This window comes from Macrotis lagotis, chromosome 2 (genome assembly GCF_037893015.1).
Source record: "Macrotis lagotis isolate mMagLag1 chromosome 2, bilby.v1.9.chrom.fasta, whole genome shotgun sequence".
Classification (NCBI taxonomy): Eukaryota; Metazoa; Chordata; class Mammalia; order Peramelemorphia; family Peramelidae; genus Macrotis; species Macrotis lagotis.
In genome coordinates this window covers 159194967-159334576 of record NC_133659.1, presented here as the reverse complement: position 1 = coordinate 159334576, position 139610 = coordinate 159194967, and the positions used below count along the sequence as shown (strand labels likewise).

At 35.9% G+C, this 139610-nt stretch overlaps 1 protein-coding gene, 1 long non-coding RNA gene and 1 other non-coding gene across 6 annotated transcripts; 1 reads left to right on the top strand and 2 right to left on the bottom strand.

The window, feature by feature from the left end:
• Positions 1-34311: 34311 nt before the first annotated feature.
• LOC141513383 (interferon-inducible protein AIM2-like) lies at positions 34312-102698 on the top strand. Of its 4 annotated transcripts, none has more exons than XM_074223133.1 (9): positions 34312-34675; positions 35066-35203; positions 38291-38428; positions 74648-74904; positions 87255-87373; positions 87950-88015; positions 93287-93682; positions 97506-97694; positions 102309-102698. In XM_074223133.1, the coding sequence occupies exons 3-9, from the start codon at positions 38418-38420 to the stop codon at positions 102330-102332; spliced, it is 1062 nt and encodes a 353-aa protein (XP_074079234.1). In that variant the 5' UTR covers positions 34312-34675; positions 35066-35203; positions 38291-38417; the 3' UTR covers positions 102333-102698. The 4 variants fall into 4 exon arrangements, with proteins under 4 accessions (XP_074079234.1, XP_074079231.1, XP_074079232.1 ...); XM_074223130.1 differs by having other exon boundaries at positions 34317-34675; positions 87255-87487; XM_074223131.1 differs by lacking the exons at positions 34312-34675; positions 35066-35203 and adding an exon at positions 37521-37866 and having other exon boundaries at positions 87255-87487.
• A 10336-nt stretch (positions 102699-113034) lies between these two features.
• TRNAR-UCU (transfer RNA arginine (anticodon UCU)) lies at positions 113035-113108 on the bottom strand. Its single transcript has one exon. It is a non-coding gene; the product is annotated as a tRNA-Arg (tRNA).
• A 7832-nt stretch (positions 113109-120940) lies between these two features.
• Positions 120941-127296, bottom strand: LOC141511238 (uncharacterized). The gene is made up of 4 exons (XR_012475295.1): positions 127035-127296; positions 124101-124194; positions 123605-123979; positions 120941-121103 (listed from the first exon to the last, which is right to left on the bottom strand). It is a non-coding gene; the product is annotated as an uncharacterized LOC141511238 (long non-coding RNA).
• Between the last annotated feature and the right edge of the window lie 12314 nt (positions 127297-139610).

The following is a 139610-nucleotide window of genomic DNA, read 5'->3' as shown; positions in this document are numbered from 1 at the left end:
ATGTAATCTAAAGGGAGTGGGGAGGGGAGGAGAGAGAAAATAAAAAGATATTCAAAGTACAATGAAAATCACATATGGCACAGGTATGTAATTTGTTCAGACACAAAAAAATCTAGACATGTTAGACTCACACTGATAGGAAGACTTAAAATATAGTTCAGTAATAAAATATGTTTATACTCCCTGTATACTGACAGAATCTTAGAGAAGTTGCAATAATACAAGGAAATTGGGACAAGCATTGAAACATGAAGTTTGTAGGACTGTTAAACAGACACTGTTGTATTTTACCTCAGCTCTGAACTATCCAAACAATGAACTCAAGATAAATGCTTTCAGTAATCAAGGCCAGAGCTCATCCTGTTTTTAGTGATCACATTCTGTGATGCCAGATAAACCTACAGACAATTTTGTCCACCCCTTCAATTCACAAAGCTACATACAAAGCTGGAGACACATCTTGAGACCACTGTTTAGTTCCCTGGTTTACTTCAAGTCAGCTAAAATCTCATTTTCTGTGAGAAACTTTTTTCTAATCTTACCTCTATTGCTTATCTCCATTTTATCCTCTATAAAATATATTGCTTGTACATAGATGATTTCTTGTTCTCTCCCATTAGACTGTGAGATCCTTGATAGCAGGTACCTAAGAAAGACTCATTAACTGACTGACTTATCAGGCAGAGCAACACAAAGCAGAGAGGCAGTCCAAAACACAACATCACCTAGCTAAGCTCCCACTTTAGATAGTGGCCAATATCCTCTATGATGCAGGGGTGAAGGAGAAAGAGTACCAATTTCAGGAGAAAGGAGGAAAGCCCTAACATGATCTGAGTCATAAGAAAAAAAGAATCCCTAAGGACTATAAAATTTGGAGGGGTGAGGGGAGGGAGGGGAGACAGACTGACAGAGAGACAGACACAGACAGATACAGAAAGATAGGGTCAGAGACATAGAAAGAAAGAGTATTTTTTCTTATTAAAAATAATTATCTAGAAATGATCCCTCTTCAAAGCACAGGGGAGATCTAATAATTCTCAAGTTCTATATGACAGATGATGGACTCAAGTATACAGGGGAGAGTAAGCAGGAATCATACTAAAGCTTCAAAATTGTTTATATTTATATAAGGAATTTTATACCAATTACTGGTGTTTTGTGCTATCATATTTCATATTATATTTGACATTTCATGTTTCATTGATTTAAAATATAGATAATATGGAACTGAGAAATATCAAAACTGTAATTAGATAGAAATTGGGTTTAATAATTAAAAATACTATGCCACATATCAATGTGTTCATTATTAGTATTATTGATTTGAGGAGTGGATGATAACTCATGAACAATGGTATTACACCTTTGCAACCAAGTCATTAATAGTAATTATTGCATTTTGTGCTGTTACTGGTTTTTTTTAATATAATTAACATAGTATGCAAAAACTGGCAGATACATAGACATAGATAGATGATAGAGATAGAGATAGAGACAGATAGAGAGATAGAGAGAGAGAGAGGGAGAGATAGAGACAGAGACAGAGACAGAGATAAAAATAGAGATGTATGAGGTATTTTATCAATGAAGGTAATTTGAATAGGTATTCAACCAAACAACTGCTATAGAATTCTAACAATATCAGTGATAACTGAAATGTGATTTATATGGATATGTTGGGATCCTCTTTGATAAACTGTGTGCCTTGTGACAGGTTGATTAATTGAAGCAATATTGCATATTTGGATTAACCTATTTTAATTGATACAGACCTTTAAAAAGTTAGAGATTTTCCTATTAAGTTTCGGGAAAATGTGATATTTTTGGTTAATAAGAACAGACTGTAAACTAAAAGAAGAATAAGAAATGGCATTGGATATGTATTAGGAGTATGGAAGTGGGTGGATCCCCCTTATACTTTTAATAGTGAAGCAATGACACTGCATCTTATGATGCTATTGTTTTATTCTTGGCTGATATAAATTTGTTTCATTGAATATTAATGTAGGGAATAAATAATTAATGGTAAACAAAGAAATAATATAATAGTATAATTTTCTTGCAGATAGTTTAGAATGTCTCACAGTAATTAAAAATAGCAGATGTTATTGTGAAGGGGGAAACTAATGGAATTTATTAGAAATTTGAAGGGATTTGTAGTTAGGGACATAGATATTTCTTTTAATTCAACTATGACTGAACATCTTGATTTGCCTATTCTATATGTTTAACATAGGGGGTCCATCCAACACACTGGATACCTTTTTCAAGATTTCTTGACATTATATGAAAACCAATGGATCATTCAGACTGTTCCTAGGTTATGTCTTGGTCTTTTATATTATAAGCCTATTTTTTCCCTTTAGTCATACTTCCCCCCACTCCATTTGCTTGTAATGTTATTTCTCCTTGTTTCTATATATTGATAAAAAAGATAAAATTCTTCCTAGAAATTAGTACTGATATAATGGGCATTTGATGAAATAGCAACCTCCCAAGACCAAAGAATTTTCAATAAGCTTTTTCTTCATTGAACATATATGATGTACTGAAACCATAATAATGACTCTGTGTCATGTATATGACTTGTGCATCCATCATAGATAAATATTTAAGAACAATGGAAGTATTAGGCTAGTACCTTCACAAAGATAATACCCAGATTTTTCTGAAGACCTTCATTATTGTCTTCCCTGAAAGGGCAGCAGCCCCTAATTAGTTAACCACAAGATTGTCTTTTTAATATCACAGATAGAATGAAGATCTAGTGCAAGAATTGACTTCTTGGTTCAAACTTTAACTTTAATAATTAATCATAATTAAAGGAAATTAGAATCAGAAGTAAATCCCATAACTGAACTATAATAGGTAGCACAATTGGAGCATTTACTATTTTCTAGGTATTATGCTAAGGATTTTATTATAATTATCTCATTTGATTCTTCCAAAAATTCTGGGAAATACGTGCTATTTTTATCTCCATTTTACATTTGAAAAAACTGAAGTAAACAAAGGTTAAGTAACTTGTCCAAGATTATACAGATAATACGTATCTAAGGTCAAATTTGAACTCAAGAATTCATGACTCCAGGTCCAGCATTCTTCTACTTCATCACCCAGCTGCCCTTAAAGAAGACAATCAGAGTTATGGGGTGGAGCCAAGATGGTAGCATGAGAACAGGCTTTTCCAGGAGCTCTCTCCAAAATACTTCACAAACCTTAAAATTATAACTCTAACTAAATTTTTGAGATACAGAACCCACAGAAAGATCCAGTGAGGCAATTTTCCAGCCCAAGATAACCTGGAAGATTGTGGGAAATCTCTGTTCCATGGGGTTGGGGGTGGGGGGCAGCAAAACAGCCAGGATTGCTACACTGAAGCAAAGGAGCTCTAGCCTTCTAGAAATAGTCAGCCAGGAGCCTGGGTCCCTGGGAGCACCAGTTCATGGCAGAAGAAGCAGTTTCCTGACCTGCCAACCTAGGGAAAACCAAGCACAACTTGAAAGATCAGCAGGGTAAACTCTGTCAGAGTGAGCATGAAGCCTAGGCCTACTTGGCCCTCAATGCAGCTATGACCCTCCATGTAGCCCAGACCCCAGGAAAGGGGAGCAGGCCTGTGGAGCTTCCCAGCAGAGATCCATCTGACAGCTGCTCTCAGAGCACTCAGTCCACGGAAGGTAAGGGGGTGGGGGAGATTATCAAGGTCTCTCCTCTGTCCCTGGTATAGAATTCTTATACTTTGTCCATATTCAAGCCATGCTCACACTCTGGGGCTCCCCACTGCCATAGAACAGAGACCCTCCTTACAACTCCAGGGCAGAGCGGTGTGCTTGTGGTCATCCACAGACTAAAGCACAGGTTAGGAGATCAGTCAGAGTCTCTCATAACACCTTGAGGAACTGAGGTCCTTTCAGGGGTGACCTAATAATAATCAAAAGCTCAGGAAGCATCCTAAACACTAAACCCAGGACACAGGCTAGAGAAATGAGTAAACAGAAAAAAAATAACCTGACCATAGACAATTACTTTAGTTCCATGGAGGATCAAAACACACACTCAGAAGATGACCAAGTCTAAGGTTCTGTTTCCAAAGTATCCAATAAAAATAGGAGTTGGGCTCAAACTATGGAAGAGCTCAAAAAAAGATTTTGAAAATTAAGTAAGGGATGTAGAGGAAAAATTGGAAAGAGAAATGCAGGAAAAACATGAAAACCAAGTCAGCAGCTTGGTCAAAGAAATTTCCAAAAATGCTGAAGAAAACATGTTATAAACCAGTTTAGGTCATATTGAAAAAGCCATCAAAAATTTAATGAGGCAAAGAATAACTTAAAAAAGCAGAATTGATCACATGGAAAAGGAGATAAGAAAGCTCTCTGAAGAAAGCAACTCCTTCAAATGTAGAATGGAGCTAAAGGAAACTGATGGCTTTTCCAGGAATCAAGAAACCATAAAACAATATCAAAAGAATGAAAAACTAGAAAAAAACATTAAATATCTCATTGAAAAAACAACTGATCTGGAAAACAGATCCAAGAGAGACAAATTAAAAATTATTGGGCTACCTTAAAGTCATAATCAGGAAAAGAGACTTGACTTCAATTTTAAAGAATTTCTACAGGAAAATTGCCCTGATATCCTAGAAGCAGAGGGCAAAATCAAAATCGAGAGAATCCACCAATCTCCTCCAGAAAGAGATCCAAAAAATTAACTTCCAAGAATATTATGGCCAAGTTCCAGAACTCCCAAATCAAACAGAAAACATCCCAAGCAGTCAGAAGAAAACAATTCAAATATTTTGGCACTGCAGTAAGGATTACACGGGGCTTAGCAGCATCTACATTAAGGACTTGTAGGGTTTGGAATATAATATTCCAAAAGTTAAAAGAGCTTGGAATGCAACCAATAATCAACTACCCAGCAAAACTGAACATCCTCTTCCAGGGGAAAACATAGACTTTCAATGAACCAGGGGAATTTCAAATGTTCCTGTTGAAATGGCCAGAGCTGAACAGAAAGTTTGATCTTCAAGTTCAAGACTCAGGTGAAGCATAGAGAGGTTGACAACAGAGTAAATTATTTGGTATTTAATGATAATGAACTTCATGTATCCCTACATGGAAAGAAGATATTGATAATATTCATATGAACCTTCTCATTTAATAGAGCAATTAGAAGGAGCATACATAGACAAGGCACAGGAAGGAACTGAATTTGAAGGATATATATATATATATATATATATATATATATATATATATATATATATATATTAAAAATGGAATCAATGAGTGAAAAATTAAATGTACTGGGAGAAAGGGAAAAGAGAAGAAGAATAGACTAAGATATTTCATATAAAAGAGTCAAGAAATAGCTTTTGCAGTTGTATGGAAGGGGGGAAAAGGTAAGGGAAGGAGCCTGCATTCTCATAAGAAATGATTCAGAGAGGATACAACATATATACTTAATAGGGTATAGAAATCTAGAAGTAAAAGGACAGAAAGGGGATAAGAGGAAGAGTACAAGGGTAAGGGAGGGAGGAATGTACGTGATAGAGGAGAGGGTAGATTATGGGAGAGGATAGTCAGATATATCACATTTTCTTTTTTACTTTTTGCAAGGTAGTGGGATTGGGTGGTATGTCCAGGACCATGCAGTTGGGTGGTTGCTGGTCTCTGGGGTGCAATGTGGGCTTGGGCCTGGTCCCAGGGATGGTGCTCTGTCCACTGAACCACTCAGCTGCCCCACAGCACACTTTTGAAGAGGGACAGAGTGAAAGGAGAGAGAAAATATATTAAATAGTGATGGGGAGGAATGGATGGAGGGAATTGCAATCAGTAACAGTAACTGTGGAAAAATATGGAAGTAATTTCCCTGATGGACTTATGATAAAGAATGCCATTCACCCCAGAGATAGAGTTGATGGTATCTGAACACAGACTGAAGCACATTTTTTTCTCTTTCTTTCACTTTATTTCTCATGAGGTATTTTTTATTTTCATGGAGGGAAAGGGGATTATATTTACTCTTACAACAAGGTTATTTTAGTAATGTGTAAATAAATAAAAATGTAAATTAAAAATAGAAGCAGTCATGTCAACAATTGGCTAAAAATAAAAAAATAGAGAAATGTTGTAGACTAGAAAGGGGAGATTCAGAAACAAGAAAATTCAGTAATAAAAGTTTGATAAGGTGAAAACCAAAAAAAAAAAAAAGGAAGAAGACAAACAGTGTAACCATGGCCTCTCATTTGAACAGCTGGTTTCTTTATGGCTTTGACCTATTAGCCTACTACACAATGAAAGACAAGCGATGAGAAGCATGTCAAGGAAAGAATGGAGAAAATCTAAATAATTTATCGATTTTCCTTAAGCATTTTCCAAAATCACAGGAGGACATATATTCTTTTGAAAATTGTGTCTATTCTAAAGATTTATGGGTACTAGGAAAATGTCCCATTTTAGAAGAATATGACCCTAAAACTAAAGAGATTCTTGGTTAGAAAGAAATATAGAGCTACCATCCTAAGAGATCATCCCCTTCAGACAGTGGATATTCCAGACCTAAAAACCCAAAGGTCATTCATATTGAAGGGGATCATTGGCCCCAGCTAGGAGGCGAGATTAAGATTATATGAAATATCTCCATTTGAGTGTTAAAGAGTTGGATTGTCACAAATGAGATCCTGAAATAGGGATGGGCATTGGGGGAAAAGTGGAAATATCTGAGATATTTTTAATAATCTAAATGATAAATTTTCCATTTAGATAAGTATTGAAAATTTTTGCTTTGAAAAACTCACCAGGTTATACCAGTGGATTTTTGGAGTCAGAAGTTAAAGATCACTCTTGTGGGATTCTGATTAGAAAACCCAGGTTACATTGAGGAACACAAACTGGTGACAGAAGGTTTGGGTTGTCTGGAAGTTCATTCCTTCATGGCTACCACATGCTAACCAAATTTTTCATAGTCAACAGAATAAGCTTTGCAAAGGGCAAGAGTCTTCCAAAATAACTTAAAAACAACTAGGGAGTAGGAATGGGGCACTGACTCTATTTTAAGTGTCTATCCCCAAGCAGAGTGCTGTTTGTGCAAGTATGGAAACATCAAAGTTTGTGTAGTTCTTCTAAACTGAGCCAAGTAGTCAGAAAAACATCTATCGCAAGAGTACTGGGCTTTCCAGTAGCAGAGCACTCAGGTATATCTCTAGGAATTTTTCTCTATGAAGTCAAAACAACCTAACAGAACATAGACTCTTCATTTCCTCTAGGATTTAGATATATTTTGGTGTATTATTGCTGCTTCTGTTCACTTATTTTAGTTTTATATGACTTTTTAATGACCCCATTTGAGGTTTTCTTGGCAAAGATAATGGAGGGGTTTACTATTTTCTTCTCCAGCTCATTTTACAGAGGAGGAAAGTGAGGCAAATTGGGTTAAGTGACTTGGCCAGTCTGAGGTCAATAAGTGCCCAAGATCAGATTTGAACTCAGGAAAATGAGTTTTCCTGACTCCTGGCCCATCACTCTATCTACTGAGTCACTTGACTGCCTCTATTTTAATACTGACCACAATTTGATATACATATGGAGTGTAAAAACAAATATTTAATCTTCCTCTAGATACCTTAAGAGGTAGCAAAGATATCTCATATTGGAATATGAAAATAGAAATCACAGTTATATATTAATCATCTATTCTCTGTATGTCTTATATGTGCCTGTTTCTATTCAAAATTATCTCCAACATTCAAATGTAAACTTCTAAAGACCAAAGATTATTTTTGCCTCTTTGGGTTCCGAGTTAATTTATAGTCCCTGGAATATAGTAACTTTATTAATAACTATTTGTTAATTGATTTACTCACCCAGTAGCATAATGAGTTGTGATCCAATAAATATGATGAGTTGTCCCTCCTCCATAATATTTGAAAGTATATCCTAACAAGTGACCTTCATCAAGTCAGTAGGAAGGTAAAGAGAGATTTTCCACTTTTCCGATATCTGTCTGTTAGGGTCTCCTGACTGAAGGGATAGGTATCCATTTTATCTTTGCCTTTGGACTATGCTCCTTACTCCACCTCTACATCCTCTTGAAAGAATCTCAGTTGAGCTCACAACTCAGATTACATAAATGACTAGGTGTCTTGGTATCAAAATCCTTCCTGGGATATACCCAAAACAGTGATCTTAATCAGGTCCCAAATAAATTTTTCTATACCTTTGTTTCAGATCTTGTTTCAGATCTTAGGTATTCCTATATTAATGTATTTTATATTTGTTCATAGAAGGTGCTACATTTTTATGAATCAATGCATAATAACTGAAAGGAGATTCATTGTTGTGTCTATGTATATCAGCAGTAAAGGAGTGACACAGTACAGTCTAGATAGACTGCATCACTGCCCTTATGAGAGGATAGGTAGAGAGGTACATGAAAATTGCTAGAATCCTACAAGAGCTATGAGTACAGTACCTCTCTCCTACATACATTCCAACTTAAAAGGAATTCTACCATCTCCTTTTTGTATTCTTATCTAGTTTACCCTATATTGATATATTCAGGAGGTACCTAGTATCTGTTGAGGGCATGTGAAAGAAGTTCCAGTTCACTTCGTACTCTACTCTTCTTAGCCACTGCCAACACCAAGATCTAGTCTATACCTGAATAAAATGCTATTACCTACAAACAACATCATAGTTTCCTTTGACAGCATGAAATTTACAACTGATATGTGTCCTATAATTGTCTTTATGATCAGTGTTCTTCAAGAGGTTGGAAATTCAAAAAGATTTGGTTCTAATCCAAGCAAATACACATTCAGTATAAAATTACAGTGTTTTATTTGTAAAAGAAACATCCATATGGCAAAAATGATTTGATTTTGTTGGATAAAAGCAAATTAATTCTCAAAAATGACAAGTGCTTTTAAAAAGCTATTCATCAGTAACTTTAGAATAACCCATTTGGGACATGAAAGTTTATGACCAGTAGGGAAACCAGCCTATATCTAATATTTATGTCTGACACCAATTCACTTACTGGTAACTTCTGTGAAAATTGGTGCAAAATTTCCTAAAATTCTTCACTGTTTTTGATAACTGCTTTTTTTGTTTAGAAATTGTGTAGTTTTGAAAATAACTTGTCATTGTTGAATTAAAAAAAAGGTCTGGTAGAAGTAACTTTTGATCATGTGTGTAGTATTGCCTTAGATAGCATAATAAAAAGATGGATAGTAGTACTGATTGTTTTATGTATTGTTTGCATCTTTGTTGTTGTGTATATGAATGGTTCATATATTAATGTACCTCTCAGCTAGGATTAATGAGTATATGATCATGATTCTAATATAGAGATATCGAGATTTAGATATAAAATTTAAGTTGAAATAACTGAAATTGTTTAATCAGAGAACAGCCTCTGATGACCTTTAGATTTCATTTTTTGGTGTTAAAATGCAGAGAGCCACAGACCATTGAGTTGAAAGGGTTCTCTAGGAAACCCTGTACTTTATTTGAACAAGTATATCTTCAGCATCCCTTCTGTCAAGTGACCCTTTGTGTATATGTTTGTGTGTGTGTGTGTGTGTGTGTGTGTGTGTGCTCTCTGTTTGAAAATGCTCAGACTCATGAAATCTTAGAACTGAAAGGGATCTCAGAGGTCCTCTTGAACAGGCTAATGTCCGGTGAAGAATATTCTTTGCAGCAGTTCAGTGCCTGCATATTTCACTTTGAGTACAATATCATTGCTTATCCCTAAAATGCTTTTCTCTTCCTTTCCACCAAAGTAATTTCCATGCAGGTCCCTGCATGAACCTGAAAAGCAATCTCCATTAAGCCACAGAATAAAAGAATCTTAAAATTGGAACATACTTCAGTAATCATCTAGTTCAAGTTTCAATTGGAAAAAAATTTCCTCTAATAATAATAGCTAACATTTATATAATGCTTACTATGTGCTAAATGTTTTATAATTATTATTTCATTTAATTCTCAGAAAACTGTGGGAATTTAATTCTATGATAATTCCCATTTTGCAAGTAAAGAAACAGAGGCTAAGTGATTTATCCATAGTCATACATCTGTATTTGACTTCAGGTCTTTCACAATCCAGGCCCATAATGATACCCCCTGTACCAATTAACAGTTCCAACATTCCCTCTAGGAAAATCAGCCTCTACTAAAAGACTTCCAGTTTCAGGGAAATCCATCTTATAAAGACCTATTCTAAGGCTAGACAGTTCTAGGTATTGAGCTCTTCCCTATACTGAAATAAGCTCTTGCTATCTGTGATTTCTTCCCAATGGTTCTCATTCTCCCCCATGAGCTGTATAAACTAGACCTATATCATAACCCTTAAAATATCTGAAAATAGGCATCTTGCTCTTTATCACATGCACGTCTTCGCTTCTCCTGGTTAGCATCTCCAGGTCCTTCAACTGTTAATTTTCTGTCACAGTTGCAAGTCCCCTCATTCCCCTGTACTTGTAAAATTAAATTTTAGAAGTCAAATATATGACAATATTGTTCTCTAGTGTAGAGGCTGCTCAAGTGAGTTTGGGGTCAAGAGGTCAGTTATGGCCTGAAAACCTAAGTTCTGGTGACTCTTGAGTTGAAAGCTTCCATGGAACTATGATTTGATAAAAACAGCTGTGTCGTTCATGGTCTCACTATTCAAAAAGCTCTGTTTCCGAACTTCCTGCCCTGGTTCACATCCTGTTGGGTTAATTCCTGCCCATAACAAAGTTACATCATTGTTTTTATCCTGTATGATAATTTTGTGGTTTTCTTCTATAAGAACTATTTGATGATTTCAATAAACCAGCTCTGTCAGATGTCCTGCTGACGTTCCCTACCTGAGTGAATGCGTGTTTCTGTTCTCTTCTGAGCTGAATGGATCCCCTGCTGGTCAGGGGATCCAAATATTTGGTGTCCTTATGCGGGACTTGAAGGAGGCTGAAATAGTCCTTCAGGAGAAGAAAACCCCCTGGCAAAGCTGTGAAGAATCCTAGGATCAGAGGTAGGGGAAGGCTTTGGGTAGAGTCATTCTGCATCAGGGGCTTTTTTCTTTTTTCCAAGGGGGCAAAGCAGGTGTAATGGGGATAGAAATCTCCAAGGAACTAAAAAGGCCAGGACAGGACTTAAATATCTTAAAGAAACTGACTAAAGAGAAGAGCTTAGAAATTATCAAAAAGCAAATAAGATAAGTCTTTTCAGACCATTTATGATGTTCTCCATGGTTCCCAAGGAAAGGAGAATTGAGCTTAGAAGGTATTTTGAACTGAACAGATAACTGAATGATAAAATGTCATTGAATTTTTCTCTTCCCTGCTTCTTCACTTTAATTATGCCAGAATGCCCCCCTTCTCCCACTCCACAGCTTCTCCATTTTTGCAATCTGGCTCTTACTTTTGACCTTGTAGTTACTAACCAGAGAGACAGAGAGAGAAAATTACTTCATGAACATTTGAAAATGCAAGTGTTAAAAATGAAAATTTATTTGGAGTTAAAAGAATCAGGAAAGACAGTGCCTATTACCAAATAAGTTATATAAAGAAATCATTAAAAGACATCCTATTTTTAAAAGTTTTGGGGAAGTAGATTCCATAAAAACAAGAGTCAAGTTAATTCTAAAGTATATAATTTGGGTACTAAGTTATGCTGAAAATAAATAAATAAAAGAAAAAGGGGAAACTAAATAGTTAAACTTTTCCCAGAATGATATCATCATATTATAGCTTCAGGATTTTATCAATATAGATTCTGATGTCAGTTATTTCAGAAAATTAGGGGTCAAATGAGGATTTAAGAATAGAACATTCCATCCCCCCTTCAGAAAAGATTTGCCCCCTTAAAAAACAAGTTATTTGGTTTATCTAAATTAAGAAGGAAGACATGGGATATTCCAATTAGGCTGAGAAATTTAAATGGCTATTTGCTTTCTCAAAAGTTATGCTAGTTAAAATCCAGAAGTGTTAAATATCAATACCCTTTTGTGGAAAAAATGTATTGTGATATATTAAATGTTCTATGTATTTTCTCTACTATGAGAACTAGGTGTTTGGGGACCTCTCTTATTCTGTTTATGTGTTTTTTCTGTGTTTGTTTTAAAATCCAGGCAGAGGAAAGCTCTTAGCTCTCTCTGCATGGTCAGGCTTGCTGTCATAGCTTTGTGTTCTGATTGGCCAATCCTCTTTCCTTTCTCTGAAAATTTTAAACAATGTAACGAGCCTTATTCTAAACCTGTAGGTCCAAGCATATTGCAATAATAGAAAAGAAATTACATACTCCTTTTACATCTATACAAAAGAAATTATATGCTATATTATTGGTATTAATAGAATGGTTACAACTCCTTAATATTTTTACAGATAGTATGATTATCATGTCATCAGATGCATACTAACAGCCTTTATTAATCATAGCACTTATGTAGTATTATATCAAATCTTTAAAGAATTACTAGAAGCTATTAAAAATGGATATAATTCCATTTTTATTGAACATATAAAATCCCATCCTGGATTACCTGGACCTATATATATATATATGAAAGTAATCATAGGACCAATCAATTACCCCTTCCACTCTTTATAAGCTTAGTAGAAGAGTAAGCTAAACTATTTTACAAAAACTTTCATCAGAATGTCTCTTTACTAAGGAAAGAATTTAAAATCATCAGAGAGCAAGCTAAGAATACAGTAAAATCCTGTCCACAAAGGGTATTTACCTACCCCTCCAAATTATTTTAAGAATCCTAGAGTACAGACTCCTAGTGAGTTATGGCAGATGGATGTGACTCATTATACACCTTTTAGAAAAATGAAATCTATTCATGTTACTGTAGATACATTTAGTTCATATACAATGGCAACAGCACAAAATTCAAAGGCTACTCTAGGTGTGATTGATCATTTATTCTATTGTTCTGCAGGGATACTAAAATTTATAAAAACAGATAATGGTCCCAGATATACTTCTATGGCATTTAAACAATTCTGTCTATATTACAATATAAAACATATTACAGGCATTCCTTATAATTCCATGGATCAAGTGTATAGTTCATTAAAAATGTTCCCACATAAATAGAAAAGAGGGAATGTGAGGAAGCAGATACCAGACTATGCCTAAATAAAGCTTTGTATTCATTAATTATTTGACTTTGGATGATAAGAATAAAACCTTGGCCGAAAAAGACTTTGCTTACAAAATTACTGTAGATAACATAATAAACATCCCTAAGAGTAGTCAAAGAGTAATGAGGAAGGATACAAAAGATGGACATTGGAAAAGATTTGATCAATTACTAACCTGGGGTCGAAGGTATAATTTTATTTTGTCCACAGATGGAGAAACTGTCTGGATGTCAGAAAGAACATGCAGAACAGATGAATCAAGTAATACAGAAAATGAACAACTTACATTTAAGAAATTGAAAAGGAAAGCATGAGATGAGAGAAAAGGAGAGACCATGCAAAAGGAAAGTACAACAAAGACAATTTGTGATGCTTATATTAATCATGAACAATTTGGGGACTGCAAAAGGAACTGAAAGTTGGACTTATGTGCAAAAATCCTTGGAGAGAAAAGTATGAAGTTGTTTTGATAGGGGAAGCTAAAAATTTATTTGGGATATAACAAAGTTACTATTGGAAATATCAAAGAAGAAATGCTGAGAAGTTAGGTACAACTTTTCTGAATTAAATAGTATCACACCCCATATAAAGGAACTTATGATCATTACTGAGAAAAAGAGGGAAATAATATTAACATTAAAATTGTATTATTTGATCATGTGTATGTAAAGAAGTGATGAATAAGGAAAAGATAGAAGTAAATTTACTCACTAATTATTGGAAAATGTTACTAGAACATTTAAGATTAAGAAGACTTTATGAAAATCTTTATCATTTGATTAATACATTGCAAACTTCTGTAATAATCAATTTATGTTAGGGAAGAATATATAGATTTGAGCACAGAAAGGGTGCATGATTAATTGTATTTTTCACCTGTAATTGGTAATGGTTACATATTATCTCTGTTTTCAGCTCTGTTGCAGTTATGATGTTGATCATTTGTTGCTTGCCTCTCATTTTAAAAACTATCTTTACTATAAGTAAGAGTAAGGTTTTCACATTCAAGATACTAAAAACCAAAGTATGGTACAAATCTAGCACTTATAATGTTTTGGTGAATTAATTCTATGACAGGAGAACCTCCCATCCGGAAGGTTTAAGAAATGTATTAGTTGTTTTGTAGTTGGAATTATTATGCTTATATCTCTTATAGCCTTGTCTGTATCACTTGCCCTGTTTATATCTTATGTATATCCAACCCTCTTCGGGCATTGAGTCCAGACTATTAAACAATTATGTCTTATTGATTCTCTTTATGCTTCTCTTTTGTTGTTTACCAAGTTTTTTCGAAGTATTTTTTCTATAACCAAAGCCACTATATATATATATATACTATCAATCAATAGAATTCAGGATCGCATTACCCAGGTTGAGCATCAGGTTGGGCAATTGTGAGTTTCTTGTGTAAACAGAAAAGAGGGAAGTGTAGAGGTCATTCAAGGGAGTTTGGGGTCAAGAGGCCATTTGTTTTTTATTTTTATTTTTTGCAAGGCAGTGGGGTTAAGTGGCTTGCCCAAGGCCACACAGCTAGGTAATTATTAAGTGTCTGAGATCAGATTTGAACTCAGGTACTCCTGACTCCAGGGTCGATGCTCTATTCAATGCACCACCTAGCTGCCCCTAAAGAGGCCATTTATGACCAGAAAAATCTAAGCTCTGGTGACCCTTGAGCTGAAAGTTTCCACAGAACTCTGATTTTATAACACAACTGCTTCATTCATGGCCTCACTATTCGATAAACTATGTTTCCGAATTTCTAGACCTGGGTAACATCCTGCTGGGTTAATTTTGCCCATAACAAAGTTATATTATTGTTTTTATCCTATATGCTAATTTTGTGGTTTTCTTCTATAAGAATTGTTTGATGTTTTCAATAAAACCAGCTCTGTCAGATGTCCTGCTGACATTCCCCACCCAAGTGTATGCATGTTTCTGTTCTCTCCTGAGCTGAATGGATCCCTACTGGTCAGGGGATTGCAACACTCTGGCTAGTCTCATCCTTTAATTCCTTTCTACATCTATTCCATGCACCCAGAAACCTTTTCAGACATGCCTTCCATCAGTCAGTCAATAAATCATTCATCAAGCACATACTATGAGCCAGACAGCAAACTAAGTGCTGAATATATAAATACAAATTGAAAAAAAGTGTATCTCTGTCCTCAAAAGAACTAAAAATCTAATGAGAGAAGACAACACCTGAAAAGAAGCAAAGAAAGGTAGGAGGAGATTTTGAAGTTCATGACTCAATCCTCCAATCCAGCTTCTTAGATTGAAGTTCAGCATAAGAGTTTATGGTCTTCCCTTTGCCTGAGTGAGTAGAGAAGAAATAAAGCAAGCTTCCATCTTGGAGAGCCATAATCAACAATACTAATTTTAATGATGATAACAGGCCCTGCCCCTACAGGATTCTGTAAAACAAAAATAAATTTAACAACTACAACAGAGAGAAATAACTGTTTTGGCAACCATTCCGGTGAAAAACCTTAGGAAAGGAATTTAAATATAAACTCATCAGATTCAATAGTGTCACAAGACCTCCAAGAAAGTTAATAACATTTTCCATGTACAAGACTTTTGGGGTAGGCCCTAGAGGAATCCCAAGATAAAAGGAACTAAACTTATGCCTTACTAAGAAAGTTAAAAACACATACAACAAACAACTATAATACAAAGTAGCAGATATGTATATATCATTAGCTATCTATATATTTACCTGCTAAATATAATTCATAATACATTTATGTATTATATATAAAGTTTGTATATATACATACACACATATATCCATATCTATATATTTATATATGTATGTACATATAATCAAAAAAAGAAGATGCAATAAGACTTCAAAGGAATGAGAGAATTTCTATCTCATAAGGAGATGAAAGGAAGACTTTATGAAGGAAATTGCATAATGTCATTCAAGTTGAATCTTAAAGGTAAGGATGAGAAGGTAAAGGTACTTCTAGGTATATGCAACTTTGTCCCTGTGCTTTACTTACTACAGGAAATTTCTCTGTGCCTTTATCCTACTTTCACTGCATTTCTATTTTCTGAAACACTTCTCTTTCCCAGGTTCTGCTCAAAAGCTTCTTCTTCTCTGCAGCCTTCCCCAATTCCTCCAGATGAAAGTAACTTCTGTCTCAAACTTGCCAAAGTCCTGTGACTGAAATCTCTCTGACAATATAATAGTCTAGCTCTATCAATATCAATGTCTGTCTATATTTTTAAAATGTCATACCCTATTGCACCCATTCTCTAAAGGGTCTGTTACTTTTGATCTTTGTAATCTCAACATCCAACAGTTTCTTTTATGCAGCTAGTAAAAATGTACTGAATTGAATGAGATTAAATTGAACAGAAGTGGGAAGGGTAAGATTTTTTAGGGATGATTAGATTGACTAGGACATAGATTAATACTACGTGAGGAAGACTAGTATGAAACAATTTTGGATAGATGATCAGGAACTAAATTGTGAATGCCAGATTAAGGAATTTGGAATTTATTTCATTGACAAGAATGAGTCCTCACTGAAGATTTTTGAGTAGAGTAATGATCAAGACAGATAGTAATGGGCAAAGACTGGAGTCAGGAAGAATTTTTAAGAAGTGATGATAATTGTGTAAATGAGAGAGAACAATGATCTATAGGGACAATAAACTTCAAGCAATCTTCAAGGAGAGCTTATATGACCACCTTTCAAGGCTGAAGTGGTGACAACTGGACTTAAAAGTCTCTGAGCTTCCTTCAAGACTAGGACCTAAGGAAAGCTGAGGCCTGAGCCAGTGTTGCAGACGGATCAGGAGCCTAGGGCTTCTGTCATCTGCTTCAACCTGAAGCAGTCCTGCAGCTGAAGGACCAGCATCAGAATGATTTGGCCAGCACCTGTCATTGCCACCCATAGTCCCAGGGACATGAATGCCAGGCCCCCATAGAGATTCAGTTGATCCCTACTCAGTCAAGAGAGCCCTCACAGCAATCTCTCTGCAAACTTTTCTCCACGACTGCCTCCAGAGAAGCAGAGAAAGTTGCTAATGAGCCTGCTAACGAGCATCAAAACATACTCAGTAATTGGAGTTGGTAGGGGAGTGGAGAGAGGGAAGCCTGGGAAAATCCCAGAAGGGGGTCTTTGCCTTCATAATGAAGCATGAACTCAACTCTGTTAATTACCAACAATGTCTCTGCAGGGACCATCTTGAGCAGGTAGCTGAGGGAGGGAACTTTGGGGAGGCCCTAATCTCCTCCAAAATGCCTCCCCCAATTAGTACTAATTGGCAAGGCAAAGCTGGAAGCAGTAGAACTTGATGGGAGATGATGAGGGAACAGGTCCTGGCTCCTAAGTAGAAATCTTCTGGTCTGGTTTCGCAGGGGTCCCTAGAGCAGTCTCAGCCTCCTCCCAGTATCCATGTAGACATTGTTGAATAAGGAGTCTGGGAGAAACACAACTGTGAAATTTTAATCCAGGGTTCATTAGTTGAGTGTGCTATGGTGTAAAAAGCTCTGGACTAGAGTCAGATAATCTTACACTACTTCCAGCTATGCCCCAACCATTTAGGCAAACCTTGTAAAGGCAGATTCATGATTACTGCATTTAATTTTTTTGCACTAAATTTTGTAAAACTCACCCAGAGAAAGCATCATAAAAGGACCCTGAGGAAAACCCAGTTGAAAATTATTCCCATTTTTTTTTAAATTCAGTTAGGTAAGAAAGCAGACAAAGATCCCCCAGGACATTGACCTCCAGGACTCACTTTAGTTCACTTCACTATAGGATGAAGAATGGAAACCAAAAGACTAGGATGTGGCAAGAAGTTAGGAAGAAGCATACTACCCCCAGCTTACTGTTTTAACAAATCATTTTTGTAAATTAAGTTTGAAGTACATTTGCCTCTATGTCTGCTAAAGGAATATAAGCAATGTTAGAGGCTCAAAATTCCAACACCCTGAACAAAGCTCAAGTTGCCCTGCCCTTGTTATGCTCTGAAGTAAGGATTTCCAGAGGCAAAGCATGGCACATAAGTGAGAGTTTTAAAGATAGTATATATATATAGCTAGATAGATAGATAGATATAGATATATATATTTTAAAGTGATCATCATCCTCCCAACTGAGAAAGAAGAAATTTTTTTCTAGTATCCCCAAGTACTATTATCCTCCCTCTCTATTTTCTTTTTTCTGTTTTATATACATATATATGTGTGTATTCACATGTCATATATACACATATATAGCTATATACATGTTATATTTTTATTGATAATTACCATTTAACATTTCTGAAGGAATCTGAAATTTGATAAGCAAGGAGATGCCAACATAAGGAAGGAGAGTTTAATAAAAGTAGAATGAAGTGAGAGCTGAAATTGATTTGAATTATACCTCTAATATTTAGTAGTTGGTTATTATTTTCCCATCTCTTCTGAACAGAATTATAATAGTGCAAAGGCAACTTGGTTGTGCAGTTGATAGAGCATAGGAAAACATGAGTTCAAATCCATCCTCAGATACTTAATAACTGTGACCCTTGGCAAATTACTGTGAAATAGGAATGGTAATGATACACATAAATTCAAGGCTTGTTGTGATGATCAAATGAAATATTTGCAAAAAATGCTAAACACTGTACCTAGGATATAATAAGCATTATGCTTACTCCTTTCCCTCATCTGTTTTCCTTGATCACTTTCTTTCTCTCAATATAGTTTTTATTTAAAAAAATTTCTTTTGTTATTCCTGACTTTCCTTATCAGTCTCAGTTCATATTAATCTGTAACACACTGGACACATTTCATATAGTGCCCTGACATGCTTTAGTAGATTACCTTCCCTTATTTTTTCTTCTGTACATATTTTTTTTTAATCTAAATAGGTTAATGAGATCTCTGTTTCACCACCAAAACTTTAAACAATTATTATTTCACCTCTTCATTGAAATGTATTTCCTTTTGTGTCTTCTGAATTTCACTTGTGTTGTTTTTCTACCCACCCCTTGCTGTCTTCCCCTATAAAATGCTTATCCATGGGATCTTACTTTTCCTTTCTTTGAACCTTTTGAAATCTGCTGGGCAAAATCTATGGTGCATAATCAGTCTATGTCCAGATTTTCTTTTCTTGCTTTCTACACATTTTAAAGGATGAAACATTCAGGTGGGCAACTTATTATATGCTCTGCTTTTGGCAGAGAGTTCCAACAGATCTGGATATCCAATCTGTGTCTCTGTGCCAAGATTGTTTCCTGAACTCATCAATTTCTTCTTTTTTTCCTAGGTGGTTTGTAGTATAATCCAATGACAAGAGCACTATGAAGGAAGAGGGGACAAGAAGAGTATAAGGATAGCAACCTGGATATGCCTGCAAGAATCAAAGGCAGAGGTGACAATAATAAAAGCTTCAAAGTAAAAGATCCTATGTGTTGCAGGACAAAGAGTGACTGTGATGTTGAACAAATAAGAGCTAAAACTGTGAGGGGCATCCTTAGATGTGTTTATTTCAAAGCAGTCTCATAAATGAGTGATAAGATTCCATTTCAGGAAGAAAAGCACTATCAGTCAAACAACTCCAGGAGAGATCTCAAGAGCAACAATCTTCAACCAGGAGTTGCGGTGGCGATTTGGAGGTGTCAATGAGTGAGGTGCTGTAGATTATTGGGAGAATCTACACAAAATTCTAGAATATACTATTAAAGGGATAATTAAGGAAAATCTTGAAAAGGAAGTGATCATCACAAATAGTATCAGAAACAGATCATGCCAAACTAATCTCATTTCCTTTTGGACAGGGTTACAGGGTGTAACAAAATTGGGACACTTCTTTAGATTTAGTTCACCTCAGTTTTATAAAATTTCTCACATTACTCTTGAGGAGAGAATGAAAATATGTGGACTAGACAATGGTATAGTCATGCTTCAACTGCCATCTTATCTTGGAAGTATTCACAGACTCTTAACCCTGGATGCTTGTTCACTCTCATTTTCTTCATCAGTCCTGTCCACTCCCCTATCTCCCATTGGTGACTCTTCTCAAGAGCTCTATTTTGGGGAGAGGCTCAGACTATTGAAGCTTGATTCTTCTCTTGGTTCTACTTCTTACTTTTCCAACTTCTACAGTATGTGCTCTTGTAACTACCCCCACACCAGTTTTTCAGTTTCCTTTTTGTAATGTTATTCTTAATTAGAATGTAAGCTACTTGAGAGCAGGGACCATCTTTCTTTTTTGCTGGTATTTAGTGTATCCCAAGAACTTAATACAATGGCCAACACATAGCAAGCTCTTAATGAATGCTACCTTGCTGATAGCAATTCAGATCTGGAACTGCTTGAATAGTCCAACTGAAAGAGTTGCTGTTGATGTTTCACTTGTACTAAATTGGCTGGTTCATTTTGTTGTAAATCTTGAATACTGTGATCACCAAGGAGTTACCTAATACCAGTGAAATCAGAGATGCAGCTTCTATTTTATAGGATGACTGAACTATAAGAAATGATGACAATGAATAACAGAGAAACCTGGGAAGACATAGTAACTAATGTGAACTGAAGTAACCTGGAAAATAATATGAATAATGACTTTAACATTCTGAACGCCAAAAACAGTACAAAAAATTGGAAATGAATGTTGAACAATTTAAATGACCCTGAAGAAGAGACACACAAGAATCCATTTCCCTTTCTTTTTTGCAGAGAAAAGGATTCTCTGTATCTAACAAAACATGCAGTATTAGACTTGATGAACATTTGTTAGTTTTGCTGCAGTTTTTTCCCTTTTTTTAAAAAACATTCTTTACATTGTCTTTCTCTTATTATAAAGAATAGTTCCTTGAGAGAGCAAATGGGAAGAGATATAATGGAAAATATGCATGATATAAAAATAAAAGATAGAAATACACTTTTTTAAATGACCAAGACATTTAATTGACTTATATAATGACTGCTTTAAAATGGTTTTGATGGAATCATGGAAGAACTTTTAAAATAAGAAATAGTCCTTTTTGAGCCTCATACAATTAAATATAATAAAATGGAAGTATATCCTAAGCGAATTAATAAATGTAAGAAAATGCCAATAGGTAATATTTCATATAATTAGATAATCACGACAAAACTCAATTGAACAAAAATTCTAAGAAAACAAGTGAAAGGAAACTAGCATCATAACTTTTAAAATAACAATCTCATCCACATTTTAAAAAAACTGAGGTAATTGAAAAAGAATAAATAGATCAATGGAATGAACCAGAAAACCCAGAAATAAAATCTAATGAATATGAGAAAATAATGTTTGACAAAATAACATTTTTTAAAACCCTGAGAATTTATCATTATCCCATTGAAAACTTCTGACAAAACTAGATATGGCCAACAGTGCATTTAGAACCATATTTCACACTGTATATCTTAACAAACTATACCTTGATAAGATATCTAAGTTTTAAATTCATTAATGAGCTAGAAGAAAATTGCATAATATATTCATATCAACTATGAAAAAGGAATATGTGAATTAAATAGATGAAATCATGAAAGATCATATTGATATGCAACGATGAAAGAATTTAAAATAAAAAGGAAGATATTTATTAGGAAAATATTTGAAATAAATTCATCAGGTGAAAGTCAATCAGAATATATAGGGGACTGACATATATTAAAAATATATAAAATCCCCAGTGGATCTGTAGTCAAAAGACATAAACAATTTATAAATGAAAAAAAAATCAGCTTTTAAAAAAATAGGAAGGGCAGCTTGGTGGCACAGTGGATAAAGCACCGGCCCTGGAGTCAGGAGTACCTGGATTCAAATTGGGTCTCAGACACTTAATAATTACCTAGCTGTGTGGCCTTGGGCAAGCCACTTAACCCCATTTGCCTTGCAAAAACCTAAAAAAAAAAAATAGGAAAATATCTTTAAACTTCCCAATAATCAGAGAAATTTAAGGCAAAATAACCTTAAGATACCACATATATACTGGAATAGCAATAACATCATCCAAAATAATAAACTATAATATTGATAGGTCTATGAGGAAAGAGGCACCCTAATATATTTTGGTGGATCTGCAGAGTGATGTAAATAGTTTGGAAAACAAAAATAAAATATGAAATCATTTATAAATGCATGCCTTTTTTACCCAGAGATTTCAATGTATAATTCTATCCCAAAAACATTGTAAAAAGAGTAAAAACTAATCAGTACAAAAATATTCATAGCTATTATATTTGCAAAAGTAAAAAAACTGTAACTAACAAGTTAGAGAATGACTGAATATATTATGGAATATACATAAACATATAATGGAATATTCTATTGTTATAAAAATAATAAATACTATAAAAAGAAATAAAGGAGGACTTATTTGAGTGATTTCAGTTATAAGAATTTCATAAACATTGAATAAAATATAGAATCAGAAGTGGATAGAAGAAAAAAGGGAGGGATGGTAGGAAAGAAAGAAGGAAGGAAGGAAGTATAAAAGGGAAAGAGGGAGGGAGAAAAGGAAGAATGGAGAAAAAGAGGAATAAGGGGGAATGAAACAGAGAAAAGGAGTAAAAGGAGAGATACAATTCAGGCAGGCTTGGAAAATGACACAGAACAAAAATATTTCATTTGTTTATTTGTGATTTGTTAACTGTTGTTGTGCTGCCTTGTTAAAAGCGAAGATGTTTTGTCTTTTGTTTGGTAAGTTGAGTGTTTCTTTTTAAATTAAACACGCGCACACACACACACACACACACACACACACACACACACACACACACATTTTTCAATCCATTAGTTTAAGGCTTATAAAATAAGAACCCCAACCCCATTGAAAAACTGTTTCCATTTATTGGTCTCAATCCTTTGTATCAAGGATCAAAAATTTAGGTTTTGTGATCATACCTCAAAAGAAGAATGGATCTTTAAAGGCAATTATTTTATAAATGGAGAACCTGAGATATAGAGAGATTAAGTGACATTCTCATGCACTTTACTATCTCTCAAAAGATGAAGAAAATGAAAAAAAAATTGAAGACTGAACATTCTGGAATAGTTATTTCACAAGTCATCCCAGACTCAGACTCTCAGGATAGCTTGGATTTGTCTGTCCTCTTTCTTCTGATAGCCATTCTACTTCAGTATGCCTTATATGGAGATGAGGGTGATTTACAGGGAGAAGAGGAAAGAAAGGAAAAGATGGAAAGAAAGATATATTTATTAACAGGCATGTACCAGGCACCATGCTAATAACTGTATAAATATTATCTCGTTTGATCCTCATAATAACCGCAGGCAGTAGGGGCTATTATTATCCCCTTTTTACAGTTTACATTTACACCAGAAAGATATTAAATGACTTACCTGAGATCACACAGTGCTACAGTGCTTGAGGCTGGATTTGAACTCAGGTCTAACACTGGAGGAAATGGAGGAAGAGGAGAAATTCACACAGTAACATTCAGTACTTGGGGACAAGTCAATCCATGAAATAAAGGAAAATGAATAGAAGGAAGGGCTGCAGATTTATTAATAATCATATTGAGTCAAGACTAAATGGTATCCAAGGGCCATTCTAGGTGGAACATTCTATATTCATTCTATGATTTTTTTTTTTGACTCTTGAAGTCCTTATGGATATTGGGGGAGGGACCTGAAAGTAAAGTTTTTCCCTGACTATTAGAGGAAAGTCCTGAGGGGATGTGGTCTTTGATTTCAGGGTGCTACCAGTATGATAGAGGATAAGACTCATAATAGATCATCAAAAGCTAGAAAATGTGATTTAGAGATGGAAGAACCTTAGAGCATTCATTGAATTATAAGTCAACTAGTCTAACCATCTCATTTTACAAAGGGGCAAACCAAGACTCTAGGGGGTTGACTGATTTGCCCAGTCATTTGCTAACTACTAGCAACATTAGAATAAGAATCCACGTCTTCTAACTCCTAGTCCTACTCCCCTTCTTCCATTTTCTACTGCACAGTACTGATTTAGATATACTATTAAGAAATTAAAGTTTCCAAGGAATGAAGATAATACTCCCTCCTCAAACTCTTATATTCATTTTATATCATGCTGGTTTATTTATATATTTGCACGTTATCTTCTCCTTCCTCCATTAATTTTGTTTTTGACTATGTAAAATTTGCTACTATGTCTCAGGTGCCATTTAGTGATGCTTGGTGAATATTCAAAACATGATGTGGTAACTGTAGAGAACCAGCATGGATTAATCAAGAACAGATCATGACAGAATAACCTCATTCCCTTTTTTGACTCATAGATGAGAGGATAGAGTTTTCCCTTGATTTTAGCAAAGTTTTTCATAAAAAAAATTTTATTCTCTTCTTACAATATGGATTAGACAATAAAATAATTAAATAAATTCAGAACTAATTGGATATCAGGACTCAAATGAACCTAACTGTACAAAAACAGCTTGATTGGAGGTATCCAGTAGAGTGCCCCTGGGGAACTGTGTTTAGCATGATGCTCAACATTTTAATCAATGACTCAGATAAAGGCAGAGATAATAGTTTATCAGATTTGCAATTGACACCAAGCTGGGAGCAATGGTTAATATAGCACTTGAAGGGGCCAGGATCCATAATAATAATGTTATTGCTATTATCATAATTATCATTATTATTGCAGCATTTATGTAGCAGGTACTATGCTAAACTGCTTTAAAATTATTACATCTCTACGAGATATGTGCTATTATAATTTACAGATAAGGAAACCAAAGCAAATAGACTGGGATGTGCCCAAAGTAACACAGTTAGTATATAAGACCAAATCTGAACTCAGATCTTCCTGACTCAAGGTTTTTTGCTCAACCCACTGTGCTAACTAGTTGCCTTTTGACAGTCTTTTAGAAATTCTTACCTAGGAATTAATTAACTTTTTTTAAACTTTATTTTAATTTGTTTTCCTTTGTCATCCTATACATTTTTTTTCTGTTTTTAAAATAATTATTTTGAGAAGGGATCTATATACTTCACCAGACAACACACATGCACACACACACACACACACACACACACACACACACACACACATACACACACATTAAGAACCCTAAGCTAGAGTATTGGCTAAATCTGAATAGATCCAGTTCAATAGAGATAAATATAAAGTTTTATATACCTGGGCACAAAAAATCAACTTTACAATATAATATGTAGAAGGCAGGGATATGATGTTCTAACATATATATAATATACTATATATTATATATATGTATATATATATATATATATATATATATATATATATATATAGGTTTTGATAAGTTAAATGCTCAATATGATGTGGTAGCCCAAAATGCTGGTTAAATTTTGGGTTGTATTGAGAGGTATAACTTCCTATGATAGGGAGATGAAATAATCTGAATTTGTCATACTGCATTTATGAATTGTGACAATCTTCAACAAAAAGGGGTTGTCAACAAGAATATTGATGTCTCTGAAGGTGATTATGGAATGGGTCAGAAGAGAACACCATAAACTAGTAACCAAATTCATTTTAAAACTTGGAGAAATGACTTTGGACATCAGTAGTGATGGTGGAAGGGTATGAGAAGGTGCAGATGGAATACACACATTTCAGAAGAAGAAAGTTATGATATGAGGGATGGTAAGAACAAAAAATGACTTGGAAGTGTGAAAAGGAAGATGTTCTCCTCACTTGATAACCCTGGTACTTAGGCAAATGGGGAAAGAGACTAGGAATGGAGAAATCTAAAAAGAAAGATCTTTTCCAGAGAGAAAACTAAACTTTCATTTAAAAGTTTACATTGTCAAGGAAATTGGCAAAATGTTAGTTGAAAAATTTTGAGGTCACAAAGGAGTTTGCTGACAGTAGAGTTGGAGTGAAAGGGGAAACAGTAGAAATGACTATAGAGGAGAAGGATAAGCAAGATCAATTCTGTTTTAAAGCAGCTTCCACCATCTTAGAGATTTCCTGCCAACACAAGATATGAAAACCACAGAGAAAATGTTTTTTCCTGAAAGAAATCTATTTCCACCCCTCTTAAAGATTTGCTGCCAAAACAAAAAGTTATATTAAGATTCAAGTGAATATAGCATTGACTCTAGGGTCATAAGGACCTGAGTTCAAATTTGACCTCAAATATTTGATAGGTATAAGGCCCTAGACAATTAACCCCAATTACCTTACCAAAAAAAAAGTGATCACAGAGCAATAAATTTTGAGGAACAAACTTGGATTTTTGATATAAATTTTGGGACTCCTATAAATCCAAGACTTCAAAATCCTCCCCGCCACACACACACACACATTCAACCTGCCTACATTTCCTTTCTTCTAAGAAATGTCATTAATTACCTGTATTTTGTGTCCCTAAAAATGTTACAAAAATCCAATCTGTACCCTAAGAAGCTGAAGCTGCTACCACTAACCTGTGTTCCTTATTTTAGTAGTTGTTGTTTAATGGTCTAAGTTGTGTCTGACAGTTTGTGACAACATTTGGAGTTTTCCTGGGAAAGATACTGGAAAGGTATGCCAATTTCTTCTCCAGCATATTTTATAGATAAGGAAACTGAGGCAAACAGGTTAAATGACTAGCCCAGGGTCACACATCTAGTAAGTGTCTGAGGTCAAATTTGAATTCAAGTCCTTTTGACTCTAGGACTGGCATTCTATCCTCTGTGCAACCTAACTGCTCTAATCTTCCTTAGCAAACTAATAAATTCCTTTTCCTTTTCCTTTGACCACTCACTTTATTTGATACTCCCCCCCCCATATAGACCTGATAGTGGTTGGCTGAGAAATTTTCCAACAGGGATTGACAATAGATCAGCTGCAATGGCATGGAACTGACTAATGTTTGGGGACATACTTCCTTGAGTTTTCTTATTTATATAGAATTTGTTCCTAGACTGAATTTACTAAACCACTTCTAGGCCAGTAGAACTAAGAAGGGCTGCAAGACGTAACTTACCCAGGTTTATAATCAAAATCTTACAGGGATGAAATAATAGGTATTTTAACTGTATGTGTTCCATCAAATATTAGGCTCCAGGAAAGAAGAAATGGCAAACTGCCATTGCTCATTTTTATAAACATAATATTTTGTGCACTTATAACTGTCAAATTGAATTGTGTTGAATTGAATTAAACTAACTATTCCAGATTAACTTTGTTGGAAGTTTGACTGTAAATAAATTCTTCTAGTCAAAATTCTATAACTTGGAGCCTACCCTACCATATCACAGATCTACCTTCTTTGTTGGTTCCCCAGCTCTCACTCTTCTGTATTTCATCTCCCTTATGGCAAGACCTCATTCCAACAGCACAGAGTTTATAATATTCCTACTACAGATTCCCTCAAATCCCTAATCAGTTTTTTCCCCTTATTAATCTGATTTGACCTAGTGAGAGGGCCCTCAGATTTGTGGATATGTGAAATCACATGATTTTTCACCAGACACATTTTAAAATATAGAGGAAGAGAGGAGGGCATTCCAGAAAAGCTAAGTATGAATGTATCTTTGTTGTATATTCTTACTATGAGGGCAAAATAAGCCTCCTCCTTAAATGTTCGGTGACTTGTGAGAGTCTCATTTCATACAACAGACCAGAACAAAGAGGATGCTAGTGTTACAGTCCCACTACATCAAGTGTTAAGGGGCTGGTTCTTCTATGTGAGGGATAGATAGTAAAGATATATAATAAATCCTCTAAAAGATACCTCTGATTGAAGGGAAAGGAAGGAGGTTAAGTGTTTGGGGAGGGGGATGAGCTGAAGATCTAACAATGTTATCGTTTACTGAATGTAGTGTCCATATAATATAAATCAGAAATAAACCACATGGTATTAAAAACAATCTGCATCAATGCCATTTTTAGACATTGGAAAAGTGAAGAAAAAATATAACCATTTGCTTTGGCTACATAAAAGTCATACTAATTACAGTCATTTACATGAACTGCTTCTCATTTATGCCTAATTACCATGTAGAACAATAGCAATTAGGCATATCATCAAATATATGCCAGATTAACTTTGTTGGGAGTTTCAGAGTTCCTAGTTTGCTGCCAATGCAATATTTTATTCTATCATTCATAGCCCACTGCAGAAAAATAATTTAAAATTTTTTTCTTATTAAAATTACAATGTAGGATGAAGGGAAAGTATAAGAGAATTACAAAAATCTTTGAGGTTGATTTCCCACAGAACACCAGTTATGTGCTGGTAAATGTTTAACAATCGGCTCTCAAAAAAAATGAACCAACACAGAACTGCTGCTCAGTCAGGTAATCTGGGAGCACTCAACCTCTCTCTCTTCCACTAATCAGCTCTTTTCAGTTCTGTATTTACACAGTCAGTATCAGGGAAGTCTAGTTCTGAAAAGATAGTTAGGACTCTTTTGCTTCAACTCTCTGGCTTTTTAAAACCTTGCTTTAAAGTCCTGGAGCATGAACTATAGTCATTGCTATCTCTATAAATGACATTTGCAATAGTATAGAGACTGAGGCTATGGCTTCTTTCTTAAAATTTAAGTTTGATTGGAATTTTGATTTTACATTCAAAATCTTCCTAGATTATGCTCACTTTATGAAAAGTTTTCTTCTAATATAAACATTTAAGTAAATTTAACAAGACAGTGACTTTATCTGAAAATGCCTGTAAATTTGCACATCAATATCACCTCTCAAGCTCTCATTTTTTAAAGTACTTTTCAACTAACAATTATTTTCCCATCTTCCCCACCCCCAATGGGGGATGGGAATAAAGTGAAGAAATAAATACCTTGTAACAAATATACATAGCCAGAAAATGGGGGGGGGGTAAAATCTTTGAAATAAGTTTTATGAATGAATCTCATTTCTTTAAATGTATACAAATATGTATGATATATATATATATATATATATATATATATATATATATATAGTTGAGAACAAGAGCTATTCCCCATGTGATAAATGGAAAAAAGACTGGTTTCAGGAGAAGAATTCCAAGTCAAATGAAAGAATACTCTAAATCACTGATAAAAGAATTTCAAATTATAATAATTCTGAGATATCACCTCACAGATTAGATTGACAAAGATGACCAAAAAAAAAAAGGAAAATATCATGGGTGGGGCTATAGGGAAACAGGTACATTAATGTGGATATGTGAACTAGTCCAAGCATTCTGAAAAGCAACTTGGAGCTATGTCCAAAAGTTATTAAACATTTGACACAGAATTCCTCTTAGCTCTATATTCCAAAGAGAGCAAAGAAAAACAAAAAAGCATTATGTGCATAAATATTTGTAATATCTCTTTTTATAATGGGAAAGGAATGGAAACTGTGATGTTATCTATTAATTAGGTAATGTCTGAGTAAGATACAGTATATGAAAGTAATAGAATACTATTATTCAAAAATAAAAGAAAGTATAGTTTCAAAGCAATCTGGGAAGACTATGCAAAGTAAAATGGACAAAACCATTTTTAAAATAATAAAAGGGGTGGCTAGGTGGCACAGTGGACAGAGCACTGGCCCTAGAGTCAGGAGTAGTACCTGAGTTCAAATCCGGACTCAGACACTCAATAATTACCTGGCTGTGTGGCCTTGGACAAGTCACTTAACCCCATTTGCCTTGCAAAAAAATAAATAAATAAAATATAAAATAATAAAAGCAATATTATAAGGGCAAATACATTTGAAAGACAAATTAGATCAAAAAAATGGTCAACCACAATTTCAGAAGTTATGTGGTGAATTATACTTACTATTCATTTCTAGAGAGTTAGACTGGATTCACCCTTATGCACTCAAGGGTGATAATGAAACTTTGAGTTGGGGGACAGAGAGGCATGATTAATATACAACTTTGTTTTTCTTGACTATATATATTTGTATTAGGTTCTGTTTTTTTCTTCTTTTTTCAGTGGTTGGGGAGGGGATTTGGGAGGGAGAGAATTTGGAACTGAAAATAAAAAAATGATTTAAAAATCTAGTAGATATTAAGTCAAACAAAATGAATTCCCCTTGTTAGGTATATGTTCATTTTTATATCTATATGAGTGTATCTATATATAAATTAAAGGTATATATATAAATATATGACTATATTGTATATATCAACATATGAATTTATTTATATATAAATAAAAAATAAAATAACATATAATAATAATAAAAATAATATATAATATATGAAATAAAAACATATATACATACATACACACACAAGTATTTATATATATAAAATTGCTTAGCAGGCGTGTGATATTCAACCCCATCCTAAATTGAAGGCTACTCCCCTCTTTAATGGACAATCCAGAGTAAATTTTGAGATCCCGCTTTTTTGTTTGTCAAATTGTATATTTTTTTAAAAAAACACCTTTTTTAAGCTTCATATTGGGAGGTCTGGTTCTCTAGTCGGGCCCCACCATAATTGCCTGCAAAATCAGCAAACTTAGAGAAATATTAATAAGCAGGTATATTAACCTAATTTGGCCTTGAGGCCAAACCCTAGAAGTTAATGTTGACCTTTATTAGTGTTAATCTCTGAAGGTTTACACATATTCAATTTAATTATTACTTTTAAGGACAAACTCACAAAGGTCATTAAACATGTATGTGTGTGACATGCATGACATATACTTGTATTAATATACTCATTCATACATATATTTACATATATGTGTGTGTCTCATCTTATACCTTGATTCTATTCTCTGTCAGGAGATGGATAATAAACTTCATCAATGGTCATCTGAATCATGGGTAGTCATTGTATTATTCAAATTCTTGCTATTTTCAAAGTTAGTCTTCATAGTGTTACAGTCACTGTACAAAGTATTTTAATGTTTTCATCCTTTTATAGAAGTTTATAAAAGTCTTAAATTGTTCCTTTTCATAATATTGGTATTATAATTATTCTGGTTCTTCTTACTTCACTGTGTATCAGTCTATACTACACTTTCCACATCTCTGTGAAATCATTTATTTACTCATTTCATTGGCATGGGGATCTTGCAGGAAAGGAAAGAAACCTCTACTAAAGCAGATTGGCAGAAGTTCTGTAGTTAGTTTGAGAGAATTAAGTGAGGCACTAAAAGGTCCTGCAGTCCATATGTGCATAGTAAGAACTTCATTTCTCCTTTTTCCTAACTCCAAGTCCATCTCTCTATTTACTACAGCATACTCTCACAGTTGTTACATGTATCTAGTTCAATTTGGGGGCAGCTAGATGGCAGAGTGGACAGAGCATTGAATTCAAATCAGTCCTCAGACACTTGTTATCTGTGTGCCCTACGGCAAATCAAACTGTTTGCCTGTTTCCTCCTTTGTAAAATGAGTTGGAGGGAGAAATGGCAAACCATTCCCATATCTTTGTCAAGAAATCCCTCAGTGGGATGAGGAATGAAACACAGCTGAAACAACTAAACAACAAAAGTTCTATTGCACTCCAGCTCATTCATAATCGTGTTCATAGGAAGTAGTGTCTCATCAGGTCTAGGTTACCATACCTATATAACTTAACCTGAGGCTTGTTTAACATGTCAATTACCTCATATAAAATGAGGGAAATGGACCAGATGATTTCTATGGTTCCTTCCAGCTCTAAAAAGTGCTAATGTTAATTGATAATAAGTGAAATAATTTAAAATCTATGGAATATACTCTTCCTATAGAGAATTTCTTTTTTTTAATTTTATTTTTGTAAGGCAATAGGATTAGGTGTTCTTGTCCAAGGTCACATAGCTGGGCAATTATTAAATGTCTGAGGTCACATTTAAGCTCAGGTCCTCCTGACTCCAGGGCTAGTAATCTGTCCACTGTGCCATCTAGCTTGCCCTCTCTAGAGAATTTCAAGTAGATAAGTCAGTTGCCTATGGCTTGAGAAAATAGAGAGAGAGAGGAAAAATGATTTCTGCCACTTGTTCAAGTGTGGGAATGAGATCCCTGAATTGTCCTGACTACCATGTGGGATTCTGGACTACCCCCCTTGCTTCTCATCCAACCCTTAGGAAAGAATCAAGTGCAGCTACTTTTTTTTTAGTTGACTTAGTTTTTAATGGGGAGGAAAAAAAAAGAGAAAATAACACTTTTCTTGTCTTTAAAGTGTGGAACAGTATAAAAAGGTATTTGTGGGAATAGGGCATTGAGAAATTTAATCAGCATTAGCACAGGCATAGCAAAGTAAGTGATCTCAGGCTTGCATGTAAACTTAGATTATGAATTTGATTTGTCACAAAACAAATATCAAAGACATAATGGAGACCTTCCTAAGACATTACAAGCATGAATGACAACATCTATTTTTGTTTTAATTTTGTGTTTTTTATTTCTTTAAATTAATAGGTATAATTTTCCTTCTGTCCTATGCTCTTCTCTCACTCATTACACTGAAATAATAAGACAATCAAAACACTTGCAACAAATATCCATAGTCAAAGTAAACAAATTCCTACCTTGCCCATGTCCAAAGAAGGAAAGAAAAAGGGAAAGAAGAAAGGAAGGAATTTTTTTCCTTGTTTTTCTGATCTGTGATAGCACGTTTTAAATCAAGAGCACATATCCAATTGAAGCTTACATTGGCCTAAGATGTGAGAAACATATAAGAAACTAACAAGTCAGGGGTGGCTAGGTGGCATAGTGGATAAAGCACCAACCTTAGAGTCAGGAGTACTTGGGTTCAAATCCGGTCTCAAACACTTAATAATTACCTAGCTGTGTGGCCTTGGGCAAGCCATTTAACCCCCCTGCCTTGCAAAAACCTAAAAAAATAAAATAAAGAAACCAACAAGTCTAATATCTTAAATATTGTTTTCAATTTTCCATGGACATTTTAATCAATGAGTCTTTTTCCCAGTAGCTGGGGTGGTCTCTGTATTTACTGAACAATAGGTTTACTAGGTTCCTTTGCTTCTGTACCATTGCACAGAATCTTTTCCACTGCTCAATTGTTTTGTAATAAGTATCACATCATTTGGAAAATTTTTATTGTATTCCTCAGTAAGTCAACAACTCCTAATCCTGGCCTTTTGACTGCTTCCTAAGAGAGGCTAGCTGTTCACTTGGACTGTGTAGAAGCTGAAAACTCCTTATTGCTTCTTCATCACTTGGAGAATAGCAGACCTAAGCTCAAGGACATACCCTATCACAGAAACAATCATTCCCCATTTCCCCCTTAAATAAATTCATCTTCTACAATCCTCTAGGTCATTTTTTTCCAGTCTCTTCATTTGTTCTAGTATATTCTCACTATGAAGCTTGAAATGTTCTCTTCTCCTTCCTCATCCACTCAACCTACCTGACTACAAAGGCATGTTGCCCCTAGTAAATTCCTATGTGATTGCTCAGAAAAAAGAAAAGAGCTACTACAAACTGAACTGGACTTGGAGCAAGGAAGATCTAAGTTCCAGTTTGACCTCACACACTTAACTATAGAATCTGGGCAAGTCATTTAGCTTCTCTCTGCCTGAGTTTTCTCATCTATAAAATGGAGACAATAATAGTAGCACATACTTCCAATATTTGTTGAAAGACAAATCACATAGAGCTAAATGAATGATGTTGCTATTCTTATTATTGTTATTTTATCCAATTTATAGTTTTCAAGTATATTATGTTAAAATGAAGATTTAATATGGTCCCTTTGTATATCTGTAATTTTTTTCGAATATTGAGTATTTGTTAAAGCTATTTGGATTTTTAAATTGAAGAAAGACACTTAAAGTTTTTTTATATATAAATATTACATATAAAACTGTCAGGCACATAAGAAAAAGAATAAAACACAGCACTGAGGAATTAGGAAAATTGACATAATTCTGATCCTGTCACTAATTTACTAAGTAACTTTGAGCAAAGTCGCATTAACTGATGCTTTTCTAGGGTCTTCTGCCATTCTGTGATTCCGTGGTCAGTCACTAGTCACATTAGCCCCTGATTCTCATTATACCTTTTACCTTTTTTAATTTTATTTTATTATTTTTATAGGTTTTTGCAAGGCAGGGGGGTTAATTGGCTTGCCCAAGGCCACACAGCTAGGTAATTATTAAGTGTCTGAGGCAGCATTTGAACTCAGGTACTCCTGACTCTGGGCCGGTGCTCTATCCACTGCACCACCCAGTCTCCCCTTGCCTTTCTTTTAAAGGAAAAGAAACCTCTATCACAAAAGTCTCTTCTGATCCAGAATCCTACATGGGAGTCAGGTCAATTCAGGAATCTCACTCCCACACTGAGCAAGTGTAGCAATCAGGTTTCCTCTCTCTCCACATTTTCTGAAGGGATAGGCAACTGACTTAGCTCTGAGCCTTGAACTTGGTGGCAGCTTCTTTATGACTTCAAACCTTAGCCAAGGCCTAGGGAGAGTTCAGACACTACAGTGGGGAGAATAAGACTATAGTCAAATCTCTTACAAGAAGGAAAGGGACAGAACGAATCTAAAAGAAACGAAAATGAAAGTGAAGGGCTGTATCTTTGAGCCTGCTCATTCCCTAAGTACCAAAGCCTCTAGGAACTCTGCCCAAAGGTTCTTATTGACTGGAACAAGAATGAAAAGCTGAAGGGAAGCAGTTTCAGGTATCGTTCTTTTTAAATTATATTCCATACTAACCTTGATCCCCATTCCCAGACCCTACCTCGCTCAGTCCTTTCCTCTTCTAATTTAGCTATTTCTCTCTTCTTGAGACTTTCCGCTGTGCTCTAGGTTTGTCCTGCCATTCCCTCCCCCCAAAATACTCACCCACGCGTGAGCGCGCGAATGTACACACACACACACACACACACACACACACACACACACACACACACAAAAACACTTTCCCCCACTTCCGTCCGGGACTCTTCTTCTCACTCAGGTCTCTTCCCATGTGTTGTCTTCCCAATCCATAGTTCCAGCCCCCGCCACCTCTTTGCTCACTACCCGCCTAGCGCCTCTCCTTCATAAATGAGTGTCCTTTTCCCGCCCAGTCACAGATAGCGTTTCCCGCCGGGAGTGGAGCCTCTCTTAGTTGCGTCATTCATCAAGCTATTGCGCTGATTACAAAAGAAGTGAGAAATAGAGGCATACCTTTTGATAATAACCTGAATCCGCAGGATGGCAGTAAGGTAAGTGTAACTTTCCCCAACATTGATACAGTCTCAGAGAAAGGATCTGTGGAAGTTTGAGACGGTTTGGGATGCAAAGAAAGAATTTTATTCAGAAAATTGACTTCTTAGAATGAACGGGAGCCTCTAGAGTTCAGACAAAAGTGACTAGTCACTAAATGTGGCAGAATATATATAGTTTTGTTATTCTTTGTTTTGATTTTAATTTCCTCCTACGCTTATTTCTCCTTAATGCCTCTCTCTCTCCCCCCCGGTTTTTCCTAGAAGTATTATCAGTATTAAAAAGTTTATATATTTCGACCAAGTGGGAATGTCAATTACAAAAGTAACAAACATCACATGATTCTGTGGATAGATGAAGAAAAAGCTTTGGATAAGTACATTAATTTCTATTTTAAAAAACTTAAAAATATAACTATAAATGAATTTTTCCTTAAATTCATTAAAAGTATTCACTTAAAGCCCTTAGAAAGTATTATTTATAATAGGGAAAAGTTAGAAGTTTTCCAGTCACTAATATTATCCAATTGAGGTAATCAAATTTGTAGATCTATTTGGAAAATCTCAAAGACATCACTAAAAAGTTAGTTGAATAATTGATCATTTTAACAAAGTAGCAGATATAAAATAAATCCACATAAATCATCAGCATTCCTATTATCATAAAATCTTGTAAGAAGAAATAGTGAGAGATATTCCATTTCAAATATTATTAGAGGGGCGACTAGGTGGTAAAGTGGATAGAGCACTGGTCTTGAAGTCAGGAGTACCTGAGTCAAGTCTGGCCTCAGACACTTGATATTACCTAGCTGTGTGGCCTTGGGCAAGCCACTTAACCCCATATGCCTTGCAAAAACCTAAAAAAATAAAATAAAGAAACTAACAAGTCTAATATCTTAAATATTGTTTTCAATTTTCCATGGACGTTTTAATCAATGAGTCTTTTTCCCAGTAGCTGGGGTGGTCTCTGTATTTACTGAACAATAGGTTTACTAGGTTCCTTTGCTTCTGTACCATTGCACAGAATCTTTTCCACTGCTCAATTGTTTTGTAATCGGTATCACATCATTTGGAAAACTTTTATTGTATTCCTCAGTAAATCAACAACCCCTAATCCTGGCCTTTTGACTGCTTCCTAGAGAGGCTAGCTGTTCACTTGGACTGTGTAGAAGCTGAAAACTCATTGCTTCCTCATCACTTGCAGAATGGCAGAACTAAGCTCAAGGACATACCCTATCACAGAAACAATCATTCCCCATTTTCCCCTTAAATAAATTCATCTTCTACAATCCTCTAGGTCACTTTTTTTCAGTCTCTTCAGTTGTTCTAGTGTATTCTCACTATGAAGCTTGAAATGTTCTCTTCTCCTTCCTCATCCACTCAACCTACCTGACTACAAAGGCATGTTGCCCCTAGTAAATTCCTATGTGATTGCTCAGAAAAAAGAAAAGAGCTGCTACAAACTGAACTGGACTTGGAGCAAGGAAGATCTAAGTTCCAGTTTGACCTCACACACTTAACTATAGAATCTGGGCAAGTCATTTAGCTTCTCTCTGCCTGAGTTTTCTCATCTATAAAATGGAGACAATAATAGTAGCACATACTTCCAATATTTGTTGAAAGACAAATCACATAGAGCTAAATGAATGATGTTGCTATTCTTATTATTGTTATTTTATCCAATTTATAGTTTTCAAGTATATTATGTTAAAATGAAGATTTAATATGGTGCCTTTGTATATCTGTAATTTTTTTCAAATATTGAGTATTTGTTAAAGCTATTTGGATTTTTAAATTGAAGAAAGACACTTAAAGTTTTTTTATATATAAATATTACATATAAAACTGTCAGGCACATAAGAAAAAGAATAAAACACAGCACTGAGGAATTAGGAAAATTGACATAATTCTGATTCTGTCACTAATTTACTAAGTAACTTTGAGCAAAGTCGCATTAACTGATGCTTTTCTAGGGTCTTCTGCCATTCTGTGATTCCGTGGTCAGTCCCTAGTCACGTTAGCCCCTGATTCTCATTATACCTTTTACCTTTTTTAATTTTATTTTATTATTTTTTTAGGTTTTTGCAAGGCAGGGGGGTTCATTGGCTTGCCCAAGGCCACACAGCTAGGTAATTATTAAGTATCTGAGGCAGCATTTGAACTCAGGTACTCCTGACTCTGGGCCGGTGCTCTATCCACTGCACCACCCAGTCTCCCCTTGCCTTTCTTTTAAAGGAAAAGAAACCTCTATCACAAAAGTCTCTTCTGATCCAGAATCCTACATGGGAGTCAGGTCAATTCAGGAATCTCACTCCCACACTGAGCAAGTGTAGCAATCAGGTTTCCTCTCTCTCCACATTTTCTGAAGGGATAGGCAACTGACTTAGCTCTGAGCCTTGAACTTGGTGGCAGCTTCTTTATGACTTCAAACCTTAGCCAAGGCCTAGGGAGAGTTCAGACACTACAGTGGGGAGAATAAGACTATAGTCAAATCTCTTACAAGAAGGAAAGGGACAGAACGAATCTAAAAGAAACGAAAATGAAAGTGAAGGGCTGTATCTTTGAGCCTGCTCACTCCCTAAGTACCAAAGCCTCTAGGAACTCTGCCCAAAGGTTCTTATTGACTGGAACAAGAATGAAAAGCTGAAGGGAAGCAGTTTCAGGTATCGTTCTTTTTAAATTATATTCCATACTAACCTTGATCCCCATTCCCAGACCCTACCTCGCTCAGTCCTTTCCTCTTCTAATTTAGCTATTTCTCTCTTCTTGAGACTTTCCGCTGTGCTCTAGGTTTGTCCTGCCATTCCCTCCCCCCAAAATACTCACCCACGTGTGAGCGCGCGAATGTACACACACACACACACACACACACACACACACACACACACACACGCACACGCACACACACACACATAAACACACAAACTTTCCCCCACTTCCGTCCGGGACTCTTCTTCTCACTCAGGTCTCTTCCCATGTGTTGTCTTCCCAATCCATAGTTCCAGACTTCCTCAGCCCCCGCCACCTCTTTGCTCACTACCCGCCTAGCGCCTCTCCTTCATAAATGAGTGTCCTTTTCCCGCCCAGTCACAGATAGCGTTTCCCGCCGGGAGTGGAGCCTCTCTTAGTTGCGTCATTCATCAAGCTATTGCGCTGATTACAAAAGAAGTGAGAAATAGAGGCATACCTTTTGATAATAACCTGAATCCGCAGGATGGCAGTAAGGTAAGTGTAACTTTCCCCAACATTGATACAGTCTCAGAGAAAGGATCTGTGGAAGTTTGAGACGGTTTGGGATGCAAAGAAAGAATTTTATTCAGAAAATTGACTTCTTAGAATGAACGGGAGCCTCTAGAGTTCAGACAAAAGTGACTAGTCACTAAATGTGGCAGAATATATATAGTTTTGTTATTCTTTGTTTTGATTTTAATTTCCTCCTACGCTTATTTCTCCTTAATGCCTCTCTCTCTCCCCCCTGGTTTTTCCTAGAAGTATTATCAGTATTAAAAAGATTATGTATTTCGACCAAGTGGGATTAATATCAGGAATTCTGGAATGGTTTAACATAAGGAAAACTAAAATTAATTAATATCATTATGTCAAATATAAAAGTAACAAACATCACATGATTCTGTCAATAGATGAAGAAAAAGCTTTGGATAAGTACATTAATTTCTATTTTAAAAAACTTGAAAATATAACTATAAGCGAATTTTTCCTTAAATTCATTAAAACTATTCACTTAAAGCCCTTAGCAAGTATTATTTATAATAGGGAAAAGTTAGAAGTTTTCCAGTAAGATCAAATATGAAACAAAAATGCCCATTGTCACTAATATTATCCAATATTGTATTGGAAATTCTAGCAATAACAATAAGAGAAGAAAAAGAAACAGAAGAATCAGAATAGGAATGAGGTAATCAAATTTGTAGATCCTAGGATTTGGAAAATCTCAAAGACATCACTAAAAAGTTAGTTGAATAATTGATCATTTTAACAAAGTAGCAAATATAAAACAAATCCACATAAATCAAAGGCATTCCTATTATCACAAAATTTTGTAAGAAGAAATAGTGAGAGATATTCCATTTAAAATATTATTAGAGGGGCGGCTAGGTTGCATAGTGGATAGAGCACCGGTCTTGAAGTCAGGAGTACCTGAGTCACATCTGGCCTCAGACACTTAATATTACCTAGCCGTGTGGCCTTGAGCCAGCCACTTAACCCCATTTGCCTTGCAAATATATATGTATGTATATATATATATATATATATATATATATATATATATATTAGACAGTATTAAAGTACCCATCAAAACAAACCCAACACTTAGATGAACAAAAGTATTTTTAAAAATTAGACAAATAAAATCAGATTTAAATAATGGGAAAATATTCATTGTCCATGGGTAGGCAGGGCTAATATAATAAAAATGACAATTTCACGTAAATTAATCTACACATTTAATGTCATCCCAATTAAATTACCAAATGTTATTTTGGTAAATTAAAAAAAATAAATTTATTGGAACAAAAAATTGTCAAGAATAAGAAAGGAATTAATGGAAAAACTATAAAGGAAAGAGGATCAACAGTACCAGATCTTAAACTATATTATGTCTGTAATTATCAAAACTTTCTGTCATAGGCTAAGAAATAGAGAGGTAGATCAGTGCAAAAGAGTAGACATGCAATTTACATCACCAAATGACTAGAGTAACTTTATGTTTAACAAGTGTAAAGACTTTAATTTTGGGAATGAGAATTCATTATGTGGTCCAAAAAAAATTGTTGGGAAAGTTGAAAAGCAGTCTGGTAGAAATTAAATATAGACCAATATCTTACACCATTTACCAAAATAAGGTCAAAATGGGTGCATGAGCCAGATATAAAAAGAGATATTATAAGAAAATTTGAAGAACATGGAACATAGTACCTATCAGACTTATGGATAGGCAATTTATAAATAAAGAAGAGATAGAGAGCAGTATAAGATGTAAAATGGCTAATTTCAATTACATTAAAGTAAAAGTTTTGAACAAAAAACAAAACTAGTCAAGATCATAGGAAAAGTAGAAAATGGAGGTGGGGGTAATTGTTGATTTATAGACAATATCTCAGATAAAAGTCTCATATATAAAATGTATAAAACTTTCAAATATATAAGAATATGAGTTATTTCCCAATTCACAAATGGTCAAAAGATATGAACAGGTAGTTCTCAGGTGAAGGATTCAAAACAATTTATAGTCATAAGAAAAAATGCTATATACATTTATTGATTAGTGAAATGCAAATTAAAACAGCTGTGAAATATTTATTCCTATCAGATTTACTAAAATGATTGAAAGGAAAAGTGACAAATATTAGAGGGGATGTGGAAAAACTAGCACACATTCATTGTTAGTGATTGTGAACTGATCCTACCACTTTGGAGAGTAATCTATAACTATATCCAAAGAATTATTAAACTTCCTATACCTTTGACCCAGCTAATCCTACACCTACTCCCACTTTTCATTTTATAATTATATAAATATTTTATTTGCTTTCCAATTACATACAATGGTAGTTTCTACTAATCATTTTTTGCAAGATTTTAAATTTTGCCATTTTTTTCTCCCTCCTTCCAGTCCCTCTCCCTCCCTCTGTTCCCTCCCCCTCCCCCCCCACAGAAGATATAATCTTTACATTTACTTCCATGATATGCATAGATCAAAATTGAATGTGTTGAGAGAAGAAGCAGAAAGGAAAGAGCAAAATATTTAAAATAGCAAAATTGTGCAATATATGACAACTTTTAAAAATTAAAGACAATAATCTTTGATCTTCATTTAAACTATACAATTCCAGGGGCAGCTAGGTGGCACAGTGGATAAAGCACCAGCCCTGGAGTCAGGAGTACCTGGTTCAAATCCGATCTCAGACACTTAATAATTACCTAGCTGTGTGGCCTTGGGCAAGACACTTAACACCATTTGCCTTGCAAATAAATAAATAGATAGATTAGATATCTAGATAGATAGATAGATAGATAGATAGATAGATAGATAGATAGATAGATAGATGAATTAATGAATGAATGAGTGAGTGAATAGATAGATAGATAGATAGATAGATAGATAGATAGATAGATAGATAGATAGATAGATTATACAGTTCCTTCTCTGGATACAGATAGTATTCTCCATCACAGATCCCTTAAAATTGTCCCTGATTATACACTGATGGAGCAAGTAAGTCCAACAAGGTTGATCATTAGCCCCACGTTGTTGTTAATGTGTATAATGTTCTTCTGGTTCTGCTCATCTCACTCAGCATCAATTCATGGAAGTCTTTCCAGGCTTTTCTGAAATCCCGTCCCTCATGATTTCTTTCAGAACAATAATGTTCCATCACATACATATACCACAATTTGTTCAGCCATTCCCCAATTGATGGATCACTATAAACAGAGCTGCTGTGAATATTTTTGTACATGTAGAATTTTTAGCCTTTTTCATGATCTTTTCAGGATTCAGACCCAATGGTGGTATTGCTGGATCAAAGAATATAATTAACCATAATTTCCTTAAACTAAAATGAAACAACAAAGTTAGTTTTAAAATGAAGTTTAATTTTCTAGCTTTTTACCAAAACCCCTGGGTGGATGGCATCCTTGTGAATACCAACATTGAACTACCTGGATAATCAATATTTATAGAATTTTAACAAAGAATCATAAAACTTTTGGCAGGCATTCAATTAGGTTACACATTTGTACAGTAAGATGTCATTGATTATTTTATGTTTATCTAACCCATCCATAAGCTCTATTCTTTTTTGTTTGTTTTGTATTTGCAAAGCAATGGGGTTAAGTGACTTGCCCAAGTTCACACAACTAGGTCATTATTAAGTATCTGAGTCCACATTTGATCTCATGTCCTCCCGACTCCAGGATTAGTACTCTATTCAATGTGCCACCTGGCTGCCCCAATAAGATCTGTTCTATGTCAGAACTGACAAAGATCCAGATTTGCCCCAGATTTATTGTCTCCTTTTCTACCAAAGTACTATAAAGGAAAAAAAAAATTCATCTCCTTTCTAGATAACCAGAGCAGTTTTAAGGTCTTCTTAGGATGGCCTTTCCTCTGATTGTTACACAATCTTGAAAGCCACCCTTGCAAATACAAATTAGAGAAGGACTATTTTACAGAAACAAAAACTGCCTTTGGCTTTTTATCTAAAGACACAGACCTTATGGAGAGGTAGAGGTTAACATTCCAAACTTACAGATCTCAATTAGAGACTGATAGAATAACTTTTGACTAGAAATATAGATCACTAATATTTAATTCTAAATCAAGTATATCAGATTAGACAGTATGTACATTTTTAATACCCTTTGGGCATAATTCCAAATACTACTCCCATTCCTACTACTATACTACTTCTTCTACTACTCCCACTTTATTACTGGATCTATTTCCAAAGACGATTAGAGAAAAAAAATCTATATATTCTAAAATATTTATAGCAGCTCTCTTTATAGTGGCAAAGAATGGGAAATTATAGGGATACCTATCAATTGGGGAATGACTGAACAAGTGCTTTATGATTGTGATGGAATATTACTGTGCTATAAGATATCATGAGCTTCATGAGCTTAGAAAAACATGGTTAGACTTGCATGAAATTTTGAAGAATATAATGAACAGTACCAAGAGAACATCTCATGCAGTAGTACTAATATTGTTTTAAGAACAACTTTGAGTAACTAAGTAATTTTGACTATTATAAATACCCAAATGAACATCAAAGAACATATGAAGGAAGACAACTGTGTGCATACAAACAAGGAACTGAAAATCGAAGTTTATATACAATGATTTTACACACACACACACACACATTTTGTGTCTAATAGCAGTCATCTCTTCGTCACGGGGTAGGGAAGGAAGAAAAAAAGTAATATTTTGAAAAGTAATAATTTCAATTATATATTTAAAAGTAAAATCAAGTGGTACATAATGAATTTGCACTTTCAGGTACACTCATTTTTTTGTTGTACTATTTTATGAAAATGCTTGTTATTCTATAAATTGAAAATAAAATAAATATATCAGCTTAGATTTTCCTGCTTGTCTTTACAATGCTATAGTTATTGTATAAATTATTCTCTTGGTTCACTGTCAATTCAAAAATGTCTTCCAGGTTTCTCAGACCTCATCCATTTCACAATTTCTTACAGGAAATGGCATTCTATTATACACATATAGAATAATTTATTCAGCCATTCCCTATTGGATGAGCATCCTCTTGATTTCTACTTCTTTGACACTAATATAAATATTTTTGTACAGATGGATCTTTTTTTTCTTTCTTTGACCTCTGAGATAGTAGCCTAACAAATGTATTGGTGGGTCAAAAGTTATGTATAGTTCAGTGACTTTTTGAATATAGTTCTTAATGGAATAATTTCTGGTGAAGGCCTCTCAGGGTTAAAGAAATATTTATGTCAATAAAAATCTTGCATTTTAAGGTACCCAAGGCATTCTGTTTGCAATAAGGATTGCTGACAGAGGCACTGACCATGAGAATCCTACTTTTAGTTAGAACAGTTATGAAGATCATTAGGACCTCTAAGTCACTTTACCATCTGGTGGGAAACATATTGTGAAAATATTATATTCCTTTCTTTGTGTCTGTTGCTAAGGTAGATTTCTGTGATTAGATTGTATCCCCAAAAACCAGTCAATGAGCTAAAGTGGAAGGGGGTGAGTGTCAGGGAACAACAGTTAGGAGCTATTTAAATCTGCTTTACCATACTTCAGGGTGGCTCTCTGGCTTCCACTGTGTGTGTTTCTGTGAATGTGCCCTCTCTTAAGAGAGTAAATAAAAACTTTCTTTTGCTTGGACCCAGTCTCTGAGAATTTCTTTTAAGGTAACTTTACCCTACACAGTTCCAAAATACAATACAGTTCCACAATACTATACAGTTCCACAATAGCTTGGGTTTGCACCCTGAAATTACTCTTTTCTGTATTCTTGGTGAACTAAACTCTGCTACCCCTTTCTTCCAGTTCATATCATCTGTCCTGCTCACCTGTCTCAAATTCTAGTTGAAGATGAAAGATAGTAACAATTTTCATATCTGCAGTTTAATAATATTTTTTTATTACAACGGCCCTCTAATACTGGTGGTACAAATTTTATAAAACCTATTTTACTGATAACAAAACTGAAGCCCAGACAAGGTCACCTGGGGTAGATATCAGAACCACATCCTCTTGATTCCACAAAACAATTAAAGGGTCATGGAGTGAAATTGAGCAATCATCTTTTGAGAGATGCTTAAAAGATTAAGAAAGATCCTTATTGGTTTGGCCTCTCTCAGATACTACAGCCCTACTTTGGGGTAAAGGATGAAGAAGATAACTTGTCAAAAACCCTTCTAATGATGTTTTATATATTATAGTTATCAGTTATCCTCCCAGGGCACACAGTAGATACTCAGTAAATATATGGTTGAATAAATGATGTAAATTTGTACTGATTTTAAAGACCTCAAGCAAAAAACATTTCATACCTTTTAACTACTTATTTCAGTGTCTAACCACCTTAACATAGTTATTCATTAAACAGTTTTCAAACACTGATTGTGTATACTAGTGTACCAGGTTCTATTACTATTCAAAGCAACCACCAGCCTCCCATAACTTATGTGCCATTTTTACTCTCTGTCTCTAGGCCTCTATCTCTTTGTCTGTCTCTCTGAATCTGTTTCTCTGTCTCTCTCTCTCCTCATCATTTCCAGTCTGTTCAAGTTCTGGCTATTCTATATGTCAGTAAACTTGCATTTATTTTATATTTTGATACCCATTGTACCTTCAGAAGATGTCTTGTATTTATATCCCTTACTTTCCTCTGATAGAAAGCTAGTCAGGTTCCTCATAACCTCATACTTGGACTATTCCAATAATAACTTGTCCAGTACTTTTTCTGCCTCAAGTCTTTCCCTACCGCAATCCATCCTCTACTCATCTATTGATCTTCTTTTTGCATAGGTCTGACCATGTCAGTACTTCCCCCGCCCCCATCAATAATCTCCAGTGGCTCCCTATCACCTCTAGGATGAAATAGAAAAGTTTGAAGTTAAAATCTTTTATAACCTGACCCTCTCTTACCTTTCCAGTTCCCTCAAACCTGTACTCTGTAGATCCATTAATAGACTTCCTTGATGCTCCTTGTACACAATACTCCATCTCCTGTCTCTGGGTATTTTTACTATCTCCCATTCTTGAAACCCCCTCTTTATTCTTCTTCACATATTGTTTTTCCAGGCTTTCTTTGGCTTCAAATTTAAATTGTCTCTTCTATAAGAAGACATTACTAATCTGCCATAATGTTAGTGCCCTTCCTCAGCTGATTATTTCAGATTTAATCCATCTGTAAACATCATAGCTGTTTGCATATTTCCTTCCCCATTAGACAATAAACTTGTAGATGACAGAAACTATTTTCCCCTTTATTCACTAAATACAGTGCCTCACATGCAGTAAGTACTTAATAAATGATTGTTTACTTGACTTGCTACCAAATGAAGGAGATGCAAGGTAAAATAACAGTATCACCTATTTCTTTAGTGCTTCACAATTCATAAAGTATCTTCTTTAGGCCTGACAAGAAGAGGCAGGATAGTATTATGGAAGTAGTACTGGTGAGTTTAAATCTTATTTCACTTTCTAATTATGAGATTATAGGATCAATTAAAATGGCCAGTTAAGTGGTGTGGTGGATGGAATGCTGGGTCTGAAATCAAGAAGACTCATCTTTGTGAGTTCAAATCAGTCCTCAGATGATTACTAGCTGTGTGATCTTGAGCAAGTTTCTTAACCTCTTTGGTTCAGTTTCTTCATATTCAAAATGATCTTGAGACAAAAATGACAAAACACTCTAGTATCTTCGCCAATAAAACCTCAAATTAGAGGCTCAGATCAGATTTGATTGAAACCACTAAAACACAAAGAGGATTCTACATACAAGATTAAAATAACCTTAGAGGTCAAATGATCCAAACACCTCATTTTACATATAAAAATTAAAGCCTAGAGGAGTCAATTGGTATTTCCATGGTCACACAGGGAACAAAGTGACAGAGTCAAGATTTTAACCTGATTCCAAATCTAGCAAGCTTTACATCAGTGGCTTCAATCTCAAATAGAAATGGGAGTCACTAAATAGTATACAATCATACCTCAACATTCATAAGTTTGACATTCATGGTTTTGGCTATTTGAGAGTTAACGCTCAATAATTAATGGGAAATTTGTAGCATACTGTGGAAATTCTCAGTCAAGGCTTGTATGTAAAGAAAAATTTTTTAAATTAGCAAGTCATAAATGCATAAATGTGGCATATTATTAATCACCTATATAATTTACTACCGTATGTATATCTATAAATATTTATTATAAATAATTAATTTTTTAAAAACTTTCAGGTCACTAAAGAACTTTGGGCTATGCCCGCTCTTTAGAGATGGCTCTCTTTTTCTTCTCTACCATCCAGACTCAGTCACATGATTTTCTCCCACAGTGATCTCTGTATCTTGTGCTTCTCACAGAAGTAAATCCATGAAACAGTTGCTGTAGCTACAGAAATAGCTGCAGAGTCTTCGTATATAGCATGTGAAATACTAATCTCTTCCATTCACAAAGATATAGCAACTTTTTTAATAAGGGTATAGTGTTTTGCTTCTTTTGTGTGTTAAATAAAATGATCAGATTATTAAAATTAGAGACACAAAGGTAGGGCCAAGAGTTATTCATGATTTTAACATTGGTAAGGATCCTTTTCCCCTAATTCTGGTTAATGTCAATGAGACAAATGTATGAAAGTCCCTAAAGGCTCCATATTGACTTAGTTTCAAATATGATGTAATCTGTTTGATTGAAGTTTTACTTATTTTGTTAAATATTTCCCAATTACATTTTAATCTGGTTAGGGTCACAATCAGGATTATTGGGGTCCCTCTTGACACCTCAGTTTTACATGATAACCCATCAAATGAAAATTGTGTTTATCTCACTGAGCCCCTGATAAGTAGAGGTCCTCCTTAATGAGCTCCTTAGTTACTCAAAAGAGATCAATGTAGTCATATGTAGCAGGGAAAATGCATAAAAAACATATAAAACCCCACATATAATGTGCATTTTCCATTCCCATTGCTTAGCCGGGTGGTTGACCTAATAAATGTTTATTAGTTGATTGCTTGGAGTTAGATAGATACCTCTGTCTGTGTGTATGTTTTCCTAAGTAAGGAACTATAGATAATTAAAAAATTAAGTGGGTTCAGAAAGAAATAAAGGGGATGAGCAAGACTAAAACCATTTAAAAAGTATATTAGGATCTCAGTAATATCAAGCTAATTGAGTTTTCAAAAGTCCATCTTTTTAAATCTAATATTCCTCTTGATACTATAAAGCTAAAAATCATACAACACCATGGTCTCTGAAGAATCAGAATTTGAGGTGACCTAAAATGAAACTAAGAAACAGAAAGGAAATAAGTGGAAAAAATGTTGTGTCTATGTCTGCATGCATATAAATATACACATATATGTATGATTAGATATTTGAAGAAATAAATGTTTATTTGTATACTTTTTTAAATATAATTAGTTCTAATATAATGTGTTAATGCAAATTTGTACCAATGTGATTGATATATTAAGGAGCTTTTTGAGCAGAACAGAAATTTCACTGTACCATTCCATAACTTACAAGCTGCTTGTGGAAATGTGTATCAGAAAATTACTTCCACAAACAATCATTGGATCTTATTCAAGGTAATAGCCATACTGATTGTTTCCCCTCTGGTACAGTAGGAGTTGTGAGAAGAGGAGGACTGGATCATACCATCCCCAAATCTAGCACAAGTTCATTCTACCATAACCTCAGACCAGAGACCAGGAAGTTAGACCTGACCAACTTGCTTGTACAGTTCTAGACACAGGTTAAGATGCAGCCTAAGGCTATAGATGATTAATATTTAATATAGTAGTTACCCATTTCTTAACATTTAACATGTATGAAATTATGTCACTACTTTCATTAGATTTGTAGCTTCTTAAAATTTTGTCACTAAAAAAATTCTGATTACTTCTACCCCAACCTCATTTTGCACCTAGGATGCATGACTTTGTATAGTACCTAAGATGCAAGACTTTGTATAGTACCCTTTGGGGGGGGGGAGACATATGTGTTCTATTATAACATTCTATAATGTCCTATTATAGCATATGTTTTATATATATATATATTAAAACATATATTATAACAGAATGATCTGTATCTTAAATAGCAAATCTTTGTCAGAGAAGTTTGTTGGGAAGATGTTTTTCTAAATTAATTGTTCTGAGTCTCCATTTATTTTTCTTGTTCAAAAGTTTTTCAGTTTCTTTCAATTAAAATTAGTTTAGTTTTTAGGATAATCTCTATCCTTTATTTAGGGAAGAATTTCCTCAGCCATAGTTGTGAAAGTTATCTCTTTCCTTTTTAATATGACTTTTTTTATATTGATGTGCTGTATGATATAAGAGGTTGGTATAAAATTAATTTCTCTTATTATATTAAAATTTTTCCAGTAGTTTTTGTCTTTATCCTAGTAGTTACTGTTCTTATCTTAACAAACAATATATAACTGTATTTGTTTGCTTCTATAAAACTGTTCAACTGATGGGTTTTTCCTATTGTTTATCCAGTATCACAACTTGTTTTAATTGCTGCTTTAAAGTTTGAGGAGTGGTACTAATAGGCCCTCTTCATTCCTACTTTGTATTCATGATCTTTTATTCCTCGAGTTTGGCAGAAATTAAGGATAGATCAACATTTCACACTGTAAAACAAGATAAATGGGTACATGAATTAGACATAAAGAATGATATAATAAATTAGAGGAGCATGGGGAATTTTACCCATCAGAGCTATAAATAAAGGAAAAACTTATGACCAAACAAGAGATGAGAGAGGATAAAAAGAAGTAAGAGTAGATAATTTTGATTTCATGAAATTTAAAAGGTTTTGCACAAATAAAACTAAAATTAGTAAGGAAGCTAAAAACTGAAAAGAAATGTAATAGTACAAAGTTTCTCTGATAGAGTGCTCATTTCTCAGAAATTTTTTTTCAAAAAGCTTGGATCTTTGACTTTTTCAAAAATTAGATCACTATAATCATTTCTCACTGTCTATTGCATACCTAAATTTTTCCACTGATCCACCTCTCTATATCTTAGTCAATACATGGTTGTTTTTGATGATTATCTCTTTTCAATATATTTTGAAATCTGGTATTATTAGACTGCCTTCCTTCATATTTTTTTACCCAAATGATTTTATTGACACCCTTGAGATTTTGTTCTTCCAAATGAGGTTTGTTATTTTTATAGTTCTGTGAAATAATTCTTTGATAGTTTTATTAGAATGGCACTGAATAAGCAAATTAACTTAGATAGAATTGTTATTTTTATATTGACTCAGCTTAAGCAGTAGTAATGAATATTTCTTTAGTTGTTTAAATCTGTCTTTATTTGTGTGGAAAAAAAAATGTTTTAAAATGGTGTTCAGATAGCCTTGGTTTATCTTGACAGGTAGACTCCCAAGTAGTTTATATTTTCTTCATTTCTTTAATTGAAATTTCCAATCTCGTCCTCTTGCAACTTTGTTAAAGCTGTTAATTGTTTCAAATTGGCTTTTAATTGATTCTTTAAGGTTCTCTAAGTATACCATTATATCCTCTGCAAAAAATGGATAGTTTTCATTTCCTCATTGCTTATTTTTATTTTTTCAATTTCTTTTTCTTATCTTATTGCTCTAGTTAGTATTTCTAGTACAATGTTGAATAAGAGTGGTGATAATGGACTGCTTCACCCCGGTCTTCCTGGGAAAGTTTTGAATTTATCTCTATTATAGATGATGCTTCCTTTTGATTTTAGATATATACTGCTTATTATATAAATAAAAGCTCCATTCATTCCTATTAATAGAAATGGATGTTGTAATTTGTCAAAGGCTTTTTTGCATCTATTGAGAAAAATCAAATGATTTTAATTGTTTTAGTTATTGATGTGGCCATTTATGCTGATAATTTTCCTAAAACTGAACCAGCCTTTTATTTCTAGTATAAATTCCACATGGTCATACTATATGATCTTTGTGATAAATTTCTGGGATCTCTTTGTTAGCATAGAAAGCATTCTTAGGACAATTGCAGTAGCAAACAAAACAGCATTTACCTTATTCTGTACATTCATGATTTATATTTCCTCAATTAGGTCTATATATTTTGAAGCTTCTCATTACATATAACCTGATGATTTTTTGGTAGAGAGATATTAAAATACTTTTGTTTGATTTTTAAGAATCAATTAAGAATCCATCAATCTAGGCAAGTTTGGGATGATAATTAACTATCAGTTTAGCCTATTGAGATATTTTGAGATCTGTATTTATAAAAGTATAACAATTTATCATGTCAGTACATGAAAGATATCAAATTCTTGATATAGAATCTAACCACTAGTTTATATTCTATTAAGTATTTGGTTGTTGTTAAGTGTTTGAGGCCTATAGGTTAGTTTCTTCTTATTTCTATCTAATTCTGCATTGATCACTAAGTTTAGACTTCTGAATTCTTCTGTAATTCTGGAGATAAACTACCCTCATAAATCACTCCTAAGAAATAGATTTTCAAACCCCTACACACTCCCCATTATGCTTTTAGATTGACATATTACTGAGTTCCTGTGAATTTTGCCTAGGAAGGGCATTTTTGTTACCAATGTTAGATCCTAGGTTTTTCTTTCTTCATTTTTCAAAATTTTTTAATTTTCTTTTTCCAAGGTTATATGTCAAAACAAGTTTCAACATTCATTTTCAAAACTTTGAATTTTCTCCCTTCTTTCCATTATACTCACCCTCATTGAGGAAGCAAGCTATTTGATATAGATTAAAAATGTGTAGTCATGAAAAACATTTCCATAATTAGGTGTGAGGTGTGGCTAGGTGGCACAGTGGATAGAGCACTGGCCCTGGAGTCAGGAGTGTCTAAGTTCAAATCCAGTCTCAGACACTTTAATATTTACCTACCTATGTGGCCTTGGGTGAGCCATTTAACCCCATTGCCTTGCAAATAATAATAGTAATAATAATAATAATAATAATAATAATAGCAATAAATTAATTAATAATAATTAGGTGGTGAAAGAAATCATAGAACTCCCCAAAAAAAGAAGCCTCAAGAAAAAAAATTTTATATATATATATATATATATATATATATATATATATATATATACACATACTTCAATCTGTATTGAGACACCATCAGTTATCTCTCTGGGGAAGGATGACATTTTTTATCAAAAGTCCTTTAGAATTATCTTGAGTAACAGCACTGCTGAGAAAAACTAAGTTATTCACAACTGGTCAATCTATACATTGCTGTTACTTTGCATACAGAACATTTTCCATTGTATCTGCTTATGTAAGACTTTACAGGTTTTACTGAGAGTATCCTGCTCATCAGTTCTTATAGCAGAATAGTATTTCATCCCAATCTCATAAAACAATTTGCCTTGCTATTCCACAACTAATATCTATCCCCTTCCTCTCTTACTTTCCAGTAGAGTAAGACAGATTTCTAAATCCAAGTGAGTATATTTTTATTCCCTCTTTTAGCCAATTCTGATGAGAGTAAAGTTCACTCACTCTCCCTTACCTCCCCCCACCTTACACTCCACTGTCAAAGCTTTTATATAAAATAGCTTACTTCAATCTCCATCCCCCTTTCCCTTTCTCCCAATACATTCCCCTCTCACTCTTTATTCCATATTTTTAATATATTATCCCTTCTTATTCAACTCCCACCTATCATTACATGTTCCTTCTAACTGCCCTAATAAATGAGAAAGTTCATTTTCAGTATCATCTTCCCATGTAGGAATATAAGCAGCTCAACATCATTTAGTCCCTTATGATTCGCCTTTCCTGTTTAACTTTTTATGCTTCTCTTGACTCTCATATTTTATTATCTGGTCTTTGCATCAGCGAAGTTTGAAGGTTCACTATTACATTGATTGTCCACCTTCTAACAGAGTTTACTCAGTTTTAGTGGGTAGTTGATTCTTGGTTGTAATACAAGCTCTTTTGCCTTTCCAGAATATCATATTCTAAGCCCTATGACCTCTTAATGTAGAAGCTTCTAGATCTTATGTTATTCTGACTTTGGCTCTATTTTAATTGAATTGTTTCTTTCTGGTTATTTGCAATATTTTCTCATTGATCTGGGAACTCTGACATTTGGCTATATGATTCCTTTCAGTTTTCATTTTGAATCTCTTTCAGGAGATGATCAGTAGATTCTTTCGATTTCTATTTTGTCCCCTGCTTCTAGAATGTAAGAGCAGTTTTCCTTGAAAATTTGTTGAAAGATGTCATCTAGCCTCTTTTTTTGATTATGGCTTTCAGATAGTTTAATAATTTTTAAATTATCTCTTCTCAATCTATTTTCTAGGTCAGTTATTTTTCCATTGATATTTTTCTCATTATCTTCTAGTTTTCCATTCTTTTAGATTTGTTTGTCTTGATTTCTCTTATCAGTTTCTTTTTGTTCAATTCTATATTTTAATGAATTTTTTTCTTCAGTAAGTTTTTGAACCTCCTTTTTCATTTGGCCAGTTCTGCTTTCCAAGACATCCTTCTCCTCATCAACCTTTTGTACTTCTTTTTTCCATTTGTCCAGTCTTGTTTTTCAGCTATAATTTTCTTCATTATTTTTTAAGCTGCCTCAGTTTTCATGATTTTCCCACATCACTCTCATTTCTTTTCCTCTACCTCCTTTGTTCAGTTTTCAAATCCTTTCCAGACTCTTCCATGATCTGAAACCAATTCATAATTTTTCTAGAGGGTTTGGATATAGGAGCTTTGACTTTGTTATCTTCCTCTGAGTGTATATTTTGATCTTCCTTGTCACTCTCTTCCAAAATAGTATGATCTAAGAAGATGTTTTCCCTTCTCTCCTGTCCTATGCTCTGGCTTATGAGTGACCACAAGGTCTCTTCTTGACCCTAGAATTTAAGAAGTGTCCCTGCTCCCCTAGGGCAGAAAACTCTGTTGTACTACTGCCCCTCTTCATGGGAGGAGCAAAGATGGTGACAGGAGAAGAGCCTCTCTTAAGTGCTTTCTCTATATAATATTTCAAAACTTATAAAATAATGACTCTGACTAAATTTTAGAGAGACAGAACCCACAAAGGGATCCAGTGAGGCAATTCTCCAGCCCAAGGTGACCTGGAAAACAGTGGAAAGGCTCTGCTCCATGGGGTTAGAGGGGTGGCCCGTCAGAGTGAAGGAATTTCAGTTTCCCAAGGCAGCTCCAGGGTGCCTAGGAGCTGCGGCTCATGGCAGCTGAGGCAGTTTCCTGACCTGCACCCTGGGGAGCACCAAGCACAACTTGGAAGATCAGTTGGGGGGGGGGGTGCCTCTGCCAGAGCAAGCAAGTGAAACCCAGCTCTCAGAGCACTCAGCAAACAGTGTGGACAGGGCAGCACAGATCCTGGAAATGGAAGCAGGTAAGGAGCCCCCAGGCAACTGAGCCTTGAGTGCTCAGCCTACCAAGGGTAGGGGAGTGGAGAGAGACTTACGAGATTTGTCCTCTGTACCTGGAACAGGACTCTGGGGCCCTGACCACATTCAGATCCTGATCACATTCTGGGAGCCCCATAGAACAGCAGGGTCCCCCCACCTCAGCCCCATGGCAGAGGAGTGCACTTGTGGTCATTCACAGACCAGGAGGGAAGACAGAGCTTCACACATGGAGATCCTTGTGGGTGGAAGGGGTGTCCCAATAATACTCAAAAGCTCAGGAAGCACCCCAATATCAGGTGCAGGTTGGGGAAATGAATAAAGAGAAAAAAGAGGAATACCATTGAGAAATACACTATCTATGATACCAAGAAGGAACAAAATACTCATTCTGAAGATGAGGAAGTACAAACTCTTGAATATAAAGACTGCAAGAACAATGGAAATTGGATTCAGGCCATGACAGAGCTCAAAAAAGATTTTGAAAATGAAGTGAGGGAGATAGAAGAAAAAATGGAAAAATAAATGAGAGAAATGCAGGAAAACCATGAAAAAGAAGTCAGTAGCTTAGTCAAGGAGATCCAAAAAAAAAAATGCTGAAGAAAATAACATGTTAAAAACCAGCTTAGGTCAAATGGATAAAACAGTTCAAAAAGTTATTGAGGAGAAGAATGCTTTAAAAAGCAGAACTGGCCAGATGGAAAAAGAAATAAGAAAGCTCTCTGAGGAAAACTACTGCCCCTCTTCCTCCTGGAATTGCAACCCAGGACAGTGATCCAGATGCAAGTATATTCAAAACAATAGAGTTCTGCCTCAGTGATAGCAAAGAGATCCCTTTAATCTCCTTCTGACCTCCTTACCATCTGTGGGCCTAGAGAATTCTAGAAACACTGCCACTGTTGCTAATTCAGTGGCAACTAAGGACTCCTTCTAAATGATTGAGTCTGTGCTGCTAAGGCCTGTAGTAGACTATGCTGTATTCTCATGCTGGTACAATAGACTTTGCCTGCAAACCTTCCAAGTTGTCTTTGGCAATGTTTGGGCTAAGAGGTCTGGAAACCCTAAGTACTGCCACTCATCCATGTGCCTCACTGTCTTTTCCTGAATGGTTGATGCCAGTTGGATCTGAGCAGAATGTGGAGCACAGAACTCCTCTCTCATTCCAACAACAGATCCTTCAAGTCAATATTACAAATTCTCTTGAACTGGAAAACTGTTTTATTGTCTTTTTATGGGTTCTGTTCCTCTAGAATTTGTTTAGAGTCATTATTTAAAGTTATTTGGAGTGGTTTGGAAGAGACCTCAGGCACATCTCTGACTTTACTCTGACATCTTGGTTCCCCCGTCTAACTTTTTCATAGATTCCTTTGTGACATTCAAAAAATCCTGTTTGTTTAGTTATTGTTCACTTTTATTATTACTCACTGAGTGATAAATGCTTATTTCAAAAGATTTCTGTTGTTTTTGACCTATTAATCATCTATTCATGTCTATCATTGATTTTTCTCCTTTTTTGTTGAAATATCACCCTTTCTATAGCTGTCTTACAGTAATGAGCCAGTATATTATTGATATTTGTATAGATTATTGTCATTATATTTTTTAACTTCATTATTATCCATTTTTACAATTTCAAAAGTATATGTAAAATTTGGTATTTCTTAAGGGGTTTTTTGTGCCATTGACCTCTTTGACAATCTGATGAAAATTATTCTAGGAATAATATTTTAAATGTATAAAATGCTTAAGATTATGAAGGAAATGTTTTATTGAAAATATTATCAAAATATTTTTAAAAGTACATGAACCCCAAACTATGACTCCATGGCATGGTGGATAGAGCACTTGCCCTGGAATCAGGAGGACTGGAGTTCAAATCCGGCATCAGACGCTTAATAATTACCTAGTTGTGTGAACTTGGGCAAGTCATTTAACCCCAGAGTCTTGCAAAATTAAAAAAAGAAACCATGACACAACACCCTATTAAAATTTTTATAGCAGATTGCCAATGAATCTCCTAAAATCTTCAGTTACATTTTTTGTACTTGATTTACCTTACCTAGAAGACTCCTATGTGTAGAGAGTGCAGCCATGCTGTACTGTAGGATAGCCCATGGGGTGTCTGGCTCCCTAGGGGTGCCTAAGTCCATGGCAGTCAGAGCAATTTCCAGACCTCTTGACCCCAGGGAGAGCTTGGAGGGTCAGCAGGAAAATTCTGCAGCACCAGAGTGAGCCTCAGGGCAGTCCCACCCTGGGAACCTGTGTAGTCATCCAGCAGCTGCTTCTAGAGCACTCAGCCCCTAGTTGGTAAGGAAGTGAGGAGAGACTGCAGAGGTCTCTCTGCTATCCCTGGACAGGACTCTGCTGTTTTGCCCATACTCAGATCCAGAGCCCATTCCGGGCCCCTCTGTTACCAGAGAGGAGCAAGAACCCTCCTCACAGCTCTAGGGCAGAGAGGAGTTCCTGTGGTCATCCAAAGACCAGAGCACAGATCAGAAGAGCAGGTAGAGTCCTCATAAAACTTTGGAGGAATTAAGATCCCTGAGGGGGTTGTACCAAAAACTCCCCAAAGCTTTGTAAGTACATTAAAATCAGGGCATAAGCTGAGGAAATGAGCAAACAACAGAAAAAGAAGAATCTGACCATATAAAATTGCTTTGTTCCCATGGGGGTATCAAAATATACACTCAAAAGATGACAAAGTCAAATTCTCTGGATCCAAAGTCTCCAAGAAAAATAAGAACGATCTCAGGCTATGGAAGAGTTCAAAAAAGACAGTGAAAAGCAAGTAAGGGAGATAGTGGAAAAATTGGGAAAAGAAATGAGAGTGATGCAAGAAAATCATGAAAACCAAGTTAGCAGCTTGGTGAAGGAGATACAAAAAAAAAAAACACATAAGAAAATAACATGTTAAAAAATAAGTTTAGGTTAAATGGAGAAAGCAGTCCAAAAAGTCAATAAGGAGAATAATGCCTTAAAAATAGAATTAGCCAAATGGAAAAAAAGATTAAAAAACTATCTGAAGAAAATAACTCCTTCAAATGTAGAATGGAGCTAAGGGAAGCTGATGACTTGGTGAGAAATCAAGAAACAATAAAACAAAACTAAAAGAATGAAAAACTAGAAGACAATATGAAATTTCATTGGAAAAAAATGACCTGGAAAACTGATCCAGAAGAGATAATTTAAAAAGTACTGGGCTACCTGAAAATCATGACCAGGAAAAGAACTTAGACTTCATTTTTCAAGAAATAATCCAGCAAAATTGTCCTGATTTCCTAGAAGCAGATGGCAAAATAAAAATTGAGGTCATTAACCAATCACCTCCTGAAAAATATCCTCTCCCCAAAAACTTCCAGAAATATTATAGCCAAATTCCAGAACTCCAAAGTCAAATAAAAAACACTATAAGCAGCCAGAAAGAAACAATTCAATTACCATGGTACCACAGTCAGGATTACACAGGATTTGACAGCATCTACATTAAGGGCTAATAGGGCTTGGAATACAATATTCTAGAAGGCTAAAGGGTTTGGATTACAACCAAGAATCAACTACCCAGCAAAACTGATCATCATCTTACAGGAGAAAAGATTGACATTCATTGAAAAAGAGGACTTTCAAATTTTCCTGTTGAAATGACCAGAGCTGAACAGAAAGTTTGATCTCTGAGTATAGGACTCAGGTGAAGCATAGAATGGATGGGAAAGGCTAATTATGAAGGGATTTAATGATGTTGAACTGTATATATTCCTAAATGGGAAGAAGATACTGATAAATCAAAGGAATCTTCTCATTTATAAAAGCAGTTAGAAGGAGCATATATAGACAATGTACAGGAGAGAGCTGAATATAATGGTATAATATAGTATAAAGATGGAGTCAATGGGTGAAAAATAAATGTACTGGGAAAAAGGGAAAAGAGGTAGAATGGGCTAAGATATTTTACATAAAAGAGGCAAGAAAAAGTTTTTGTAATGGAGTAGAAGGGGGGGGAAGGTGACGGGGAATGAATGAACCTTCATTCTCATCAGAACTGGTCGGAAAGGAAATAACATACACATTCAATACAGTATAGAAATCTATCTTACCCTAGAGGAAAAAGGAGAGGAAAGGGATAGGAGAAAGGAACAGAGGGAGAGGAGGACAGTGTAGCCCTGGTGATCGAAGAAATGGAAGATCATGAGTAAGGGTACTCAGATACAATACACTTCTTAGAAGGGGCAGGGTGAAAGGAGAGAGAGAATAGAATAAATGGGAGAGGAGAGGAATAGAATGAAGAAAATTAATAATAGCAACTGTGGGGAAAAATATCGAAACAACTTCTCTGACGGATTTATGAAAAGAATGCAACATATCCGGGTGGCTAAGTGGTGCAGTGGATAAAGCACCAGCCCTGGAGTCAGGAGTACCTGGGTTCAAATCCAATCTCAAACACTTAATAATTACCTAGCTATGTGGCCTTGGGCAAGCCACTTAACCCCATTTGCTTTGCAAAAACCTAAAAAAAAAAAAGAATGCAACACATCCCATAGACAGTCGATATTAACTGAACACAGATTGAAGTACACTTCCCCCCCCATTTTATTTCTCTTGAGGTTTCTTTATCTTTTGGGGGGAAGGGATTTAATATTTACTTTCACAAAAAGATTACTGTAGTAATGTGAAAATAAATAAATCATTTAAAACAAAGAAATTGAAGGACAAACATTATTAATTGGAAATTAAGGGATGCCAATCAATTGGATAATGCTTGAATAAATTATGGTATATAATTATTATAGAAAAATAATTTGCTATAAAAAGTGATGAACAAGATGATTTCAGAAAAAAAACCTGGGAAGACTTATATGAATCAATGAAAAGTGAAGAGAGTAGAACCAGGAGAACATTACACGTTTTGATAATAGTATTGTAAAAATGTTTCTCTGTGCAAGACTAACATACCACAGTTAAGACTATTACTCAAGACAATTTTAAATGATCTGTGAAGAAATATATCATCCTTATTCAAACAGATAATTAATGAACTCTGAATGCGAATTAAAGCTTACTCCCTCTCCCCTCCTCCCCAAAAGAAGTAATACTAAGTACTATTTAAGAAAGAAAATAATGTTGGGCACACAGAACCTCAGTAGGATTTAAATTCTCTCCCTGAAATATACCACATTTTATATCTATTGTACTTGACATGATTTTAGGGTGTCACTTTTCAAAATAGAACAAGGTCCCATGTAAGCATCAGTTATTTTAACAATCTCACTGTGCTTGGACACTGTATATTTACAATATGTGAACAAGTCATGACACCAAAGAGTCAAATAAAGAGGATAAGGCCAAATATGTACAAAAAATATTTATAGCAAACTGTTTTGCAGTTGCAAAGAAGTGTATACTAAAAGAGGGTCTATCAATTGAAGAATGACCGAGGAAATGGTACACAAGGGTAAATGTAATGCAAGATAGTTTGAACGAACAACAACAGAACTAAATCTGTTAAAAATTTTTATCACTATTCAGAAGCAGAAGATTTGATACCTCCAAACAGAAAGTAATCTTGGTGCATGTCCCTAATGGCCCCCCAGCTCATAGTAGAATTCTGGATATATAACCCTACAATTAAATACAATAGCTACTAATTGCTGATTATGAACCAGACTTTTTGCTAAGCACCAGGAATGCAAATAAGAAAAAAGAAAGAAAATCCCTGCCCTCAAGGATTTTATACTCTAATGGCAGCAGATAACACACAAAAGGAGGCTAAAAGTGAAAAGAAGGGAAGAATGGAATAGTAATGGGAGTATGATAGTGGAGTCAAATCCAAGGAATTGGTAGCAAATGAATGTAGGTTTTTAGTTTTAAACAAAGAGCTAACATAGCACTAATAAAAGACTATCCCATCAAATATTATTAAATGTGAAATTGTTGCTGGGGATTAGTGTTGTTAGTTTAAGATTGAGAAGTCTTGTCAGTCAAAGAATTCACTTATAGCCCTGGAATTTTAAATTCACTCATATTTTATTATACAAGTCTACAATTATACAAATTAAAATTTTTTTCTCCTCCTGGAGAAGCAGGAAGCAGCTTGAGGACCAACAAAATAGTAAAGGACTAAGCCCAGTGCCTGATAGCCAAGGACACCTAACTAAGCTAAATGTGAGGGGGGGAAAAGAGAGATAGTCATAAGGGCTGGCTTAGTCTGACCACATGGCATAGAGGTCCATAGTTCTCCAAGTGGGCCTTGGCTGGGCCTTGGCACCATCTTAAGAAGAGACAGAGATAGATCCCCATCCCTGCAGGGCAAAATTCAGGGGAGAGAGAGAGAGAGTCAGGTAGTCCCTGCTGGAAGAAGGAGACTGGGTCAAGGCCACTCCCATCTTGATGAATTCACATTCAACAATGGAGTCACTGTGAACAATAGGGAGTTCCCCAGATAGCTACAGACAATATTTTTCCTTCTACAAAAATTGTTTTCAATCACAATATCCCCCATGTCCACAACTCCCTGCATCAAAATGAAGTTATTTCCCAAATTAGCCAAAAAAGAGTAAGGAAAGAAGGTCAGGGAGTTAAAGAACTCAAATTGTACCATACAACAAGAAGCTGAGAGGAGAGAATGGCAATGCCTAGTCCTTATATTTATCATTCTTAGCCTACATGCATTCTATAATTAAACCAGTTAAACCAGTTTTTTCACCATTTCATGGTAACTAAATGCTACTGAGCAATATTAAATAACTAAAGGAATAGTTGCAGAGAAGCTTGGGAGAACTTAAATGAACTGACACAGAATGATAAAAAGAAACAGGAAAACAATTTACATAATTAAAAATATTATAAAAACAAAAAACTTTGAAAAGCATGGTATCTCTGCTCAGTATAATGACCAATCATAATATCAGAATATTGTTATCCATTTCCTAAGAATGAGGCATCAACAAGCATTTTCATAACATAATAGAAGTGAAAAAAATGATTGCACATGAAACTGCAAATCTATTAGTACAACTTGCTAACTTTTTTCCTTTTTTTCCTTCCCTCTCCCCATTGTTTTAGGGATGACAACCATTAGACATAATGGTCAAAATGGCACAGTCACTCAACATTTTTCTTTTTTTTCTCATTTATTTACTTATTCTTATTTTGTACAAATAATGTTTTTATACATTACTAAAATATTCTTGTTTAAGAGTAAACATATAACCCCCTACCCCCAAAAAATATAGTCCCACATGGGCGATAAAGTAAAGGGGAGAGAGAGAAAAAAATTAAAATTAAAAGAAAAGAAAAATAATAATAATAATTGTAGGTATGGCCAGGTGATGCAATGGACAGAGCACCAGCCCTGGAGCCAGGAGCACCGGAACCCAAATGCAGCCCCAGATACCCAACAACCATCCAGCTGTGTGACCCCGTGCAAGCCACCCCAACCCCATTGCCCTGCAAAAACCAAAAAAAAAAGATCCAAAATAAAATAAAATAGTAATAATAATAATAATAATAATAATAATAATAATAGTAGGGGCAGCCAGGTGGAGGACAGAGCACTGACCCTTGGGCCAGGAACATCCGGGTCAAAATCTGGCCTCAGACACCCAACAATCACCTTTCTATGTGGCCCCAGACAGGCCACCCAGCCCCATTTGCCCTGCAACCCTCCCAAAAAAATAATAAAATTGTGCTTCAGTCTATGTTCCAACACTACCAGCTCTGTTGTGGGTGGATCACATTCTTTATGATAAGTTCATTACATAAGTTACTTCCATATTTTTCCACCATTGCCATTGCTGATTGCAACTCCCTTCATTCATACTTCTCCACTACCATGTACTATATTTTCTCTCTCCTTTCACTCTGACTCTGCTGCAGGGTAGCTGAGTGGCACAGCAGACAGATCCCCGGCCCTGGGGCCAAGAGGCCCTGAGCCTATATACCACTCCTTAGGCCCAGCATCCATCTGCCCCTATGATCCCTGACAGGCCATCCAATCCCAGCCCCTTGCAAAAATTAAAAAAGAAAATGTATTATATCTGACCATTCTCCCCCCATGGTCCATCCTCTCCTCCATCACTCACATCCCCCCCTTCCCCCTGTCCCCCTTCTCTCTTTCTTACTCCAGATGTCTATACCCCATTGAGTATATATGCTGTTTCCTCTCCTAGCCACCTCTGATGAGAGTGAAGATTCCCTCATTCCCCTTTGTCTTCCCCCTTCCATATCACTGCAACAGCTCAATGCAATAAATAAAAATCTTACTGTGTGAAATCTTATCCTATTCCTCCTCTTCTTTTTTTTTCCCCCATTACATTTCCCTTTTATCTGTTGACTCCATTTTTACACTACAATATATCTTCAAATTCAGCTTTCTCCTGTGCTTCATCTATAAAAATTCCTTTTACCTGCTCTATTAAATGAGAAGGCTCATATGAGTATTATCAGTATCATTTTTCTATACAGGAACACATGTAGTTCATCATCATTAAGTCCCTCATATTTTCTTCTTCTCCTCCATTCTCTATGCTTCACCTGAGTCCGTATTTGAAGATCAAACCTTCTCTTCAGCTCTGGCCATTCCAACAGGAACATTTTAAATTCCCCTGGTTCATTGAAAGTCCATCTTTTTCCCTGGAAGAGAATGTTCAGTTTTGCTGGGTAGTTGATTCTCGGTTGCATTCTAAGCTCTTTTGCCTTCTGGAATATTACATTCCAAGTCCTAGGAGCTTTTAATGTAGTTGCTGCTAAGTCCTGCGTGATCCTGACTGCAGCTCCATGATATTTGAATTGTGTCCTTCTGGCTACTTGCAATATTTTCTCTTTGACTTCAGAGTTCTGGAACTTGGCTATAATATTCCTGGGGTGGGGGGGGGGAGGTTTGGATTTCTTTCTCAGGGAGATCAGTGTATTCTCTCAATTTCTATTTTGCCCTCTGCTTCTAAAATATCAGGGCAAATTTCCTGTAGTAATTCTTTGAAAATGATGTCAAGGCTATTTTCCTGGTCATGACTTTCAGGTATTTCAATAATTTTTAAATTATCTTTCCTAAATCTGTTTTCCATATCAGTTGCTTTTCAGTTAGATGTTTCACATTTTCTTCTAATTTATCATTCTTTTGGTTTTTGAAGTATTGTGTCCTGATTTGTCATAAAATCAGCAAACTCCCTCTGTTCCATTTTTTGTCTGAAGGATTTGTTTTCCTCAGAGCTTTCTTATCTCTTTTTCCATCTGGACAATTCTGCTTTTTAAAGCATTCTTCTCCTCAATAACTTTTTGAACTGTTTCATCCGTTTGACTTATTCTGGTTTTTAGCATGTTACTTTCTTCAGCATTTTTTTGGATCTCCTTGACTCAGCGGCTGACTTCATTTTCATGTTTTTCCTGCATCTCTCTCATTTCTTTTCCCAATTTTTCTATCTCCCTCACTTGATTTTCAAAGTCCTTTTCGAGCTCTGTCATAGCCTGAGCCCAATTTCTGTTTTTCTTGGAGTCTTTAGATGCAGGACCTTGTAATTTCTCATCTTCATATTGAGTGTTTTGATCCTTCTTGGCATCACAGACAAAGTGTTTCTCACTGGTGTTCCTCTTTTTTCTCTGCTTACTCATTTCTCTAGCCTTTGCTTGATTTGGGGTGTTTCCTGAGCTTTTGAGTGTGTGAGGCTCTGTTTTCCCTCCTGGTCTGTGAATGATCATAAGTGCATACCTCTGCCATGGAGCTGAGGTGGGGGCCTGCTGTTCTATGGGGGGCCCAGACTGCAGTCAGGATCTGAATGTGGTCAGAACCCCAGAGTCCTGTTCTAGTGACAGAAAACAGAACTCAGCAGTCTCTCTCCACTCCCCTCCCTAGGCTCAGCATTCATGCCCTGGGGGCTCCTGATTACCAGCTCTGCCTGCTTCCAGTTTCTGGATCTGGGCTGCTGCAACCACACTTCTCACTATGTTCCCTGAGGGCTGGGCTTCACGTGCTCCTTCTGGCAGAGTACCACCACTGATCCCCCAAGTTGTTCTTGGTGCTCCCTGGGGTGTAGGTCAGGAAACTTCCCCCACTGCCATGAGCCATGGCTCCCAATGCCCTGGGGCTGCCTTCAGGAGGCTGAAGTTTCTTCACTCTGGTGGGCCACCCCTCTTGTGGGCCACCCCTCTGACCCAGTGGAGCCGAGCCTTTCCACTCTTCCAGGTTATCTTGGGTTGGAGAACTGCCTCACTGCATCCCTCTGTGGATTCTGTCTCTCAAAAGTTTAGTTAGACTCCTTAGTTTATAAGTTTTGAGTGAGAGCAGAGACAAACCTCTCCTGTCTTCATCTTGGCTCTGCCCTCTCAACATTTTTTTTAAAAAAATCAGTATTCTAATATACATTGTTCCTTTGGATCTGCTCATTTTGTTCTTCATTATTTCATGCAAATCTTTTTTTTTTCCTGAGATCATCCAGCTCATCACTTCTTACAGCATGTTCCATATTAATCATATATTGAAATTTGTTCAGCTATTAATTTATTAAATTTATGAGCATTCTCACAATTTCCAGTTTTTTTAACAACATAAGGAAAACTATTAAAATATATGAATGAAAATAAAAATAAAGCGATTCCCCTTTTTTCTCTAGTCATGTCTGGAAATAGATCTTGTAGTGCTTTTGCTGTGTCAAGGGGAATAGGCATGTTTATAATTCTTTGGGCATAATTCTATATTACTCTCCAAAACGATTAAATCAGTTCATAGCTCCCCCAACAGTGAATTTATGTTCCATTTTTTCCACATTCCCTCCAACATTTGTCATGGATGGCTAATAAAATGATTTCTTAAGGTTGTTTTAATTTGCATTTCACTAATCAATAATGTAGAACTTTTTAATATGACTATAAACTTTTGATTGCTTCTTCTGAAAACTACTTGTTCATATTATCTGACCATTTATCAATTGAGAAATGACTCATAATTCTATAGATTTGGCAGAGTTCTTTATTTGAGATATGAAAACTTTATCTGGGCAACTGTCTATACAATCCCCCCCCCCCCAATTTTCTGCTTTCCTTAGTTTTGGCTTTCTTTGATTATTTGAATTTTATATAAAAGCCTTTTAAGTTAATGCTATTGAATTTATCCATTTTATATCTTACACTACTCTCTGTCTCTCTTAATTAACAAATTGTTTTCCTATCCCTAAGTCTAAGAGGTGAAATGTTTCATGTTCTTCATATTTTGTTGTATTATCTTTCTTTATGTCTAAGTCATGTATCCATTTTGAATTTATCATGGCAAATAGTGTAAGATAGTGAGTGGTCTATGTCCAATTTCTATGTTCTTTTCAGTTTTGTCCAAATTTTTTAATCAAATAATGAATTCTCATCCCCAAAACTAAAGTCTTTACACTTCTCAAACACAAGCTACCTAGTTATTTGTTGCTGTAAATTGAATACCCATGTTTTCCATTAATCTACCTTTTTATTTCTTAACTGGTGCCAAATAGTTTTGATAATTATATTTTTACAGTATAGTTTAAGATTTGGTACTTATAAATCTCCTTCCTTTACATCTTTCCCATTAATTCATTTGCTATTCTTTAGTTTTTGATCTTCCAGATTATTAATTTTTCTAGTTTAATAATATATTTTTGGTAATTTAATTTAGATGGTAATGAATATGTAGATTACATAAAATTGTCTTTCTATTATATTGACCCTGCCCATCCATGAACAATTACTATTTCTCCAGTTATTTACATCTGATTTTATTTGTATAAAAATTGATAATAACTTTATTCGTATAATTACTGAGTTTATTTGATAGGTATTTTAATATTATTTAGAGTTATTTTAAAGAGGACATCTCTTACTATTTCTTCTTGAAGGTCTTTACTTATGATATATAGGAATGAAGATAATTTATGTGGACTAACTTGATATCTGCTGCTTTGCCAAAAGTACCAATTATTTCAGCTAACTTTGGGATTTTTCCAAGTATATGACCATATCATATGCAAAAAGAGATTGTCTGGGAGCATCTGGGTGATGCAGTGAATAGACGGGTGCTGGAGTCAGGAGTACCTAAGTTCAAAACCAGCCTCAAATACTTAATAATTACCTAACTGTGTGACCTTGGGCAAGACACTTAATCCCATTGCCTTGCCAAAAATAAAAAAAAATAAAATAAAGAGACATAGTCTGAAAAAAGGAAGTAATAGTCTGATTACCTCATCTTTTTCTTCTCTTATTGATATTGCTAAAATGGTCAATGCAATATTTAATACTCTTGAGATTAGTGGGCATCAGGGGTGGCTAGGTGGCATAGTGGATAAAGCACTGGCCTTGGAGTCAGGAGTACCTGGGTTCAAATCTGGTCTCAAACACTTAATAATTACCTAGCTGTGTGGCCTTGGGCAAGCCACTTAACCCCATTTGCCTTGCAAAAACCTAAAAAAAAAGAGAGATTAGTGGGCATCTTTGTTTCACAATTGGTCTTACTGGAAAGGCTTCTAGTTTATCCTCATTACAAATAATGCTTGTTTATGGTTTTAAGTAAATGCTTTTTATTGGTTTATTGAAAAAAAGACTTCAAGTGTTTTTAGTAGAAATAAGTGTTGTATTTTATCAAAACTTTTTTCTGTATCTATTGATAGAATTAAATGATTTCTGTTGCTTTTATTACTGATGTGAGCATTTATGTTAATAGCTTTCCTTATGTTAAGCCACTTTTGCATTCCTGGTACATATTCCATTTAGTTATAATGTATAATTTTGTGATATATTGTTATCTCTTAGGCTTCATTAATGAAATTGGTCTATAATTTTGTTTCTTTGCATTTACTGTTCTTGTTTTAGATATCAGTATCATTTTTGATTCAAAGAAGGAGTTTGGTAGGACCCCTTCTTTGTCTATTATTCCACTTTTAATTTACTTAATGTTGGAATTAGTTGATCTATAAATATTTGATAGAATTTAATTGCAAATTGAGCTGTTCCTGGTGTTTTTTTCTTAAGAAGCCCATTTAAGCCCTGTTCAATTTCTTTTTCTAAAATAAATTATTTAGATGTTCTTTCTTCATTTCTGCTAATCTGTGTAGTTTTTTGGTAAATATTCTTCCACTTAAATTGTTATATTTATTGGCATATAATTGGAAAAATGTAGTTCCATATATATAAATATCTAATATTAAATAAATATAAGTATATTTACATATAAACATAAATAGTTGGACAAAATAACTATAATTGCTTTGATTTGGACCTCATTAGTGATATATTCACCCTTTTCATTTTTAATATTAGTGATTTGGTTTTCTTTCCTTTTAAAATAATCTTATTTTTAAAATTGTTTATCTATTTTAATATCTTCATAAAACCAACTTTATTAATTCCATGATTTTCTTAGACTCAATTTTACTAAGATAATCTTTAATTTTTGAATTTTAGGATTTTTAATTTGTGTAATTGGAGATTTTAGTTAATTTAATTCTTTTTTTTATTTTTTTTGAATTGTATACTCAATTCATTGATCTGCTCTTTATTTTATTGACATAAACATTTAGAGATAAAAATTTTCCTCTGATTACTGCTTTTGCTCTATCCCTTAAGTTTTGATATGTTGTTTCATTATTGCTATTCCCTTTTAATGAAATGATTTCCATAATTTGTTCTTTAACCATCATTTTAGCAGATTAAATTGTTTAGTCTCTATTTACTTTTTAATCTGTTTCTGTGATCCTTTATTAATATTATTTTATTGCATTATAATCTGAAAAGAATGCTTTTAGTATTTCTTTTTTACTTTGAAGTATAAAATTTTTATGCCCTACTATATGTCAATCTTTGTAAAAATACCATGAACTATTGAGAAAAAGGACATTCTATTCTAGTCCCCTTCAGTTCTCTACAGATATCTATAATATATAGATTATCTAAAATTCCATTCACTTGACTTCTTTCTTATTTATTTTATTCTAAAAGGGGAAGATTAAAGTCCTCCACTATCTGTTTCCAACAGTAATTCATTTAATTTTTCTCTTTATAAATTACATGTTATAGTTGTTGGTTCATATAGATTTAGTATTGCTATTGCTTCATTGTCAATGGTACATTTTGTCAAAATGTAGTTGCCTTGTTTATCTATTTTAGTTAAAATTACTTTAACTTGAACTTTGTCTGAGGTCATGTTTGCTACCCCCTTTTTTAAATTTTGCATTAGTTGAAGTACAATAAATTCTACATCAGCTCTTTATTTTAACTGTTTTTTTCTTATTTTTAAATAAGCTTCTTACAAATAGCATATTATTGGATTCTTATTTTTCATCCATTCTATTATACATTTGCAATTTTATGGATGAGTTCATCCAATTCACATAAAAAATTTTAATTTACTATTTTTGTATTTCCCTCCTTCCTATTTTTCCTCATTATTTTCCTTCTCAGCCTCTTTTTTCACTATTTGTCTATTCACATGTTCAGTCTATTACTGAACCACTTCCTCCCTATTCTACATTATATCTATATTACATCTTTTAAAGAATCTCTTCCTTATTCTCTCCCTTTACCCCATCCCTTACTCTAAATCATTTTTCTACACATCCCTTCGAGAGTCCCTCAATTAATCTCTCCCCATTTTAATCAACACATCCTTCTAAAAGTATCTTCTTTATCCTGTTTTTAAGTATCACCCTATTATACTCATCACAAAGTGCTTTTCTTTCAAACAGCCCAAGAAATAATATCAACAGTCTTAAGAAAAGTAATTACATTTTCACATACATAAAGTATACATTTTTACCTTATTGAGTCCTTTACAATAGGTTGTTATTTTTTTCTTATATTTCTTCTAGATTTTATATATTGAATTTTCTATTCAGTTGTGATTTTTTGTCACAAATAACTGAATGTTTTTTCAGTTTCATCAAATGCCTTTTTTAACTCAGGATTATACTCAACTTTGCTGAGAAAATTATTTTTTATCACAGCCTTAGCTCTATTGTCCTTTGAAATATAAAGTTTTAAGAACTATGCTATTTGCATAATATGAGCATCACAGTCTTGTGAAATCCTGATTGTAACATCATAGTATTTAAATTTTTCTTACTGTTTGTTATATTTTCTCCTTAACCTGAGAGCTCTGAAACTTAATTACAATATTCCTATGAATCTTCTTCCCACTATCTCAAGTGATGAGTGAATTTTATTTATTTATATTTTCCCCTCTTGTTCTGGAATTTCAGAGCAATTTTTCTTAATAATTTATTATAATATTGCATTAAGATATGCAATGATATGTTGGATTATTATTTTTCTCTTTATAAATTAGATGCTATAGTTATTGGTTCATATAGATTTAGTATTGATATTGCTTGTAGTATAATGATTTTTACATTGTCTCTCCTTGATTTGTTCTTTTTCTAATGAGATGTTTCATACTTTCATTCTTTTGATTTTATTATTTCTTGGTGTCTCATAAAGTTATTCATTACTTATTGCCAGACTCTAACTTTCAAGGAGCAATTCTTCATTAAGATTTTGGATTTCCAATTGATTTTTTTTCATAATTTTCTAATAATTATGGGTAAAGATGTTCCAGAATCCTTAGATCCTTATTTTCCGAATTCTGTCTTCTGGTTATGGGCACTCCTCTCTTCCCCTAAGTCATTTTAGGACCCTTAGCCATGCTATCCCTGAAATGGTCTTATTTTCTACAATACTGCATTCATCAGGCACATGCTTGCTCCTCTTTGTCCACAGCCACAGGCCAGGATCATGTCTGAGCAACAACACTAGACCTAGCATCAAGAGAAAACTTCCCCTATTGAGACATCAGATCACCATACAGTTAGATGAAAGTTCATGAGGTGAAAATTCTTGAGGTCTATGATGCTTCCTGAGGTCTATGTTGCCCCCAGGACTTGTTGCTTGCTGATTACCTGGAGTCAGTATTGGAGGTGTTTGCACCTCTTTTAGCTCAAACCTCAGTCCCTGGAGATTGCATCTGAAGACCTTTCAAGTTGTCTCAGGAAGACAATTTCTTTACCCCATAATTTTTGCTGCTCTATATTCATTTTGAGTTAATGTTCTATCTGTAGATGACATCTGGAGAGCCTAGAATTTTCCAACCTATTCCACCATCTTCCCAGAATAAAATTTAGGATTGTGCCCAAAGGACTATAAAACTGTACTAAAGGAGGCTGAATTAAGATGGCAGAGAAAAGGCAGAAATTCAGTTAAATTCTCCCAATATTCCCTTCCAACCAACTTTAAAATAATCTCTAATTGATTTCTGGAATGGTAGCACACATGACATGTTGGAGTGAGACAACTCAGGAGGGTGGCAGGAGAGGTCTATGACACTGGGAATGTGAGTTGATGTGAGTAGCACTGGCCATCACAACAGTATAGCAGCAACACAAGACTTGGGGGCAGCTTCAACAGTGGCAGCAGCATCTTCAAAAGCTCTCAGTAAGTGGACAGTAAGTGAACTGGCAACTGTTCAGAAAATCATTACAGGGGAACTTTAGTTGGCATGGCTTTTGGACCTTGTTGAATTAGCCATACTCAGTTCCAGATCTCAGTTCAATGGTGAAAAGGAATACTAGTAATTACAAATTCACAGGAGCAAGGGAGCAAAGTTCCAGAACCAAGAGAATTTTTAGCACTTTTGGCTATAGGGGAGCAAGTGTTCTTCCTGGGTAATGAACAGAGTATAGGGCAGGAGAGAGTGACCACAGTTCTCCTTTGATGATACAACCTTGGAAGCATGAAAAACTTACATGTACTCCAGAACTAGCTCTGAAAAGAGTAGTGCAAAAAAACCTGAAACTTGATAAAAGGGAGAATGGAGTAAGGGAGGCAGAAGTCAGAAGTACAACTGACTTTTGAGGAAGAACAAGCTAAAAAGAGAGAAGGATAAAAAGAAGAAAATATAATGGAAAGAAATACATAATTTATAATCATCACTGTGTATGTGAATGAGATTAACTAACCCATAAAGTGGAAATGGATAGAAAAATGGATTAGGGGGTGGCTAGATGGCACAATGGATAGAGTGCCGGCCCTGGAGTCAGGAGTACCTGAGTTCTAATCCGACCTCAAACATTTAATAATTACCTAATTGTGTGGCCTTGGGCAAGCCACTTAACCCCATTGCCTTGCAAAAACTAAAAAAAAAAAAGATGCGGAAAAAAAATTTTTAAATGGATTAGAAACCAGAATTCAACAAGAAAATGTAAACAAAAGACATTTGAAACAGAAAGACATGCACAGATTTAAAATAAAGTACTGGAACAGAATCAATTTTTACTTCAGCAGAATTTAAAAAGGGAGCCATAGCAATCATGCTTTCAGAAAAAGCAAATGAAAAAATAGAAAATTAAAAGAGATAATTAAGGAAACAATGTTTTGCTAAAAAGATTATCATAAACAATTGAAGAAGAAATTGTCAAATCACTCCAATAGTTTTTCCAAAAAAAAAACCAAAATGGAGTCACAGAAAATCAGACGCAACTGAAATGACTAAATAACAAAAACAGACAGTGAAACAAGTGTCTCTGATAAAGGCCTGATTTATTAATATAAAGGGAACCATGTCAAATTTATAAAAATAAAAGCCATTCCCCAATTCATAAAATGGTCAAAGGATATAAAAAAGGAGCTTGCAGAAGAAATCAAAACTATCTATAGTCAAGTGAAAAAATGCTTTGTTACTATGGATTAGAAAAAGGCAAATTAAAACAACTTAAAGTACCACATTACACCTATATAAATGGAAAAAATGCTGATGGAATGAGGAAAAATGGTTACATTAACTTTTGGTAGCAAATTGTTTCAACCAATATGGAAAACAATCTAGAATTATGTTCAAAGACCTATAAAACTGTGCATTCCCTTTGATCTAGCAATACTGCTATCTGATCTCTATCCCACAGAGATTAATGAAAAAGGGAAATGAAAAAGATTTATTTTCAGGTATTTAGATAGATAGATAGATAGATAGATAGATAGATAGATAGATAGATAGACAGACAGAATAGATAGATGGATAGATGATAGAGATATAATTTGTGTGTACGTGTATATACATGCAACTAAAAATCACTTACCCTGAAAGGCTGAACTTTTTTGCCTATTGAGCGAAAAATAGACCTTTAATGGAATAGAAAACTTTTAGGCCTTTCTTTTTTTAAAAAAAAGTACTAAAATTAAGCAGGAACTTTTAAATAAAAATTTATTAAGTTTTTTCTCTATTTCTTTGTCTTCTTTTTAATGAGAGTGAAATTGCAGTGCCTCCCTCTCCCTCCAAAAAAAAAAAAAAGGCCTTTGAAACATTTTTTGCACAGATGACGACAGAAAGAAGTTTAGAAGGGAATAAAAACACAGTTTTGAAAATACGGAGTAGTTTTTATTATTTTGTCACAAATCAAGTAATATGAAGGAGATTTTTGGCTTCATGAAAAATTTTCTTTTTTCTATATATATAGAAAATATTTTGGTGATTAATTTTAGTGTACAAATAAAATTCTGAAAAAATATGGGGGATCAAGTCAATTATGAGAAGTTCATAAAATGCTTTGCTAATAATTCATATAGTGATTTTTGAATCAATAAAGCTTAATTAGGTCCAATCCCTCTTTCTTCCAGTTTTGCTGGGAAGCTAGAGTTTTAGATAACTCCCTTGGCATATCTATTTTGTCACTCATTATAGTAATAGTAAAGGTGTGTATTCTTTCTTTAATCCACCTTGCATTTATGTTATTTTGGATTCCTTGAAATCATATAGACATACAAAATTTTCTATATCATATATCTTTGAGGTTTTCTCTTCTGCTGCTTCTTAAGTCTCTATATTAAAGATTTTTGCTGTTTTTGAATTTTTATTTTGTTCTTTGTGATTTTTTGACTGCTTGCAATATCTTAACCTTTTGACTCTTGCATTCAATTATCTAGAATTCAAAAATCTAGAATTTCATACATATTTTTACTTTCCAGATTTCATTTCTGTATTTTTAATCAAAAAGCATTTAATAAATGCTTACTGAGTATCAGACATGGTGTTAAATATTGGGATGACAAAGAAATACAAAAAGAACCCCTACCTTCAAGTTCACATTTTCTAAGGAGAAAGGCAATATATATAGAAGATATATAGATTGCTGCCAGAATTCAATCTGAGAGCAGAAGGGAATAACAGATATGGTGACCAGGAGATACCTCCTATAAAAGGCAAAATAGAAGCTCAATCTATAAACTAAGAGGCTTAAGTGAGAAGAAAGAGCATCCCATACATCAGGTGATAAATAATACAAAGACATGGAGATATAGAATTCTGTGAGTGAAGCAATTTAGGTAAGCCAGTGAAGCTGGATAACAGTATGGAAAGTCACAAAATATAAGAAGACTGGGAAGATAGGAAAGGTCGAAGTTATGAAGAATTTTAAATGTCACTATTTGATCCTGAGGTTAATAAAGAGCCATCAGAGTTTATAAAGTTGGGAGAGACATATACAAACATATGCTCAAGTAAAATCATGCAGGAAGCTAAGTGGAGAAAGAATTGAAGAAAGAACATAGATATAGAGACAAATTAGGTTATTACAGTGGTCTAGAATGGTGGCTGTTTGAGTGAAAAGAGAAAATATATTAGACATATTGTGAAGGTAGAAATAATGAGTAGGTGACAGATTAGATACATGGGGTTAAGAGGTAGGTATTAAGGATAACTCCAAAGTTGAGAAATTAGATAACTAGGAATATCCTTGAGAGTAATAAGGAAGTGGAAGGATTTGGGATAAAAATAAAGATTTCTGTGCTAAACATTTTGAATATGAAATTCCTAAAGGACTTACAGTTTAATATGTCCAAAAGGCAGCTGATGATATGGGATTGAAACTGAAGAGAAAGACTAGGCTTGGATATCTTGACCTAAGCATTATCTTCATAGAGATAATAATTGTAATATGATGAGACCACCATATGAGGTAAGAGAGTAAAAAGAGAAAAGATCCCAAACAGATCCTTAATGGACATCCACAATTAGTGAGTGTAGTCTCAATGAAAAACTAGAGGAAGAAATTGAGAAGATAAATAATATGAGTGCCAGGAGAGAGCAGTGTCATGAGAACTTAGTGGAAAGGTGGTTAATAGTATCATGGGTTGCAAAGTCATCAAAAATGATAAAGATTGAGAAAAGTCCATTGGATTTAGTGATTAACAGCACATTAAATTTGAAAAATATTTTCAGTTGATTGAAAAGGCTGGCAACTATATTATAGAGGATTGATAAGAGAATAAGAGGAGTAGAAGTAGAGGCACATTGTATAAATAAATTTCTCAAGTTTAGTTGAGAAAGACAGAAAAGATATTGGATATTGGATAGTTATAAGAGATAGTATGATCAAGTGGGATGTTTTTAAAATTGGAGGAGTGATTGTGTTTTGTAAGTACTTTGAAAGGACCTGTGGATATGAAGAAACGGGAGGGGGACAGCAGAGAGGAGATAAGAGAAGAGGAGAGGAAAAAGGAGAGGAGTAGAGGGAAAGGAAGGGGAGACAAGAAATGAATAATAGTAGAGACAATCTGCTAGAGAAGATAAGAGGAGATGGGATCAAGGGTTCATATACAGGAATGGTCTGGGCAAAGAAAGCAGCTAACTCATTATCAGAGTCTCAAGAGAAGAAGATATTGAGGAGAAGGTATCTGAGTGATATGAGATGAGGAGTGAAAACAGAGTGCTCTGTAAATTGTCTTCATTTCGTCAGGGCTATACTTCTCTGAGAGGGTGGAAGAGGGTCCTGTGGGATGCTTAGGAAGAAATAAGAAAGTTTGATTTGATCCTGTATGTTTTGTTATCTCCTACAGACTAAATCCAACTGACAAGAGGAAGAGCAAATATAAGGAAATTTTACTTAATAGTTTGGAAAGCCTAGATGATGAAGAATTTAAAAAATTTAAATTCTTTCTAAAGAGTAGATTTTTGTTGCTCAAGAAGAATGAACAGGCTGATCGAATGGATATAGCTGAAAGTTTGGGGGAACAACTGAATAAGATCATTAAAATATTCAAAGACATGAACCTTAATGAAGCTGCTCAGGATCTTGAAAGGCAAAAAGCTCAAGGTAATTGGGTAGTAGGCCCTTGATTCATTTCAGATTGTACTCCTCTTCAAACTGAGAGTTAACATTGTTCCATGGGAAGAATATTGGACTGCAAGTCAGGAGGTTTGCTTCTGAGACCCTGTCTGCTATGTGACCTTGATCAAGTCATGTCCCCTTCATCTAAAAGATGTGAGATCAGATTTGTCCTTGATGACTTGTTTTTTATTGTTATTATTATTTTTTTAATTTTACTTTTTTATTCTCATTTTGTACAAATTTTTTTCATTAGTAAAATATTCTTGTTTAAGAGTAAACGAAATACCCTCCCCATGAATATAGACTTGCTTGAGCGATAAAGTAAAGGGGAGAGAAAAAAATTAAAATAAAAATAATAGTAATAATTGTAGGTATGGCCAGGTGGCACAATGGACGAAGCACCAGCCCTGGAGCCACAAGCACCCAAGCCCACATCCAGCCCCGTAGACCCAACAATCACCCAGCCATGTGACATGCAAGCCACCTAATCCCCACTGCCCTGCAAAAACCAAAAAGAAGAAGAAAAAAGACCCAAAATAAAATAAAATAGTAATAATAGTAGGGGTAGCTGGGTGACAGACAGAGCATTGGCCCTTGAGCCAGGAGCACCTAGGTCCAAATCCGGCCTCAGACACCCAAAGATCACCCTGCTATGTGGCCCCAGGCAGGCCACCCAGCCCCATTTACCCTGCACCCTCCCCCAAATAATAATAATAATAATAATAATAATAATAATAATAAATGTGCTTCAGTCTTTGTTCCAACACCAACAACTCTGTCATGGGTGGATCACATTCTTTATGGTAAGGCCATTGCAAAAGTTACTTCCATATTTTTCCACCGTTGCCATTGCTGATCGCAACTCCCTCCTTTCGTATTTCTGCACTACCATGTACTATATTTCCTCTCTCCTTTCACTCTGACTCTGCTGTAGGGTAGCGGAGTGGCACAGCAGACAGATCCTTGGTCCTGGAGCCAAGAGGCTGAGTCCCCATACCACCACTTAGGCCCAGAATCCACCTGGCCCTATGGTCCTGGACAGGCCTTCCAATCCCAGCCCCTTGCAAGAAGTAAAAAAGAAAATGTGTATCTGACCACTCTGCCCTCATGGTCCATCCTCTCCTCCTTTATTCACATCCCCACCCCTTCCCCCTGCTCCCCCCTCCTTCTTACTCCAGATGCCTATACCCCATTGAGTATATATGCTGTTTCCTCTCCTAGCCACCTCTGATGAGAGCAAAGGTTTCCTCATTCCCCCTTGCCTCTCCCCTTCCATATCATTGCAATAGCTCATTGTAATAAAGAAAAAACTTATTATATGAAATATCTTGGCCTATTCCCCCCTCTCCTTTTTCTTTCTCCCATTACATTTCCCTTTTTTTCTATTGACTCCATTTTTACACCATATTTTATCTTCGAATTCAGCTTTCTCCTGTGCTTCAACTATAAAAGCTCCCTCTACCTGCTCTATTAACTGAGAAGGTTCATATGAGTATTATCAGTGTCATTTTTCTATGCAAGAATACATGCAGTTCATCATCATTAAGTCCCTCATATTTTCCCCCTCTCCTCCAATCTCCATGCTTCACCTGAGTCCTGTATCTGAAGATCAAACCTTCTGTTCAGCTCTGGCCATTCCAAAAGGAACATTTGAAATTCCCCTGGTTCATTGAAAGTCCATCTTTTTCCCTGAAGAGGACATTCAGCCTTGCTGGGTAGTTCATTCTTGGCTGCATTCTAAGCTCTTTTGCCTTCTGGTATATTATATTCCAAGCCCTATGAGCTTCTAATGTAGTTGCTGCTAAGTGCAGTTCCACGATATTTGAACTGTGTCCTCCTGGCTTCTTGTAATATTTTCTCTTTGACTTGGGAGTTCTGGAACTTGGTTATAATATTCCTAGGGGTTGGTTTTTTTGGGATCTCTTTCTCAGGGGGATCAGTGGATTCTCTCCATTTCTATTTTGCCCTCTGCTTGTAGAATATCAGGGCAATTTTCCTCTAGTAATTCTTTGACGATGATGTCAAGGCTCTTTTCCTGATCATGACTTTCAGGTATTCCAATAATTTTTAAATTATCTTTCCTAAGTCTGTTTTCCATATCATTTATTTTTTTAATGAGATATTTCACATTTTCTTCTAATTTTTCATTTTTTTTGTTTTTGAAGTATTGATTCCTGATTTCTGGTAAATTCTTCAATCTCCCTGAATTCTATTCTTTGTCTGAAGGATTTGTTCTCCTCAGAGAGTTTTCTTATCTCTTTTTCCATCTGGTCAATTTCACTTTTTAAAGCATTCTTCTCCTCAATAACTTTTTGAACTGTTTTATCCATTTGACCTAAGCTGGTTTTTAGCATGCTATTTTCTTCAGCATTTTTTGGGATTTCCTTGACTAAGCTGCTGACTTCATTTTCATGTTTTTCCTGCATCTCTCTCCTTTCTTTTCCCAGTTTTTCTTCTAACTCCCTCATTTGATTTTCAGAGTCTTTTTTGAGCTCTGTCATAGCCTGATCCCAGTTTCTGTTTTTCTGGGAGTCTTTAGATGCAGGAGCTTCTGTTTCCTCATCTTCAGACTGAGTATATTGATCCTTCTTGGGATCATAGACAATGTATTTCTCAATGGTCTCTGCTTGCTCATATTCCCAGCCTAAGCCTCTTTTGGGGGTGCTTCCTGAGCTTTTGGGGCACTCCCACAAGGGTCTCAGTGTGTGAGGCTCTGTCCTCCCTCCTGGTCTGTTAATAACCATATGCACTCCCGTCTGCCATAGGCCTGACGTGGAGGGAGGTGCTGCTGTTCTATGTGGGGGCTAGACTGAGATCAGTATCTGAATGTGTTCAGAGCCCCAGAGTCCTGTTCCAGGGGCAGAGGACAGAGCTTTGCATTCTCTCTTCACTCCCCTCCCTCAGCTCAATGGGCTCATGCCCTGGAGGCTCCTGCTTACTGGCTCCACCTGCTTCTGTTCCTGGATCTGAGCTAGCTGTGTGCCCTGAGGGCTGGGCTCCAAATGCTCCCTCTAGCAGAGGTCCCCCGTTGTTCCCCCACTTTGTGCCCGGTGCTCCCTGGGGTGTAACTCAGGAGACTCCCCCCCATTGCTGTGAGCTGGGGCTCCCAGCACCCTGGGGCTGCCTCTGGGAGGCTGAAGTTCTTTCGCTCTGGTGGGCTGCCCCTCTGGTGGGCCGCCCCTCCGACCCGGGGAGCAGAGCCTTTCTGCTCTTTTCCAGGTTACCTTGAGTAGGAGACCTGCCTCTCTGGGTCCCTTTGTGGGTTCTGTCTCTCGAAAGTTTAGTTAGAGTCCTTAGATTAAAAGTTTTATCAGAGAGTGCCTAAGATTCGATCCTTTCTTGTCACCATCTTGGCTCCGCCCACCCCATGACTTGTTAAGGGTTCTTTTAGCTCCAGCATTTTGTGCTCCTTTTCTTCTCTTTTGAAGATCTCAGCAGCTGCCAAATCTTCACTAAGAAAGGTCAAATTCTCACATATGGCCACAAGATGGCAGTAAATACACACAGCAGGCCAGTAGATGGATACATCTGAGAGTCTGGCACACTCTATCCAGAACCTAAGAAAATCTAAATATTCCAGAGTGCTGGATCTGGATTGCATCCTAAAAATTACTTAAGTTAGCCTTTTTTCCTTAAACAAATAGTTTTATATGTAGAAATTGGGTTGCTTAAAGTCACACTACAAGCAATATAGAAGTGGTAGACTCAAAACCAGGTCTTTTGACTCATTCCACTATACTGTGCTAGAAAAGAAATAATCGTAAAGCTTAGACAGGGGTCACTTAGAAATGAAAGAAAAAGCTGCTGTGATCTTTACTCTGACTCTAGCTCTCTTTTGTTTGCTGTTCTTAAGTTCTATGAAATCCTCAAATAGTTCTGGGCTGGATCAAACTCAGAAATAATTTACATTAAGTCATTTCTAGTCCCATGATGATGATGATATTAATTTGATTGGATATAATATTGTGTATAATTATAATTTAAAATTTATTATATTGTTACATAGTAGTATATATTTTATTATATTATATATCATACTATACAGATATAGATATTATAATACATCATAAAGAATATGATTATATAATAAATTATCATAGCTAGAATTTATATAGCACTTTAAAATTGCAAAGTTTTTTACATATGTGATCTCATTTTATCCTATGAGATATATGTGCTATTATTATCCTCAGTTTATAGATAAGGAAACTGAGGCTGAGAGAAATTAAATGATTTGTGAAGGGTAAGTCAGATAGGAAGAATAGGTTGTAGAATTTGAACTTAAGTCTTCCTGACTCCAAGTCTAACACACTGTGGTACCTAGCTCTCACTTCTAGGAGTGTTATCTTTGATCTATCAATCTGGGAAATTATCTGTATTGGAAAGTAAACTATAGATGCAAATTGTGGACAAATAGAAGAAGAGATAGTCCTTCTATTCTAGGTAGCAAAAGGATCTGAGGAGGGTAGACTTTAAGGGTCAAGAAGAGAAGCCTTTGACTATCTGATACAAGCTGTAGATAAAAAGTTGGAAATAGATAATCCAAAAGGTGGTAAATTAGGCAAAACCTTTCCCACTTGACCTCCTTGACAAATTACTATTATGATTGACAATGAGGTAGTACAGTAATAGAACACTAGACTTGGAATCAGAAAGACCTAAGTTTAAATCTAACTTTTGATACTTACCAGCTGTATGACCTTGGACAGATAAATTAATATATCCGTTGATTCCAATATTAATGTAGTTCTACCATTCCATTCTGTTTCTCACCATCTAGTTAAAAGTGAAAATGGATATCTATCACAAAATTTTTAGAAATAAATCTCTATCGCCAAATCCTTGAAATAGAAGTTTGTGGTTCACTTTGTCTTGGACTATATCTCTGATTCTTCCCTGATGTAATTAAACAGATAGTCTCTTTAAACATTCACAGTAAGGCTGTACTCTCACAGCACTGTATATGGTTCTGGTTACCAAATCTTATAAAACGCAACAATACTAGAAGTCATAAACTCTTCTCTACAGGGGACCTCAAAGATTGAGTCAAATTTTCTCAACTACCAGATAAAGAAACTGAGATCCAGTCAAGTAAGTTTGATTAATTAATGTCACACAACTAACCTAAGACTCCAAACTCAGTACTATTTTCTTTGTATTTTCATATTGTTGTTCAGTGGTTTTGAGTTGTGTCTGACCCTTTGTGACCCCATTTGGGGTTTTCTTGGCAAAGATACTACAGTGGTTTCCCATTTCCTTCTCCATTTCATTTTGCAGATGAGAAATGGAGGCAACAGGGTTAGGTGACTTGCCCAAGGTCACATAGTAAGTGTCTGATGTCAGATTTGAACTAAGGTTCCCCCTGACCCCAACCCTGGTATTCTTTCCATTGTACCACCTTTCCATTATGCCCCAACTTTTTCACTTTTTTATACTTTTTCTTCGTACTATTATCTTAGGTATAACAGAAATGATGAAGGGACTCTTATGCTTAGTGATAGATTAAAATAAATCAGAAATCCTCAGTCTGAATTGAGGAAACCTGAGGAAGGATTTGATCAAAGGTTATGAAATAATGAAGGGTGCTGATTTGGTAAAGATTGACTTTTTCTCTAAATTCTAGGTACTAAAGCAGTCTCAGAGTGGAAGTCAAGTCCTATAGAATTAATTTTAAAATGAACTTTTTACTTTTATCACACATAATAAACTTATGAGATTCATTATCTGAACAGTTTTAAATTAATGAATAGATGACTAGTCCCTTTTAAGTCATTAAGTATAACATGGGATAGTGTAAGAACTGAAAAAGCTTTAAAAGTCATCTAGACAATCCATTTATTTAACAGATGAAAACACAACTTTAAAAAAAAGAAAACCAGAAAAAGAACATAACACCCAAAATTCCATAGGCAGTAAATAGCAGAGCCAGGATAAGAACTGGCACTCAGACTCCAAAATCAGCAATCTTTCATAAAATAATTATAACTAGCATTTATATATTGCTTTAGTAAATTACTTTATATATATATATATATACATATATATATATATTATTTTCACTGATCCTCACAACAACCTTAAAAGGTATGAGCTACTATCATAACTATTTTACATATAAGAAAACTGATACTAAAAAGACTTTTCCAGAGTTACATAGCAAGCAAAATTCTGAGGCAGGAATGAACTCAACTCCTTCTGATTCAGTTCAGTGCTCTATCCACTGTACCACCCACATGAGAGTATACTGCTAATCTTTTAAAATAAATAAATATCTGATATCATGGAGGAAAACCATAAAGAGAAATCATATGTGATTTAGTAAGGTTAAACTGCTTACATTCCTACATGGAAAAATTTTTCATTATTAAATATTTCATTATTAAAAATAGTTTTAGGAGTATAGACAGAGGGTATGGGTATGAGTTGAATATGATGGAATGCATCAGGAAAAGGGGAAGGGAGAAGTAGAACATGGTAAATATCTCACATAAAAGATGGGGCAGGTAGAGGGTAGGAGGTAAAATAGGGAGAAAATGAGGGGTGGGGATAGAAAAGAGGGAAGATTGATGGAGATAAAAGTCAAAAGCAAAACACTTTTGATACTGGACTTGGTGAAAGAGAAAGTAGAATGAACAAGTAGAAAATAGGATGGAGGGACATACATTGTAATTATAACTGTGGAAAAAAATTATGGCAAGTGTCTCTGATTAAAAACTTCATTTCTCAAATATATAAGTAACTAAGTCAAATAAGAGCCATTCTTCACTTGTTATATAGTCAAAGGGTCATGATCAGGCAGCTTTCAGGTGAAATATAAATTATCTATAATAATATACAAAAAGGTTATAAACCACAATTGACTAGAGAAATACAAATTAAAACTACTCTGATCTACCACTCTGCATCTATCAAATCGGTCAATATGAAAGAAAAGGAAAATGACGAATGTTGAAGGAGATGTGGGGAAATTGAGACACCAATGCACTCTTAGTGAAAGTGGTATACTGATTCAGCCATTCTGTAGAACAATTTGGAACTATGCTCCAAGGGTTATAAAACTATGCATATCCTTTGACCCAAAAATACCACACTAAGTTTGTATCCCAAAGAGATTTTTACAAAAGGAAAAGGATTCATATGTACAAAAATATTTATAGCAGCTCTTTTTGTATTGTTGCAACTTTTTGTGTTGTTAAAGAATCAAAAATTGAGTGGATATTTATCAACTGGAGAATGACTGGACAATTTGTTATATATTATTGTGATGAAATACTATTATCCTATAAGAAATGATCAGCAGGATGCTCTCGCAAAAATCTGGACTTACATGAACTGATTCAAAGCTGAACTAGGAGAACTCTGTATAAAATAACAGCAATATTATATGTCCAACTGTAAATACCTTCGCTATTCTCAGTAGTACAATGATGCATTTCTAAAGCACTTCATGATGAAAAGCTACACTACTCCACAGAAAGAATTGATGGTGTCTAAATATAGATCAAAGCACACTTTTAAATTTTTTTAATTACATGTAAAATTAGTTTTCAACATTCATTTTTGTAAGATTTTGAGTTCCACATTTTTCCCTCCCTCCTTTCTCTCCCCTCTTCTCTTGATAGCAAGTAATCTGATAGAGGTTATCTATGTACAACCATATTAAACTTATTTCCATATTAATCATGTTGTGAAAGAAGAATCAGAACAAAAAGAGAAAAAAACATGAGAAGGAAAAATATAAAATAAATTTTTAAAAGTGAAAATAGTAAAGTATACTTTTACTTTATTAAAATTTTTTCTTAGAGTTTTTATCTGCTTTCTTTTACAACATGACCAATGTGGAAATCTTTTACATTTTGGCACATATATAACCTTTATCGAATTGCTTGCTTTGTCAGTGGGGGGGAAGGAGAAGGAACAGAGAATTAAGCATTCAAAAACTTTAAAAAACAATAAAAAATTAGGGAAGGGGATAAAATATTAAATTCAAACACATTAACTGAAACCATGTCCTTGAAAGGTAGCAAAAAAGATCTGAGGGAATAGACTTCAAGAATTATATCCTTTTTTAAAATGCATCTGATTCAAGTCAAAGAAGGAGAGAACTGGATAATCCAAAGGGTGGTCAACTAGGCAAAGCCCCTGCCACATAACCTCTTTGACTGGCTGCTACTGTGAATCAGAAAGATTGAAGCTCAAATTCAGCTTCTGATACTTACTAGCTGTATGATTTGGGCACTTCACTTAATCTCTGTCTGCCTCAATTTCATTAGTTATAAAATGGGAGTAATAACTCCCAGAGTAGTTCTCAAAATCAAATAAGAATATCTGTAATGTACTTAACACAGTGACCATCCATACAATTATGAGTTCCAACTCATCTCATTTTTCTGAATGGGAGACAACTCAGATTAAGAATTGTAGTGCACTTGAGAATAGGTAATTAAAACATAGGCAGGAATTTCTGAAGACTAGACCATAGATCCACCATATCAATTGTACACTGACATGACATATATTAAATAGGTTAGTCTATATTTGAAGGTCAGTATGCCAAATGGCATAGTGGATGGAGTACATTCTGTAAGGTCAGGAAGACCTGGGTTCAAATCTATCTCTGATGCTTATTAACATTCTGACCTTGAATATGTCACTCAACATCCCTCAGTCTGTTTCATTATAGGTAACAGCATCAATCTCAATGAATTATTGTGAAGATCAAATGAGATTATACCTATAAAGTGCTTTGCAAAACTTAAAGTATTGCCAATGTTAGCTATTTATCGTTCACACACACACATACACACACACACACACACACACACAAACACACAAACACATACAAACAGAGTATGGGTATAACATAATGGGGGGGGGGGGGGCAGAGCCAAGATGGCAACAAGAAAGGATCGAGTCTTAGGCACTCCCTGATAAAACTTCTAAACTAAGGACTCTAACTAAACTTTCGAGAGACAGAACCCACAGAGGGACCCAGTGCGGCAGTTCTCCTACTCGAGGTAACCTGGAAAAGAGCAGAAAGGCTCTGCTCCTCAGGGTCGGAGGGGCAGCCTGCCAGAGTGAAAGAACTTCAGCCTCCCAGAGGCAGCCCCAGGGTGCTGGGAGCCCCAGCTCACAGCAGCAGGGGAGTCTCCTGAGCTATACCTCAGGGAGCACCGGGCAGTGGGGGAACAACGGGGGACCTCTGCCAGAGCGAGCATTTGGAGCCCAGCCCTCGGGGCACACAGCTAGCCCAGATCCAGGAACAGAAGCAGGTGGAGCCAGTAAGCAGGAGCCTCCAGGGCATAAGCCCATTGAGCTGAGGGAGAGGAGTGAAGAGAAAGAGAGACTGCAGAGCTCTGTCCTCTGCCCTTGGAACAGGACTCTGGGACTCTGAACACATTCAGATCCTGATCGCAGTCTAGAACCCCCAATAGAATAGCAGGCCCCCCCACATCAGCCCTGTGGCAGAGACGGGTGCATATGGTCATTCACAGACCAGGAGGGAGAACAGAGCCTCACACACTGAGACCCTTGTGGGAGTGTCCCAAAAGCTCAGGAAGCACCCCAAAACCAGGCCCAGGCTGGGAAAATGAGCAAGCAGAGAAATAAGAGGAAGACCATTGAGAAATATTTTGCAAATAAACCCAAAAATTATCAAAATACTCAGTCTGGAGATGAGGAAGCACAAGCTACTGCATCTAAAGACTCCAAGAAAAAACAGAAATTGGGCTCAGGCTACGAAAGAACTCAAAAAAGACTTCAAAAGTCAAATGAGGGAGTTAGAAGAAAAACTAGGAAAAGAAAGGAGAGAGATGCAGGAAAAACATGAAAATGAAGTCAGCAGCTTAGTCAAGGAAATCCAAAAAAATGCTGAAGAAAATAGCATGCTAAAACCAGCTTAGGTCAAATGGATAAAACAGTTCAAAAAGTTATTGAGGAGAAGAATGCTTTAAAAAGTGAAATTGACCAGATGAAAAAAGAGATAAGAAAACTCTCTGAGGAGAACAAATCCTTCAGACAAAGAATAGAATTCAGGGAGATTGAAGAATTTACCAGAAATCAGGAATCAATACTTCAAAAACAAAAAAAAAAAGAAAAATTAGAAGAAAATGTGAAATATCTCATTGAAAAAACAACTGATATGGAAAACAGACTTAGGAAAGATAATTTAAAAATTAATAGAATACCTGAAAGTCATGATCAGGAAAAGAGCCTTGACATCAGGAAAATTGCCCTGATATCTAGAAGCAGAGGGCAAAATAGAAATGGAGAGAATCCACTGATCCCCCTGAGAAAGAGATCCCAAAAAACCAACCCCTAGGAATATTATAGCCAAGTTCCAGAACTCTCAAGTCAAAGAGAAAATATTACAAGCAGCCAGAAGGACACAGTTCAAATATCGTGGAGCTGCAGTCAGGATCACATAGGACTTAGCAGCAACTACATTGGAAGCTCGTAGGGCTTGGAATACAATATACCGGAAGGCAAAAGATCTTAGAATGCAGTCAAGAATGAACTACCCAGCAAGGCTGAATGTCCTCTTCCAGGGAAAAAGATGGACTTTCAATGAACCAGGGGAATATCAAATGTTCCTGTTGGAATGGCCAGAGCTGAACAGAAGGTTTGATCTTCAGATAAAGGACTCAGGTGAAGCATGGAGAGTGGAGGAGAAGGGGAAACTATGAGGGACTTAATAATGATAAACTGCATGTATTCCTGCCTAAAAAAATGACACTGATAATACTCATATGAACCTTCTCAGTTAATAGAGCAGGTAGAGGGAGCTTTTATAGCTGAAGCACAGGAGAAAGCTGAATTCGAAGATAAAATATGGTATAAAAATGGAGTCAATAGAAAAAAAGGGAAATGTAATGGGAGAAAGAAAAAGGAGAGGGGGAATAGGCCAAGATATTTCATATAATAAGATTTTTCTTTATTACAACGAGCTATTGCAATGGTATGGAAGGGGAGAGGCAAGGGGGAATGAAGGAACCTTTGCTCTCATCAGAGGTGGCTAGGAGAGGAAACAGCAAATATACTCAATGGGGTATAGGCATCTGGAGTAAGGAGGAGGGGGGAGCAGGGGGAAGGGGTGGGGATGTGAATAAAGGCAGAGAGGATGGACCATGAGGGGAGAGTGGTCAGATATAACATATTTTTTACTTCTTTCAAGGACCTGGGATTGGAAGGCCTGTCCAGGACCATAGGGCCAGGTGGATGCTGGGCCTAAGGGGTGGTATGGGGGCTCAGGGCCTCTTGGCCCCAGGACCAGGGATCTGTCTGCTGCACCACTCAGCAACCCTACAGCAGAGTCAGAGTGAAAGGAGAGAAAAAATATAGTACATGGTAGTGGAGAAATAAGAAAGGGGGGAGTTGCAATTAGCAATGGCAACGTTGGAAAAATATGGAAGCAACTTTTGCGATGGACTTACCATAAAAAATGTGATCCACCCATGACAGAGTTGTTGGTGTTGGAACAAAGACTGAAGCAAATTTTTTATTATTATTATTTGGGGGGGATTCAGGGCAAATGGGGCTGGGTGGCCTGCCTGGGGCCCCATAGCAGGGTGATCATTGGTTGTCTGAGTCCGGATTTGGACCTGGGTGCTCCTGGCTCAAGGGCCAATGCTCTGTCCGCCACCCAGCCACCCCTATTATTACTATTTTATTTTATTTTGGGTCTTTTTTTTCTTCTTTTTGGTTTTTGCAGGGCAGTGGGGATCAGGTGGCTTGCATGTCACATGGCTGGGTGATTGTTGGGTCTACGGGGCTGGATGTGGGCTCGGGTGCTCGTGGCTCCAGGGCTTGTGCTTCGTCCATTGTGCCACCTGGCCATACCTACAATTATTACTATTTTTTTTAATTTAATTTTTTGCTCTCCCCTTTACTTTATCACTCAAGCAAGTCTATATTTATGGGGGAGGGGTTATTTCGTTTACTCTTAAACAAGAATATTTTATTAATGTAAAAAAACATTTGTACAAAATGAGAATAAAAAAATTAAAAAAACATAATCAGAGAACAATGTAATGAAAAGAGCATTAATTTAAGAGATCAGAACACCTGGAATTCAGGTTTGCTACTTATTATATGCCCTTGAACAAGTCAGTTAGTTTGTTTTAGCCTCAGTATTCTCCTCTTTAAAATGGAGATATCTTTCTTGTCTAACAGAGTTGTCATAAAAATTAAATGAAATAGTATTTACAACCACTCTGAAACTATTAAATCACCACACAAGAAAATTGATTGTGAAAGAAAGGAGTGTTGACAATTCTTCATCTGTCTAAGACGGACTCCTTTTAGTTAACTTATCATTTTCCTTGTTGTCATACCAGCTGAGAAGCAATGCAGTGAGAAAAAAGATAAGAAATCAGCCACAAGAAACAATCAGTCCCAGAAGAGAAGACCAGGTTCTAATGACAACAACAGCACTGTTACCCCTCAAAACAATGAGGTACAAATGAAAATGCCAGCTCCTGATGGCAATAACAACACTGGCAACCCTCAACTGACCCAGAAAGATAACTTGAAATCCAACAGTGAATCAAAGAAGAATCATGTTGATAAGGTAGATGGGATGCCAGACCATAAGAGCTTTTCAATCAATAACAAGTCAGTTGTCTCTGTTGTGAATCTTCCCCACTGTCCATACTATGTTCTTTTTTTCATTAACTTCTCAATATACAAATGAAAGACAATAGAAGGATTGAGAAACAGGGATTTGGGGGGTGGGAGAAAGAGACGATGGGTATTACAAGAATGACCCATTATATCATTCATCAATTACAAAGCTCCTTCTCTTCAATAATGATTATAATTACTATATTGTAGCTCCCTGAAGTCAGAGAGATGGACCATATAACCTCTTAAATTCATGATCTGTGGGAAATCAGTTTTTGGCATCCTAGAGACCTACTTTTCCTCAGTTATTGTAATTGGACTCAATGGCCTCTAAGATCCCTTCTAAGTCTAAATCTGTGCTCTTATGGTATTCAATTAAACAATCATAACAAACTTTTTTTTCCAAAAGAGAAAAGCAACAACTGAAGAGATGCCAGAGAACAAGAAAAGGAAGGCATCCCAGGAAAACCCCCAGGTATAAGAAATGGTATTTTTTTCTTATTTTTGTGTTTTCCTCTTAGTGAGAGTTCATTCTGGAGTCTATGAAAGGTACAGAACAGTCCACACAGGTACATTTTGCATCACTCTCTAGTTCCCATCATGTTCAACTCATCTCAACTATTATCCATCCTTAATAAAGGCTTGACCTTCCACTTTCCCTTTGATATCACTCTATTGAAACTGAAGAGATCATCTTATTCATTGACCTGCCTTTAGACATGTTTAAATAAACTTGGCTATTGCCTAGCTGTGTGGCCTTGGGCAAGCCACTTAACCCCATTTGCCTTACCAAAAAAATTATATATATATATATATATATATATATATATATATATAAATGAACCTGGCAAGAATTCCTAAATATGTTTATGTTTTTGAAGATCTCTTGAATTTACCTGTAAGATATGTGAGCCAAGTTCTTCCTTTCATCTTTATTTATTTTATGAATATAATTCAATTAGGTAATCCTAAGAGAGTGTGAATTCCAAGGAAAGCTTAGGAATTATAGTGTGCCACTACATATATGGTTACATGAATACTTGTTAACATTATATGCATAAATGTATATACACATGTATGTATGCAATATAAATTGCTTTATACACATATAGGTAGGTATGTATGGAAAGATAGAGTTACATACATACATACACCCACACAAAATGTTTGTGTGTATATCTGTGATCTCTAGATGGCAGAATAGATACAGCACCAGGCCTCAAGAAGACCTAAATTCAAATTTGACCTCAGACACTAGTTGTATGGTCCTGGTAAGTCATTTAACCCTGCTTGCCACAGTTTCCTCATATGAAAAATAAAGAGAAGAAAATGGCAAACCACTCTAGTATCTTTGCCAAGAAAACCTCAAATGATATCCCAAAGTATCAGATATATATCAGAAATAACTAAATAACCACAAAAACCTGTATATCTCCTGATGAAATTCAGTCTGGTCAAGAAAATTTAGACAGCAGCATAAATGTTGCTTTTGTCAATGCTGCCATGCAAAGATGTAATTGGAAGGAATTTTATTATTGTGCCCTTATAAGAGCAAGGCTTCAGAAGACAAATTCAACTTTGAGAAGTGAACAACTGGCTAAAATGATGATACTTGGTTTTAAAAAATTATATACATATACATATATATATGTATGTATATATATATATATATATATATATATAATGCAATGCCTTGCCCAAAGTTGATATATAAGAAGAATCTGTTGAATTTAATTGAATAGAGCATGAAAAGGGTAAATTTTCTAGATAACAATATAAGAACAATATAGGAAATTGTGCAACAGATGTTTGTTTGTTTTTTCAAAAAATGTAACAATGACTAAAGCAATTATAAAAGTAACAAAAGTACAACCCAGCTCTTTGAAAATAGAGTTTGGAGTACTAAAATTTAGAATGCACTTTTAATTTAGAACACTAAGGTAAAGAAAAAGTAGTGACTTTTTTTTTAGATCTTGAAGAAAAATGGAGGTTCATCAAAGGGATATTTAATTGCCACTTTAAGGGTAGATGAAATGGTGATGATAACAAAGGAAAGAAAAAAGAAAATTAAATTCTTTCTTTACTCTATTTTCTCTACCAAGAAAAATATTTACAAAATCACAGAACTGTAGAGTTGGAAAATACCTTTACAATCATTAGGTCCAACTTCAACCTGAGAAACAATCCCCCTACTAACATATCCAAGGCAACTAGCTTAAAGCTTCCACTAAAGGGAAAGAAGACCTGCTAAATTTAGGAATGTAATCTTGACTCTGGAAAGTTTAGAAATTGAAAGGACTAATAGGGAGATGAAAATCAAAATAAACCATCAGATAGCTGCCCTTGAGAAGACACTTACCTGGCTCAAAAGGGCTGTATATTCAGGCTACTGAAGCAACTGGTAGATATGATTACAAAGTTGTGATCAGCTAAATTGGAAAGGTACTGCAGCACTGGAAGTGGGATATGCTCCAAGTTCTTAAGAAGACAAAACAGTAGAGTCTGCAAACTAGAAGCCAGGGATCTTGATTGTCTTCCTTGAGAGCAGTACCCAGCATAGAATAGACAAAATAATGGTCCCGCTGATACTCTTTTAGCTTAAAAAAATTCCACTCTCTTTTCACTAACATTCTCCCTCCATCAAAACAGACCCTTCCCTAGTATGAGATTAAAGTCTAGCAAAACAAAACACATTGTTCATATGGGAATTTAGATGATAAGAAGTCCCATTTCCTCTACATTTGTCCTTCATTCTCAACAAAGACCATGATTTCAGGGAGGTGATGTCATGGCAAGCAGGTGAATTGGAGTGTGGATGTGCTGTGCTAAAGTCGCCAGTCTCACTTTCTCCTCGAGAGCCATCTGGGTTCAGTGACCAAATATAAATCAGGATCACTGGAGATGACTCTGAATTCCAGGCAATCAATTTAAGTGACTTACCCAGGGTCATACAGCTAATACGTGTCAAGTGTCTGAGGCAGGATTTGAACTCATGTCCTCCAAACTTCAGGCCTGGAACTCTACCACCTCACCATCTAGCTGCCCCTCTTTTCTTTGACAATGGAAGGAAGGTTTTCATAGGAGTGATTCACTGATTAGTGATTTCCAAGACCCTGAGACCTGAGGGTTCAGAATTCTTTGAGCACAGTACCCCAAGTAAAGGTTAGAGATTATGTTTTTGCAGATTCTTCACTATTTCAAGATATATTGGCCCTTCATACTGGACCTGGCTTCAGAAAAACTTGATCTCAATTTTAGCCTCATTATTTAGTAAGTGTGACCCTGGACAAGTCACTTAACCTGTTTGCCTCAGTTTCCTTAACTATAAGAATAGGGATAATAATACTTGCCTCCAAGAGCTGTTGTGAGGATTGAATGAGTTATTTGTAAAGTATGTAGCACAGTACCCAGCACAGAATGACATTTTTTAAATACTTGTTCCCTCCACCAATTCTGTCTCCTACGGATTCATCTTAACTTCACAGAATCACAAGATATTCAGACTCTAGCCCAATCCAGACTTCAAGTCTTGAGACCTGGGTTCAAATTCTGATTCTGTTAGTGATTACTTGTAAGATCTTGGGTAAAGCAAATGGCTCTCAGGTTCATCCTGAGGGGGTGGGTATGTCTATATGACCTGATCTGTGATCCTATGCCTGTAGATATACAAATTTTGTTTAAAGTCCCCTAATGTGAGGGAATTCACTGGGACAGCTGGTTCTACATAGGATAGCTTTTATTTTTATGATTCTTTTGTCTTCATCTCTCTCTCTTCTCCCTAAGAACAATATGAAAGACTGTGCTTTACTAAAATTGCACTACTCTACTAGAGGAATGATAAAATATTAGTACCAAATGAGAAGAAATAAAACAGTATGAAGGGTTGGAGACAATTTAATTTAATTCAATAGATGTTAATTATCCATCTACTAAATGCCACTTTCTATTTTAAAATTGGGAATTACAAATAGGAAAAATAAAGACAAATTCTGCTCTCAAGGAACTTACAATCTAATGGCGAAAGACAACATAAAAATAAAACTGGAAAGTTGGGAGAAGAACCAAGGGAGTCTGGTCTCTTGGCCTTCCTGTCTCTTGAGGTTTAAAAATAAGCTGAATTGCAGGAGAGTGTAGTGTTGTCTAGAGAATCCAGGTCCAGCCCTCTATAAAGGAAAACTTTGAGAAGTTAGTGCCTCTCCCTCCAGTCCTCTATAAATGACTTGTTCCTATAAAATGATCAATGTTTGAAATAATCAGGTCAGTAAGCTATCTAGAGGACAAGAGATCTATTTCAGATTTACGACAAACAGATTGTCAGCACTAGAAGAAAAGGCAGATCAGATTTCTGGAGAATAGTCAAGTATCTTTTACATTAAAGAGTGAGCACAAGTTATTCCTACCTCCTCATTCTATTTGATGGCCTACTTCCGTAGGGCAACAGCTGTCTTAGGTCCCATGTTAGACAGCTGTGTTAAATGGTTGTACATATGGGGAGCTTCAATCTTTTCTGGGTCCAAGAATGGGGAGCTACTGTCAGTCATTCTTCTATCTAGCCTGCTGCTTCCATGTAAGACTGATCAAATCTTTGAAGTACAGGAAGAGAGAAGTACACCCAATCCTAATCTTCTGGGGCATGAATTGTCTGAATGCACAGTATCCTAAGGGTAGCTCTGATTACAGAAATAATAGAAAAAGGCACACACACCCATACACAGAAAGAGAGAGAGAGAGAGAGAGAGAGAGAGAGAGAGAATTTTCAACATAAGTATTTTTTGCTCTTTGTCATTTTCTTGTAAACTCAGTTATTTATGAGGACCTAATAGTGAGATAGGGTAATCCTAAACCCCTATAGTTGTACAATGATCAGCCACATAATAGGAGTTGTTTTATTCATGATATTCATTTTAAACTTCCACTAAAGTATCATATCAATACCTCAAAAATATGACTATACAGACCTTTTAAAAAATCTAAAAGAGCTGCATGAATAATTAACTTTTATATAGCAATTTAAAATTCAAATGATTTACTTACATCCTCTCATTGAAACATCATAATTACATAAGGGAAGATTCTAAAGATGGGATTGCTCAGTTTTATAGGTAAGGAAACTGAGGCTCAGAAATGTTCCTTGCCAGTTGATGACACTTTTTCTGCCATAAATTTTTTTCAAGACTATCTACTGAGACACAGAAATTATAATCTGTGTAAGCAAAAGAAATATTCATACCAAGCAAATCCTTGAAGTGTTGAGTTAAGTCCATCCTACTTGAAAGGGCATGTCATTTGTAATGAGACAGGAGGGAGAAAACCCAGGCAACATATCCCTTATGTCAATTCTGTCGATGACTTCCCTCCATTTCATCCAAAGAGCAAGATTATTCACATGGAGCAAACCTCATTGAAGGGAAGTATCTGGGATAAGGATAAGTGAAGGAAAACATTCTGCCCTTCTTATTCGCAAAAAGATAAAAGAGAGACATAAACTATGTCACATACTCTGTCCATATTTTCAAGTGGCTGTAGCATCTACCTGGCAATGATGCCTTCTGTATCATACACACTCATTGAAAATCCATTAATTCTGGTCCCCTAATATCTCCTGTTTTACCTTAATCCCCCTCTAGTTATCTCATGAACTATGGATGTTGGTTTCTTGATATTTAACAAAGCAACTAAAAATTACTCCCCACCAGCCCCACTTGATAGTTTATGTCTTTCCTCTGATGTCTTTTACCCTTATTAGAAAACAGAGTCAGAAGCTGGAAGAGAAGATGGGCCTCAGACAATGCCTATGATAGTGAAGGTGCTCAAAGTGAACAAGACATTCGAGTATGATACCAAAGAAGGGGAAAAAAAGATGTTTCATGCTACTGTGGCAAATGAGCATGAGTTTATCCGGGTGAAGGTTCTCAACATGGATGTCAAGGAACACTTCAGCAAAAATAAAGTCATTGAGATATCAAAAGGTCATTGGAGAGGAGGTTTCATGGAAGTAAACAGATACTCCAGGGTGCAAGATGTGAGTACAGAGATCACAATCCCCAAAAACATCATTAGAAGATCAACTAAAACCACAAAGATCCAATTGCTGGACAAACAAAAGAACAGCTATGTGAATGGTGTCTATGAAATCATTAAGGTGAGCTTACGCTACTTTATAAAGAGGGGGAAAATTAATATAAAAATTTCAAGTCAAAATGCATGATTCCTAAATAAGGAATTGCCAACTGGGTAAATTTTATGTAAGTCATAATATCTCCCACATGGGTACACCTAGAACATGGATTGGGTATCCCATCACATTCAGCCCATATTCTATGTATACCTATGACCCCAGTCCCTGGAAGCCTTGAAGGAAAACTAGTGTCCTTAAGACGGTTTAGGATCAAAAGTCTAGATTAATCAATCAGTGAATGAATCATGCCTGCTGTGTAGCAATACTGTGCTGGGTGCTTGGATACAAATGCTAAAAAAAAATGAAACAATTCACTAGGAGCTTGTACTGAAGATGACAAGTGTACATGTATTTGGAATAAATATAAAGTGAATAAATACCAAAAGAATTGCAGAAGAAATAAAATGCAAGAAAGTTTTGGAGGGAGGTCACTGGCAGTTAAGAGAATCAGTTAATGTAAATTCTTCATATTAAAGGTAATACTTGAGTTGCATCTTATAAGGCAGAAATGAAGATGGAATTCATTCTGGGCATAGGGAGCAGTCAGCACTTTTGAAAGGCAGGTAAATGGGAGAGGAGCATTATGTGTGAGGACCAGAGAGAAGGCCAGTTTAGAAAGATTGTATAGAAAGATGAGCAAGATAAACATTCAGCATCTCTTCTATCCCAAAGAATTTTGTTCAAATTATTACAAAAGAGATACATTGGGAAACATCATCATTTTGTGATCTGAGAAGAAATCTTCCCACCCACTGTGATCTAGCTGACAAAGGAGTAAATACACTCAAATTTCATTCACTAAGTTCGTACTGTTTTGATGATATTTACATCTGTGTGCCAAGTCCCATCTATATCAAATGACTTTTTTATTTCATTTTTAATAGTAGTCTCTAAGGTAATATCTCTTTTTGTGTAGTAGCTATAAAAAACTAGGACAGGAAAAAGATAAAAGATTCTTTCCCAGAATCAGACTAGATTCAAGAGATAGCTAAGTAAGTTATCAGTGGTGTGAGGACAGTTTAAAATTGTGATCTCCTTGGATTAATAGAAAACCTTTAATTGGTTAGGAACCTGATGAATTTTGAACTGAAAAGAACATTAGAAATCATGTAATCCAAATCTTACATTTTACAGACCATATATACAGACATGTACAAAAAGCACAAAAATGTATGCAACATCCTCAAAATCACATGGTTAATGACTGGGTAGGTCTTCACACACAAGGATCCTTACACACTGCTACAAATTCCAACAACTTCTGACTGTCACAGAATTTTATAAAGGCAACCTCAAAGGGGATCTACTCCACCCCTATCTAAAGCACTTCCTTATTCAATTACTGGTCATCTATTTAAAAACCTCCAATGAAGTTAAACTGACTACTCACAGAGGCATACTATCTTACTTTTGAAGTGGTTTGATTTTTAAGTTTTTCTTTAAATACTGGTAGGCAATAAAATACCCCATCTACAATATTCTTACCCTTTACCAATTGTGCCTGTTTTCTGGGATAACCTTATTGAAAGCATGTGTGTAAAATATCATGCTAATATAATTAATGTTAAGTACTGATGGTTGATGGATTAAGCCAGCAACTAGAGTGATTGTACTGAAAAGCCCATGGCCCAAATAAAACTCAAAGAAACTCCAAAATAGGAAGCAGAAGTAAGGTCAAAGAATTAGGGATTGGGAAAAAGAAGTGAGCTAATGGAAAATCAAGAAGTATTTTGCATTTGTATTATGATTATCTGTGTATGTGTTGTAGCCCCCTACTAAACTGTCAGCTCCTTCTGCCACTTAGCACAGTTAGCTGCAATCACTATTACTAATAACATTAATTAACATTTATACAGTGCTTTAAGGCAATGATGTCAAACTCAAATAAAAACAGAGGTCATTAAACCACACTTAAGGATTCCTATAACCACATCCTGACTTGAAAAACCATATATTAACATTACATATATTCTATTGTATTTTTATTTATTTTGTTAAATATTTCCCAGTGACATTTAATCTGCTTCAGGCCACACTGGAAGTGTTTTAGGCCCTGAATGCATGACACCTCTGCTTTAAAGGATTAAAAAACACTATACAGCCTCTCTCCTAAGCTCCTGTCTCACACCTCCAGCTACCTATTGGACATCTTAAAGTGGATGTCCCATAGACATATTAAAATCAGCATGTCCAAAACTAAACTCATTATGTACCCTCTTCTTAACCTTCCTGTTACTTCTGAGAGCATCACTATTTTCATTCTCCATGTCCAGTCTGTTGCCAAGTCCTCTAAATTCTGCCTTTACTATATTTTTCACATACCTCTCTTGTCTCCTCTGCCACTGCCACAGCCATTGATCTGGTCCAGGCCCTCTTCACCTCTCATCTGGAGTATAAAATTGACCTGCTGTTTGGTCTCCCTGTCTCAAGATCTACACTCTAGTCTATCCTCTACCCAAACTGTCAAACTGACCTTCCTAAAGTATAGTTCTGGTGTGGCTAAGTGGCGCAGTTGATAGAGCACCAGCCCTGGAGTCAGGAGTACCTGGATTCAAATTGAGGCCTCAGAGACTTAATAATTACCTGGCTGTGTGGACTTGGGCAAGCCACTTAACCCCATTTGCCTTGCAAAAAAAAAAAAAAATCCAAAGTGTAGTTCTGACTATGTCATTCCCCTTCACCACTATTCAATAAATCAGTTACTTCCTATCAACTTCAGGATCAAGCATAAAATACATTGTTTGGCATTCAAGACCTTTAGAACCTGACCCTCTTTTAAATCTTCTTATACTTTACACTCCCCAGCCCCCCCACCCCCACCCCCAGATAATCTGGGATTCAATGACACTGAAGACTATTTCTTAAACACAACACCTTAGTACATTTCCCTATTCTAGGAATTTTCACTAACTCCTCCTTTCCCCCTCCCCTCCCCTTCTCATGGCTAGAATTTTCCCCCTCTCATCTTTACCTCCCGTCCACCCTGGCTTCCTTTAGGGTTTGACTAAAATTCCAACTTCTTCAAGAAATCTTTCCTAATTCCCTTAATGTTAATGCCTTCCTTCTGTTGATTATCTACAATTTAGTTTTTCTATTAGACTGGGAGTTCCTTTAGAGCAAGGACTATTTGCCTCTCTTTGAATCCCCAGAACAAGACCTGGTGCGTTGTAGATCTTTAATTATTTTGAGATCACTAACATACTTTATTTCATTTGATACTCATAACAACTCATAGCAATTAGGACTATTATCATTTTACAGAAAAAGAAACTGAGACTTTAAAAAGTTAAGTGACTTGTACAAGGCAGTGAATATTTGTAATTGAATAAAACAGAATGAAGTGATTACTAAATACTTGTTAGAAAGAAATTCTGCCTGCCTCAGAATAGGACCTGTATTGCTTTACAAATATCATATATTGGGAATCTGTTGCTTCAGTGATCAGAAGACTTGAAGAAATGTCAAGAAATTGGAGAAAATCTTGAGAAGACTGACTCCTTAGGAAGTCAGGCAAAAAACAACCTGGATGGGGAAGGGGAGGTAAATGGGGGTGGGAGTGGGGGTGAGGGAGATGGGGGAAATTAGGGATAGACTTGACTAATTAAGCAAAAAAATGGAACTGAGCAACTCTAACATGTATTTTAAAGTGAACAAAACTGAACACCACATCTACATTTTATACCTAAAATAATCTATGTAATTCCCCTCCCATCCCTTATCCACACAGTGCATGCTGATATAATAATGATGATATTAAGAAGGAGGAAATGTTGATTGTGTTTTGCAGAAAACTGAGAGTGAGAAATGTACGTTCTTTGAAGTGAAGGATAACACAGGAAAAATTGAAGTGGTGGCATTTGGCAAATGGGCCAAAATAAAATGTGATAAAGGAGACAAACTTCAGCTCACCTGTTTTGAGTATAAATGCTATAAGGGTACAATGCAACTGAAATCTGTAGCTCATAGTTTCATCCAGGTAAGAACTATGTGGAAGAACATCTACTTTCTAACAGAGCAAGAAATGAATTTGCTCTGAAAAAATTAAACTGGTGTTATTAGCTAATCTAACCAGCAGATGGAGGCCTATTCCAAGCAATGTCTCACCACCAGACACTAGCACTGTCCCACATCCTACTGTAGTAAGACATTTACTGTTGGAGAAATCCTGTTCACATTTTCAGAGGTTGTGGAGGCAATGATGTAATCTCTCTCTCTCTCTCTCTCTCTCTCTCTCTCTCTCTCTCTCTCTCTCTCACATACACACACACACACACACACACACACACACACACACATTGTTCTTCATGTATGCCCTTCATTCCTATAATTAACAATGACACTAAGCTATGAATTTAGAGTGATTAAATATGAACTAATAAGACATATAGAAATGTCACTCAGATAAATTGTATACGATCTGAAGTGAGGGAAAATAGGTTCAAATCCCAGCTGTGCTCATTAATACTTGTTGTGACCTTCAGGCAGGTCATTTGACTTCTCTAGGTCTTGTGGCTTCCTCATTTATGAAATGATAGTTGAGAGGCATCATATTACAATGGAAAGAGCACTGACAGTATAGAAAACCTGGGTTCATATTCTGCCTCTGATTCTTAGGACTTATGTGACCTTGAAATAATTACTTTGACAAGATCTTTCCCAAGAAAACCTTAAACCCCCATCCATGTCATTTATTTCTGACCTCTTTGGTCCAGGGACATCTCCTGATTTCTGACTTCTCCAGTGCTCAGGAAGATATTCCAAAACCAGATCTACCTTAAACTACCAGTGCTTAACTCCTAATCAGACTCCACAGGATATATACCTTCTCCTACTTCTGTTTTTGTAAGGTCAGCTTCATAGTTCTCTCACAGGACATGAAATCAAACCATTACCTGCCACAAAGGTGAACCTCAAGGAAAGGCATTAAACAGTATAATCACCTTCCTAGTTCACCAGAACACTCTCTAGTCAGTAATGCAGTGGACTCATTCTTCAATGATTCCTCACTTCCTCATATTCTCTCCAATTCCTATAATTCTGTTGTACAAACCTCTTTCACTATCCTAACTACCCACTCCCTGATTCCCATATCCCTCAATTTAGTCCCACTATGACTTCAAAGCTATCCCTTCCACTGTGCATGGAATATATATTTTATAATTTAAAAACTAGTTTTCACCTAGAACTTTTTTTCTTTTTCTCTCCATTTTCTGAGACATGCTTACTTCATATGGATGCTAAATCCCTGGCTAACTTTTCCAGTCCCGGTAGACCTTTCGCTCATTTCCCCTGACTCAGTAGTCATCTCCTTACTTCCCAATACCCCTCCCACACTATTCCCCTACCAGCAGCACTTAATAACCTCTCTGTATCTGCAATCCAAATTTATTACCAGATCATGATTTTAGTAACTTTTATTTACTAACCCTCAGAATATTTTATTTCCTTAATGAAGGTAACTGGATTATGGTTAATTTACCTACATCATCTTCCCTCATAGTGGGGGAGGGGGAAGGGAGAGAGAGAGAGAGAGAGAGAGAGAGAGAGAGAGAGAGAGAGAGAGCTCAAGTGTCATAAATTTCTAGTTACTCAATATACTCAGTTTCCATGACTTCCCTCCACTCTACCTCAATTATACACAGAGATAGTCATAATTTTCATCTGGTTTTGTTCTACTTCTATATTGATAAACTCCAAAATTCCTTCATCTATCCCTAATATTTTTCTCATTTCTCTCTGCCTTATGACTTTTAACCCTGATCTCACTGTACTTTCTAATCCCTTCACCCTTCAGTTCTTTCCCAAGTCATTATTCCTTCTTAGATATTCTATCCACTTCTATGCTATTAACTTCTCTCTACTATTTTGACTCCTTAATGAATCCAGTCTCCACTATCCTCAACATATGAATCCATTATCCTTTGCCTTATTAGTGGCAATGATTAACCAGTCTTAAACATTGGATTATTCCCATAACTTGCCCCCTTTGGTCTCATTCATGCGCTGCCGAAAATCATGAAATTATACAAATAACTCATATTACAAATTTATTTTAGATAATCTCTAGTGGGTCTTCACTACAACAAGGTAATTCTTTTTAAGTTTTCTCATATAATTTCACTATATTTTTCACCATATCAACTAGGCTAAAACTTTTAATTCCTTCTTAAGCCACCCTTGGCACTCCCCTCTACCCCCACCTTCTCAGCCAAGAACTTTCCCTAATTCTTCACCAAACAAATTGAAACAATTCACTAAGAGTTCCCTCTTCTCTCTTCCTCATCGCAAATCAAACAGCCCCCATAACTATTTCCTTTTTTCTTTCCTGTCTCACAAGAGGCCACTCTTCTTCTTGCCAAAGGTGAACACCTCTGCTTGCACAGTTGTCTACACCATCCCATCTTCTTTACAAAATTAACACTCCATCATTCTCATTCTGCCCCTAATCTTAAACCTCTATCTACTTAGCTAATTCTCTGGTGCCTCTAAGCAAAACTTAAAAAAAAACCTTTCACTTAATTCCACTACTTATTACTGTATATCTCTTCTCTTCTTCATAGCTAAATTCTTTGAAGAAGTCACTCTCTCCCTGCCTCCACTTCCTTTCCTCTCATTCAATAATAAGCATTCTGAAATCTGACCTTCTAGTTTATAACTAAAAATAAACAAAACCTCCTTATAATCCTACTGAATAAATATCTAATATAATTTCTTTCAGAAATTATTATGATACCCTGCAAAGGAAAGAAACATAAACTCATTCAGTAAATATTATTCAATAAAAGCTACAAAATGAAATTGCTCTCTCTCTCTAGTTAAAAATGACCTCCTGATTGCCAAATCTAATAACCTTATCTCTATACAGAGAATTATAAGAGCTAGTCTCCTGAGCTCAAGTTTTAACTTACCAATTGCCTCTTTGGTTTCATACTAGATATTCTTTAGACATTTCAAACAACATATCCAAAACAGAACTCATCTTTTCTCTAATACTTACCTTTCTCCTCATCTTCCTTATTACTTTTGAGGGCACCAACATTCTTCCTGGCACTAGACTCACAATCTACGTCATACTTGACTCCTCATTTATACTCACCCTACATATCCAAGCTGTCACTAAGTTTTGTTTCTACCAAGCTTTACAACAATTCTAGTATATTGACTCCTTCTTTCTGACTTCCTGGTCCCCTGAACCATATCAATATATCCTAATAATTTCAACAGTCTCCCCACATTAAATCTCTCCTTGTTCTAATCCATCTGTCTCACAATGGCAGAGCAATTTTCCTAATATGAGTGTTAGTGTTGCCTTCCCCACACTCAATAAAATTTAGTGACCCCTTAATACTCCCAAGATCAAAAAGAATTCTCTATTTAATTTTAATTTCTTTACAACCAGGTCCATTCTACCTTTCTAGTCTTCTTACATTTTCTTATACAATCTAACAACATGGACCTTCTTGCTGCTTTTCACATGGGACATTGCATTTCTTGGTTTTGTTCCCTTATACTGGCTATCCTCCACATCTGGAATAGTCTTCCTGTAAGACTCATCACAAATGCCACTTTTTTCAGGAATCTTTTCCCATTTTTCCCCCCTCACCCCCATACATGCCTCCCTCTGAAATTACCTTCCAATTACACTGTATATGTTAGATGTACAATTTTTGCATGTCATCTGTCCTATTAGAATATACTTTTGCCTTTCTTCATTGGCATAATGCCTTGCATCTAATAAGCACTGATTGAGTAACTGATTGACCTTTCTTGGGCCTCAATTTTCTCAACTTCTAAAGTGGGAGAGAGTTAAAGAAGTTGAAATTTGAGGTTTTTTCCTAGCTCTGTATCTTTGATACAAAGAACATTTAAGAGCCTTTCCAGCTATAAATCTGAACATGGGATGGCATTGGCTAGACCTACCCCAGTGCTTATGACAATGAGTTTCTGATTTCTCTTCCTTTTTATCTTTAGTGATTCGATTAAGAGCTTTTCCCTTAACATCTCAGCATTAGCGTACCAACTCTCCCTATTCTCCAGTCAAGTCCTCTCATTCTCTTTAAGGGAATTTCTCTCTGGGGGTATCAGTTCTAAGGAGCAGAGTACATTATTCCAGGTCTCCTACCTGGGAAGAGTGACAAAAGGGTGGATAAGATATTCAAGCAGACCAAGTAAAGAATATCATTTTAAAAAGCACAAGAAGGGAAAGGAGGACCTTAGTCTTATGTGTATCCCAAACTATGAATTTAGATTTGGAAAGGATCTTAGAGGTCAACTAATACAACCCCATCATTTTATGGATAAAGAACTGGAGAAGTTAGTAGTCTTGTCAAAGGCCTTTCAGATACAAAGTCAGATTATAAATACAACATTCTGGGGCATCTAGGTGGTGTAGTGGATAACGCACCAGCCTTGGAGTCAGGAGAACCTGGGTTCAAATCCAGTCTCAGACACTTAATAATTACCTAGCTGTGTGGCCTTGGGCAAGCCACTTAACCCCATTTGCCTTGAAAAAAACCCACAATATTCTGATTCAAAAATCTGGCAGTTTTGATACTTACCAAACGGATGGGTTTCTCTTTCTTCCCTACAGGTCATCAAGGCTAAGAAAAATTAGAAAGGCAGATCAAGAAAAATCAATTTGACAGTCTTTGAACTACCTCCTTCCAGACAACTGCACCTATGGGATAATATCAGTGATACCACTGATGCAAACACAATGGTTCAATAAATAGCAATCTGCGAAGCATGGGGCAAGGCCCCACTTTGATTCTGCCTCCAGCACTTAATTAGTTGTGTGACCTTGGAAAAGTTATATCACTTTCACTATTTTTTCAATGAACAAACATTTATCTTCTCTACTCCCACCTTTCCCCTCACCTCTGTGTTAAGAAGGAAAAATAGAAAAACAAAACCCTTGTCACAAATATGCATACTCAAACAAAATAAATTTATCCTTTCCAAAGTGTATGTTTTATTCTGTATCTTGAGTCCATCATTTCTCTATCAAGAAGTGGGCCTCATCCCTCATCTTGAGTATAATGAAACTGTAGTTCTGCACATTAATCAGTTATCAAATCTATCAAAGCCATTGATTCTCTCTTAGTTCTGTCCACTTCATTTTGCTTCAGTTCATACCAGTCTTCTCAGTTTTCTCAGAAATTGTTCCTTTTGTCATAGCACAATCACTATAAGCTCCAAGTAGATTTTTACAGATATAAAAGGTCCCATCATGAACAAATTAGGGGAACAAGAAAGAATTTACATTTCAAATCTATGAAAAGGAGAAACATTTGTGACCAGACTAGGGAGAATGTGGATCACAGGAGATAAAATGAACAATTTTGATTGTAGCAGATTTTTTAAATTTTCAAATATCATTTTTCTTATCTGAAATGGGGAGGAAGGAGTCTTCTCCAAGCAGGTGTCTCATCAATCTCTTCTCTAAACTTCACAATAACAATAATAGCAATACAATTGATTAGAGAGGTACTGTTAAGTCTTGCTGTCCATATTTTATAGATGAGTAAACAGAGACACATATCACAAAAGTTGCTGTGAGGAAACTACTTTAGAAGTTGTAAAGCTGTAGAGATATTTTGCCTATAGTGACTCTTTTTTTTTGTAATGCAATGGGATTAAGTGGCTTGCCCAAGGCCACACAGCTAGGCAATTATTAAATGTCTGAGACTGGATTTGAACTCAAGTACTCCTGACTCCAGGGCCAGTGCTCTATCCACTATACCACCTAGCTGTCCCAACAATAGTGACTCTTATCCCGGTACCAACAGCTCTTCATCCTCTACTCATTCTCCAGGCTCCATGTTTCAGATTCTGTACAAAAGTCCAGAAGAGTACCCTCAGGTGATCCCACTTGCAAGATGGCACAAGAAGAGCAATGATCCATTTGGGAAACCTGCAATCAGGCAAAGGACTTAGAATCATAGAGTTAGCACTAAAAACGACTTCAGTAGTCATCTAATCACTTTTCAGAAAAAGACCTGCTGAAAGTCATAGAGTGGCATAGCAGGTATCTCAGTCTTGGATTAAGTCAGTGATGAATTTATTATTTATCAAGGGTCAGGCACTGTGCTTGTAGTTTTATAAATAGTTCATATGATCCTCATAGCAACCTTGAGAGATAGGTGCTATAACTATCCTCGTTTTACAGTTAAAGAAATGAGGCAGAGAGAAGTGAAATTACTTGCCTAAGATCACACAGTTAGTTTGGGATTAGATTTGAACTCATGTCTTCTGACTTCAGACCCAGAACTTTATTTACTGTGCCATCACACCACCTCACTGTCAGTGAAGATAGACAGTGGCAAGGTAGTGGGGTCAGACTTCCTATATCAATATCATTTGGAAGATTCAAATTCCTGAATTCTTGCTCCAGATTTGAGTATGTGTTTTGCATTGCAACTACTCCTAGTAGTATATCAATAAATGTCTTGAATGTTGGAAAAGAATGCAGAAGAGAGTTGGGAATTAAGAACAGGATTTCAGATGAAACAGTTATTCTCACTTGAAGTGAGAAAGTACTAAAGTAGTTTGGGTTAGTAGACTTTTTCTTTAGTATAAGAAAATCTTCCAGGCAACCTAAAAAAGCATAAATTCTATGTTCATAGCAATTTAAGATTTATAGGATACCTTTCTTCTGACAATCCCATGAATTAAAAGACTGTTTCCAAGGCTGGTGTCTCTTCCACCAACTACTCTCAGTCACCACTATTTTAAAAAGGAAAAATAAACCACCCGATATAATGGGAACACTGTCACTATTTTTGGTGGAACATAATGAAGTGACCTTTGATTTTTATCCACTTTTAAAAGGAAATCAATAGCAGAAGAAAAAGCATATCTACAATGAGTTGAATTAGGGATACTCAGTAGACATGTTTAGACCCCATTTTGAGAATCACTGATTGTTTTAAGCTCCATGGAGAGGATTGTACATTTGGACCACTAGTCCAAAGCTTTTGACCTGAATCAGACCTCTTTGGTCTTAGTTGTCCCTAACTAAAGGCTCCTAGGACTTTCATCATCCCAAATTCATGAGCTCAAAGAAATTCAGAGTGAGAAAGAAGCAAAGATATCGCCAAATCCTATATATACCTGAATAGAAATCTTCTCTGCCACATCCCAGGCAAGTAATTCATTACTTTCCACTTGAAGATTTCAAATGAAGAGTTGTTTTGAACAACACTTTAAGGGAAGTTCCCCCACTCCCTTATATCAAGCTAAAATATACCTTTCTACAACTTCTACCCATTGTTTCTACTTCAACTGAGGTCATGAAGAGTAAGTCTGATCCCTCCTTCCCAATATATTCTTTCAATTTCTTGAAGACAGCTATCATGGCCTCTTTAAGTCTTACCATCTATTGTTTTATAAACCAGTCTTCATATTGCATAGTCTCCAGTCCCCTCACAAACATGCTCACCCTCTTCTTCAAATTCTTGAGCTTATCAATGTCCTGAAAAGAATACTGCCCCAAACAGAAAACAAGGTGAATTGTTTGGTCAGATCAGGACAAAGTATGACAAAACTATCACCTTCCTTATTCTGGGCATGGTGCCCCTCTTAATACAGCTTAAAAGCAAATTTGATATTTGGCTGCTATCCTCCCTGCTCTAAGTTCCAAGGCCTCTTCCCATCTGTCCTGCCTACCATAAGTACAACACCTATATAAATAGCCATAATAAAATTATTGAATGAAAAATGCTTTAGAGAAATACAAAATAAAGGGTCAATCAAAATTCAAGGTGGGGTGAGAGTGGAGTGGGGAGGAGAAGAGATGGAGACCAGTACTGGCCAGGGTAAAGAAGACAATGGCATCTGAACTGGGTCTTTTTTAGATAGATGTATGGTTAAGAATTCCATCCCCCCTCTTGATTTCTTTGTCCATTCTGCCAAAACTTCCTTATATATTCCTCATTCAGAAAGCCTTTCAAACCCACTCAGGGGATTAGGAGGAGGGTGAATTATAACCTCTTGTTATTCACAAATCACCATTTGACTATCACTTTTCCCTAGGATATTAATAGATAGATAGATTCCATAGATAATAATGCTTTAACATTCACAAAATGCTTTCCCTACAACCCATTGAGTTAGAGAATACAGATATTATACTCATTTTATAAGATAAAGAAACTAATGGTTTGAGAGTTTAAATGACTTACCCATAATACACAATGTTACCTGATAAGTTTGATGTATTTGATTCAAATGAAATATTTCTAAAAGGCCTAAAATGGCATAATCCAGTCGACTCTATATAAATGTTTATTCTCATCCTCCTTCTCTGCTTGACTCAGAAAATTGTAGTACATGTCTGAATCAAGTTTTGAATCCAGGTCTCCTTCTAAGAGACTTTGTTATGCTGTGCCATAGCACTCTATCATATGGGAAAATGAAAAATAAGATTAGAAAAACAAGAAGTAACAATAAAATTTGAAATGCCTGTGTGAATATTTACATGTGGGATTTATGAATTAAATTAGTTTATTGAGTCAGCTAAAAGAGAACAGAATCTATCAGACAGATAGATATAGAGCTATAGAGATAGAGATAGAGATAGTCATTCTAAAGGAGAACAGAATTTATCATATATATACAATATGTGTGTATATATAATATACATATTATATATATATACATATATATATATATATATATATATAATATATATATATATATATATATAGCTAAGGCTATAGCTATAGCTATAGCTATAGATATCCATTGGTGCTAGAATTTAGCAAAAGGATCACTGAAAATTAGTTAGGTGTGAAGGTAGGAGATAAGTACAGGAAATCATAAGAACAGCCCTCATTCCCAAAGCCCCTTCTTCAAAACAGCCCTTTAAACAAAATAAGTAGTGACTCCATTTGACAGATGAGGAAACTGAGGTTATTCAATCATTCAGTCATTGAATATATATTATAAGTAAGGCACAATGTTGTGGAATGAGGATACAAATTCAAAAATGAAGACTATCCTCCCCTCAAGGAGCTTATGAAGTAATGAGAATGGAATGCTGGGGTAGAAGGGAAGGTTCCCAGTATCCAGTAAATGATGGAGAAGTCCAAAGAGGTACACTTACATGGAAAATGAAGAAATGACTTACCTTAAATGGAGGTTGTGGGAGGAGTTCTTTGTTCTGCTCTCCATTAAGAGGGACCCTAGTGGCTGTGATATAATTTGCTTTGGGATAAAATGTATTCATTTAGTTACCTGTTTCTCTTTTACTTTACTTTTACTTCTACTTAATGCCTTCCTTAAAAAATGACTTATTTATAAGTTTAGGTTTATAAAACATTTTATGCACAACAATTCTATAATGTACATAATACAAGAACAATCATCTCTATTTAGAAATGAGGGAATTGAGACTCAGAACCAAAATGACTTGACCATCATTACAGAGCAAGAGTTAGTTATCAAAGTCAAGACTCAAACCCAAGTCTCCTAATTCCAAAATCAGCATTCTTGTTTTATACAACACAATGATAAGCATGATTATGGAACAGGACTGAACATGCAAAGAGGAATTAAGATCATATTAGAAGAATAATGTTGGGTCTTAAAGGGCAGAGTCTCAGGACTAATGATGAAAAATGGAGTCTTGTTTTGTTACTCAGTTATTTCAGTCATGTTCAATTTTTCTTGTTGCCATTTGGGATTTTGTTGGCAAATATATTTGAGAAGCTTGCCATTTCTTTCTCCATTTTGCATTTCCCTTTTACAAATGAGGAAACTGAGGAAAGCAGGATTAAGTGACTAGCTCAAGGGCATATAGCTATTAAGTATCTAAGGCTATATTTGAACTTCAGAAAATGATTCCTTCTGACTCCAGGCCCATCCCTCTATCAACTGTGACACCTAGCTACCTGAAAAGGGGTATAGCAAAATCTTCAAATATCATCTTGAGTTGGAAAATAGTCCAGGTTAGACTAAAAGGGGAAGGGAGAGAATAAGTATGACTGATTGGAGATTGTGGGTGAGAGGAGAAAGGAAATAAAAGTCAAAAGATAATTCCCCTTGCCACAAAGTATACTAAAGCAGGGGTTCTTAATCTTAGGACCATGAACTTGATTTTTAAATTTTTAAATTTTTATTTCTTTTCATAATTCAAAAAGTAATACTTTGTATTTTATGTTATGAATTTCAACACTTTATTCTGAGAAATGGTCCACAGACTTTACCTGAATATCAGAAGGATCTATCATACACATATACACACACACAACACACACACACACACACACACACATATACACCAGTAAAAATTCCTGGACTAAAGTTAGGACTTACTTTGGGCTTCAATGTCCTCATTTCTAGAAGGAGGAGGATGGATTATCAATGATTTAGAATGAACTCACTTTTAGCTATGACATTCTAAGGGTCCATAATAAGACTGAGCAAAAAGGATATTCAAGAATGAAGATGTTGCTGAATGGATGCTTGGATATAGTAGGACATAACTGCTGGGGACAGTTATGGAGGCAGGGGATTGGTAGAGTGTGATTTGAGTTTAGGAGAGGGCTAAGAAGTAGTGGCAAAGTAGGAGTACAGCTTTTATAAGGACTATTCCATGATCTAGATTCTGTGTCATAGGCATCTTTGGCTATCTGATGACCCTTTCTCAGAATAATGTTTTTAAATAAACAAAATAAAAATATATAGGATTACAAAGGAAACTTATTGAAAATCAAATCGTCAAAATATATTTTTGAACAAGTTCATTGATCCCAAGTTAAGAAACTCCTGAACTAAATTATGAAGAGGAGATGAGTCCTCAGAAATAAGGAGCTATAAAACTGGCAACAAGTTGCTATGGTAAGGAATGATATGAAGATGGAGGTATAGGCTATTAAAAGATAAGATGAAGGCAGGCTGAGAAGGATATTGTTGTGTATGAGTGTGTTTGTTTTTGTGGTGTGAACTCTGAGCTATGGAGGATGAGACTCTACTGTCACTCAAGGGAACTCCATATACTGTAGTCAGTACAATGAAAACTATTGCCTTTTCTGCAATGAGTCTCATTAGTCCATTTGGATTATCCATAGCAAATGTGTAATCCCAGGTTGGTTTAGCCCCTCAGCTGCCAAGTATGTATCTAGGCCACCTCTCTGCACCATCCGTGGGTGTGTATTCAGGGAATGCAAACTCATCTCAATATTAGCCTAAGCAAAACATAATTAGGGAGAGAAATCTCTGAGGGGAGGGGAAGAAATCATGCAATACATTCTCAAAACAAATAAAACTGATTTGGGATTATCTGCTATTTGTCTTATTCCTAACACTGTTCCCTTCCATGGGTTGTAGATTGCGGGGGGGGGGGGGGGAGGAAATCACCTGGGCTGTCTTAACTAAACTTTGCATATCCCTAATCACTTGACACAGTCCTCTGAATACTGTAGATACTTACTGTATGTTATGTATGCATGTATGTATGTATGCATTAATGTTAGTGATTTCTTGGGGAGTGGCTACCTTAGGCTTGGGGCTGAATTAGGGCCACAGCTGGCTGTACTTCTGGTCAAAAAAACTACAGAAACCAAGTTTTGGCCTCCTGCCTCCACTCACCTCCCAAGGCTTTGGTCTCTTGTCTAATGCAGTTCTCCCAGAACTCCTCTCTTCCTTTTCTAAATCAGAATATCTCCTTGTCTAAGAAGCCTACATCCTTTTATTTTTCAAGAGATGACTGCTCAGTGATCCTTGCATCAAAGTCTGAGAAAACAACCTTGTTCACAGCTCTGAGTCAAAGGAAGCAGCAGAGTAGCCATCTGTCCTCATTCTTCATTTGCTATTCATGGTTCTCAAGATCACAAGTATAGTAAATAAAAACACTTGGTCATCATCACTCTGTGAGATATCTTAGACATTTGACTTCTCTCCCAGAAGTCCTTTACCCTTTAGACCATTTCTAGGCACTTTCACAAGGACCATGTGGCCATCATTATCATGTCCTCAGGTCACTATATATTCACTCCCAAATAAATTCCACATAAGATATTCAAACCTTAAGTAAAAACTTCTATATCTCAGCAGTAGTTTATGTGGACTCCCAACTCTCTACCTGGAGGGTTCTCTAAAGGTAGACAAAATAATCTGTACCACCAATGTTGTTGGGAGACAATAGTTCTAGTGAGTCTCCTATGGTATGAGAATACAGATTACAGATGGCATGTTGGCTCTTCTACTTTTTGAATGTATCTAAAATTGAGATTTTAGTATATATAAGGCTTGGAAATTTGGGACTGGAGAGAGAAGATACAGGCAGACACATAGTATATTCCTTAACTCTTTAGGAGACTATAGTCAGAAATGTTATAGAGAGAGGCAAGATAAGCAGCTGCTTAGGGGATAGAACATGGCAAGGTCTAAGAGACCCTTTTAAATAATACTTTTTTATAAAGATGCATTCAATTTAGTTAATGATCATTTTTTAAGATCTCCAAAGTATAAAACAATCTGCTAAAGTTTAGGAATACAAAAAAAGAGATAACACCTGTCTTTAAGAAACTTACATAGTACTGGAAGTGGGGGTGAGCAGGGAGGAGGAATGGAATACAATGTGGACACATCTAAGTACAATATAAAACTTAGGTGATAAAAAATAATTTCAAGAGGCAGAGAGCATTAGAAACTGAAGTGATCAACAAAGGTCTCCTGGCATCTAAACTGTTTAAAGGAAATTAGGAATTTCAAGAAGCTCAAAGGGGATGCATTTCCCATATGTAGTACACAACCTATGCACTGGCTTAAAATACAAGGTCATTTGAATACAGACAGAGGGGTTCAGGGAGGGTTTAGAAAAGAAAATTATTTTAAGCCAGACAATTCCATTCTTGGTAGCCCAAAGAAATTTATTTTGTGGTAAATATTGATTGAACAAAGACTTTTTCTTCTTTTTCATCTTCAGGAGGAAGGAAGGAAGGAAGGAAGGGAGGGAAGGAAGGAAGGAAGGAAGGAAGGAAGGAAGGAAGGAAGGAAGGAAGGAAGGAAGAGAGGAAAGGAGGGAGGAAGGGAAGAAGAGAAGAAAGAAGGAAGGAAGGAGTTACACCCAGGTATATATCTGATGATCATCATCATCACCAAGTACACATCTAGAGTGGAAACAGCTAACAACTTTAGTAAGCCTTAACATGATATGTAAATAAATGAGTCATTATTATCATTATTAGGCAGAATAAAACAACACAAAGCCTAGCCAGGAACTAAGTCTTGGGAACTTAGGAACCAATTATCTTGGCCCTCTCTTCTTCAAGTTCCTCACTTTTTGATATTTCTATTATTACTTAACACCTAACCCACATGGACTGCCACAGGAGACTAGGGCAGATTAAATCTAGCATTTAACTTTTAGAAATTCTGGGAGAAAGTAAACTGCAGAGTTGGTGAAAATAAGACTTGAAAATTATCTGTGGATTTCAATTCTCTTTGGCCTAGGATCCCAGACAACTGGGGAGTTGGTTGATGCATATTAATCAGATGCAAAAGTTGAGAAAATTCCTGCACAAATTTTGCCCTGATCCATCCCTCAGACCCAAAAGGCTCTTTCAGTACAAGAGCAGGTGTGAGCTTACCCAAGATCTGATTAGAAGGCACCCACATCTCTCTGACCTTCAAAAGTAGGGGATCCCAGACAGTTTTCTCATTTTCATTCAGTCGCTTTCTTGAGAGAGCAGGAGCAGAGCATGATACTCAGATACATAAGAAAGAATAAAATTCACAAACTTAGCTGATAAAGAGAATCTTTCCATATTCCTTCCCCTTTTCACCTCTCCCCCAAATGATGGGACAGGCTTACTGTCAGATTCCAAGAATGTTGCTGGTAGAAATCAAGGAATCTCAAAAGTCTTCTAGACATTGGAATTCTACAGAAGACAACTGGTTAACATTTGTAAAACATCAAGAGAAAAGAAAAGCTTCAAGACAGCACCCCACAAGGTGCTCCAAGTCACTTTGGGCAGCTCAAGGGATCATTTTATTCCAAAAGAATGACAATAATCCCATTTCAATCCTGATTTCTGAAATGACTGAGAGGACCCCACAATGTACTTCCGGGGGTCTCTCAACTTCTGGGACCAGACTAGACCCCCCCAACTCCATGATTTTCTTTAGTCCATATCCATACACACAGAAACCCTCAAGCTTCTCAGGGGTACAGGTCCATGGCACCAGTGTGAACAATCCACCCTATGCAGAGCACTCTGTGGGAGAGATGCTGACTTTTCCTAAGTCGCTAAGGGAGAATTGTGTTTTCTCATATTACCTGAGTTCAAACAAGGTGGAGGTCAGTTCCTGATGGGATCGACTCCTTTACAACCTAATTGGTCAGAAGCAGTGATATGCAAGGCACTGCGGTCGGGAGATAGTCAAATCATCCCAAAATAGAAACCCAAGAAATATCCTGATCTGACCACATTCCCAATATGCCTGAGTGCAGCTCACTCACTAAGAAAGATAAAGAAAGCAAACGATTGAATGTAAGCCGGTGAAATGGTGACGTTAGTGTCTTTTTTTAAAAAATTTTGGAATCTGGATAAACCATATATAAGGTTAGCTCCTTGTGACCTATATTACAAATAAGAAGGATCATAACTCGCTCCTGATGAAAGATCCATAAGCATTGGTCCAAGACTTCTAGTTACTGAGAGGCAAGTTTAGCTAATCTACTTATCTAATTTGCAACCAGTTTTGCCCTGGTTCATTCTATAACATGAAAGACAGTGATTCCTATTCATTTTGTTCTTTCAATGGGGTGGAATTTTGACAGAATTCTCTGAGCCCCAAGATCACAAAAGAACAGCTTAACAAATGGGACAAGAAAATAATATTCTAAATTGTCCTCTCCCCATTTTGAATTCCCACATCCACTAAAATTGGGCACAAAAGTAAGACATTTTTCCAGTGGCTTCTATGACAATCTTCCTTTTTTAAAAGGCACTTTCAGGAGTGGGAGGAGGGAGCAGCGATGGCTCCAGAATCCCTAGAAACTGCCTGGTGGTCTGGTATCATGGGGATTTGTAAAGCTCACTTTGTGGAGGTCGTCCCAGCTGGATCTCAACCCTGAGACAAAGGATTCAAAGGCAGTGCCAAGCAGACCAAGCAGTCTATAAATGAGCCCCCAAACAATGCATGTTGGGGGGGGGGAAGGCTGGAGAACAGAGACAGGATGGAGAAGGAGGGGAGAACAAAGGGAGAAGGGGGCTTTTTCTCTCTCCCCAAACCCTCCAGGGAGAGATAAATATAATTATCATCCTGACGTGACAGAACATAAAATAAAATAGATACCAGTAGGCGACCATCTCTGCCGGGACTCGAACCCGGAACCTCTGGATTAGAAGTCCAGCGCGCTCGTCCATTGCGCCACAGAGACCTCACCACACATACAGCATCAGCACCAGAACTGAAAAAGCACATACCTTCTGCATCACCGAGCCATCTCAGCATCCTGCGCTCTGAGGAAGGGACAGGGACAGCTGGAAAATCCGGAGCAGGGATCCGCAAGCCGGCTCCATCAAAGCCTTTCTCAACACAGCAGGTCCCTGAGTCTTTAAGGGATGGGAAGGATCTGAGGGTGATCTTTTTCCTTTGACCCAGCATCACTAATGGAGAAAGAGCTGGAGCCTCTCTTTTCCTCTCCATTCCCAAAGAAGGATACAGAAAGAGTCTCTCCATTCTCATGCTAATTACGCCTTATAACTCCAGCCCTAAGAGTGAAAGCGAGGGGGGAAATAGAAGCCATGACTATCTGCATCCTCATTCTGTATCTCTCTCTAGCCAAATCCAGCTCTATTTAGCGAAAGGCTGAGCAAAGCTTATAAGCTTGGAAGAACTGATTCCAGAGACAAAGGGAATGCCTCAGTACAGAAGCTAAGGGACAGTGAAGATCAGCAGGGAAATCGAGATACTGAGCAGCAGAGAAGTCACTGGTCCTTACTTGATCTCAAGCACTGTGTATGTCTAGCAAGAAAAGGAGTCCCTTCCTTTTCTAAGCAGTGGGAACGGAAAAGGCGGGGGCCAGATTAATGAAATGCAGATGGGAGGTGCTAGGGAGACCTTTCAGAATCTAGAAAGGGGAAAAATCTGAAAGGACAAAATAACCAGACTCCTCACTAAGGGACACAACTAGGGATGAGAAGAGGAAATTTCTGACACTTGTATCAATGCTTCCTTATCTTTCCAAGGCAACCATAAACTTCATAGTATCTAATTTGTCTTCCACAGATTATCTCATAATTTGCACCATGCCTGTTTTGAATACAGAGCAAAATTACAGAGACACCTGGCAAGAGAATATTTCCTATTTTTGAGGAAATTTCTAGAACTAGAAGAACTACCTCGAGATCATCTTGAATCATCTTTTAACTCTTAGTGAAACCTCCTTTTATCCAGTCCAGACAGAGTTCTACTACACTTAAAGTTTTCTCAAGTAAGACTATTTTGCAATTTTCCTTGATTATTATTTCCTATCCTAAATTACCCTGGTGCTCAATAAATTCCTCCTATTGTGAAATCTAAATCACTGCTGCTTCAGTTTAAGCTGATTTCATAGAATTACAAAATTACAGAATGTGAGTGCGTCAGAAGAAACCTTTAGAGATAAGTTAGTTTAAACCTCTCACTCTAAAGATAAGAAAACTGAGGCCTAGAGAGATGAAATCACTTTTCTAATTTAGCAGCAAAACCAGAACTATAATCCTGACCTCCTGATTCCCAATATAAAACTCTTCCCACTATGCCATGCAATCTCCCCTTAATCAGAAAATAGACAATCACTAAAATGGTGCATTTGACTCAGTCTTTTAATTCAAGCTTATCTATACCTACTATACAAAAATGAATGAAATAAAAGGACAGAGACCAGATTGGGTCTACTCTCTGTTTTACTGAAGTTTACCTTTGCCCTGGGGCCTCCACCACCTAGCCCCAGGTCCTGGAAATTATCTAAAATCTACCAGGTTCAAAAGAAACTAGTAAATGACTACAGTAATCTACTGTTTGACAAACCAAAGACATCAGCTTCTGGAAGAAGAACTCACTATTTGACAAAAATAGTTCGGCATAGACCCACTCCTCATACCCTATACCAAAATAAGGTCAAAATGGATACAGTATTTAGACATAAAGGGCCACACCATAGACAAATTAATAGACCAAGAAATGCTATCAGATCTATGAAATGGGACAAATTTATGATCTAACAAGAAAGAGTACATTATAAATTTAAAAAATGAATGATTTTGATTATATTAACTTCAAAAAGATTTTGCACTAATAAAATCAATGTTGCCAAAATTAGAAGGAAAGCAAAAAGCTGGGAAATAATCTTCACAACCAAGAGTTCTGATAAAGGTCTCATCTCTAAAATATATGAGAACTGCATCAAATTTATAAGGTTACAAATCATTACCCAATTGATAAATGGCCAAAGGATATGAATAGACAGTTTTCAAAGTAAGAAATTGAAGCTATATATAATCATATGAAAAAAATGCTCCAAATCATTAATGATTAGAGAAATGCAAATTAAGATAACTCTGAGGTATCAGTTCACACCTTTAAGATTGGCTAAAACAACAAAAATAGAAAATGCTCAATGTTGGAGAGGCTGTAGGAGGATTGAGATATTAATGCATTGCTGGTGGAGTTGTGAACTGATCCAACCATTCTGGAGAGCAATATGGAACTATGCCCAAAGAACAATTTAAAAAGGGTTCATACCCTTTCACCTAGCAATTCCAATTCTAGATCTATATTCAGAAGAAATCATTAAATAATGGGTTAATTAATTAAAGAGACAAGTCTTACTCTTTAAGGGACTAGCATTTTGGTAAAAGAACAACACATAAAAAGGAGTAATGGGCAGTGAATATATTCTTGAAAAACCTTTTTTTGGAAAAGCAAAAAATTTAATTAAAAATTAAATAATAAATTCCAAAATATTCATAGTAGCTCTTTTTCTGGTGGCAAAGATTTGGAATTTGAAGGAATGCCCTTCAGTTAGAGAATGATGAAACAAGTCATAGCACATGAATATTATGAAATACTATTGTTCCATAAGAAACCATAAATGCTCTAGAGAAGCATGGAATGAATTAAAGAATCTGATGCTAAGCAAAGTTGCAGCTGCTCTCAGCAGTTCAGTGAGCTAGGACAACTCTATCAGACCAGCTATGGACAATACTATTTATACCTATCCAGAGGAATAAAAACAAAACAAAGAAAAATTCTTCAGAATTTACGTTTACTTTTTTTAACATCTTTTTTTGTAAGGCAATGGAGTTAAGTGATTTGTCCAAGGTCACACAAGCTAGGTAAATATTAAGTGTCTGAGGCAGCCAGTGCTCTATCCACTTCAGCACCTAGCTTCCCCTTACATTTACTTTTTTTAAAATCATCTCTTATATATTTCTTTTCCTTAATCCTAATTCCTCATATCAAAAATGACTAATCTGTAAATATGTTTAACACAAATGTGTATGTATAATAATAACCTGACAGTTTGGCACTGAGGGCAGGGAGGTGGGAAGGAAAGGTAGAAGGAAATTTTGTAACTTAAAAATATACGTGGGCATATGGATGAATGTTGAAAAACTTTCATAACATGTATTTGAAAAAATAAAATATCAATAATAAAAAACTACCAGAGATCAGATGATGATAAAGTATTTATATCTTTCTCTTTCTATCTTTTTCAATCTCCAACCCAGACCTACACCCTTAGACACCTCTAGAATCCATGCTCCCACTCCTTAAGAATATTGATTCACTGAACTTTGAGACTTCTAACCTAGAACCCACAAATTTAAATTGCTGCTCAGGCAATATAAAGCAGATAGCTTACCTACCATAGATCTGCTAGGTGATACCTATTCCATTTTTCCATCTAAACCACTTTGCCATCTATCTGTTGCAATTCACATACTACCCACACCCTTCTATCTCTTGCTTTAAGAATGTATTTGCTTGTGAGCAGCTAGATGGTACAGTGAATAGAGCACTGACCCTGGAGTTGAGAGGACCTGAGTTCAAATCCGGCCTCAGACACTTAATAATTACCTAGCTGTGTGGCCTTGGTCAAGTCACTTAACCCCACTGCTTTTCCAAAAAAAGGTTTTTCAAGAATATATTCACTGCCCATTACTCCTTTTTATGTGTTGTTCTTTTACCAAAATGCTAGTCCCTTAAAGAGTAAGACTTGTCTCTTCTTTTGGATTAGTATGCTTAATGCTTAGCATTATGAGCAGGGCAGCTAGGGAGCTCAGTGGAGCGAGCACTTGGCCTGGAATCAGAATGATCCATCTTTCTGAGTTCAACTCTATCATTAGATATTGAACAGTCATATGACCCTGAGTCAATCATTTAACTCTGCTTGCCCCAGTTTCCTCATTTTCAAAATAATCTTGAAAAAGAAATGGCAAATGACTCCAATTATCTTTACCAGGAAAACTCCAAATGGTTTCCTGAAGAGACTACCAATACATTCTTCACAAATACTTTTTCATCCATTGAAGTGGAGAATTGATTATTAGAATAGAGATAATTTAAAAAGAACAAATTTGCTTAGCACCTAACATTTACAAAACATATTATGTACAAAAACATTTGATCCTCATGACAGATTTGTATTGACTATTAAAAATATGAATATTATTAATACCATTTTAAAGATGAGAAAACTGAGGCTAAGAGTGGTGAGAAGATCATAAATGTCAATCTAAAAAGTTCATATTGACCACCTGGTCTAATCTTTTTTTTTCAGATAAAATAAATTGAGACTCAAAGGAAAAAAAGTAATTTATCCAATATGGTAAAACAGAGAGTGCTGAACCTGGAATCATAAAGACTCTAGTGCAAATCTGACCTCAGACATTTATTCACTATATGTTGCTAATATCTTGACTTTGGTTTCATCAACAGAAAAATGAGGATAATAATATCATCTGACTTGAAGAGTTGTGAAATTCAAATGAAATATTATTTATTAAGTACTTAGCACACTGATTGGCACATTTTTGTTGTTTGCTATTTTTCAGTAGAGTCTGACTCTTTATGACCTCTTTTTGGGGGAATTTTCTTGGCAAGACATTGAAGTGTTTTTTAAATTTCCTTTTCCAGTTCATTTGGCAGATGAGGAAACTGAAATAAATAGGGTTAAGTGGCTTGCCCAGGGTCACACAACTAGTAAGTATTTGATACCTAATCTGAACTAAGGAAGAAGTCTTCCTCACTACTGGCCTGCCCATCTATCCACTGAACCACATAGTTGCTTGGTATATAGCAGCAGTTATAAGAATGCTTATTTCTTCCATTCCTCAGTGATATATAAGTAATAATAAATAAAAATGAAATAAAACTCAAGTCTTTAAACTTTACATTTCTACATGTTCCACCATGTTATAAAGCTCCTCTCAGACCCTTCATTTCTTTTCACCTAGACTTTAATAAGAACATCCTAACTGGTTTTTCTGGTTTTTATATATGCCTACATGTAAGTGTTAGTCCTGGAGTCAGGAAGACTCATGCTTCTGGGTTCAAATCTAATCTTGGACATTATTACTAGCTGTGTGACCTTGGGCAGGGAAATTAACCCTATTTTACTTAGCTCATCATCTTTAAAATGAGCTAGAGAAGGAAAAGACAAACCACTCCAGTATCTTTGCCAAGTGCCAAAAGGGGTCACAAAGAGTCAGGCTCAACTGAAATAACTGAACATCAGTATATGATGATACCTTACATATGAGCCCATATCCTTTCTGACTGGCAACCCTGAGAACTTCTTTGAGGCTGGTAGAACTCTATATTAGAATAACATTAGAAAGACAGTTTGTGGTATAGTAGATCAGCTTCTGGACCCAGAATCAGGTAGACTGATTCAAATCTCATTTCAGGATTAATTCAGAAAGACTATGCAAGATTCAATGTGAAAGAGGGAATTACTGGGTTTCTATGATAGCAATCCCAAGATCAGTTCCCTTCTAGGAGGAGTTAATATTTTCTGAATGCTTTATGTTTATGGAACCTTCTTCATCCTTTAAGTCTTCTATACTATTTTGTACAGTGAAATAAAAGCTTCCTGATATTCATTTATTAACTTGAGTGCTTATATGGATGCCAGGGATCTTTTTACCAATATTTGGGGTAACTTACACATGAATCATGTGAGTGCATCAGGAGATTTTCCTGGAGAAACTTCAAGTGGGACAATAAGCAGAAGAAAAGAAAAAAAATTCTCTCAGAGTTAGCCCTAAGAATAGTATGTGGTCCATGTGAATTTAAGAGTCTTGAGTGAGGTTTGGATGCCCTGCATCACAGGTCACATTTAAATGAAAAGTTAAAATGTGCTTTTTTCCATAACAGTCCTGCAAGGTTTGTGGAGGGTATATTTTATCCATATTTTACAGATGAGAAAAATACTTCAGAAAAATTAAATGATTTGTCCAGTCATGAAACTAAGAAAATAGTCCAGGTTCAAACTTAATTCCTTCTAGATTCAAGTCCAACAAACTTTCCATCATATTACTATCTCTCACAATCCAAATTGCAATGAGAGTGTTTTACCTTTTAAGTGATATACAATACCATGGACAGATAACTAATTTTACCATGGACAGATAACTAATTTTATTATGGTAACATTGTTCCTGGAAAAGTTCATCTTTGGTGAAACAATTACACTTCCTTCTGCTTTTTAAAAAATATTTCATTTGATTCACACTATTTTAGTATTTCTCATTCTGACTTGAGAAGAAGAGTCATTAATCACATTACCTAATCAATAAATGTGATATATCTCAATAAACTTCAGATATAGTTGCCCAAATATGATAGTTATAGTTCAGTGAAGTTAGGTGACTTGTCTAGAGTCTGATCCTACAATGGGGATTTATTGGCAGTTTAAGCAAAGCTTGGTCAAAGCCCACCACATCTCTCAAGGTTGGTAGCACCACTTTGTTGTGTAGACCAGTTATTTTGCATGCATAAGAATCCTTATGGCTGCATATTAACTTAGTTTTAAAATATGATATATTTTATTAACTTTTGTTAAATAATTCTGATTATATTTCAATTTATTTCCAGTGACCTCTGAGAATATCATGTTTCACACCTTTGGCTTACACTATATACAGAAAATAAATATACTTGGAGAAACAATCATTTCCTTCCCCATCACACCTGCCTTTTCCAAGTAACTCACTAGTTTGTCATAAAGACTATTGGGCAGAAATTACATATGTGCTCTTCTTCTTTCTCCAAAGACCAAGCAGAATCAGGAAATCCCTTCTCTTTCTGGAAAGTCTGATTCACAAATGCCCAAATTGAAATCTATTAAACTTGGGGTTACTCATAAAGCAACTCTTAAAGTTGCTTTTTCTCTTGGCTAAAAAGCTAAATCTGGAATTATACTATGAAGGAAATTAAGAATTTCCCCACCTCCATAACAAAATTTGGATTTGCACACATTGTCAATGAACTTCTTTTCCAGTCATGTGCAAATATATGTCTACTGCATGTTTATGTACAATCAGATCCTGGGCAAGGTTCTGAGTTAAGCTTCTGCTGTAAGTCATGAGCACAAGATTCTCCTCTGATCATAATACTCATTTACTATGCTGTAGCCTGGTACCAATAAACCTATAAACAGATAGATAGAAAGAAAGACATACAGATAAACAGACAGAAAATTTGATCTCAAAGCTCATTCATATACTATAGGGAGGAAGAAAAATCCTCCAATGAGAATCCACAGCTCTTAAGTCTAACAATTAACTTGAGTTTTCTACTTTTAGTTAAACATCAGTGGACTTGTCCATATTCCTTGAGGAGGTCCCTATAAACTCATCATGATGGTTGGGGGACTAACAAAATTAATCTGTCAAACCTCTAAACAGTTATCCTCCCTAATAGAAATGTGATAAAATAAAATGTAATACAATATAATAATATAATTAATATGTCTGTCTGTATTTCACTCAAAAACAAACTAATGGAAGTCACTCATTGTACTTAGTATTTTTTTATTAGGTTTTTGTAAGGCAAACGGGGTTAAGTGGCTTGCCCAAGGCCACACAACTAAGCAATTATTAAGTTTCTGAGACCAGATTTGAACCCAGGTACTCCTGACTCCAGGGCCAGTGCTTTATCCACTATGCCACCTAGCTGCCCTTGTATTTAGTATTATTAGAATATTTATATGAAGTGAAAACAAACCCTGCTTTTAGTCACAGAGACAAATACAATTTAGGATCCATGTTTATTTCTAGTCTCATTCACAATCCAAGGTCCATATGGTCAAGTTCTTCAAACTAATCTTCAAAAGCTCAGGATCTGAGGCAAGGGTTGTTAATAGAAAGTAGGATTTGCTTTTCTATTGGGAAAAAAAAATAGAATCACACAACTAGAAGGGATATTTAAGATTATCTAGTCCAACTCCCTCATCTTCATGAGGGAATTGAGGTCAAAAATGGTAAAGTGATCTGCCCAAAGCCACATAGAGTGCTGATAGTACAGCCCAGACTAGAACCCATCTCCTGATTCCCAGGAGTCTTATATTATACCACCCTATCCAATAAGTCATATGAATAGGATAGAGTAAAGGAACCAGTACTCATCTCCCAACTCTTCCCTTTCCATATTCATTAATTGTTAGGTTCCACAACTTCACAAAACCTATTGTGGGCATAAGAAAACCAAAATGTCATAATGTAGCAGAGTACCTTTTTAGGAAAAATAATGGATTCTACTTGCCCTCAGAGCCCTATCACCTCCTACCCACAGTTACCCCAATAAAGGAGGCTAGTCAATTTAGCTTTAGATTCAAGAAGATATTGATCTTTTCACCACTTCAAGGTTGTCTAAAGGCAGTACATAAAAGCAGGGAGCATCTAGGTTCCTGGTTTTTAGATTACTTTCTTATTCTGCAATGTTAAATCTATTTCTGTTTTGAAAAGAGGAATGGAATAATTCTGATGAGATTTCTATATAGTAAAACAATGCAACTGAGGGTTTGTATAGTAAGAAGGTGTTCTAAACATAAATAGAGAGTTATGCTGTGTTGCATGCTGTCTGGGGTCTTGAATACAGTGACCAAAGGATTGGGACAATGACAACTATGTGTGGCAAGGTTAGCAATAATGATAAATTTGAGTACTTTCCCTATCTTCTTGTGTCACTTGACATGAAATCCTGATACCATCCACTCCTAGCATGACCTGCTTACCTTCCCCAATTTTTTTCTTAACATATAAGGTCCTTTCTGCTATATCTTGTTCTACAAGACATTCCATCTTCAACTTTTTCATTAACTCCTCCCTTTATGTACAAAAGGGAAGGGAATAAGTCTGTGTGTGTGTGTGTGTGTGTGTGTGTGTATATATATATATATATATATATATATATATATATATAAAGGAAGGTGGTGTAATTATTTCATCAAAGATGACTTTCAGTTAACACTATCAATGTTACATTAATAAAATTAATGATCTGTCCATGATATTTATATGTCACTTGAAAGGTAAAACATTCTCACAGCCAATTTGTATTTTGAGAGGTAGTGTTATAATGGAAAGATTGTTGGACATTGAGTCTAAAAAGAATTGAACTAGAATCTGGGGTATTATATTTTCTTAACTCTGCATAGAGCTTACTATGTGCCATTCACTGTGTTAAGCACTTTACAAATATATCTCATTTAATCCTTACAATATCTCTGTGAGGCAGGTATGTTACTATACTCATTTTACAGTTGAGGCAGAGGTTAAATGATTTACCTAGGGTCACACATCTAGTAATTGTTTGAGGCGAGATTTAGGCTCAGGTCTTCCTGACTCCAAGCCCAGAGATCCATTCACTGTACCACCTACCTGCCTCTGTTGGACTACATAACTGATAGTGCCAGCTCCAAGGTGACAGAACACTAGGTGTAATATCTAGCTGCTTAATTCACTGTAATTCTCTATCTACCAGCATAAGAGTAAAAAGCGTAAGGTACTCTACAGGTTACTTTATCTTTAAGGCTACTATGTTCAACCCTATAAAATAGAAATTCCCTCCAGACTTTACTCTCCTCAAGTCTTGTTTTATATACATATTTATATTTCCTTCCTTAGCTATCTCTCATTAGAAGTTAAGTTTCTTGAGAGTAGATCATTCTTTCTATTTATGCTCCCAGTACCTTATCTAGCACCTGGAACATTGTGGGCCTTTAATAAATGTTTGTTCATTGACTAATTGATCTCTCCAGTTCTGTCAGAGCTGAACACACACTTCTCCTTCAGTTCCTCTATTATCTTGGGCTGTCCATTTCTATCCTGCCTTCCATTTCCTGTCCTCTAAAGGCAAAGAAGTGACAGAGGTTGGGTATTTCTGAAATAATTGGAGGATCAACTTTAGATAATCTATTACAACCCTCTCATTTTATATTTGAATAAAATTAGGAGCATAAAAATGAAGAAAGACTTATCTAACACAGCTAGATGAAACAGTAGATAGAGCACTGGATGGGATCTGGGATCTGAGTTCAAATAAAGCCTTAGACATATTGTTATTTTACCCTTGACAAGTCACTTAAACTGCTTCAGTTTCCTCAGCTTTAAAATGGAAGTAATAACACCTACCTTCCAGGGAATTTTAAAGAATTAAATATTTGTAAATATTTAAAGGATTAAATATTTGTAAAGTGCTTAGCTCAGAACCTCACACATAGAAGATATATTAATAAAAGTTTGTTTCCTTCTTGCCAATGTCAGGGAAGTAGTGAGTAAAAAAGCCAGGATTTGAACTCAGGTCTATTGACAATGAATCAAGTGCCCTTCCTATTGTAATATCTAACTTATATTAGTCTGAGATAGAATAATAGCTTCTCACCTCAAGATAATCCAGTCCTATCTGTACTAAAAGGCTGTCACCCAGCCTCCATTGAAAGAATTCAAAAAAAAATCACAACATTCTAAAGCAATCCATTCTTAATTTGGTACTGTCATATTTGTTAGGAAGATTTTCCATATAGCAAATACATGATTACTTCTCTGTAACTTCCATTTCTTAATTCCATTCTCCTGTTGTTGCCTTGAGAAAGGAGTCATCTTCTGACAGAGAGCTACTCAGCATTCCAGGAGTGTCAATAATCAACCCCGTAGCTGGGGTCCCCCACAGACTGCTCTTCCATCAGGTACAGACTTCCATCCCAGAGCTGTAGTTGAATTCAAGATTCCAGTGAAGCCCTTTACCATGAAACTTGCCCTGAAGAAAGAGTTGGATTGTGTTCTTTAGAGGCAAGATAAACAAACCTGACAGCCTTCAATTACATGAAGACAACTCTCACATTCACATCCATCTTCCACCAATTCTTCTCCTGGCTTACCTTCCTTGGTTCCCTCAGTCAGTCTTTACATAGGACAGTCTCCAGTCATCTTAATATTCTGTTCTATGACCACTGCAGTTTATTCCAATCTGTCCTAAAATGTGGCACATAAAATAGACAAATACTCAAGGTAGGTTTTGTTCAAGGAAGGATTTTTTTAAGTTGTTTTTTTTTTTGGCAAGGCTTTTTTTGCAAGGGGTTAAGTGGCTTTCCCAAGGCCACACAGCTAGGTAATTATTAAGTGTCTGAGGCCAGATTTGAACTCAGGTACTCCTGACTGCAGGGTCAGTGCTCTATCCACTGCACCACCTAGCTGCCCCTCAAGGTAGAATTTTTGACAGGATTATCACCTCTTTCATTTTGGACACTTTGCTTTTATTATTATAGCCTCCTGTTAGTTTTGCTGTTTTATCATACTATTGACTCATCTTGGGTTTGTAGTTCAATGATATCCCTAGTTCTTTTTTATACCTTAATTATTTACCTAGCTGGGCCTCTCCTCAACTCTATGTTTCTTCCCCCATAAATTCAAGTATAGCCTTTATATTTGTCCCTTTAAATTTTATCTTATTACTGTAGATATGACCCATAATTCTAGTCTATCAAGGTCTTTTTCAACATTGTCCAATACGTTATTGGGAGGTATGCTAGAGTTAGTTCTAATTTGCAAAAAACAGGTATTTAATAAGAGCATTTACACCCCAGAAATCAACAACTGCTATAAATAAATTATTTATTGAATGGATTTAATAAGTATTAAGAATATAGTTTAAATTGAAAGGTATATATCTACATTATTCCTACAAACTCTAGCTATTCAACATTTATAAGTACACTTCTCTATTATCCCACAGTTCTTGAGCAAGAGTGTAGTAGAGAGTTCATGGAATGAAGTCATTACTGTAGGATAATGATAATAATAAAAATAATAAGTTGCCATTTATATTACTCTTTAAGGTTTACAAAGCAAGTTTCATCCATTATCTCTTTTGAGTTTCACAATATTCTAATATTAATAATCCCCTAGCTTTGTGTCCCCTGTAAATTTAATTAGAATGTGAGTCTCTTGAGGACAGGGTCCTTGTTTTTACCTTTACTTGTACCCCTAACACTTAACACAGAGCTCAACACATGGGAAGAGTTTTATAACTATGTGCTGGCTGACAAAAAAAAATCATGTCATCTATACCATCATTAAAGTTATGAATTAAAATATTAAACAGCATATGACCAAGAATAGATTCTCAGGCACCATCACTCCAGGATGGCATCTATCTAAATCCAATTATTTGATAAGTTTCAAAATCAACTCACTGACCTGCAATTTAATTCACATATCTCCATTTTCTCCACAAGAATATTATGAGAAGCCTTAGTATTCCTGATTTGAAAAAGGGACATTAGAGATCATCTAGTCCAAAGTCTACCTCATATATGAAATCTTTCTATAGCATACTCATATATTGGCCCTACATTGGCTGTCTGGTGCCAACCATAGAATGACTAATACATCTTTCATTTAATAATGCTTAAAATATTTGAAGACTGAAACCTCAACTCCCAATAAGATTTTTGTAGGCAAAAAGAAAACAAAACTCACTGAAAGACATGATTTTTGAGTCCTTTCAGTGTTCTGGATATATTTTACCCAATATATTGGTTTATTAATGAGCAGGAGCTGAGAAGAACCTGACAGGATTGGAAAAGAATGAATCAGTTCCTTATATCTCATCGTACAACAGATATATGGCAAGTGGTACCTTGACCTTTTCTCACTTGGAGAAGCCACATTAGGTTTGACTCAGTCCCATTTGATTCTTTCTAGCTCCCAAGCCTACTTACAAGCATACCTAGATCTACCAGCTAAAGGAAAAGGATCTGTCCCTACTGGGCCCAGAATAACTTCCATTGGAGACCACAGTGCCTGCTTCTTTGGGGGTAGCTTTAGTATTATTCTTCATCTTTGGAAGAAGAAGATAGCATACAATCAATATCTCAAACCATTTCTCTCCCTGTGAAAGCTACTCCTAGTTCCTCAGAGTGGATTGCTAACAGCCCTCATGTCAGTCCTTCAATAGTAGGCTGGATTAGCCTCAATCATAGAATGAGGGCCTAATCTTCTAAAATTAAGAATGGTTCCAGAAGGAAGAAGAAAGGTGAAGTTCACTGTCAATTCCCATAATTCTCTGAAATAATCTAGAGGAAAACTTTTCTCCCTCCATCATCCATGTCCACTAACAACAGAATCACATCCTATTGCCAACTTTTTCATACATACCAGTTCCTCTCAGCCCCTCTATTTCTGTTGTTGGGGGTCTGGGCCCCTCTAACTCCTAAACATAACAGACCCCTTTTGATGCACTCACTCATAGATTTGCAGTCCTCTATTTTTACTTTTGTCCTCCCCATACCATTCTATTCATCTCTTCCCTTCCTCCTAAGTCACCATCTCTCTTGATGGGTGAAATCCTATCCCCATTGTATTTTTCTCTTCTGTTCACATTTCCTTTCATTTTTTCCTTCATTTTCTCCAAACTATTCTGAAGTTCCTTCCCCCCAATTACCCTCTCAGACCCTTTCCCTAGCTATTCTTATATGTCACCAACTCCTTGGGGTTCAAATTTTCTATTCAGTTATCCTCCTTGGCCAACCCATAGATAGAGATCTCATTTTTTTCTGTTCTTGAACTTTTAATCATCATCCTCTGAATATCTAAACAATCTAGAAAGCCAAAAAGTTTCCTCCTCCTTTAGATTCCTCCAATCATATATAAAATATGCACATATATATGTTCACACACACACACACACACACACACACACACACACAAACACACACCACACACACACACACAAACTTTCTCATTCATTCTCAAAGCCTCAGGCTCCCTTTTTCCCTCCATCTAGATTTCATTTCCTTGTCCATTTCACTCACCATTTTCCCTCGTCCTCTGGACCCCTTTACTCCAGTTCCTGTAGTCCCTGTAACCTAGACTCTTCTTCCTCTTGTTTCATCTAGTCCCAGGACTCTGTGTCCTGTCCAGGATGTTTTTCCTAGTCCTTACCTAAGTTTTTCTACTAAACAGACTGTATTCTTTCTAACTTTACTCCCCACCTCACTTCCTTGTTTCTTTCTTCAGTTAGGACTTTGTGCTCCCGGGGCTACAGGAACAAGAGGCCCCACATGGGGCCCAAGCAGTCCCCATGGCATTAAGTTACCATGGGGACAGGCTGGCAGCCAGGCTCTTTAATCTTCAGTGATCTACCAAAGGTTCCCCCTACACACACACACACACACACACACACACACACACACACACACACGCAATCTTAAAGGGCAAGGGAGTTGAGAAGTTAGGAATTTACTCAAATGTTCAGAAAATGTGACTTTATTTACCATCTTTTCCATCTTAGGCCAAATTTCTTTTCTATCTGAAATCCTGAAATTTTGGGGAAAGTAGGCTGCCAAGGTCAATCTGCTTTATAACAGTGTCAGTCACTCCAAACAAAAGGTTGTGTTTTCCCTACCTAGAGTCACTTTGTTTTTAAACAAATCTGTCTTAATATAGAATTAGTCTATAAATCCAAGATGTGAACAGTCTATCATAGACAAGAAAGGGTCAGTCTTTTACACAGGGAAAAGAAAGTTTGGTGGTACAGTGGGCTAGATTCTGAGTCAGGAATAACATTCTTCAAATCCTATCACTTAACTTTTGTGAACCCCAGACTTAACCATCTGTAAAGTAATGATAATAATAGTACCTATCTCACAGGGATGTTGCTGTCAGTATACACAGAAGAAACTTGGCCAAAGTAAAAAAGAAAAAAGAGAAATCATTTTATTACCTCATTCTTCATTCCTTATTCTGAATCCTTCTACTTCTATGTCTTTTTCCTTTTCTTATTACCATTGCTAGAATTTTCAATCCAATAATAAATAATATTGGTGATGATGGGCATGTTTGTTTCACACCTGATTTTACTCAAAATGAGCAGAACAAGAGAACATTGCATACACTAACAGCAATATTGTTTTAAGAGTGACTTTGAGTGAATAAGCTATTTTGACTATTATAAGTACTCAAATTAATTATAAAGGACATATGAAGAAAGACACTATCTGCATTCAGAGAAAGAAATGATAAATACAAGTATGTATAGAATAATTTTACATATATTTACCTATTTGTATCTAATGGTTGCCATTTCTGGGGGGGGAGGAATAGGGAAGAATAAAGGAAAAAAATTTACATGATAATTTTGTTGTATATTTGAAAGGAATAGCAAGTTATGCATAGTAAATTTGCCATTTCATTTGCAATCATCTTTTTATTGTACTATGTCATGGAAATGCTTGCTTTATTCCATGAATTAAAAATAAAATGAAAAATGTTAAAATAAAGCATTTTCTTATTCTTAAAGTATTATACAAATATTAGCTCTTTTTATTAATTATTTTTATTTAACAAGCATTTTTCTCTCCCTCAATGTTCCAATGAATACCATAAAAACAAAACTCTTAAAACAAATATAGATAGTTATTATTGTTGTTGCTGTGATTCTTCCATATAAAAATTTAGTCCATCTTGCCAAAAGTCTATCTTTCTTAAAAAATATATCATTCAGTTCCCAAAAGTCTACCTTTCCTAAAAATAACATATCATTTAGACCCTGAAGTCAAACTCAAGTACAAAAATAAAAAGGGAGAAAAACCAGAAATGCAGTGACCTGAAGAAGGCACATGTCTAGAGAAGGTAGCTAAAACTGAAAGGAAGGTAAAAAGCACTTGGAAACTATGTACCTGGGAGCCACTCTCTAATTTCTTTGACAACACAAGCAGACAGTATACAGTAGAATATTGTGTCTATTAGAAGTTCAATAGAAGGGTAAGTAGTTAAAAAAGTAGTAGTAATATTATTGATGAATTTTCTTAAGGTCTAAACTTCATGACTTATTCTTTTATCGTTTTTTTCATCCTCAGAACCCTATCCTGTTCCCTACTTAAGACCTGCTCCTTCTTACCCCCAAAATCTTGAATAAACCATTCTCCAATCATCACCAGAAATGGCCTTCATATTTCTTACTATCAGACTTTGTCTTCTCCTTTCTTCCAAAATTTCATCTTAACAGTCATTCCCTAAGTCTGACCACCCCATGTACTCTTACATACCCCAACCTCTCTCTTGACCTTCACCTGCCTATTGGATACCTCAATACAAATCTCAAACTCATACTCAAAACAGGATTAATTTCACTTGCCCCTAAAAACCCTCTGCTCTTCCCATCTTCCCTATCACAGGACACCACCATCCTTCCAGTCACCTAATATTGCATCATTACTATCATTCTTGAATCTTCATATTTACCAAACGTATCCAATCTGTTGCCAAATCCTGTTGTTTCTAGCTTTATAAAATTACTTGGATATGTCCCCTACTCTCTAAACACACAGTCATTACTCTGGTGGAGGTCCTCATCACTTCACACTTGGCCTCTTAAAATATCCTGTTAGTTAGTCTTCATGCCTTATCACTTGTGTTTGATCTTAAAGCACAGATTTGACCATGTTCCAACCCTACTTAATAAATTTTAGTGACTCCCTATTACATCCAGTATCAAAAATAAAATTTGTGTTTAGCTTCACAACCTGGACCCTTTTTTACTTTTCCAGTCATTTTTTTTTACTTCACTCACCTTCACATCCTGTACATAACACTCCAAGTCTTGACTTTTCTCTGGCTGTCATATATTCCTTGATTTTCCTCTGACTCCTGTTTCACTTACTTCCATCAAGAATCAGAAATCCTACATTCTATAAGAAGTCTTTTTGAACCTAAAAAAAAGAATTCTTTTTGACCTCCTTTATCTTTTCCTATTGCTAAAGACTTCGCTGAGATTAATTATCAATAACACTACAAAATACAGCTTATATGTACATAGTTGTTTCTCCAAATAGAACATGAGGTCCTTAAGAGAAGAGATTTTGTCTTTGCCTTTCTTTGTACCTGTGATGCTTAGCAAATTCTCAATTAGTGTATATAGTGAGTTCTCAATTAGTACTGCTGGTATATAGTAAGTTCTTGATTAGTGCTGTTGTTGCTGTTATCACTACCTTCATGTCTATAAATATAGATATTTAACACTGCCTTCATCTACCTGTTCCTTTGACTGTCTGTTTCGTGTGTGTGTGTGTGTCTTTGTAATCAAATGAGGAACCCCAGTCAAACTAACCCACAAATAAATTTTACATTTTCCTGCCTTTGTTCATGCCAATTCTCCTCTCTTCTCCTGCCAGAATTTGAGGAGTAAGAAAAGTATTCCTTGTCCATAAGCAGAAACCAAACTGTTTTTCTTTGGGGAACTATCCAAAAATGGAAAAGGCTGTCACTGGAAGTGATGGGTTCTGCTTCTCAAGGGGTTTTCAGGGAAGAGTGGAAGGATGATCACTTGTCTAAGCTCTTGCAAAGGAGTTTCTCTATCAGGGATGTGCTGAGCTAGATGAAGTCTTCTGACCAGCCTGTCCCTTCCAACTCTGAGATTTGGGGGTTCTAGTACCATACCCTGAGCACAAGGCCCAAAGTCCATTGGAGGAGGAAGAATTCACAGTATGATGTAGAATTGTTCCCTGTAAATTGATGGAGACTTGGTTTCCATTATAGGTAGGAGTTCTAATTTTTTTCAAGGTAAAAAGGGAAATACCCCATGCTGTGTCTTCCAACATCAATGAAGGAGAAAAATTTTGAGGAAAGACCCAGAGAGCATAGAATTTAGAGTCAGAAGGGAATTTAGAGGTTAGATATATAGTACAACTTTCCACTCATTGAGGAATGACAAGCCTGACAGATGATAATGAATACAAGAAAATAAGACCTTTGAAGAATTAGAGGAATTAGAGGAATTAGAATAATTTAATCTGGAGGCAAGAAAACTGAGTGGTGCATTGGAAAGAGTGCTGAATTTGGATTGAGGGGACACTAGGTTTAAATTCCTGCTCTGCCACTTATTCTCTGGATGATGTTGGATGGTTTCTTAACTATCAGTCTCAATTTCTTGGGTTTTTCCTTTTGCATGTAGCTAGGGTTAAAAAAAATTAAAAAATAAAGATTTTAAAAATAAAGTGAAGGGTTTGAAGACTATGATTTCTAAGATCTCTCCTAGTTCTAAATATCTGATGTGCCTTCAGAGAAGAGACTAAATAATGGACAACATAAGGAAAAAAGGATAGGTCTTTCCACCTTCATGTGAGGGCTAAGGTAAGGGATGGAACCCAAGAATGAAGGAGAGGAGACTGCCAAGAACTTAGTCTGAAAGTATGCTGCATTACAAGACAGTGGCCACACTGGGGGAGCAGAGTATCAGGAGTGAGGATGGACTCCGAGTGACCACATGGGGGCAGCAGAGAACAGTCTCTGCCCCAGGCTGGTGGTGGTCCAGGGAGTAAACTCCTGAGAAGCCCAGGAAGAGAGTGAGGCTGATAGTCACAGAGAAAATGAACAATGGGTAGGAAATCTTGGTCTGGAAGAGACCTTGATATGCCAGAAATGGGCATAGTGCCAGGCTCTACCACCCAGCCAGAGGCATAGCAGAGTTGGAATCTTCACCTGAGTATTGAGCTGGGCGTGGATGCTTTTAAGCTGTAAATAGAAACAGGAAGTGCGCCTCAGGACATGGTGCTCTATCAATAAGTCTTCATAGTTAGGCATTGAAACTGGATGCAGTTCCTCACAAAAGAATCATCAAAAGCCCTAAAAAAGATTAATCCTTAACAAAGACTTGGCCATAGGGAAGGCAACATCAAACATCAGAGAGGGAAGGGAGGACCATAAACACTTGTCTTCAAATGTACTAACAGCCATGGCTTAATGGCCATCATAATGGTGATGCTCTTTTGGAACAAACATAAGATTAAAAGAGGAAAACTCTAAGAAGGTGTTAGGTGATAATATGATAAGACTGGGGGAATAAAAGATCTAAGGATAACAATAGACTATGAGCAAATTATATGAGGGGTATTATGGTATAAAGCAGGATATGGAGATGCAATAACAATCATGATTTGCACTTACAATAACAACAATAGGTCATATTTTTAGAGTGTGCTTAAAGATTTGCAAAGTACTTTACAAATATTATCTCTTTATCCTCACAATAAACTTTAAAGATAGGTCTGTCATTATCTCCATTTATCAATAAGGAAACTAAGGCAGATGGATGTTAAGTGAATGCTCAAAGTCACACAGTTACTAAGTGTATGGACTATGATTTTTACTCAGGTTCACTTATCTCCAAGCTCAACACTCCATTGACACCACTACCTAACTGCTTGCTGGGAATATAGTCTTGAGGCCATTGAGACCCAGTATGGCTAGAGTTCTTAGGGGCTGTTCTGGAGTTAGTATCATATTATTAAAAGAGTTCTGAAGTCATCAGATGTGGGTTTGAATTCTAACTCCATTATCTCATGACCTTAGATGAGTCACTTAACTTCTCTGAAACTTGGTTTCTTTTCATCTGTAAAATGGAGATAACACCTTTTCTGTTTCTCTGGGTTGTTGTAAGTGAAGTACTCTATAAGTGGTAAAAGGCTATAAAAATGTGAGCTATTCTGGGCTCAGCAACTTAAGAGAAAAGGTTCAAAGAAGAGACACAGAAATGGTGAAAAGGTTTGAGTAAGGTTAAGGAACTGGGATTGCTTTGCCTGAACAACAGAAGATTGAGGGGCAACTTAATGACAGTCTTCAAGTCTCTAGAGGATTATTACACAGAGGTTGATAAATAGCTGTCCTCTATTACAACTGAGGGCCGCACAAGAGAAAACAGCATTAAACTGCATCAAGTGGCTTTGTTGAGACCTAAGGAAGAATTTTCCAATGATGAAACTGATAGACCAGATGATAATAAATGGCATTTATTGTCCAAAAACCCGCTTAGCTAAATTAAGAGAGGCTCATCATAAAGTTGGACAAAAGGCAATGAATATTTTGGTCCCAGCAACTCTCAAAGACCATTCACAAAGGTACTAAAATCTGCACACATAGGGGTACTTCCATCCATGTTATTAGAGAAAATATCCACATCAATAAGATTACTAATCCCTGAAATTTTGAAACATTTACTATTTACAGAAGTAATAATAATATTTGACATTTATGTAGTATTTTAATGTTTACAAAGTACTGTATAAACATTATTGACTCACTATCATATTCCCCAATCAGCTAATCCAAACCTCTTCTCTCAAGTTTTCCACACCAAACCCACTTCCCTCCCTCTCAAAAACTGCCTCATCTCATATTATACTGAGAAAATTGAGGTGATTTTTCAAAAACTCCCCCTTTTCCCTTACTCTATGTGTCTTAAGACCCTGCAATATCATCCTCCATTTTTTCTCCTTTGCTACAGTCTCTGATGAAGAGATAACTCTTCTCCTTTCCAAGGTCAATCTCTCTACTTGTTCTTTCAATCTCATTTCCAGTCTTTTGGAAGATTGCCACCTGCAATCATCCCCCATCTTTTGAATCTCTAGACTATCCCTATATACTAGCTCTTGCCCTGTTGCCAGCAAATATTCCCAAGTCTCCCATATCCTTAAAGATATTCTCTGTTTTGACCTGCTCATTTCCTCAAGCTACCATTTTATATCATTCATCCATCCTCAAAGCAAAAACTCCAAAAAGCTATCAGCCTTATTTGCTTCCAATTCCTCTCTATTTCCTAAACACTTTACAAAATTCTGACTTTCAATTTCATTTTTTGAATGAAATTTCTATTCTCAAAGATAGAAATGACTTATAATTGCCAAATTTTGTTTTTTTTATGAGTCTTCATCCTTCATGACCTCTCTGTAGCATTTGATCACGTTGAATATCCTTTCCTCCTAAATGTTGTCTAATTTCTGGACTTCATGACACTAGTTCTCTTCCTTCCTATCTGCCTACTCTGTTTCAGTTTCATAGGATCATGGTATCATAGCTTTAGAGTTGGTAGGAATCTTGGAAAACATTCAATCTAACCCCTAAGGGGTTTTTTTTTTGGAGGGGTGGGATTTTGCAAGGCAATGGGGGTTAAGTGACTTGTCAACAGTCACAAAGCTAGGTAATTATTAAGTATCTGAGATCAGATTTGAACTCAGGTCCCCCTGACTCCAGAGTCAGTGCTCTATCCATTATGCCACCTAGCTGCCCCTCCAGCCCCCTAATTTTATAGATGAGATTGAGCCAAAGAGATGTGTAATAACATACTTGACTCTTCTTTATTCATAGTTACTGTCCCCTAACTATAGATATACCCCCAAGTGCTTGTCCTGGGCTCCCTTTTCTCCCTATTCTATACATTCTCTTGGTGGATATATCAGTTCTTCATTCTTGAAAGAGGCTCCTAGTTCTCTAGCTCAAACCCTATTTTCTCTTCTGAACACAAAAATAACATTTCCAACTTTATGTTCTATAGGCATTTAAATTCAAGATGTCCAAAACAGAATTTGGCCTGATCGAGGTCTGTGTGCTTTTCCTTATATATGACATTCCATCTCATAGAATCCTTCATTTCCTTAAAATACAATTCAAAAACTATTATCTATATGAAACCTTTTCTGATTAGCCCTTCCAATTGTTAATGCCCTCCTTCTGTAACTAGCTTATATTTATTCTGTTTATATTCATTTTGCATATCCATATATATATATATATTATTTATACAGTATGCTTGTGTGTTTATATATGTATATACATATATATAAAATGTCTCCCCCCCAATAGAATAAAAACTGAGTAAAAATAGTAATTGTTTCTTTTCCTGTCTTTGTATCCTCAAAGCCCAGAAAAGTGCCTGGCTCATGGTAGAGGAAATGCTTATTAATTGATTGATGATCTTGAGATCCTTCACCATTTTTGGTTGTCCTTCTCTGAATCTTTACAATTTATCAAATATGCTTATAAAAGTCATTTCCTGTTCTCATGGGCAATATCCTGTATTCCAACTATAAGAGTCAGCCAATGGCATGAGCTTGGGAGATGGGGGGTGTTGTGTGTTAAGCAATAGAGAGAATGTTCATTTGAATGGTTTTTAGAGTATAGGAATCTAAGTAATACCTAACAAAATTTGAAAGATAAATTGGGACCTGTCTGTGAGGGACTTTAAAAGACAACTAGAGGGGGAAGCTAGGTGGTGAAGGGAACAGAGCACTGACTCTGGAGTTATGAGGACCTGAGTTCAAGTCTTAACTCATACACTTGATGTTATCTTGGTCAAGTCACAATCCAATTACCCCACAAAAACCAAATGACAAACAAACAACTAGAGGAATTTATATTTGATCTAAGAGATAATAGAGAAGCAGTGGCATTTATTGAGTTGGGGAAGAATAATCTAATAGATCTAATTAGATCTATTCCTGCCTTGGGGTAGGGAGTCCAATTGTAATAGTACTGATAAACATTACAAACCTCAACCAAGGTGGTAACTAGGCAAGTAAAGAAAAGGGAAGGGGCATCTAGGTGGCATAGTGAATAGAGCACCAGCCTTGGAGTTAGGAGGACTTGAGTTGAAGTCCAACCTCATTCGCTTAATAATTGCCTAGTTCTGTGACCTTGGGAAAGTCACTTAACTCCATTGCCTTAAATAATTTTTTTTAAAAAAGGGATCAGATTTAAAACATATCATGTAGAAAGAAACATCAAGATTTAAAAACCAATTGGATAAGTGGGATGAGGAGGTGAAAATAATGCTTAGTTTATAAGCCTGGGAGGCTGAAAGAATGATACTGCTTACTACTACAGACAGAAATAGGGAAGTTGGAAGTTGTAAAGAAAGTTGGATTTGAAGATAGAGATAATGAATTATTTTTTTTGATATGTCAAGTTTAAGATTTTCTAAGACATTTAGTTTGAAATTTCAATAGACAATGGGTATTATGGGATGGAAGTTCAAGAGAGAGTCTATAGCTTGATATATACATTTTTGAATCATAGAAGCTAATATAATCACCAAGAAATAGATTTTTAAAAGAAATGAGAAAAGAACTGAGAACAGAGCCTTGGGGATATTCACAGTTAGGGGAGAAGGGTGATATTTATAAGAAAGATCGGTGACATAAAAATACAAAGAGAAAGAGTATTCAAAAGGAAAGGATAAACCATGTCAAATAAAATAGAGTGGTAATCAAGGATGAACAGGGGAAGAGAGGGAAAGGGAAGGACCATCAGACTTGGAAATTAAGAGATCATTGATAACTTTGGAAGGAGTACTTTCAGTTGAGTAATGAAGCAGATTATTGTTGTTGCTCAATCATTCTTCCATCATGTTTAATTCTTCATGACCCCTTTTGAGGTCTTCTTGGCAAGGTGGTTTGATAATTTCTTCTCCAGCCTATTTTACATATGAGAAAATGGAGGTAAACAGGGTTAAGTGATTTGTCCAGGGTCACATAGCTTCTAAGTGTCTAAAGGCAGATTTGAATTCAAGAAGATGAGTCATCTTCACTCCAGTCCTGGCACTCTATTCACTGTGATGCTTATTTGCCTTAATTATGAGGTCAGACACACAGATGGCAAAGAAATAAAGAGTGACTGAAACGAGAGGAACTGGAACAAGAATGTGCTGGTAAAGGTTTAACAACAAGTTCTCTAAAAAACAAAATATACCCATAACAAACTTTTCATTTAATCTGCATCATTGACGATTTCTCCATCATTTTCTTAAATCCAGACAATCAATAAAACAATAAACCAAGCCCTGGTTTGCAACCTTTGCCAATTTTTAATGTATAAATGCTCTTACTAAAAATTTAACAATATACTTCTCTCAAAATGCCTTCTCTCACAAGCTGGTTCCAATCCATCACTGAAGTGGAGGCAACAATATAGATGAGTCATGCCATATGAGGATCATTTGAAAGATCTGCAGGCATTTAACCTGAAGAAAAAAACTTTTACATAGTGATGGCAGGACAACCATCTTGAATCAATGGAAAGATTGTTTTTAAAGAGAGAAATAGAACTTTTTCTTTTTGACTGCAGAGAAATGTTGCAGAGTAGCAGATTTAGATTTCATGGAAGGAAAAACTTCTAAATTGAGCTGTCCCAGAGTAGACTGGGATACCTAAAAAGGTTGTGATTTCTCTCTCCCAAGATATCTTTTAAGCAAAGGTTGAGTTACTACTGAGTTGCATTGTGAAGAAGATTCTTATTCAAGTAAAAGTTCACTTAGATGACTTCTAAGATTCCTTGCAACTCTGAGATTGATCATGCCAAACTGATACACAGCCATTACCTAAACATGATATTCAATTTTTCAGACATTTGTTCAAATTGCCCCCTATGCACACTCCCTATATATATATCTCTGCTTCTCAAAATTCTTATCTTTTTTAAAAATTAATCTCAGATGTCATAACCTCCAAGAAGTCTTTTGATTCTCTTCCCCTTGGCCTCCACTTCAAATTATCTTAAATTTACATATCTTAATCCATGTAGTAGATATATTCCTTTCCACCCCATTCTCCACCACTGTGGAATATAAACTGTTTAATACAAAAAAAACCTGTTTCATTTTCATCTTTGTATTCTAATCATCCAATATAGTTCCTTGCATATTAAAGAATTAAGAGTCAGTCAGAACTCTAACTCAGATCTTTTAATTACAGTATTCCTTAAATTATATAAATGAAGAATTCGTAAACATTCTCTGAGTTTCCTGATCTATGGCCTAACTAGGGAGAGGACAAATAACAAGTTGGCTTGCACCAACCAGTTCAGGACTCTTGACTTTGAGAACCACTAATCCTGTGAGTTGCTTCACAGTCTGTGCCTGCAATGCTCCCTAACACCAGCAGAGAGCACCAGAAACTAGAGACCCAAGTCAAGTCATGCCTGAGCTCTGCCATTCATTCCTCTCCATCCTCAACCTGCTGTCCCTCATCAAATAACCTCACCTACATTCCCTCCTCCCCTCCCCCTCCTGTCTGCCCTGGATCTGACCCCCTGCTGGTTGCCATGGAGATGTGATGGGTAACAGGTGCCATTGACAGGCGCCTGCTCTAGCAAGAAATGGTCCTGCCCTTTATGAACCTCTGAAAGGGGGTGGAGGTGGGAAATTAAGGACCATGACTCCTGACCCTTTAGCTTCAGATCAGCTAGCTCCCCGTTTCCCTAGGGATCAGACTTATCCCTTAAAAAAAAGCAAGGCATAGTATTCCCAGCTGAGAATATAGACAAGAAATGTGGTTCAAGGTCTGCATTGTGTGCTAGCATCTGCTGTGGGGTTTGGAATCATAAGCCTGGGCTCTATAGCTATGCTTTGAATGTTATCTCTTCATTCCCCATAGGATCCAAGACAATACATGCACTCCCTGGGCTCATGCTCAATGATGTGGTCTCTATGTGTTCAGATAATGTAAGGATGGATTTTTGCTGTTTGCATTGATGGGTCATGTGCATGCACGCATGTGTCTATATCCAGACTCACAGATGTGGGTGTTGGGAGTGAGACTGGGAGCATGTCTGTGCTTTTTAATAAAATGTTGTTGATATTCACTTGTGGCCACCTCTTTGTTACCCCATTTGGGATTTCCTTGGCAAAGATCCTGAAGTGGTTTGCCATTTCCTTCTACAGATCATTTTAAAATGGGGAAACTGAGGCAATTAAGTGACTCACCTAGGGTCACACAGGTAGCAAGTGCCCAAGGACAGATTTGAATTTAGAAATATGAGTATTAACTGATACTGGGCCCAGAACTCAAACTGAGCCACTTAGTTACTCTAACAAAAATGTATTAGTACTCAAAATCAGAATGTAAATAGCTGGATGAGTTAGCTAATCAGCCATTATTTTACAAATACAGAAACTGAGGCGAGAACTCTAGGAGGTTGAGGTGACTTCTCAGAGTGAGAGAGCACACATTCAAGTCTAAGTGTTCTGATTCCAGGCCCTTAGTTATTTTCTTCTCCATAAACTAGCCTTTTCTTGCCTTTGTAGTCTTTGTAGACTTTACTTCCCTCTGCATAGTCTATCATCCATCTTCACTAGCCTACTCGATGTTCCTCAAACTGGACATTCCACTTCCCATCTAGACGTCTGATTGTTCCCCCATGGGTGGAATGCTTTCCCTCCCAACTTCCACCTCTTAGTTTTTTAGCTTCTTTCAAAAAGCAACTGAAATCCCACATTTTGCAAGAAGTCTTTCTTGGTCCTTCCTCCCAAACTACTTAATAAACATTTCATTCATTTGCTTTATCTACCCAATTAGAATATAAGATGTTTGACATTGGGAATTTTTTCATTCTCTTTATTTGTATTCCCAGAGCCTACTACAGCACCTAAAACATGGTAAGCACTTAATAAATACTTGTTGATTGATTGATATTGCTTTCCCTTCTAAGTTTGCCTTCCTTCCATCTACTCTATATTTACCTTCGATGTATCTAGTTATTTACATGCCTGGTTCCCCCTTGGATTCCCCCTTGAGCCTTGAGCACGTGAGCTACTTGAATGTTTTGTCTCTCTTGTGTCCCCA

What these genes read in the sequence shown, in the direction of transcription:
- LOC141513383 (XM_074223130.1), top strand. An exon ending in TGAAAGGCAAAAAGCTCAAG is followed by an intron (nt 74,905 to 87,254) that starts GTAATTGGGTAG and finishes TTGTCATACCAG; the next exon opens with CTGAGAAGCAATGCAGTGAG. An exon ending in CATCCCAGGAAAACCCCCAG is followed by an intron (nt 88,016 to 93,286) that starts GTATAAGAAATG and finishes TACCCTTATTAG; the next exon opens with AAAACAGAGTCAGAAGCTGG.